This window comes from Nyctereutes procyonoides, unplaced genomic scaffold (assembly GCF_905146905.1).
Source record: "Nyctereutes procyonoides isolate TBG_1078 unplaced genomic scaffold, NYPRO_anot_genome, whole genome shotgun sequence".
In the NCBI taxonomy this organism is placed as follows: Eukaryota; Metazoa; Chordata; class Mammalia; order Carnivora; family Canidae; genus Nyctereutes; species Nyctereutes procyonoides.
Genome location: NW_026575117.1, coordinates 9,305,438 through 9,449,616, shown reverse-complemented (window position 1 = coordinate 9,449,616; position 144,179 = coordinate 9,305,438). Strand labels below are relative to the sequence as shown.

The window sequence follows — 144,179 nt, the reverse complement described above, 5'->3', positions numbered from 1 at the left end:
AGTGTGATATCTAGAATTCTAGAAATGGCAGGTTCAAAACAAAGACCACCTCCTACAAATGGTTCAGGGCAAGGGTGAGGCAAGAACACTGGGGGCAGGCAGGGGCAGGTGGTGGGGAATGCAGAGCCAAAGCCAAAAACTTAGTAATCAAGATAAATCATATTTCCAATAGAAAAAGAAATAGAAATCAATGCAAAAAAAAAAAACCCATGATGAGCAACTTATCGACATTTTAAACACAGATGGAATTGGACCCTTTACTTGACTCATTTGGCCTCACTCATCTCATCCTAATCTTGGCCCTTCTGTACTCATTCAGCGATCCCTGAAATCCCACACTTCACAAACCCCCTTTTTTACAGCACTGCCTGCAATTAAAATGCAAATCTCCCCAAGGGAGCAGCATAATAAATCTCCGCATGTTATATTTCAGTGTAAAGTAGTCTACGAAATGCCTTCCAAAAAAAAAAAAACAGATTTGGGGAGGCTGGAAAGAAAACAAGAGATTACTGGCACTGGGTCTTCAGGGGGCAGCCAGTGAGACACAGCAAGTTAAAGCCATTTCTGTCACTGACAGGCCCAGACTGAAGCCACTGGTTTTGGCTTCTCACTCAACCAGATTTAGGCATTTGTTGTATATTCCAGATCCTGAACATAAGGGGGCGCTACCAGGACGGAGATGAAGGTTCAGAATTAATTTCTGCTTATAACTTCTAAAACTCACTAGAATCTGTTGCAGTCCTGCAGAGAAAAGCACAGAATTTTTCTCAACAGGTATACTCAGCATTTACAGACTTTTTTTGCTGTGGTTGTGAACTTATCCAAGTACAGAGGATTTGTAAAAACTCATCCAATTCAAGAGGACCTATGGAAACTTTCTCTGGGCCGCAGGGTGAGTAACAAAGCCAGAATAAATGTATATAGTAATAACAATAACAATAAAACTATCAGGTTTTTCCTTCATAGCCATAATTTGCAAACAATATAATTTTTTTAAGATTGGTTGCAGTATTTTATATGAATCCGAACTCCCTTAAAATTTTAAAGATGAAAAAAAAACTTTTAAGATGCTTATTTTCAGTTAAAGTACTCAATAGGCTACTTTCTCAAGCAATGGTAAGTATCTCAGGCCACCAAGGCCAAAATAATGTGCAACAGATAAGAATTTACTCAAAACATCTTTGTAGCTTCAGTAGGATTCCCCTTCTAACTCTAGATACATGGTTTCTCTTCTCCAAACCAAAAGTAAGTGTTTATTTTGTTTTTAACTAAATCTACTACAACAAATTTACATACTAAAATATCAAGTAGTCTCTTCATTGCATTTATGGGGATTTTTCTCCTTTCTAAAGTGTCTAGAGATGAAAGAACATGGTGTTCATATCTCAACCTTCCCTGTTTTCATTGTTCCTGGTCCTGCAAAAAAAATACACAAATATACCAAGAACATATAAAATACAGATCTTATGAAACCAACAGCTAATTTTAAGGTTTGATGCTTACATGAGGGGCAGTCCTTTTTCTGGAAGAGAAGAAAGTGTTTAAATTCATGCCAGAAAACTCAGACTCTCCCCAAATTAAATGAAATGGGCAAAATCAGGTCCTGCCACCAGGAATACAATCAATGGCAATAAATCAAGGAAGCAGAGAGGTCTAGCAATCACTCACAATCTTACAAAACTAAACTTTTAGACACAATGTGATTTGTGTGTAACATTAGCTTTAATAGCAGAAAATTGCAAAATATGGGTATAAATTCAGAGGGAAAGAGGAAAGAACGATCAGTGTCTTCTGTAATGAGAGAAATTAACTTACAGGTCTATATTATACCTTTAGTCTTAAGGAAATCAGAGACAAAATGTATGCATAATATACGCGTTTCTTACAATATGAACTGGGTGAAATGCAGAAAATATTTCAAGCTGATGAAGGTAAAAACGAGTATTTAACAAATATTAGTAAAAGTAATACACTAAGAAGTAAACTTTCAAAATTACAGGTTACCCAACCTCTGGAAAATAGTTTCTTAGAAAACAATTGAATAGAGGTTGGGGAGAAGCATTACTAAATCTAAAATTTGAGAAGATCTTGGATGATTTTATTTTATTTTATTTTATTTTTGATCTTGGATGATTTTATTGTTGATCTTGAAATCACCTCTTCTGTTTTCTTTATTTTAGAAACTTTGCTGGTTTTATATTGCTGCATATTAAACTCAACCATGTCAAAAAATTATTAAGCTAATCAGTGATTTATCCAAATGTTTTCTTTTTTTGTTTTTATACTATGCATTGATAAACATGAACTTATCAATTTTGGACAGAAATGAACTCTATTAGACTAAAACAGTCAACCTTGGAAATCCTGATTTTGCTCAGATAAATCTCATGACAAACCTGTAAAATAGAAAGCACAACCTTAGCTCACACACAGGACCTAATCCCAGGCGAGACTTCAGAATTCTGTAGTCCTTCTGTGAGCAATTAAAGAGTAAACTCTTCAAAATTTTTTCTAAGCCAATTTTTTTTCAGAAATTTTTCTCTGTAGCTTAAGGAATTACAAGGTGCTAAGTGCCATCAATAAAATAAAAATATTTTATTTACTAAAGGTTTGAAAAGTTAGCATTTGATATTAAAAAGTCCTTTTTTTTACAATCTGAAAAGCTTTAACTCTTTGTGAGTGGATTAAGTAATACACTAAGGTTTCATGTTACAAATATGTTTTCATTAACAGTCACAAAAGTATAATCAGATCAGAAAGATTATTTTATTTATCAAGTTATCAAATAGCTCTTCAGATTCTTTTTTCAAAGAAAATCAAAGGGAAAAAATTCAAGATATATAGATATTTCATTGCACTGTAACCAACCAGGTAAGCTGGTGAGTTGCTCACAGTTCAAAATATTGAACTGTTCAATCATGATCATGGGCAGGTCATTTCACTGCAACAAAAGCATTTTCAGAATAAAACCAAGTCCAGCCCCATTACTCACTCGACTCAAAACCATTAAATGAAAGAATGTGCTAAAAAAATTTTTTAATTGGTTACATCCAATTTTGTGATGTATATAAATTTAATACTTCAGGAATAAATAACACTGAAATAGAAAATTACCCTGAAGAGAAAATGTTGATACCTTGGTTTCACCAAGCTTAGTACAACTGACCATTCCTGAACTAAGGCAGAAGGGAGTCTAAGGATTAAATATATTTAGCTTTGAATATCACAGTGAATTCTTCTAGATGACATGAGATTTCAAATGGGAGGGGATAGATTCCCAAGAGAATGAACAAGATTTCAGGAGGTTTAGGAAGAAGATACTGAATTTTATATCCTTCTGTTTGTTTTTTTTTTGTTTTTTTTTCTTAATTTTTTATTTTTTTATGATAGTCACACACAGAGAGAGAGAGACAGAGACAGAGACAGAGACACAGGCAGAGGGAGAAGCAGGCTCCATGCACCGGGAGCCCGACGTGGGATTCGATCCTGAGTCTCTAGAATCGCGCCCTGGGCCAAAGGCAGGCGCCAAACCACTGCGCCACCAGGGACCCCCCCCCTTCTGTTTGTTTCTATTGCGTTTTATACACACAGAAAAAACCTACTGAACTCACAAATGTCATGTCATCTTCCTGCTAGTTTGATGTCAAGTTATCATGCCAAAGGTCTAAAAATTGGTATCAAGAAAATAAATAAACGTGCACACGTTAAATAATATTTAACCTGTAATCTTCTTATTAAACCCAAGTGTATTATTGATTCTACAAGAGGAAATTAAATCCCTGAATAAGTACTTTGTTAGTTTGGCAATCAAATGAATGTTTCACTTTAAAAATATTTCAAGCTTAAAACTTATTAGTGAGTGTCATGTTTATAAATCTATATTGAAAATTGCCTTCTTAAAATTTCCTGCCTTAGGTGCCAGGCAACGCTGGATAAACTAAAGGTTTTAAGAAATGTAACAAGATTATTGTCAGCATGAAATTTGGAAGTCAAAAGCTTATTTGCCTAATACAATTCTCCTACAATCCTTTACCACTATCAGTGATTTATTTTCCCTTAGCCATTGAATCAAAATGTTTGGTTAATATTCTTGGCTGCTTTGCAAATCAAAAGTATCCAAATAACATTTTACATTGATATCAATTCTCTTACTTTGTAACCAATAACCACATCTAATAAATCCATTTACTCTAATATAAGGAAATGTCTGCCTTATGTATAATGTTTGTTATTTGGGGGTAATTTTTAATGGCATCTGCATCCTTATTATTTTATGAGTGAATTCAATTATGTAATGTTGAAAAAAAAAACATTTAATGTACCCAGGAACTAATTAAAGCTTAAAGCTGAATGGAAATTGTCTATGTTCTGAAACATCAAGAAAACTAAAAATCAGGATTTAGGTCTATCATTTGAAGCCTTTTTTGTAGTCTTTTTGGAATAAAACTAACAGAAATTTTTTTTTCTTTTGCATCTGGTGATTTTTCATAGCCATTATTCGAGCTGATCTTTGACAGGAAAAAAAAATCAAACAATGTAGCCTAATCAATAACGTAGCAAAAGGTGCGTGCCCATGAACCTTGTGCCTTTTGTATGCGGCTTTTTGGCGGGGGAAGGAGGTTGATTTTCTCTGTGTCTGATACCAGTTTTTTATTGGACTTATTACATGCACCTTTCTGTGTGCATCTATAGCTGCTAACATGCATTGATAATAATTGTCTCTGTGTTTAAGCTATAGAAAGCTAAAAGTAGTTTATTGGCATTATCTCTTGAATCCTTTCCACTCTCTACAAGTAAAGATAATAAGAAAGACTCTTTCTGCAATGACGATAGTGTACTAATTTTCTTTTTCAAAGAGTAACTGTGAGAGCTGGGTCTTTTGCTAATATTTGAAGATAAACAGTCTTTGATATACTTGCTGGCATCTTTTGAGAGGCAATGTAGCCTCACAGCCAAGAGCAAAGGCTCTGGAGCCAGACCACCTGGGTTCAGATCTTAGCTTTGTTACTTGCTGGAAGAATTTAGGCAAATTACTTCATCTCTCCACAGCTTGGTTGTTTTCATCTGCCAAAGGGGAAGGAATGTGTGCTTGCTATTTTTTGAATGATTATGTACTTTTCATGAACTTGCATCTAATCTTCCCGAAGCGGTTGTTTTATTTTCCCAATTTTGCTGATGCTCAGCATCGTAGCTCTACTCTTGTTATCGTTCATCTTTAATAACTTGCAGGGGCAGGAGGCAACAACTGAGAACTCCCAACTTTTGTTTCTAATCTCTCCTTTTTCCTTTGCAACTGACTGACCTGTTTAAGTCTTATTGTGAAAAGCTACTAAGTAGTAACTCATTTGTATTTTTGCTTCTTATATGACTGGCAACTGCATTGGAGATAGGATGACTATCAATTTATGATGAAAAGCAAAGATGCTTGATCCTAACATCTTATTAACAAATGTGGTTTTGTTAGAAAATGTAATTTTGTGTGTGTCTTATTCACCTGCTATGAAAAAAATCCAGTTTAGGGTTAGGGCTTTTCAGGTTATGAGATACCTGCCAGTAAATGATCAAAATAGAAAAGTATATCCCCCTGCCAAATAATATGCCAACATAATGTTTATTGGGAAGGTATTGCAGGGGAATGGAAGATTCATTCATTAATCTATTCAAAAAATATGTAATGATTATCTCTTATTTGCTGGAATAAACTAGAATTCAAAGCAGGTCCTATAGCAGTGGTGAAATTTTTTTTATAGTATCCAGGAGCAATTTTATGAACCCAAATTAAACCTTTTCTTTCTTGCCCAGGAGTCAATCTAAAAGCCTATGAAAGTGACATTCAGTTTGTATCAACCCTTATTAAGTTGTCAGAGGGCTATCACAACAGCTGTAGCTCTCTGCACCAAAAAGTCGGGCTCACACCCTTGCTGAGTAAACCAAGAAATAGGAACGGATATATAAGGAGGCAATAAAAAGCTCCCTGGGCAACTTCACGTGGTCTGTATCACTTAGATGCCCCAGTTCGGAAAATCCTCCACCATCTCTGTGAGACAGTCACTGCATCTACTCATCTTTGTCCTGTAAGGAAATACATGCAGCAAAGGGATGGATGTCTTGCAAAACTGTATCGTGAAGCAAAAAAGCACCAAGTTTCTTTAAGAATCACAGTGCATTCCCTCTCTTCCTGAACAAAATAAAGCCGCCTTGGGAAGTGATCGAAAAACTGAGATTCTGCTTCTACTCTTCTCAGTTACCCAGGCAGCTGGAGCTTTTTCAGCCAAGTCTCTGAGAATCCCTCAGATGCAGTCTTTTTAGCCAGGATGAGGATAATTCTTTTGAGTCGTACTATTAAGTGCTCTCTACAAGCAAAAGACTGATTGGTTAATGCTAAAGGGACTGAAGAGAGAAACAAAGATCCTCTTTCTTCTGGATAAGAGAAAGAGGTTTTAAAAAAAACCATACCAATACGTTTTATACTTGATTAACAGACAAGAATAGCGCAAGAGGAATTTTTGAAGATGAGAGGAAAAGCAAAGAAAGATTATCTTCAGAAAAGTAGAACAATAGATGAAACAGCAAAAACCAGAAGATAAAGGAATAATATATTTAAATTCCTTTTTTCTTAAGATTTTATTTATTCATGAGAGACATACAGAGAGAGAGAGAGGCAGAGACACAGGCAGAGGGAGAAGAAGGCTCCATGCAGGGAGCCCAACGCAGGACTTGATCCTGGGTCTCTAGGATCATGACCTGGACCGAAGGTGGCACTAAACCACTGAGCCACCTGGGCTGCCCATATATTTAAATTCTTAAAGAAAATGACCATTGACCTAGAATCCTATATCTGATATAAAGGCTTTTTATAAGGCTTTAGCAATTAAGACAGTGTGGTACACACTGCAAGGATAAATGAATAGACAAATGTGAAAGGACAGAGCAATGAAACAGATCCACGTGTACAAGAACACTTATCTATAACAAAGGTGACCAGAGCAGAGCAATGGACTGTCTGATTTCCAATAAATGGTTAAGGGCGCCTGGGTGGCTCAGTTGGTTAAGTATGTTTTTTCGGCTCAGGTCATGATCCTGGGGTCCTGGGATCAAGCCCCATGTCGGGCTCTCTGCTCAGAGGGGAGCCTGCTTCTCCCTCTCCTCCTTCTGCCCCTTGCCCCACTTGAGCTCTCTCTAATAAATAAATAGAATATTTTTTTTAAAGAATCAATTCGTTAGCCATATTAGAAAATAAGTGAAACTTAACCCCAGCCTCACACCATATCCATATATTAATTCCAGGAGAACTGTATACTGACATGTGAATTGTAAAACAGTCTTTTGAAAATACCATAGGAGTGGGCACCTGGGTGGCACAGCAGTTGAGCATCTGCCTTCGACTCAGGTCATGACCCCAGGGTCCTGGGATCGAGTCCCACATCGGGCTCCCTGCAGGGAACCTGCTTCTTCTTCTGCCTGTCTCTCTGCCTCTCTTTCTGTCTCTCATGAATAAATATAAAATCTTATTTTTATTTTTATTTTTTATTTTTTTAATAAAATCTTTTTTAAAAAAATACCATAGGAGAGACTTTGTGATCTAGACGTGGGAAAAGATGACTTAAATAACAACTGTATAAAAGGGGAGGGGGAAACTGATAAATTGAATAACATTAAAATTAAGAAGATCTTTTTAGCAGAAAACATCACTGAGAGTGAAAAGGTAAGCCCCTAGTGGGGAAAGATGCTTTTAGCACACATAATTAGAAGAATAGCTGGTGTTTGTCGATGATAAAATGGCCACATTTCTTTACTCCCTTGCTCTGTTCCATTGCATCTGCTTGCTAGCCAGCCAAATGGTAGGGGAAAGGATTTGCACACACTACTTCTACACACGTTATGCCCCCACCTGACAGGCCATGTTCTGAATCCTTGATTCCTTGATTCCACAGCAGCCACCCACTCTTGGGACCCACTTTTCACCCAGAACTCTTCTACTTCTGCAATCTCAGGCTTCAATTTCCCACTCTTCGAAATTCATCTGTCATTCCCTGTGCACTCTGGTCCTCCTCTTTGACCTCATTGAGCCTTCCCTTGAGGTCATCCCCAGTCTTCCATCCTGCAGAGCAGCTGTGTATATTCTCACTACCGTCCTCTGGCCTCACCTCATAGCTTTCCTTCCCAAAAGCACACCACTTCTGAGTGAGATAGAGACAACATAAGGGGACACTCTCCTCTTACTTTCCCCCTACTACCAATTCCCTTGGCTCTTTACTTCTTTCTTACCTCAAGATGTTTTTCCTCCTAAGCAAATGGATATTCTTATTCTCATTTTACATACTAGGAAAATGGAGATCAAGTCCTCTTCTCAAGATCCCCACAGCTAATCTATTGAGGAGCTGTTATAGGCAGCCAGGTCTGTGTGATACCAGTCTTCAGGTAGGAATACAGAAAATGAGGACTAGTAAAATAAATCGCCCTACTTCTCAAGTTCTGTTAAGATTTTGAAAATAACATAAGTAAAGCATGACGGGAGAGCTTGTGTTATTTTGGTGCCTAGATGATTTGGAAGTGGTGATGTTACTAAAAAAGTTAAGGGGGTTAGGAAGAAGAGATGATTTGACATAAAGGATAATGAGTTTGTGTTTAACGTGTTGAGTTGGAAGTGCTGGTAGAATCTCCAGGTGGAAGTTGTCCAGCAGGCAGTTAAGAACAGAGCTCGAGAGCTTATGAAAATAGTGATGTGTGTGGAGATGAGATTTGGAGTCATTCATGGAGTGAAAACCACCACACAATCAAGTGAAAGCATAGATTAAAAGAAGGAAGGGGGATGCCTGGCTGGCTCAGTCAGAAGAGCATGCGACTCGTGATCTTGGGGTGATGAGTTTGAGCGCCATGCTGGGTGTAGGGATTACTAAAAAAAACCCAAACTTTTAAAAATATTAATTAAACTAAAACAAAAAGAAGAAGGAAGGAAGGTGAAGGATAGGGAAAGAGTTGAAAAGGAAATGAAGTGAAGGAGACAGAGGACAAGTAACCAGAGAGATTGGAGCCACAAAGCACAGTATCGTGGAAACTGAGGAAAGAATCTAACTCATCAATAACCCACAGGCAGGTCATTGAATTTCTCTGTAACTTTTTTCCTATCTACAAAGAGATGAATAGTAACATCTGACCCTGTAATATAGGTCATGCTTTGCCTTGTTGCATAAATACTTTATGCCAATATTTTACACTTTATTCAAGAGTACTTTGTAAACTATAACATTCTATTCAGTTTTACTGTTATCAACAAATTGTTAGCCCCACAAAGTTGTCTTAAAACACAGTAATGACTTGATCTCTTGCACGCATAATTTACTCTTGGCAATATTTTCATTATGTTAATGTCTTTCTTAAGAGAAAGGGGGAAAACCTGTCCTCAATTAATTAATACCAATTTAGAATGTGTAATCATTTGACTTGAGCTAAGCTAGTGACCACCTTTACATGAGCCATGGAGCATTCACTTTATGCCCACTTCAAAAATGATAATACTAACCAACTTTAGAAAGTGAAATTACCTTACTTATCATGCCAGCCCTGCCTGATACTCAACACTCAGCTGATGCCACCCCCCTCTGGAGGCTTCCAGTCATTATTATAGCTTCAAATGCCTCTAAAATGACAGCAACATTTGTGCCACTCATTTGACAACAAGGCATTCATTCCCACTCTAGAATCTGCAGACTCAATAGACTTAGACTAACTGCCAATTAGGCTAGCCAAAAATGGGATAAAATATTTTCAACAGTTGAACGAAGAAACTAAATTCCCGTTGTGTTCGGGCTGGGAGGTAGGGGGGCATCTACGGCTAAGTTTGTCCCTGGCGTCTCCCAAGAACAAAGTTTCACAGGTGGGATTCAAACCCCACATGGTGGGAGGGCCTCCTGAGCTCTTTCCACCACTCCCTTTGCCTCCTAATTCTCCAGCCAGATAATAAATACCTGATCACAGACAACTTTTAAATTCTATGCATGGCAACTTCTACAGAAGAGGGACTCAATAAACATGTTTGCTGAAGAAACAGTTGGGAACATGGAATTGATAGAAGAAAAACTAGTTACACAATGAACTGACTAAAAGGAGGAAAGGGGATCACCTGGTCAAAGATCCCACTAATGTTATTTCTCCACATTTACTCCTTTTTTTTTTTTTTGCTTCCCCCATATTATATAAGTTTGTTTTAACTTTGCATCTTCTTCAGAGAAGTTTCAAAATGTTTTGAAACTGAAGCCTGATTACTAGATTCAACAGTTAAATTAGGAGTTATGACCAATGCAATTTTCTAAAGCTTTTGCAACTAGCCAAGTATAGATATTAGAATTTCTTACCATAATGGTTTCCTATACCTAATCAGTTAATCTTATCTACCCATAGAAGCAGACCCAGCAAAAACCTGTCTTCCATAGGGCCTGACTCAATCAGTTCTTTGGAAAGGCTTTTCTTACCTCACCACATAATGATCAGTGTGTTACGAATCTTTACTTTGGTCTCTCTGTGACTTAGCTGTGTTCTCTGACTCAGCTCATAAGGTATGTTGGTTGGTTGGTTGGTTTTATTTGTTTGTTTGTTTATTTGTTTATATCAGAGACCATTTGAAGCCTGAATGAAAGCTCTGGATTCTCCCTATGGAAAGTTTACACACATGCACATACGTACAAGCCCTGACATCTGAATTCAAGGACCTTGTGACAACACATTTGTAGACTCCTTAAGAAGCCTGTGAAAGCCCAGGTAAGAGTGCCTCTTCTAGTTTTTCCTTATGCATTGGAGCATCACGCACCCACATGCACGTGTTAAACTAAAGGTCCATTAGGGCCACCTAGGTGGCTCAGTCGATGAAGCATCTGCTCTCAGTCAAGTCTTGATCCCAGGGTTCTGGGATCCAGCTCAGTGGCTGGGCTCTCTGCTTAGCAGGGAGTCTGCTTCTCCCTCTCCTTCTGCTCCTCCCCCGACCCCAGCTCATATTCTCTCCTGAGCGCACACACACTCTCTCTCTCTCTCTCTCTCTCTCAATTACATGAAATTAAAAAAAAAAAAACTAAACTAAACTAAAGGTCCATCAAAAGCTTCCTTTGTATCTCACCTAACATCTAGGTGAGCCCACGTGGCAGGCCTTAAAATTACTGCTTTCAGGGACGCCTGGGTAGCTCAGTGGTTGAGCATCTGTCTTTGGCTCAGGGTGTGATCCTGGGGTCCTGGGATGGAGTCCGGGAGCCCTGCTTCTCCCTCTGCTTATGTCTCTGCCTCTCTCTCTGTGTCTGTCATGAATAAATAAAATCTTTAAAAAAAAACCTTCCTGCTTTCATAGGAAAAACATAATAAAATAGTGTTAATATTTTTAATTACTTCTTATTTTTTCCCTATTTTCCCTAGCTTTCCCCCAATGGATGAGATTTCATTTTGTGTTTGCAAAACAAAACAAAAATGAGCAAACTACTGTGCTTCCGGAGCCGTCAAGGCTTGAACTGGACAAGGCTGAGCCTCACAGTCTCCCTACCCCTATACCATTTTGGAGTTAAGCTTTAGGGAGGCAATAGGAAAGCTCCATGTAACTTGGAAGGGGAAATTGCTTGGCATCTTGTTCCAAGACAGGGAATAACAGAATACCTTACATTTTGTGGCATTTCATAGTTTTCAAAAACACTTTCACAAATATTATCTTACACGATAACACCTACCTTCATCCCATCAGGCAGACAGGGCAGGTATTGTTACCCTCACTTTGTTGATAAGAAACTCAGATCCAGACAGTTTTGTGAATTACCCAAGGTCTTAAATGGAAGAACAGGGATTGGAATGTAGAGTTTCAGACCCAGACTCTGCTTTTCCCTACAGTATGAAAGAAGAAAAGGAAAATGAAAACACAGACACACACACACACACACACACACACACACACACACATTTATGAGGGACGGGGCTGGGGTGGGCTTTAAAAACCCTTTCAACTGAAATGCATGAAATTTTTGTTTTCAGCCACGAAATCAGGCCATCTATTTTTTAAATGCTGAGCAAATCAATCTTTTTCCTTAAAATGCAATTGTCCTTGTATTAGTCACAGGAGTTTAATCATTTGTGAGGAATAAAATGGCCCTATCTTTGCCAAATGCCATTGTAATCACTTGGGTAAACAGTCTGGAGCCATTTATATTATTCCTTATGGGATAATGGGTTCAAAGCTGTAAAATCTGGAAATATTTTACCACAAGACTGTTGCTATAGGCATTTCCCATTTTGAACCAAAGCTGGCTCTGCCCACAGTTACATCTTACAGGTCAGGAACGTCACTTAACGAAACATACAGCAAACAAACCACTTGTGAACCTGCCCACATATGGACTCTCAGAACTGGAAGGGACCTTGAGAGATTGTCTTCATCTCCCACTCCCTTCTCTTCTGATGGAGACACAACCCCTTTCCTATCAACTTAGCTCCAATCAAGGAATGCACTCTCCTCCTGGCTCTGGTCACCCTGCGACCCATGGGGAGTTTGACATCAGTGAAATTCACCAGGCTGATCCTGTGTTGGTCGCTGGGGGGAGCAGGAGAGCAGGGTCTTTCCTTTCGGTTCTTGGGATCACAAATGTCAGTGTCAACTATGAATGGCCACCAACAATAGAAGACCTGTATTTTTTACAGACACCTGCCATGCATTGATAGCTGTTATTTTCTTTCTTTCTTTCTTTCTTTTTTCTTTCTTTCTTTTTCTTTTTCTCTCTCTCTCTTTCCTTTATTTCTTTTTTTTTTTTTTTAAGATTTTACTTATTTGTTTGAGAGAGAAAGAACACAAGCAGGGGGAGTGGTAGGCAGAGGGAAAGGATGAAGCAGGCTTCCCAGGGAGAAGGGAGCCCGATACGGGCCGCATCCCAGGACCCTGGGATCATGACCTGAGCTGAAGGCAGACACTTAACCAACTGAGCCACCTAGGCGCCCTGCTGTTACTTTTTCTAATACTCTCCATATTCACTGATTGTGATGTTTTGCCAATGAGAGAACTGAGATTGACAGGGAGGAGAGGGAATTAATGTGTGTTAACACTTACTGTAGGAGGAACACTTTACATTTTCTCCATCATTTTATTTTTTTATTTTTTTGAAGATTTTATTTATTTATTCATGAGAGAGAGAGAAAGAGAGAGAGGCGGAGACACAGGCAGAGGGAGAAGCAGGCTCCGTGCAGGGAGCCTGACGTAGGACTCGATCCTGGGACCCCAGGATCATGCCCTGGGTGCTAAACCACTGAGCCACCCAAGGATCCCCCGTCTCCATCATTTTAATAAAGGTTTAGTGATGTGTCCAGAAACACATAACTGATCAATAACCAATACAGCATTTGAAATTTGCCTGATTCCAAAGCCCATGTCCTTTCCATCACATGACTACTTCCTAAACCTCAGTCATTCAAATATCATCTTCATGATTTCTTTGAAAATCCTGTACCACGCACTCTATTATTTCCTGAGAGGCAGTATGGTTTAATGGGTAGAACATAATCCTGAAGTCAATGTGCCTAAGTTCCAATCCTGGTGCCACCTCTTAGTAGCTTTGTGATGTTAGGCAACAGATGTGACCAGTACATGTTTCCTTGTACTTAAAATGGGGGTGATAGCACCTACCTCATAGGGCTGTTTTGAGGATCAAATGAATTAATATACATTAAAGCACTATAGTAAGTCCTTAATCAAAGTTCACTAGTATTATTTCAGAATTTTCTTTAAATCAGGTTTTTGCAAATATATTGAAAGGAGAGACTGCATAACACAATTGTGAAATTACAAGTTTGGTGTCATAGTTATATTTCAATAAACACTAAAATACATTCAAAATATTCAAATAAAAGATGTTTGTCCAAGTATTGCCTAAAATCATTTTCCATACCTAAGTCCTACTTCAGGAATATGGCTCCACCCCACACTGTTTGCTATCTATAAAGAACAAGAAAGAAAGAAGAACAGGAAGGAAGACAGATGGAAGGAAGGAGAGAGAGGGAAGGAAGGAAGGAGAGGGAAGGAGGAAGGAAGGAAGGAAGGAAGGAAGGAAGGAAGGAAGGAAGGAAGGAAGAAAGAAAGAAAGAAAGAAAGAAAGAAAGAAAGAAAGAAAAGAAAGGAAAGAAGAAGGAAGGAAGGAAGGAAGGAAGGAAGGAAGGAAGGAAGGAAGGAAAGAAGGAAGGAAGGAAGGAAGGAAGGAAGGAAGGAAGGAAGGAAGGAAAGGAAGGACGGACTATATGGTAAAAGATATGTTAAATAGATTAAATATGTGCATTTCTGTAAGAACCTACCTGTCCACATCCCAGGGTATTTTAAAAACCCAGGAAAAGTAAGTCTAGAACTTCTAGGACCTGTTAAGAACTTAAAAGATTAAGAAATGCTTAAGGGTTCCTAACAGATTGCAAAAGTTCTACTATTGCCCAAAGTCTGAGTTGCTGTGAAATTTTACATAAGAGCTTTTACTATTTGAGTCTATTTTTCCATCTATAAACTGGATAGAGCTTGGGCCTGCCCCCTTGCATCAGCGTTTCAGAATGAAATGGGATTTATACTGAGATTGTTCAGCTCCAAGTACAAATGAGGCTATGATAACTCTTGACAAAGACACGTTTTCCCCCTGACTTTCATGAAATATCTTTTCCAATATCAAACACTAAAGATAATTTTGGATAGATGGAACAGCTTATCACAGGGAAATTTTAATTGAAAATACTACGATTCTTGAAAACATGGCTTGAGAATACAGGACAAAACTGAAACAATGCTCACTATTCATAATTACTGTTCAGTATTGATACAAATCCCATGAACAGGCCAGTGTTGGTCAATGAAGACATAAGGAAATTAGGATACTATGAATCCATTAGAAATGTTTTTCCCTTTAAGTAACAAAAAACTTACCAACAATATGTTTAAGAGAATACGGGCTTTTTCTTCTCATCTAAAAAGCCTAGAGGTTGGCAGCTACTGCCTTTGGTTTGGTAGCACAATGGTATCAGGACCTGAATTTCTGTATGATTTTATTTCTGTTGGAGGCATGACGTGGGGAAACTTGACTTTTCTTGACCATGACAAGGCTGTCACAGCTCACTGTGTCCAATCTGTATTCAGAAAAAGAAGAGAGGAAGGGAAGTGTAACAGCTTCTCTTTTTCTTGTCAAGAAAAGCAAAAGCCTTCTCAGAACTCTCCCCACCCCCACCCTGAACTTCCTATACTGGTCCTCAGCCAAATCTGCCATATGGGCATCCCTAGTGACAAGTGAGGCTGGGTGGGTAAGCCCTCAGCATTTCCAGCCTCTACAGTGGAGGCAGGCCAGAGGGAAGGAAAATGGGAATGTGCATCAGGGAAGCTCAAAAACAGATTTTGGTAAATTATTATGATGAATGTCTCCGCTCAGCCTAAACTACTTTTTCCTTTTAAGTAAAGGCTGCCCTTTTCAAAATGTTTGTAAATGAAGTTGACCTGGCAATACTGAATCGTGTTTTTTCTTTCATATCCATGACTATCTTTTGCATTGTTATTATTTTGATGTTATGAACCATTCATAAAACAGCATACTCTCCTCAAACATTGGGGCTGGGTTTCTAAAAGCTCTCAGAAGAATTCTCCATTGAAAAAACTTAAGCCCTTATTCATGCAAGTTGAAATGAGGGGCCTCTGGGTGGCCTAGTCAATTAAATGTCTGACTTAATGGTTTTGGGTTCCATGTCCTGATGTCAGGGTCATAAGACCAAGCCCCAGGTCGGGCTCTGTGCTCAATGTGGAATCTGCTTAAGACTGTCTCTCCCTCTTCTTTTGCCCTTTCCCTCTGTGTGTTCGCTCCGTTTCTCTCTCTTTCTCTCTCTCCCCCTCCCTTCTAAAATAAATAAATAAATCTTTAAAAAATATATAAGTTGAAATGAGGCCAAAGGAGGAAACCTCTAATAAATATTTGTATACACCAAAATACACCTATGAAGAAAATACCAAATATAGATAATACTAATGTTTATTTATATGCTGTAAACAAGTATTAAGGTGCCATATTATGATTTCATCATATCATCACTTGCTTGCTAGAAACTGTTCGTTTTCTCAGCCCTTCCCCTGGTCATTTATTCCTCAGCCCTGGCCCCTGTCAGACACACCAGGGACGTACAGTTTCAAGGCCACAGTTAATTTTCCTCCTTTGCTTTTCTTTCCTAAGACATCCTTGCAAGCAGCTCTAATTCTGCTCTGTCAACCGTTTCTTTTTTCTCTTTCTAATACCTAGCTCCCTCTTTTCCCAAATTATCTCCACTGGAGTTGACATAAACTTTGCACGTTCTAGCATCCAGATTCTCCCCAGACATTGAGAAGGCACGCAGAAGTAAAACTTCTTATGTTAGAATTTAATGAAATGAGAACTTCAATAAAGTGTATATCTAACATACTTAGAGATGTTCATAAAAAGAGCACTAGAGGAAGAGAAAGAAAGAGAGAGAGACAGAAGGGAAAGAAGGAAGGAAGAATGAATCACAACTAAACTGCAAGACATGACTTGCTTCCTGGGGCCTGGATAAGATCACCATGAGGTGTGGTTATTTTCCTAAGGAGTAGCACATCAAAAATATTTTAAAAATCCAGAGATTTTGCTTTCCCAGCATCCAGCAGTTCCTAATGCAAGCCCTCTTTTGTGATAAAGCAGTTCTGAATTCTAATGAACAACTATTAGATAAGAGATTAATGAAGAGTCACCCCCACATCTCAGTATTAATAACCAGGGCTTCATAGTAGTCATGATCTAGTAGTCTGATCCACTGAGCTTTACCCTCTGTCTTATAGCAAATGTTTTTGTTTCCTAAGACCACTATACCTTTTCCCCAGCTGCCTCTTTTCCTTCCATGTTGTGATATCTCAGGTCCAACAGGCTGAAGAGAATTCAATCGCTAATGCTGTAAAGAAAGGAATTTTTAGTGGTCAGATCATGTTGTATAGACTTGGCCTTTGAGGAGACTGGCTTGGGCATACTGGCTGGGGTGTGTCTCTAGAAGAAGCATTGACTTGCACCATATTTAAGCCAACGAGTTGTAATTACACACATATTGTGTGTCTATCCTTGCATGGATTCTGAAGTAGGGAATAGTTCAGGGCAATGAAAAGGGCCAGGCACTGGAGCCAAAGTGGCTTAAAATCCACTCTCACCACAGCTGAATTGAGTGAATCATTTTAACTCTCTTGAGCCTTATTCTCCTTGCTACTAAAGGAGTGAACTGATTTTGCAGTTTTGCGAGGATTGCACGAGATCATATATACAAGTCAAGTACCTGGCATGTAGAAGTGTTGAGCCAATGTTGTTATTATTAAGATACAATCCATGTTCTCAAGGAACATACTATTTATTTGAAGAGATGAGACACGTAATCAAATCTTAGGTAGGGTAGTAGGAACAGTAAGTATTACTGGAATTCAGAACTGAGCAAAATATTTGTGAAACATGTACTATCTTAAATAACTTTTCTCTGATATTATTAAATACCATTTACTCATTATTAAATATTATGAGGGGGTGCAAAAAGCAGAAACATTTTAATGACATTAATTCTAAATTTACACACACATGTAATACCCATAAAATAGTAGAGTAATGCCAATGGAACTTAAAGTCCACATGATTTTCTAAAGGAAGCAAAATTTCTTAATAGGAGTGCAGATTTTACAGTCGTGATGGAATGCTATGTAGTTTATAAGAACAGAGTAGATTTTTATGTCCTGACTTGGAAAGACAGTGAGAATATATTGCTAATTTAAAAAAGCAAGTTGAAGAACAAAGCATATAGTGTGAAGACTTATTTTGTTAAGTATGTTTTCCTTGGAGATTTAAAATGATCTCAAATCCTTTATATGTATCTGTACCTTTTTTTTGCTTTATTACCATCTAATAATTTTTGAAAATGTTCTAAAGCAAAAAGAATAAATTCAGTCTTCACAATGGAGAACTCTTGGCCAAAGTTTTTTGGGGGGAGGGGAAAGAAGCTGGCTGTGGTCAAAGTAAACACCAGATGGTGCCCTTCATCGGTTTCTTTTTGAAAAACACATACTGTGGTCTGATAAGATAGCAACTGTCCAAAATGGCTAAAATAGATTCTAGAATCAGGCAGTAGGTATCTTGGTTCATTTTCAAAATCAGACTGATTTTTGAAACTAATGTTTTTTTTTTTCATCAAAACTAGCTTTCTAGCAGGAGTATAATGCATGCACCACTGTTTTAAACCAATTAGTGTGTGTATGTGTGTGGTTGTATGATTAAGCCTATTCATCATAAATCTAAATGCATTAGGATTAATGTACCCATGCAGAGTAGCTAAATAGTATGTAGATGTGATCTCCATTGTAATTAGAAAAATTCCATAAATCCTGTATTACCCCTCAAAAAAAAAAGGGGGGAAGTGAGGAAGAAGGAAGAACAAGAGACATCAAGAATCCCAAAGTAGTGGCACCTGGTGGCTCAGTAGTTAAGCATCTGCCTTCAGCTCAGGCCGTGATCGTGGAGACCCTGGATGGAGTCCCACATCAGGCTCCCTGCATAGAGTCTGCTTCTCCCTCTGCCTGTGTCTCTGCCTCTCTCTTTGTGTCTCTTATGAATAAATAAATAAAATCTTAAAAAAAAACCCAAAGTAGTAAAGGACACTATCTTATCAAATGAGCAATGGGCCTCAGAACCTCTGTTTCAGCTATTATGACCTGCAGTGGATGCGGGTGTGGCAGCCCAAGCCCAGGCGTTGTCCAGAGGAGATAGGAGATCTGCTCCCCCCAAACCCTGTTGACTCTTGGAAACCACAGATATCTTGCCAGTGCATTCTTTGCATGGAAGTCTTGAGCGTGAATTGTAATCTGTACAATAGAGTCTCATTTGAATGTTGGTGTCAAAGACCGAAAATACCTGCTTGATAGCCTGCGAGGTGAGAGGTGATCTACATTTCACCATTTATATTCATTCATTCATTCATTCATTCATTCACTTACTCATTCATTCATTCATTCAGCAAACATTTATTGACAGTTGACAGATACCTGGGTGTTTAGATAATAGTCTGGCCACTCACAAGTTGCAATACCACACATACATTCACCAGACTCTTTAATCCTTCTTTTTTTTTTTAAAGTTTTATTTATTTATGATAGTCACACAGGGAGAGAGAGAGAGAGAGGCAGAGACACAGGCAGAGGGAGAAGCAGACTCCATGCACCGGGAGCCCGACGCGGGACTCGATCCCGGGTCTCCAGGATCGCACCCTGGGCCAAAGGCAGGCGCCAAACCGCTGTGCCACCTAGGGATCCCCTCTCTTTAATCCTTCTTATTTGACACCGTCACAGTGGTGACAGTGGTGGTGACTGCGGTGACATGAGAATATTTACATCTATAAACAACAAAGGCATCTGCAGGTCTTCTAATCATGACATTTAAAGTTATGGTATTAAAAGATATTATTAATTAATGATTAATTATTATGATTAAAAATCGTATTTAAAGATATTTGTAAAAGATTTTTTTAATAGTCCCATGACACAATGAAATAAAATAAGGCAAAATGAGAGTGCATTTGACTCATGTTCTAAATTGAGCCAGTCATGGAGGCAATATACAGAGGGACTCACCCAAAAATAGCTAACATTTTAACATCACTGACTCTGCCAGGAACTTGCATGATTTCACTTAATTTTCACAACACCCCAGCAGTAGGTATCCTACCTCAGGTAGAAGGTGTGAGGGATACTGATGTTCCAGGAGATGAAGGAACTGCTCAGAGTCAAACAGCTTTTAGGTAGCCTCTTAATCAGGACTTAAATGCTCACAGCCTTCTTCATTAAAACACACAAATAGGGGCACCTGGGTGGTTCAGTGGTTGAGCATCTGCCTTCGGCTCAGGGTGAGATCCCAGGGTCATCGGATCAAGTCCCACATGGGGCTCCCCACAGGGAGCCTGCTTCTCCCTCTGCCTGTGTCTCTGCCTTTCTCTCTGCATCTCTCATGAATAAATAAATATTTTTTTAAGAACACACAAATATATTAAGTATCGAAAATATGAGAAGGAGACAAAGACCTCTTGACATCAGGAAACTGATACTTAGAGTCCAGCTCTGGTGTTGCTAGGACTGCCTTGGAACTCACAGCTGAGCCAGGGTGTTCTCCTGTGGAGAACTATACAAATATAACATTGTGTGTCAACTATACCTCAATAATAAGAAAGGAAAGAAAAGAAAGGAAAGGAAAGAAAGGAAGAAAGAAAGAAAGAAAGAAAGAAAGAAAGAAAGAAAGAAAGAAAGAAAGAAAAAAGAAAAAAAGAAAGAAAGAAAGAAAAAGAAAGAAAGAAAGAAGAAAAGAAAGAAAGAAAAAAAGAAAGAAAGAAAGAAAGAAAGAAAGAAAGAAAGAAAGAAAGAAAGAAAGAAAGAAAGAAAACAGACTTTCAGCAGTGCCTCCCCGGTCTTCATCCCTGAGCTTCTGTTGTTGGCTGTTTTCCAGTCCTGTGGAGTCTCTTGCTGTTCTTCCTGTAAGGACTGACCACTTTGAGCCTCGGTTTCTGTATGGGGATTAAATGAGATAACAAGTGGAGTGCACAGCTATGCACTTGCCAGAATGAGATATGGAACTAATTTGTCCCTCATCTTCTGAATGGACTGACATCTTGGATGCGGGTGCCGCTCCCTGTCTGATTCACCATATGAATCTATGGGGCCGTGTGTGCCTGGGGAGGGCAAGGGTCAATTAAAGTTATGGGATATTTTCTATAAAAAAAAAATGCTGAAATGCAGGTGTGAGGTTGTTCTGAAGGCACACTCTTCATCCAAGTGAGCCAAGGGAGGGAGAGCTCGTCATGGGCTTCCTGAGGAAAGTCAGTGCCACCGCAGAAAAGGCTAGAAACCACATGATACAGAGATGTCTTTTTTTAAATATTCTGATTTTTTTTTTAAATAGAGAATTAACAAATCCTTAATATAAGATCATATCCTGTCCTGGATGAATCTGGGCTTGACTCTTTGGGTGTCCATGGCAACTTCTGCTTTGTTTGTAGGCGCTGGGACCTTATCTGGTAAGAGTATCACTTGAGAGTATCACTTGAGAGTATCACTTGCCCAGTGATCCTGCAGCAGTAAGATACTGTTGAGTTAAGGTCCTTAGGGATTGAGCCCTGGTGTTAATAATGAAGCCCTTCACCGCTGAATCTATTTTATTTTCCTGGGAGTAAGATGTCTGGGATTTTTGGTCACATCCTCAGGTCTGTGTTATTCTCCAGCGATGTCAGGCGATGTGGCCTCCTCCCTCAAGGACTTTCAAATCTACCTGGCTACGGACACTCAGGTTGGTCTACGCTATACATTTTTGGCATTTCCATTGTGAGTAGTGAGTTAAAATAAGAATAAATCCACTTGAAATCTTACCTATGAAAGTGGGCATTTTAGGGCACCCGGGTGGTTCAGTGGTTGAGCATCTGCCTTTGGCTTGCGTCACGATCCTGGGGTCCTGGGTTCGAGTCTCACGTTGGGCTCCCTGCATGGAGTCTGCTTCTCCCTCTGCCTGTGTCTCTGCCTCTCTTTCTCTCTGTGTCTCTCATGAATAAATAAATAAAATCTTCACACACACACACACACACACACACAAAACAATAATAATAATAAAGTGGGCATTTTATTTTATTTTATTTTTTTAATAAATTAATTTTTATTGGTGTTCAATTTACCAACATACAGAATAACATCCAGTGCTCATCCCGTCAAGTGTCCCCCTTAAAGTGGGCATTTTAAAGATCTAGCATTCCTTGAGAATGTTCAGCTCCAGGCCCTGTGCTGAGCCCCCGACGGGCAGTCTCCTGTCCCCCTCACAGCAATCTCGAGAGCCAGGAATTAGGATATTCCCCAGTTTTACAGATGGCAACACTGAGGCCTCGAGAACTTATTTTATTCACAGCTTGGAGTCTTCCTGAGGTCAAGCAGCTCATCAGTGGTAGAGCCAGGATTTACCAGCAGGCCAACCTGGAAGCCACGATGCTCAAACTTTAGGCTATACTTCACAGGATACGTTACTTTGTGTAACAAAATCTCCCCGTAAAGCTCTTTTCTGTAGCACAGGTTTAGTGGTACAATGGGCCAAATCACATCCCCCCACTCAGGCCGTACCCTGCTTTGCAAGTCTAGCTATAAAGCAAGCACCAAGCATCACTCCTTCCAGAAGTGACGTTCCGAATACCTCTGAACGTCAGGTGACAGCCACAAACTCACCGCGCTCAGCATGACTTTCTTTAGGTCCCAGCTTTCTGAGCAGGTGCCAGGCCTGGTTATTACCACTCCCACTGCAAGCCGCGTCCACGCGGCCACTCTGAGAATGCTCCCCCAGGATGCAAGCAAAACACCACCGGCCCCCAGGTATAAACCCCGTGCCAGTTGCCCTCTTGCACCCGCAAGCCTAAAAGAACCAGTGCGACGTGCCAGATGGTTTTGCTCTATGTTGGAGCTCACTGTCACCGCGAGGCCACGTTGGTGGTCATGCGGTGATACTTTGAGCCAACAGGGGCCTCCCCCACTTTTGCTTTACAAAAAAAAGATGGGAAAGATCGTGGCTCTGCTTCTGGGCACAGGGTAGGCCCGTTTCCGAGTGGGCTCCTGAATCAGGACACCGGGCAAGTAGGGCTGCCGTCTGTCATGCACAGGAAATCACCTCCCGGGCACGGGGCATACTAACAAAAAAGGAGGAAACTGGCCAGAGAGAGAGAGACAGACAGACAGACAGACAGACAGAGACAGAGAGAAAGCAGAAAGGAAGTAACTTGGTGGGTGTAATTGCAAACTGGAAAAAGTAAAAATGACTTTGGAGCACACAAGGACCAGGTATGATTTCACCCCCAACTCACGCACCACCCTATTGTACATCCTCTGCTGGTCTAACTTCTTTGGGTTTCTATGTGCTTCTCATCTGCTGGGGAAGATAAGGCTGCGGGGGGGGGGGTGCAGGTGGGAGGCCCCAATGACAGGCCGACTCGGTCCTTCCAGGACAGTTGATGGGGACCTTGGAGGTGGCTGGTGGGCAGGCTCCCACCAGATGGGAGATGATCAAGCCGAACCTGAGAGTTGGGGACAAGACTGGAGAAGCAGGGACTGACATCGAGTCCTTGAAGTGGACTTTAGTGCAGCCCAGTGACTGGGGAGACCCAGGATGAGCTGGAGGCAGCATTATGCGTGGCAGCAGGGTCGAGGCAGAAATGCACCCAGGAAGGCTGATCAGGGGACCGGGAGAAACTGCCCGGGAATCTGGAGGAGTGAGGACACCCACATACACACCCAGGGACATGCACAGCAAGTGCTCAGCCACAGCTGGGGGCGCTCAGGATTCCAGGCAGGACAGGAGACAGCAGATGCCCCAACGCTGACCAACAAAGCACCAGAGCAGGGTGAGGAAGCCTCTGGATGAAACCGTTCCCTGTGAATAGGTAGTCCTGGCTTTTCCCCCATCTGCACCCTGCTCCCCACCAAAGCTCTGGGGCCAGCTGCCTAAAGAAGGATGTCCAAGCCTTCAGGCTGGGTTGTCCTTTCCGCCTCCCTCCACCCACTGACCTACTCCAAGGCCAATTCCAAATGCCAGGTCTTCCGTGAAGCCTGTCCTCCTCGTCTTCACTCACGTTGATTGTACCACTGTGTCATGCCAATTCGCCTTAAATGCTGCTTAATTGACAAAATGGGATTACCGAGATGGGAGGAAGCAGGATAAGAACCGGAAAAATGTGAATGCCAGGTTGAAAGCATAAGATAACAAAATCACTTGACATTTAACTCTGCTCTCCCGTCTCCTAGGACTCCTACAACAGCCCCACAAGGAAGGGAGCACAGGCCATCATTATTAAAAAAAAAAAAAAAAAAAACAACCTGACGCTCAATGCTGTTAAATGATTTATCCGAATCCTGTAACTGTTAACACCAAGAGTTGAAGCTATTCATTCATTCATGTGTGTATTCATTCATTCGTTTGATAAATATTTATTGGTGCCAGGTCCTGTGTCACTGTTCCCAGCACGAGATGGGGGCTGAAGAACACAGCCGTGGATCATACACAGACTTATTCTAGTGAAAGAGACAGGAAATAAGTGAGTGAATGTATGACATGATGTTCCAAAGTCACAGTGCTGTGAAGAAACAGCACGCAGGAAGGAGACCCAGAGGAGGCAGGTTCCCCACTAGATGGAGTAGTCTGACATCCTGGACTCTGAGCCCCCAGCTGAGTCCTCTGTTCCATCCTGCAGACTCATTGCTGACAGAAGGGGACAGTCATGAAATGCGAAGCTCTGTTCTTATCCTGATGCTGCCCAGGGCTTAGGAGGTGTGCATCTGAGCCCCCAGACCCATTCAGCACAAGATCCTCCACCCCTACTCCCATGCTGAGAGTGGGCCTCCTTAAACTCCCACAGAGCTGGACTGCCTTACTTAGCTTCCAGGGCAGGCTATTAGCTTCCTGGAGGCCAGAACCACTCGCACAGTTTCTAGTAAGTGTATGCTGGCTATCAGTTGATTGGTTGATTCGGTTAAACACAGTTGGAAGAACTGAAGACTGATCCCCTTAAAATCTATAGGACTTCTCCAAAATAAGCCTAGCCTCTCCGCCGTTCCCTAAATGCCAGGAGCTCCCCTTCTGCACAAACCCCCTTGGGCAGCCCTGGGCCACACAAGCCCCACTAGAAACCCAGGTCAGTCCAGGCTACAGTAAGTAGTCAGCTGGGTCAGTTTGGGACATTTGTGCCAAGATGGGCCTGTGACACTGCAGGTGGGGAAGGGTGGCAGAGGGGCACAGAGAAGACGGGAGCACAGCAGAGATGGAGACAAGCCCCACATCAGTGGAAAACCATCTGAAGCATTAGTGAGTAATAAAATGACTAGAGTAAGAGACAAAGACAAAATGAGTTCAACTCTCTCCCGTATCCATCTGATTTCCACAAACACCTCAGTCATGTGATGTGTGTGTGGTGTTTTTTTTTTATTTTTTATTTTTATTTTACAGCACCATTGAACAACCTTCACTGTTACAGGTATGCAAATGTGCACACATTACTGGGGCATTTCACATGCAATTAGTAATGAGTTATTTAAACTTTGTATCTTAAAGTTTTAGTAGTTCCCACAAATGTGACAGTTAAACTTTGGCAAAATCGCCTGTGAGGACGGGAGGAAGACTTGAAGCAACAGAACTCCATCATAATACTGTAACATAACTTCAGACCTCCTGGAAGGAAGGGCTCACCCTCCAGAAATCATCGTCCTCCCTGGATTATTCCCACCAGAATCCACAACAGGTTCATCGTCTCTGGCCTGGCTTTGTACCAAGAGGAGACAGTTGATCCATCCAGCAATGTTCAAGAAAGTTCCACGTAAACAAAAAGGTCCAGAATAAAACACTTGAAAAGAGAAGCTCCTGAACATGACACATCGCATTAGCTAACCTCCAAATTCCTAACATTTAGATTACGGTGAGGATTGGGGTCCGAGGCAATTTCCATTGGAGCAGCTTAGTTTCTTGATGCAGTAGTTTCATTCCTACCCACGGCGACTCATGTGCAAACACACTCAGAAGTACAAACAGGTAACAACTTAGCAGGTGAACAGCAGAGCTATAGAAAAGGCATATTCATGATTCAGTCTAAATTCAAAACCTAAATCAGGTCACATTTCCTCATTTTTTTTTTCTAACACAGTCCTTTTCTGCAGTCTTCAATTGCAAGAGTGTAAAGATACATTTAAAAGCGAAAAATGTAAAAAAAAAAAAAAAAAAAAAGCGAGAAATGTCTCTTGACCTCCCGGATAAAAAAACAGGGTACGATTTGGCAAAGGGTTAAGGTAACCACAGACAATTCCAGAATTCGTTTTAGCATCTGAACTTGTCCTTGGCACCAAGATGAGGGGCTTGTCTGGAACCAATAGAAGAAACACCATCATGTTTAAAACTGGTGGAGAATTAAATACTTGAGCCCCAGGAATCAATCCTCCTGGAATCTTTTGCTCTCATTTTTTGGTGAATTCATCAGACTGAGGACATTCATGAGTTGAAGGGGTCACGACATGACAGGACAGTAAAGGCTTTTCATCTCATTCGCTGTTATACTGACTCATCTGCATAATCCGATTTGTAAAGCCTTTGCTGCCCCCACAAAATTATATCATTTCTTTAAATGTCCGAAGTTCCTAAGTAGAGATGACTGTCATTTTGATGAACGGTTTGATCTCTGCTTTAAAAATATTTTTTGAAGAGTGAATTGTGCAGAACTAATTCTATTAAAATGATTACCGGGCTCTGGAGGGACTTTTACCAACAATAATTCTCAACTACTCTTAGGATAAGTCAGTGGCTCAGAACTAGAGGCCAATTTGCCCTCAGAGGACTGGTGGCAATGTCTGGGGACATTTTTGGTTGTCACAACGCATGAGTGTGCATCTAAGTGAGCAGAGGCCAGGGATCCTGCCAAACATCCTACAATGCATGGGACGGCCCCACACAACAAGGAATTAATCCAGTTGAAAATGTCAATAATGCTGAGAAAGCATAACAAAGACTCTTACTACCTACAGGGCAGCTGCCTTATTATAATCCCAAATCCGCCTCAGTGATTTCTTTGATCTTGAAAGCACTCTATCCTACTGAACTTTGGAGTTCCTGATTTACCCCCACTAGGGTTTGGCCAGCTGGTGGCAAATAGGAAAAAAAAGTAACCAATACAGAGAATATTTTTAATTCTTCCTCAAACAATGTCTCCCTATTTTATTGATACTTTAGCAAAAATTAGAGGGACAATATATATATTGTCCCAAATATCATGGGACATTTTGGCCCATGAGACATGGGCCAAATGTCATGAAAAAAAACCCTAATCTCTATTTTCACAACCAAAGTTGATATTTGGAAGATAAAAGCAGACACAGTGCTTCCCAGAGCCTGTGTTGAAATAATGTGGAAAGGACTCTTTCTATCGAGATAGGAGGACAGGGGGCAGCAGCAAGGGCCATCCTCTGTGTCCTCCAGGTTAGGGCTAGGATGGCTGGTCCTGACCCGACACACAGAGGTTGCCCTCGACTTTTAAAAAGTTATTTTCATTTCCTTTAAAAAAGACAGGAAATCAGAGTTAGTAAAGCCTCTGTTCATCAGGCCTACTGCCACCAGGCAAGGCTGACTCAAAGAGGGAAAGAAAAGTCTGCTTTTCCTTGGGAGAATTAAAATGCAGGACAACTAAAGGGAGAGCAAAACCCAAGTAAAGGGATGCATGGGAGGCTCAGCAGTTGAGCATCTACCTTGGATTCAGGGCGTGTTCCTGGGGTCTTGGGATCGGGTCCCACATCAGGCTCCCTGCATGGAGCCTGCTTCTCCCTCTGCCTGTGTGTGTGTCTCTCTCTCTCTCTGTGTATGTCTCTCATGAATAAATAAATAAAATCTTAAAAAAAAAGTAAAAATACCATACCGCAGGCATCACAGCACGAAAGAGGACAAAGGAAACCACCTAACCCCACAGAAAAATATTGCACTTAATTAGCTTGTTGGAACACATTAAACGCACTCAAACTGTCTTCAAAAGGGATTATTTCACATTAGCTCTATGTGAATTAGTGTCCATCAAGCAACTCTTCTGAGGTCAATTTAGTTATACTGGAATTAAGTGCCTTTTCCTTTCCTAAAAAGAAACTTTACAGACTTAAAGAACATTATCTAGATGCAAACTAGCGTGTGTTTCTTTAGCCAGCTGCACAGACACTATAAACTTATCATCTTTCCCTTTTAATAAAAGCAGAACGATGTGAAATCAGATTAGACCTTCAAATTTGGAAGTGAGGGACAGATTTCGTCTTTGGTTCCAGTCAAGACACCTCAACCAACATCTGTCTAGAATTTGGTTCACTCATCACTGGGGTGAACTTCAAAGAGAATCTCCCTTTTTTGTTTTTGCTTTGTTTTTGTGAGTACATGCTATACTTTTAGTATTAAATATAAAAATAAAAATGCTGTCTTATAGTTTACCCCTCACTTGGCCATACAGACTAGTCCAATAAACTCCTAGGACTAAAAATGGGATTTACCTAATTCATGGCAAATTTAAACACAGATTCTAAAATTTCAAGGAATGAAAAAAATTCCCATCCTACTGATCACAGCTGCTTACTTTTTTCAGCCTTAGAGTGAACACAAAGACATTTTTTTAAATGGTATTAGTGCTGCAAAATGTGCGTCCTTTTTCCATTAACAACCCAGCATTTCTGTTGACTATTGTTTAGATTCTAAACAGGACCCAGTGCCTGCAGCCTGAGAGATGATCGTTGTCAATTTTGCAACCCATCAAGGAAGACTCTAGTTCTCTATGAGGGCATCTCCCATTACTCAGACCTATTTTGAGACTGTTCTGATTAAAATTCTGCTGCCTCAACAACTTGTTCGATATGTGACAGGTGGTTCTCCACTACTAATCCATTAGTATGTCGATTATGGATCCAAATAAAATTATAATAAATTTATTTGAAATTGGTAACATGGGTCAGAGTCAGAAAAGGAAGTAAAGGAAATTGGAAGCTCCTCAAAACGCATTAAAAGGCAGCAATTAAATTAATTCTCATTTTTCCCTACACATACACTTCTCCAACAAGTTACTGGTTGGCAACTATAATAAATACTTCAAAATATGTCTAGTGAAAGAAAAGTCAATCTAGCTTATTTTGGGGCAGGAATGAATACTCAGGGCCATATATGCTTCTCTCCTAGGGATACCCATTTTCTCCTGGTAAATGCTACATATATCAATGTGATCATGGAAAAGAAGACCCAAGGGAAATTTGGACAAATAAACTGTTAAGCAATAAATGAGAACGATCCCAACTGGACTGGTTCTGCAATATTAGTATTGCATCATACTTTAGAAAGTGCAAATATTCCCACACTTCCAAGTGAAAAAAAAAAGTATTTTATGCATGAAACACTTGAAGCACCCTATAGCTGTAGTTCATTTCACAGCGGGAAGTAAACACTCGTTTTCTCTCCACCTCACAAAATGAAGAGGTAGTCAGAAAGCATTTTCTTCCTGTCTTCCCCAATAAACTCCACTTCCTCTAATGTTCTGAGAATATTTTCTACTTTAATGGGTATTCACTTTACATGTATTCGAAAATGAGTCAAGGAAGAAAAACTTCCACAGTGACGGGACTGTCCAACTTTTTCCTCTTTTATGATCTGATAATGGAATGGGGGAAAAAAAAGCTATCATGGCTTTTAGGCTTTTTCAGTGTACTGGGCTATGAGCTCACCTGAGAGTCAGCTACAAGTTCCAATCACTTTAAAACAAGAACCACTTTGAATCCTGTGTCCACTACCACGGGGTCCCAGCCCTCAATGTCCCCGACACGTATGCGAGTGCAGGTTGCTTCTTAAAATAAATGCTCAAACTAAAACAGCCAGTTTGTTGAAGAGCAGCATGAGATCCCCAGCACGACCTAAAGGGGTTCTCAGGCACAGAGGAATTAACAGACACATGCAATTAACATCCCAAACAACACAGAGCGTGCGCACCGCGATTTTGATCAGTGCCTAGAGCCCACAGAGGTCTTTCCAGAAACCAGAGTGCCTCGTCTATACAGTCTGTGTATGTGGGGAACAGATTAAAAATGCGTGCTGCTGACATAATGTGGGTCCTCCTGACTTTTGCTGGGGGCTTGTCCATGCTCACTCAGACAGCTGTCCAACGATACTTCAATAGCCACTTCTGTTGTTTCTCGCCTCCCAAGGCCATCACTTGGGTACGTGTCCAGAGGGGGACAGCCGTTGTGCTCCGCACAGCCATTGACGTGGGCCAGAGGCAGGGCCCCGGGGGGGCAGCACAGCTGCTTCTCACAGCCCTTGGAGATGCAGGGGGAGCTGCAGAGCAACAGCAAGTCCTTCTGCTCCACGGGGTCCTTCAAGTCCACTTGCTCAAACTGGATGGTCACGTTGTGGATCCCCACACTGTGGAAGATCTCTCGAATTTTCCTACTGGCGTCCTGATAGTCCCTGTCCTTCTGATACTTGATGTGCAGGGTGGCGATGATCTTTCCGCTTATAAGTTCCCAGATGTGCACTTCATGTACACTGCTAATCCCGGGCACGGCCGAGAGTTTACTCACTACAACGAGGAAGAGCGAACAATTAGCTAAGGCTACTGGAAACAAGGTACCTCTATGGGAGGGACATGGTCCCTGAAGGCATTCTCAACGATGGATTTACAACAATGGGAAGAAAAAGAGCTGTACCAATCTGGGGACATGTTTCCATACTCTTCTTTCTCCTCTCCAAGTCCCTATACCACCCATCATGAACCCATAAAGAGCAATCCAAGAAAATAACTTTAACAACACCCGCCCCCAAATTCCCAAGGTTGTTGAGTTTACAAGGGAACAGACACCCAGGGTGTGTCAGGAGTATAAAGTAGGATGCCGATTTGAAAGGAGAGAACTTGGCAACGTGGCCCGAAAACTTTCACCTGCGTGTCTAGTACTAGGAAGTTAACCTAAAAGGAAATACCCAAAGATTCATGTACAAAAATGGTTTGGGCAATGTTCTTTGTATTAACGAAAAAAAAATGGAAATAAGGAAATAGCTAAATCAATTATATAAAAAGAATATGACAGCCATTAACAAGTAAGTTGCATATTTCAGGATATGAGAAAAGGCACAGAAGGTATCTTTAAGTGAAAAAACAAATAGTTTTACCGTATATACAGCACGATTTTTTTCTTTTTTTTAAAACAAGCATCAGTGTATACACACACACACACACACACACATTTTATACAGATAAAGCTTTGTCTTACTGATGGATTGATTCAAAATTAAAAGTGGTAATTTCTGGGTGACAGGATTATGAGAGATTTCCTTTTTTTTTAATTTAAGTCTTCTATATTTTCCATAGTTTCTCAAATGAGCATGTATTTAGAGTGATGATGCTGAATGATGATTATGAGCAAGGACCCTGTAGCCAACTAGAGTTTGGATCCCAGTTTAGACTGGTCTTGGGTACTTTACCTAGCCTGCAGTGCCTCAGTCTCCTTATCTGTAAATCGGGAATAATAATGATAGTTCCCCATAGGTTTACTTTCAGGATTTAAATGAGTGAATATAAATAAAGCACTGAGAACACTACTAGCATGTAATAAGTGCCAGAGAAGTGTTGCTACTGCCATTATCATCTATTTTTAAATGTGTGTATATAATATAATATATATATCTTACTTTGTTAAAAGGCAAGATAAGCCATTATATATCACAGATTGTTTTGATATGTTTATCTTGTTCCCTCAACTGGGAAACAAGTTTCTGGAAGGTGGAGACAATGCTGTGTATCTGCTCCCAGTATCTCCTTCCCCACCTCCTACCTCCTCTCCCTGCGGCACTGGGCAGACTGCAGGAAATGAAGGCTGATTACTTTACCTCTGTACAGTAAAGCAGCCAGAGCGTTGGCCACACCTAACTGACTCCGAAACCGTAAAGTAAGCAATGCTGCCAAAGATGAGGCTCCAAAACGCAAAAAGAACATCCAGGGGGAAAGACCAGCTGTTAGCAATGGCTGGACCAGCTGGTCCCAGTGTATGCTACTGAACAGGGGGCTGGGAGGGCTATGACCTACACTGACCACCATAAATCACACCCTCCCAGGGGAAAGCCTAGCTGTGGCCACACAATGTATTAAGACCCATTCACACCTCATTTCAGGGATCTGACATGACGTAAGGTCTTCCAACTTTGAGCCTCATAGAGGGCTGGGCTCTATCTGCATGGTTCCTGGCTCACTGGTGAAGCAATGATAGAGTGTAACAGCAAATATGCAAGAAAGCTTTTTTTCTATAAAAACATAATCTCCATTTAGAACCACTAGAAATAAAGGCGCACATTCAGTTTCTTGTCAACATCTGGATAGTTCTCATTTAGAACTCTGCAAAGTCTCCAAAATATGGAGGGACAGAGGCGCCTGACTAAGGTAAGAGTTTGATCTTCTGTTTGAGCAAAGCAAAGGAACAGATTTCATTACTCAATGAGGTCATGAATGATCTGAATTTAAAACACGGTCCTTTTTATGGTATTAGACATGGTGACTTGCGTGCCCATAAAAAAATCAATTAACAAGAAAGCAGGATCTAGAATACAAATCAATGATTCATGTTTTCAGAATAAGGAGAATAAAAATCAAGTTCTTGGCAGGGTAATCTTATTGGAATTAAAATAAATCTTTGACATGAAGGTAAAAGCCGGGAACAGGTACTGCACAAGCATTATATTCTCAAAAATTTGCAGTGGAATCAGTCATGGGTTGCAAAGGACCTTTGGTTCTTGGAGCTGTGAGTCATCCTACTAGGCTACAAAACATACGATAGATGTTTCTTTTGCCAGGTGATTTAAAGTATTTCAGGATACATAAATCAAACACTGCTTTGAAATAGCGCTGGCCCTTTGGCCTGAAGAGCATTAAGCGGGCATGGTTCTAGATAAGAAGCATCTGACTTACTCAGCTCTTCCATGTTAACTCCTTTGGGGACCATCTGCAGCAGAATGGCAGCAGTCTCCTTGATGAGTGGGAAGGCAGATGACAAAATGATGATAACCATGATGATAGTCAGGCTGGGGTCGATGTAGCACTGCCAGTTACATGGGTCCTCAGGTTGCAGGGGACGCACATAAAATATGATGGCCGTGATCACCACCACCACCGACCCCAGGGCGTCGCCCATCACATGCAAAAGTACACCTGCCGGGGAGAAAGAAAGGCCACTAAAGCACAGATCCAAATTTGGGAGCTGGGAACACGCAGTGACCCGGGTTCCCAAGTCTAAGAATATATCAGTTGTTATTTGTTTTCTTTTTGGTTAGGACAGCAGGATGGATTCAAATGAAAAAAAAAAAAAAAAGTCAACTACTTCATAGAAAACAAAGCCCTAGGCCACCATCCCAGAACCCAGAGAACCTGCAACAGCCTCGGAAGATTCTGAGCTCCAGACACGCGTGGGAAGAGGGACCGTGTGGGTTCCTAATGCTACACCACTGCCACCTGCCACTCATCAGAAGACACCAAACCGGAAAAGAGGCTATGCAAATAGTTTCTTATTCTTTGAGACAAATATCTGTGATTTAAATTGTTTTAAGCATTTTGAAGAGGAGAGGGAACTAATAACAAAAGAGCGGTTCTTATTATTCCTTGTCTTCTCTCTTCCTGGATCTGTTTCCCCCTTCCCTACATGCCTCTGCTACTCCCCCCTTAGCCCGAGTCATTCAAACTGGATCTGGTTCAAGACATCCTCGGGAAGAGCCTCCGGCAGCACTGCCACTGAAGAAAGAGCCATTTGTCACAATAAGATTAAAATCAAAGAGACAATAACCCAAACTGTGGCTGCCCTTAATGCAGGGAACCGCTCTTAAGGGTTTTAATTATGATCCAGAAAATATGCAATCCTAACAGAGAAGATCCGGGTGCCCCGGACACCTGGGTGGCTCAGCCGTTGAGCGGCTGCCTTGGGCTCAGGGAGTGATCCCAGGGTCCCGGGATCGAGTCCCATATTGGGCTCCCTGTGAGGAGCCTGCTTCTGCCTCTGCCTGTGTCTCTGTGTCTCTCATGAATAAATAAAGAAAATCTTAAAAAAAAAAAAAAGGATTCATTTTGCCTCTCCAAATATCCCACAGATCCATTCAGTAGAATTAATGATAATCCAAAATTCTAATAGCTCACTCATGGTTACAAGTGAATGGTCTCACCTGGAAAATGCTTTAATGGAGCTAATGCTTCCTCTTGGCAATACTTTTTAGGATTCTGAGTAGCTGAGTAGCATCGGAGACAAAATGGCATTCTGTGGACATACTAAATGCGATTTGTGGCCACCTTGCCCCAAAACAATATAGGAGTAAAATGTATCTCCTTCTGGCTGAGTGTTTAGATACTAGAATAGGATCCTGATTCAATAAATACATTAAACAATTCCATTCTTTCTAATTCTGTGTCCCCTTTCCCCTCACATCCCTGAGAGAGCTTTTTACTCCCCAGGCCCTGTTCTGAGCCATGAATAGAAAGTCCCGAGAGTCGATCCATAAGGAGACTGAAGTTCAGAGACATTAAGTTACTTGTCCAAGGTCACCTAGCTTAGTAAAAGGCAGAGGCTGAACTTGAACTGAGCACTTCTCATCTCACTGTAAGTGTGCACTGGATGGGAATAGGGGCGCGGGTAGGAGAGAGACAGTATAGGTCTCGGAGGAGATGGGGCAACCAAGGAGAAGAGGGCAGAAATGCCTAGAAAGGAGTGCTGACACTGGCACAGCAAGTCCGCGAATGTCAGCAGTGTTAGGACCTTATTCTGGAGGCGGTGAAGATCTCTGAGCAGATTCTGAAGTGATCTGATCACCTTCCTGATTCAGAAAATAAGTCAGGCAACATTACCTGGGAGACAAAGATGGATTGGCAGGCAGCTCAATCATCCATAGTCATATTGCTCCCAAGGTAGCTTTACAATGAATGACAGGACATCTGAACAGCTGGCCCTCACTTCCTGTCTTGAAATTCTTTAAAAAACTCAGAAAAACTGGCTTATAACACGGCAATTTGACATAAGTTGAAATCTGATGTGTCCCAGCATTTGGAAAAGCCATCAGTGTTGTTGAGTTTGTTGGTGAACCAGAAACACAGTGCACTAGCCCTGGGCAATAACAAGTGGTTATGGAAAGATGAGAGATCTTTCTTATTGGAAAAAAACAATCAGAAAGAAGCATCTCCTCCAAAGAGACTTATTTTCAAATGATGTCAGGGTTGTGGTGTATCTATTTATACTTATACTGAAATACAAAAAGTTAATTATCTTTTTGACATGCTGTTGCAACATTTTTTAACGTATCCCTTTTGATCCCATCAAATAAAACCAACCACTACAATTGACGGGAATCTTTAAAGGATTGTGCTTTCACTGTGCTTTGCAGAAGATGGACTGTGTTTCTCAGAAGGCATTTGTTTTATTCCATTGAAATAAGAGAAACACTAATTAAAATCCAGAAATGATTTTTGTTCATGAGAATCCCCATCAGTCGTTTGCTCCGCTGCAGATCTGGGAGGACAGTCGTGCTTTCTAAAGCAACCACTTAAATGGCAAAAGTGTAACCACTCAGTGGACTGTCTACACTGGAGAAACAAACCATCTTTCCTGGAGCGTACAGGCAGTGTCCAAAACTGGGAAGCGGTGGAAATGTGAAGGCAGGTGCCAGACCTGCCTCTGCTGCTAGCCTGGGTGACTTGGGAAGTCACCGGACTCTAGGGACCCTGTTTCCTTGCAAAGGAAACCTTCCCACCCTGCAAAGCGAAGGGGTGGAGTCCATTCCCACTAAGGCCTTTCCAGCTGTAACATCCTGTGGGCCTTCTCTGAATTGTGGCTCGGAGATGAGGACATAGGACCTAAGCTGAGGCCAGCCTCCGCCTTGGCCTGAAAGTGGAAAGGCCACCGAAGCGGAGGCAGCACAGGGTTGAGCCCAGCAACTCCTCTCACTACCTGAGAGACAACAGCTCCCACCCGGTGAGATTCTTACAAATGCTAAGCGACTCACTCATGAATGGTGCCTGGCACAAGCACGCACCCCCTAAACAGGGTAGCTGCTTTCCCTCCCATATCACATCCTTTATCTAACAACCACTCGTGATTTTTCCCCTAGGAGCTCCAACAGCTTTAAAGATTAGCCAGATCATACAAATTTGCCATAAAAAAATGCTTCCCAAACAGGGGAATATGTACTGTACATGATATGTACTGTCTCCCACTCTTCATTCCTCTTAGCATCTTTCCACCTACCTGTTCTCCTTCTCTGCAACATAAGAATGAATAATTAACTGAATGTGCTCTGAAAAGTTAAAATACTATGGAAAATCTATGATATATATATAATATATAGAGTATGTATTTGATACACACTATACATAGCATATACTATATGCATATTTTTATATTGAACCCAAAGAAAGATAAAGGGTAGAGATTTTTCATTTCAGATGTCTCTTTCCTAAAAGATTCACCACCAAGCACTTTAGAAATTCCCCTGTTGCTGTTCAATTTTTAAAAAGTGATTCATGTAGAAATTTTTAGAAGCTCGTGTATGGCTGTTATTGTTGTATTGTTGTTGGGGTTTTTTCTGATTTTCCCCTAGAGATCCATTCCAGGTATCACACTATAGAAAAAGCCAGGAGTCTCTCAAAAATGAAAATGTCTCCCGATTTTTACTTTTTAAAAATATTGTTTCCATTGAAGCCCTATCATAGGCTTCCCCCAAATCCTCTGAAAGTAAAGGGTTGCATAATCTTTATTGAAATCCTCAAAGTCGAGATTGGGGACTGACCCTTCTGGAGTCAATCTGAAGCAAAGCCTCTGCTCAAGAAGTTGGAAGAGATGCTGCATACATACAATATTGGTGTCTAGTGAGAGATGCACCTCTGAACTCCCTGAGCTAACCTTTGCCCAGTGCTGGTGACCTTGAGCACATGGTAGAGAGAAGGCTAGTAATGTGCCTTTCATGTGCCTCACCAGACCCTCCCCTTTGGGCCTGGAAATACGGATTCAAGTAAGTCAAGAGATCCATCACAGACGCAGATTTCTGGCAGAAATACGTTGAGGCCTGAGAGTCAATCAGCAATGTCATGTTGGATAGCAGCCACCTACCCTCTTCTCACCTGTGTCACAATTACATTCAATTAAGACAGGCCTCATTTTACGTTAACAATATCCAGGAGTGGACAAAACCAAGTAAAGTAATAGCATGGGGATCCCTGGGTGGCGCAGCGGTTTGGCGCCTGCCTTTGGCCCAGGGTGCGATCCTGGAGACCCGGGATCGAATCCCACATTGGGCTCCCGGTGCATGGAGCCTGCTTCTCCCTCTGCCTATGTCTCTGCCTCTCTCTCTTTCTCTCTCTGTGACTATCATAAATAAATAAAAATTAAAAATAAATAAAAAATAAATAAAAAAATAAAGTAATAGCATGCCACTGATCTGTGAGGCTCTGAAGCAGGTAGCACTGGCCTGGCTCTAAGTGGAGCAAGGATAAATCATTAGCAACTAGTGTGTCACTCAGAATCAATGCAATGATTAGGCAAGAGGCTAGGGTCATAGTCTATTCGTGCAACCGGCCTCCTTTCTAACACACGTTATTAAAAGGCAAACAGAAAAGGGTACGACACAGTCATTATGTATTACAGAAAAGGGTTTCAAATCGAGCCAAAGTCGACCCTACCTCTGATATTCAGGGCTTCAGACTTTTTCTCCTTTTTCATAGTCTCTTCTGGTTCATTCTGGGTGTTCAGAGAATCACCTGCATTCAAAGAAGAAACCTTGTGTTGTGTATAAGTTCTACAAACAAAAAGAACCAATGGACTCAAAAAAAGTTCCGTTATTTTAAACTCCTAAGCTCCTCAGACCCCCTGCCTCTCCATACGCACACACACACACACACACACACACACACACACACACACGGCCCAGAATAGTACATTTGGGCCTTGACATGAGCCTTGTGAGCCACTTTTACATTCCATTCACACTTCCATCCAAGTTAAAACAAACAAACAAAAAGGAGCAAAGTGGGAGCCCACCCCCATCCCCCAACCCGTTAACTCCCAGGGGAACAAAATGATGTGCAAAGGGGGAGGGAGAAAATAAAATGCAGACAGCATCCAATGAGGGGCTAAGGGTTGGAGGGGGGTGCTATCTGTTGCCCAATAATAACTGATTTTTGAGAAAATGAATGCTCCAAGGCAGACAGAATAATGGGGAAGGGGAAAAGAAGAGGAAGAAAGAAAGAAAGAAAGAAAGAAAGAAAGAAAGAAAGAAAGAAAGAAAGAAAGAAAGAAAGAAGAGGAAGGAAGGAAGAAGAGGAAGGAAGGAAGAGAAGAAAGAAAGAGAAAGAAAGAAACAAAGAAAGAAAAAGGAAGAAAGAGAAAGGAAGGAAGGAAGGAAGGAAGGAAGGAAAGAAAGAAAGAAAGGAAAGAAAGGAAAGAAAGAAAGAAAGAAAGAAAGAAAGAAAGAAAGAAAGAAAGAAAGAAAGAAGAGGCAGGAAGGAAGGAAAGGAAGAAAGAAAGAAAGAAAGAAAGAAAGAAAGAAAGAAAGAAAAGAAAGAGGAAGAAAGAGAAAGGAAGGAAGGAAAAGAAAGAAGAAAGGAAGAGAAAGGAAGGAAGGAAGAGAAAGGAAGAAAAGAAAGAAAGAAAAGAAAAGAAAGAAAAGAAAAGAAAAGAAAGAAAAGAAAAGAAAGAAAAGAAAAGAAAAGAAAAGAAAAGAAAAGAAAAGAAAAGAAAAGAAAGAAAAGAAAAGAAAAGAAAAAGAGAAAGGAAGGAGGGAAGGAAGGAGGTCAGGCCTGAGGACCCAAGAGAAACAAAAGAGACCGTGGGGAAGACGCTACGTTAGCAGCGGAGAATAAAGCTGCAGAAGGCATAGATTCTTTTTTTTTTTTTTTTTTTTTTTAAACAAAATAGAAGCAGCCGCAACGGCCGGAAAGAAAAAGAGGGCGTGGATGCCGAGCACGGGCCGGGCGGGAGGAGGGAAGGGCGGAGAGGCCCAGAGGATGCCACCGAAAGGCACCTGCTACGTTGGAGAACACGGTCGCCCCCTGCTCCTCCTTCCTGCCGGCCGACGGGCGGGCGGGGCCGGGGCCGGGCCGGGGGTCGGGGCCGGGGCCGGGGCCGGAGCGGGGGCCGGGGCCGGAGCGGGGGCCGGGGCCGGGCGCGCCCCGCGGGGCGGCGAGGTCGGCCGGCGGTCCCGGCGGCGGCGGCGGCGGCGGCGGCGGCGGCGGCGGGCGGCGGCGGCGGCGGCGGCGGGGCCCCCAGCAGGCGAGCCAGGCGCCGCAGTCCTGGAAGATGAGCAGCCCCAGCACGTTGACCGCCAGCCCCAGCGCGCCGACCACCAGCACCAGCGCGGGGTCGTCGATGCGCTCGGGCCGCGCCAGGCGCAGCGCGGCCTCCACGGCGATGGTGAAGCAGAGCGCGCTGAGGAACACGGCGTTGCCCAGGGCGCCCAGCACCTCGGCGCGCGCGTAGCCGTAGGTGGCCCCCAGCCCCCCGCCGGGCCGCCGCGCCACGCGGCCCGCGCCCAGCCCCACGCACAGCGACAGCAGGTCCGACAGCATGCTGAACGAGTCGGACAGCAGCGCGATGGAGTTGCCCGCGTAGCCCGCCACCAGCTCGGCCCCGAAGAAGGCGACGGTGAGCACGAGCATGAAGAGCAGCCGGCACGTCTTGCCCGAGTAGCGGCCCATGTCGCGCGCCGCCGGCGGGGGCGCCCCTGCGCGCCGAGCCCCGGCCGCCGCCTTATAAGGCCCGCGCACGTCCAGAGTCCACGGGAGGGGCCGCGGCCGCAGCCTCCGAGGCCCCCCGGCCGCCTCCGAGGCCCGGCAGCCCGGCCCGCGCCCGGCCCGCGCCCGGCCCCGCCCGGCGGGTGGCCGCCGGCCAAGATCTGGCCTCCGAGGACCGCCCCGAGCGGCGGGCGCAGGGGGCGGGTCCGGAGCGGAGCGCCCCCCGCAGACCCGACCCGACCCGACCCCGACCCCGACCCCGACCCCCGCGGCCCCAGCCCCTCCCGTCCCCGGGCCCCGATAAGGCCCCGCAGCGCCGCGGGGCGTGTTCGCCCGGGGGACGCGGACAGCCTGGCCTACGTGCCCGGACGCCGCTCGCCCTGCGGATTCCGCAGCCCCGGGTGGGGCCCGGGCCAACCCCGCCCAAGCTGCAGGGTGCTGGGTGCCGAGCCCTCCCTCGGCATCCCCATCCACCGAAGCCTCCCGCGCACCATCATCATATCATCATCATCATCATCTCATCACATCGCTGTGTCACCCCCCCCCCCCGCGCCCCAGGGCACAGAGCCTTCCCTGGCCCCCGGACCCCTCCCAGCGCCTCCACTCACCAGGCCTCCCTCCGCAGGTGAACTGCAGGCGGAGAGAGCGCGCACATCATACCTTGATAAGCCTGGACTCCCCCCCCACTCCCCCCCAAGCGCTCAGAAATCAGTCCCCCCCACCCCCCCCCCCCACCCCCCCCCCCGCACAAGGGTAGACCCAAGTCACTTGACCACCAAGAAGCCCGGGCGGGCCTCCTCTGTGCCCTGGTCTCGTTTTCCACTGCAGAGAATATTCTCTTCATCCCCCCATGTGTCCCTCACAGCACATGACCTGATACTCAAAGTTCAATCCACTGACCTCCATGAAGGCTTGTGCCAAATAAAGCCTTTCCTGTTGACAACAGGCTCTGTTCCAAGGAAAAGTTATCCAGAAAGAGAGCTGTCCCCAGGACGCCGGGAGAGGCCCAGCGCTGGAAGCCCTTGAAGAAGGGTGTTCGCTGCTGGGTGTTCAGGGAGGCCCCGGTGGGAGAGCCCTTGCTGCTTTCATTCTTGGTTTGTTTTTGTTTTATATTCTGTTCTCGTTCCCCAAAAGGATCTGACTGCGAAGTTGTGATCACTAGTCCCCCTCTCCTGTCCCTAACCCCCAAACTTTAACCATTCCTGAAACACGTGCCAGGTTTGGGCCTGGAAACAAATGCGTCTGTTAGTAGCACACTCCGATTCTCGCCCCATCCGCTGTCTTAGCCTTATAAATGACAATCTTTTGTCTTTTAGGGCTAAGGGACCCCGACAAACGTGCTAAAATATCCTTGACCTGAGGGCCCTCGTTATACAAGATGAGCATCCAAACTCAGGGAACGCGATAGGCGTTCCCTGCCCGCCTCCGGGAGAATGTCCCTACATTGAGAACTTGAGGGAACTGATCCTCTGAAGTGCCTCTGAAAACGAGTATTAAAATAGTCAAATCATTTAAAAGAAACAAAAAGATACAGAGAGGCCGAGGAAAGGTTTGAAGCTGTTTGGCCTTGGACAAGTTCCTTAATTGTCTGGTCTGGCTTTCACTCCTGTAAAAAGAGGAATAATAACAGTGTCTCCTCATAGGTTTGTGAGGATTAAATGGGTTAATATGTGTAAAGTGATTATAACAGTGCTTGGCACATAGTAAGCACTCAACAAGTTGTTTATTTAAAAAATAAATAAATAGGGATCCTGGGTGGCGCAGCGGTTTGGCGCCTGCCTTTGGCCCAGGGCGCGATCCTGGAGAACCGGGATCGAATCATACGTCCGGCTCCCGGTGCATGGAGCCTGCTTCTCCCTCTGCCTGTGTCTCTGCCTCTCTCTCTCTCTCTCTCTCTCTCTCTGTGACTATCATAAATAAATAAAAATTTAAAAAAAAAAATAAAAAATAAAAAATAAAAAATAAATAAATAAATAAATAAATAAATAAATAAATAAATGACAGGAAGGAAAAGAAGGTGTGAGGGGAGGAGGAAGAGACTGGGCAGGAGGAGGCAAAGTGGTCCGGAGGCCCCCATGTTATCATCAGCATGCTAGTATTGATATTAGCACTTGGGCACATGTGTACCAGAATTACTGTTGAACTACAGCTGTCACACTCTGTTGGGGAGAAAGATATCCCAGTTTCTGGCTTATCCTGTCTTCAAACTGTGAAGCCTCTGCAACATGAAACAAAGGACAGCAGGCAAAGCAGTCGAAGCAAGACAAGGGGCCTGGTGGAAACCACTTGGCAGTGCTCACAAGGTCCCTACTGATTGCATTTCTTTGTCATTCACAAATGACAGAAAAACCCAAGGTCAGCAGAAATCTATCACTTGTGCCTGTTACCCAGTCGTCCTCCTAACAGAAGGCAGATAACGAGAATTATGTCACCGCCCCAGGAGGGTGGCTGATGGAACTAGAAGGTTCAGCGTGAGGGGCCCTGCCCAGAGCCTCATTATTTGACTTCCAGACAGGTTGAAGGTATCAACAAAATGCACTTAAGAAAAATGCTTTGGCTAGCTACCCATGACTAGACAGATAGGTAGACCTATAAAGTTTATATATATATAGAGAATATATATAATCTAAGTTAATTGACAAAAATGTAGACTGCCTCTTATGCATTCTTGTAGATGATAAGGTTTTTTTTTTAATAAAGATTTTATTTATTTATTCATGAGAGATACAGAAAGAGAGGCAGAGACACAGGCCGAGGGAGGAGAAGCAGGCTCCATGCATAGGATCCTGATGGGGATTCAGCCCTGGGACTCTGGGTTCAGGCCCTGAGCCAAAGGCAGACGCTCAACCGCTGAGCCCCCCAGGTGTCCCAATGATGAGGTTTCAACAGCTTCTGTCTGTTGGGCTTTGACTGCCCAACCCTGTGCTGAGCACTTTACAGGCACAACCTCATTGTCATCCGCACAGATGACTCATAAAACTAGCTGTGTCTCATACATGAAGAACCTAGAGCCCAGAGATTTTAAGTAACTTGCCCAAGATCACACAATATATAAGGGATAGAATCTGGAGATCTGATCCAGGCATCAAACTCTAGAACTTAACATTCTTCGGCCCCACATTATACGTATTTGATCATTTTCAACACTTCTTTTGTTCTAAACAAATGAAAGGATTCTTTTGAAGCTTACATTATTATTATTATTATTATTATTATTATTATTATTATTATTATTATTGGCATAGACCTTGATGCTCTACAACTTATAGAGATGATAGCACTAAAAGTTCTTCCTACACTGGTATTGACCCAGAAAGTAACAAACTTTTTTTTTTTTTTTAAAGAACTCAAAAATACAGCCTTTTTTGTTTTTGTTTTGTTTTGTTCTAAGTGATCAGAGATGATGCTCCCTTCAAGGAAGAAAATAGACATCTCATCCAAAGCACCAAACTATTTTTCAAAAGAAGAGGTATGCGCAGTCTGGGTGGCTCAGTGGTTTAGTGCTGCCTTCAGCTCAGGTCGTGATCCTGGGGTCCTGGGATCGAGTCTCGTGTCGGGCTCCCTGCGTGGAGCCTGCTTCTCCCTCTGCCTGTGTCTCTGCCTCTCTTTCTCTCATGAATAAATAAAAAAAATCTTAAAAAAAAAAAAAGAAGAAGAAGAGGTAGCTCTTTTTCCCCATAGCTCCTGCCTCCAGATTTTAAATACATCATCAGAATCTGGGTGCTTTTCACCTGTAGCCCAGCTGGAAACCCGCAGAGCCTGATAATATGTGGAGACTTTCCGAAAGGAAATTACTTCTCCAGGTCGCTGAGGCATCTCCCGTCCACACCAGCTCCTTGTTGACAAATTTATATAATGTGTATTTTTGTAACACTTTGTAACACAGATACTTTTTGAACCCCAAAATATGTTTTTTGTCCTTCCATGTTTTTTTAGAGTACATTAAATTCAAGAGATTCTTTACTTGAGATGACTACACATTTTTTTGATGATAGAGGCATGAGGTATAAAAAAATAACACATAAGTAGTGGTCAACTCCCCTCGGAATGGGCTGTTTAGGGCGAGTACTCAGCGGTGTTGTGAGTTGAAGCCCACTTAGAAAGCGGCAGCTCCCACATGAATTTAGAGCTCCGCCCATCAGCCTGCCAAGTGGCACCACCAAGGCTCCTCCAAAATGCCACTTTCTTGTAGCAAAGTGGTAGCTAGGCCAGGAAGTGGTAGGAATGCAAGCCTCATCACAACATCAAATACTACAACTTGCTTATTGAAAAAAAGAAAAAAAACAGACTCTAGATAATATTAATTTTGCACTCACTTTAAGAACACTTGAAAGATTGAATAGCACAGCAGTTCATAATTTGACCTTTGGAATCAGACAGACTTGGAACCAAATCCCAGCCGTCACTTGCTTGCGTGACCTGGGACAAGTTCCTTACAACCTTCTTTTTATACGTGTGTGTGTGTGTGTGTGTGTGTGTGTGTGTGTGTGTGAACTAAGGACCATAATAGTATATATCTCATGGGGTTGTCACGAGGCTTGAGAAAATGTATGCAGATTACCTAGTGGAGTGCCAGGCTCATAAGAAGGGCTCAATAAATGTTAACAAACTTCTATTTTTTATAAACTACGCAGTCTGGGGCACCTGGATGGCTCAGTGGGTTAAGCATCTGCCTTCAGCTCAGGTCACAATCTCAGGGTCCTGGGATGGAGCCCTGCGTCGTCTTCTCTCCTTGATGGAGAGTCTGCTTCTCTCTCTCACTCTGTGCTCTCTTTCTCTCTCTCAAATAAATAAATAAATAAATAAATAAATAAATAAATAAATAACATCTTTTAAAATACTTTTAAATACTTTGTCAATACTTTTAAGTAATCAATCTTGGGCAGCCCTGGTGGCTCAGTGGTTTAGCGCCCCCTTCAGCCCAGGGCGTGATCCTGGAGACCTGGGATTGAGTCCCACATCAGGCTCCCTGCATGGAGCCTTCTTCTCCCTCTGCCTGTGTCTCTGCCTCTCTCTCTCTCATAAATAAATAAAATCTTAAAAATAAAATAAATAAATAAATAAATAAATAAATAATCAATTTGTAGTATTTTGTTAGCAGCCTAAATGGATTAAGACAAAGTATAGGAATGCAAGTTACCAACTGTTGAGTACACAGCTATAAACGAATGACTATGATCAGTATATCCCACCAGGGATGCTGAGATTGGGCTATTTGATACATTTGGCAGTAACAATGCCCATGTTATTTGGGGGTACTTGTGGGCATTGCAGCTCTGGTCTGTGTGCCTCTTACCATCTGCAGATCCCAAAGTCACGCCGAGATGCTCATGGGGAAGTGCTATGCGTGAAGTGTGGAGAGGGAGAGGAGGATGCGAACCAGCAAGTGGAAAGGGACACAGCTACTGGGAAGAAGGGGGAAAGGATTAGAGGCAGAACTAGGAGTTCAAGACACACATCATCTAAAACTCATCACTAACTGACAGAATTTGGGTGTGAAAACTCCTGCTTGGTGAACAAGAGGAACAAAAAAATCAGCTTTTGGACCATTTCTAATTCAAATGGAAGCAAAAAAACAAACAAAAAAAACTCTCAAAGGTGCAAGAAACAGGGAGAAACTCCCCCCTTAATATTGATTCTAAACCAAATAGTTTTAGCTATAGGTTAAGTCCCCTGTCACTTAATAATTTACAAAAAGCTTTTACATGCATTATTTAATGCCATCTGAACCATTACCATACAGACAGATTTCTTCACCACTAGATTCACCTTAATTTTTAAACTACATTAGTCCCCCCCCCCGCCAACCCTATATCCACAGTTCCACTTTCTGCAATTTTAATCACCTGCAGTCGGCCGTGATCTGGAAGGTGATCCTCCTGATGTCACCTCAGAAGATCAGTAATAGCCTCACGCTACCTCATGATGCCCATGTCATCCACCTGCCTTCATCCCATCACGCACGCATAGATTATCTCAAATCATCACAACAAGGGTGAGGACAGTAAGATATTTTAAGAAAGACCACATTCACATTATTTTTATTACAGTTCACCTCCATAATTATTCTATTTTATTATTGGTGTTATTGTTCATCCCTTACTGTGCCTAATTTATAAATTAGACTTTCTCATCGATACGCATGTATAGGAAGAGACACAGTGTGTATAGGGCTTGGTACTATCTGTGGTTTCAGGCGTTCACTGAGGATCTTAGAACGTACCCCATGTGACTACTATATATGAAAATGAGAGAGTCCATTTGCTCAAGAAATTGTGGGAATACTTGTGTGGGGGTTCAAATAAAACCTATAAATACCTTTACTTTCCCCCTGCCAAATACACTAGTTCAACAGTCAGGGTTATGTGGTGGAGAGACAGATTTGGGAGCCACTCAAATCTGGGATACAATCTTGGCTCTATTGGTTGTTAGCAACTGGCTAAATCGCTTAATTTCTTTTAGGTCTGTGTTCTCACTTATAATCTGGAGGTAGAGACGTCATCCTCTCACACAGTGGTTGTGAGAATCAAAGGCGACAGCATAGTGGAGAGCCTACATGGTGCTCTCATAGTAAATAGTGACAAAGTGTGGCTCCCTTCTTTACCCTCTGGCTGTCACCATTCCCAGAAGTATTGTTGACTTCTTTTTTTAAAATTTTTTTTTTATTTATTTACGATAGTCATACAGAGAGAGAGAGAGGGGGGTAGAGACACAGGCAGAGGGAGAAGCAGTCTCCATGCACCAGGAGCCCGACGTGGGATTCGATCCCGGGTCTCCAGGATCGCGCCCTGGGCCAAAGGCAGGCGCCAAACCGCTGCGCCACCCAGGGATCCCGTATTGTTGACTTCTGATAAGTAACAATCTGGCATCCTCTTCGCAGTTATTTAGATTACCCTATTTTTTTAATAAGAAAAAATTTTTATTTTCTTTATAAGATCACCTGCTCCCCCTAGGTTCAAATAATCTGTTTAGCTTAGAACTCATTAGTTATTGATTAATAAAATGTATTATGAATGTCAAATACTGATTAATAAAATGTTTTAAGACTATAAAATACTTAAAATATTTTACAAATCTATGGGGCACCTGCGTGACTCAGTCAGTTAGGCATCCAATTCTTGATTGCGGCTCAGGTCATATCTCAGGATTGTCAGAATGAGCCACGTGTCAGGCTCTGCACGGGGTGTGGAGTCTGCTTAAGATTCTCTCCCTCTCTCTCTCCCTCTGCTCCTACAAATCTAAAACTCCAAACTTCTCAGCTATCATTACTATACGTCTTTGTCCATCATGACTCTCTCAACTGTTATCATGTGGCAAAAGAACAGAGAGAATCAGGTGGCTGGACTGAAAAACATAACTTTATTATCATCATAAAATCAGAAGTTGTGTTGAATATTAATGAGGTCTGGAGACAAACCAAGATTCTCGACCTCTGGCACTAAATCACTGTACAACTTAGACCAGTCACTAAATTTCTGAGCCTTAGTTTCCTAATCTGTAAAATGCAAATAAGAACCTTATACTACTCAGTGCTTGTAAGTGTTTTGAGTATCAAATAAGACAACAGTGGTACAAATATGTAGACAAGTAAAAGGCATTGCTCCTGTCGCAATTAAGAAGCCACAATCAACATGAGTTCTAGAAAGCACCAGGAATGTAAATGGTTCAGCCAAGGTTTTAGGCTGCCTGGAACTCCTCCCTGCTTCCTTCTGGTAAGATGTCCTGTCCCATCGGATACAGACATGGACATATAACCAAGGTTGAGCCAAACATAGTTCTTCGTTCTCTCGCCACAGCGATTGATTCAAAGGATGGGGACTTGATCCAAGATAGGCCAAAGTTTTCTTGAAGTTTTCAAAATATACCAGAGACAGAGGTTCCCATTCCTGCCTGGTCACTAACTCAGTGAGGAGGTGACTCAGAGCCCCTAATAATTATCTCTCCTCCTTATTTTCTTCCCCAAACCCTTCATTCTGCAATAGGAAGGGAAGCAGAAAGAGAGGAGAGTCAGTGAAAGAGAATCTCTTGTGGAATTTCAGTCTCTGGTTCCAAGTTAATTTTGTGAACCTAAAAAAGTTCCCTTTTTGCCTAAGCAAGCATAAGGTGGGTTTTTGTCACTTGCAACCAGACACTTCTGGTCAATAGCGGACCAAGAACCTACGCCTGTTGTAAAGGGCTAAGAGTGGTTTTCTCCTCCACTTTCAAGACTCATGAGAAATAGAAACTTAATAATTACAAAAACAAAATGGCAGACTAAATAGGACCTTTCCTTACTTCAATTCCTCACCAATGCTGGAAAAATTATTCCTGCTCCATATTGCTGCTCCCTCCAAAGGAAAAAACTCCAGAAAACACTGTCACCATCTTTGCTTCCTCAAATACCATTCTCTCTGCCACCCACCCAATGCCATGCCCATCTCCATCCACCACACCATTGACCAGGCTCTGTGCAAGTCACTCACCATCTTCTCACACCCGAATCCATTGGTTTTCTCAGCTCATCTTGGAATTCTCGGCAACATTTGTGATTGAAGACCTTGCTTCCCTTTCTGAAGACTTTCTCCCTGTGACCGCTGAATGATACACCCTCCTGGCTTTCCGTATATCTCATGGATAGCTCCTTCTCCTCTAAATTTATAAATGTTGGTGAGTCTCAGGACTCAGTCTCAGGCCCACTACTCCCCTCTATCCATGCTCATCCCTTTGGTCATCTCCCCCAGTCCATTCTCCTGGACTTGGCTCATGCTATTCCCTCCTCCTGGAACATTCTTTACCCCCACTCAACTCCTCATCCTCATGCCTTAAGTCGCAAAAGCCACTCCTCCTTCCTGACATTCATTCCCCCTTTGTGGCCCACAGAATGACAGGAAATAAAACAAAGAACAGGCAAAAAAAAGTAAAAGAGAGAGGGAGGAAGAGATGGAAGGAAAGAAGGAAGGAAGGAGAAAGGAAAGAAGGAGCAAACAAACACAGTTCATGTTGGAGCTCACAGCTTTTTGTGTGTTAAGGAGACTCTCTCTCCCCTGAGCTTTGTACTTCCACAGGGGCACCTCCACAGGAATGACACTCCTCACCTCTTTCTGTCTCTTCCACAGCTTTTTTCAGAGGCAGGGTCACTACTCCAGTTACAACATATGGGAGAAAGCATGGGGCATCCTCAGCTGACCTCCTCTGACCTACCTTCCTTTCTTTCTTTCTTTCTTTCTTTCTTTCTTTCTTTCTTTCTTTCTTTCTTTCTTTCTTTTTTATTCATCTTCCCACGGAGATCCACAATCCTGGTCTGCGTGTATGGGAGTGAAACTATGTCGGGCAGGCTCTGCTCTGTGCAGGGGTGTCTGGGACTGGGTGGGTGAGATTAATTCTGGGATGAACTATGAACAAGCTCTTTGCTGCTACACATGTAAGCCATATTCTGTAGCATATCTACAATAAAGCTGGTGTTGTGTTCAAATGTCATCCATATCTTATCTATCAATTGTTTCCAAACCTAGGAGAGTAAGAAAGGGGTATTATGTATGAGCCCCTAAAGCCCTAACATCCTGGTGAGTTGGCAGGAGCCTGGAGACGGATTAAGCTAAGAATCTGCAGGCCCATGAAGCACAGGGACTGAGGCTTCTGGGGGAGCCAGAGCAGACGCTGTGAGGTTTTAAGGCTCCAGTGTGAGCCTGGCAGTATTTTGACCTTGACAAGTCACAGCAGCTTACTGCCTACAGAAAAAAAAAAAAAAATGGCCGTTGTTATAGTTGCAGGGCTATTTTCATAGGCCCTTGTGAGCATGAGTTTTAAAACTGGTTTTTAAAAAAAAAAAAAAAAAAAAAAAAAAAAAAAAGATTGGTTTTACTGTGTGCTTGAGTCTTCTTATTGTGCAGAAAGCGAGAGAGAGAGAGAGAGAGAATAGTGTGCTCTCAGAAACAAGATTGAACCAGAGGAAAGGACTTTTCCTGAAGGGAGACAGATACAAAAACAGGAAGGGAAGATTTAGATAACAGGCGTTATCTAAATATCCTTCTTAAGGAGGGGATTAGCTCAGATCAGACCTGGGACTGGGAACCAAGGAAACCCTTCAGGTCAGAAGCAGAAAGGCAAGATTTCAGCTTGCTGACTGGGCTCTGGAATGCTTCCACCATCACCACAGAGAACCAGATCCAGAGAACTATTAACAGTCATCCTCTGAAAGCTGTGAATATTGTCTGAAGTAAAAACACCTGGGGAAGACAGCAGCTGTGGGATATCTGCAAACCACCCCCCATTGGGGATGTGGAGAGCAAGTCCTTTGTATCTCTAGTTCACAGATCTTCAGGTGGAGGGGGAGGCACTCAAGGAACTGTGCCTGAGGAGTCTCATTCACCCTGAACCTGAGTGAGATGACAAGAGCCTGCACCCCAAGCTGATTGCCCATGGGAGGAGACTTCAGGAGTCCTGGGGAGTGGACTTTGCGTGTCTCAGTGATATGAATTCTTAGCCTGAGGGCAGACTGTGCAGGTTGCTTCTTCCAAAGATGGACCCAACCATATCTTCTATTCTGTGTGTTTTTCCACAGGGTGATCTTGATGCTTCTTCCATCAGAAGTGGGTTCATAGTGGGTGTCTGGGTGGCTCAGTCCATTAAGCATCTGACTTCGGCTCAAGTCACGATCCCAGGGTCCTGGGATGGAGCCCTATGTCAGGCTTCCTACTCAGCAAGGAGTCTGCTTCTCCCTCTCCCTCTACGGCCCTAGCACTCTCTCTCTCAAATAAATAAATAAAATCCTAAAAGAAGAAGAAGAAGAAGAAGAAGAAGAAGAAGAAGAAGAAGAAGAAGAAGAAGGAGGAGGAGGAGGAGGAGGAGGAGGAGGAGGAGGAGGAGGAGGAGGAGGAGGAGGAGGAGGAGGAGGAGGAGGAGGTTCATGGGTTTGACATTCCTTCTATGATATCATTTGCTTATAATCCATAGAATCTGAGGTTGCACCAGGAAAGGTATTGGAGTGTCCACCTTGTTTGATGGAACACATGGAACACTCATGTTTGAAACCCTGAGATACCACCTACGATGTCCCGAGGTCGCTCCAGTGAGAGGAAGCCAAGCTACTCTGAGTTGTCCTGGCTAGTGGTCCAGTTAGCAGTCCTAGACTCCAGCCCAGGAGCCATACAGATGATAATGCAGCCACCTGCCATCAAGTCACTATCCCATCCTAAGAGTCTCCCCAGCTGAGGCCCCAGACATCGTGGGGCAGACAGAGTATTCCTATGGGTTTCTTTCCAAATTCTAGTCCAAAGAATCCTCCGTATCATAAAATGATTGTTGTTTTATGCCACTAAACTTGTGGCAGTTCATTACACAGCAACCAGAACAAGGAACCACTGTGTAAAGATTGGCAAAGCTTCCACAAAATTTGGAACAATTTGAGAGACGAAGTCTAGGAAGATTAGCACAGAATATTTAAGGCATTGTTAGAGGAGCTTCAAATCAAAATGGTTATTGTGGATGTAGGGGTTTGCTTGTGTCCTGTGGGAATAGGCCAAGAAATGGACAGTTGGGATTCCACAAACGGGACACACTGAGGGGAACTGACGCAGGAACATGATAGCTTGAGTCCAGGCTTGGGTTAAATTTTTTGTGTAAGTGGAAAACACGTTTCAAATGAGGTGATCCAGCTCAGAGAGGTGAGAGTTGACAAGATTTGTTTGGACAACAGTTGCTTTTGGCAGACCCAGAAAACACTGACTTCATTTTTCTCACTGTGATAAGAAAAAAAAATCCATGTGGAAGAAACAAATGTCTGACCCAAAAAACAATGAGAAAGTGAAAAGAAAAGAGTCCCACAAAAATGCCAGCCTCATCCATGATAGAGAAGGAAAGGGAAAAATTTTAAAATCTTGATTAAACCATTAAATCATCGACAACTTCCCCCAAGCATTTCTGAGAAGAGAACACACAGGAAGCAGGAACACCTCTCAAAGCTCTGAACAAAAAATTTAGCAGGACGACATGCCACTCGAGGCCTGAGACATTCTGAAGCTGTGGGAAGACCAAGTCTGCTGGAGCATCAAGTAGGAGCAAGAGCAATGGGGTCACTTAAGAGCAAACAGCAATATTTTAAATGTCACTCTCTGAGAAAGGATGCTATGTGTTTACCAGATATGGAAAGGCTGGTCCATAATTAACCTCTTGTTACTACTGAAACTAAGTATGCAGATCTGGGGCCTGCCCAGTCTGGCTCCATCTTGCAGGCATTGCAGAGAGGCAGAAAACAGAGGACGCCCCCTGTCTGCTGTCCTGTCGTCTGACAGCCTTGGAACTCTGCTAGTCCTTGTAAGTGGTAATGAGGACCTGGCTTACTCTAAGTGCTGAGGTTTTTTGTTTTTTTTTTTTTTTGGGGGGGGGTGGGTTTGGAGGGTCTTTGGGGTTTTTATTTTTATTTGAGAGAGTGGAAGAGCATGCACACAAGTGTAAGGAGGGGAGGGGCAGAAGGAGAGGGGGGAGAAAGAATGTTAGGCAGCCTCACTGCTGAGTGTGGAGCCAACGTGGGACTTCACCTCATGACCTGAGCTGAAATCAAGAGACAGACACTTAGGGGATCCCTGGGTGGCTCAGTGGTTTAGCGCCTGCCTTTGGCCCAGGGTGTGATCCTGGTGTCCCAGGATCAAGTCCCACGTCGGACTCCCTGCGTGGAGCCTGCTTCTCCCTCTGCCTGTGTCTCTGCCTCTCTCTCTCTCTCTCTCTCTGTGTGTGTGTCTTGAATAAATAAATAAAATCTTTTAAAAATATATTTAAAATAAACAGCAGGGGTCCCTGGGTGGCTCTGTTGGTTGATTTCTGACTCTTGATTTTGACTCAGTCATGATCTCGAAGTCATGAAATCAAGCCCTGCATCAGGCTCCACACTCAGCCAGGAGTAGGCTCGAGATTCTCTCTCTCTCTTCCTCTGCCCTTCCCCTTCTCTCTCTCTTTCTCTTTTAAAAGAAATAAATCTTTTTAAAAATTAAAAAATAATACAGAGCAAAATCAAACATGTAAGAGTTGCTGATATTGGAACATCAGATATAGAATATTAACTAAGTGTAGTTAATATATAGGAATACACAGGACTAAAGGAAGATACAGAAAGGGTGAGTAAAGATCAAAGCAATATAAATGAAAAATAGCTAAAATTAAGAACTCAGTAGAACTCTTAATAGCCAGAATGTTATTAGTGAGGGCCTAACAGAGAGCCTGAACTTTCACACCTGCCCGGTGTCAACAGAGGCCAGGTGGGAACATGGACTTCTACTCCCATCTTATAATGATAAGCAGCACTCCTTCCACCAGCAGTGTCAGAGAAGGCCTTCTCAATCAGAAAATGAAAACAAGATCCACAGTTTCCTACTATCCCAAATGTCCAGGACTCAAATAAAAATATTTCATTATACCAAAAGCCAGGGATATTTCTGCTTGAATAAAAAAATAATACCAATACTTGGATGACACAGATGTTATAATAAGCTGATGGGATTTTTAAATTTTTTAAAAAGATTTTATTTATTTATTTGAGAGAGAGGGTGAGAACGAGAGCACACAAACAGAGGGAGGACCAGAGGGAGAGGGAGAATGAGAAGCAGACCCTCCACTGAGCAGAGAGCCCCATGTGGGGCTCGATCCCAGGACCCTGAGATCATGACCTGAGCCAAAGGCAGACACTCAACTGACTGAGCCACTCAGACACCCCAGCTGACAGGATTCTAAAGTAGTCATCATAAAAACACTTCAGCAAGCAATTACGAATATACTGGAAATAAATGAGAAAATTTGTTGAGAGTCTCAATAAATAACGAACTAAATGGAAATTTTAAAACTGAAAAATACAATAACCAAAATTTAAAAAACCTGCATCACAATCCAAACTAGAAGTCCTAACGACGAGGGTTAACGAGGTGGAAGAACGAGTGAGTGACATAGAAGACAAGTTAATGGCAAAGAGGGAAACTGAGGAAAAAAGAGACAAACAATTAAGGGACCATGAAGACAGATTAAGGGAAATAAATGACAACCTAAGGAAGAAAAACCTACACTTAACTGGGGTTCCCGAGGGCGCCGAAAGGGACAGAGGGCCAGAATATGTATTTGAACAAATCCTAGCTGAAAACTTTCCCAATCTGGAAGGGAAACAGGCATTCAGATCCAGGAAATAGAGAGATCCCCCCTAAAATCAATAAAAAACGTTCAACACCTCGACATTTAATAGTGAAGCTTGCAAATTCCAAAGATAAAGAGAAGATCCTTAAAGCAGCAAGAGACAAGAAGTCCCTGACTTTCATGGGGAGGAATATTAGGGTAACAGCAGACCTCTCCACAGAGACGTGGCAGGCCAGAAAGGGCTGGCAGGATATATTCAGGGTCCTAAATGAGAAGAACATACAACCAAGAATACTTTATCCAGCAAGGCTCTCATTCAAAATGGAAGGAGAGATAAAGAGCTTCCAAGACAGGCAGGAACTGAAAGAATATGTGACCTCCAAACCAGCTCTGCAAGAAATTTTAAGGGGGACTCTTAAAACTCCCCTTTAAGAAGAAGTTCAGTGGAACAATCCACAAAAACAAGGACTAAATAGATATCATGATGACACTAAACTCATATCTGTCAATAGTAACTCTGAACGTGAATGGGCTTAATGACCCCATCAAAAGGCTCAGGGTTTCAGACTGGATAAAAAAGCAGGACCCATCTATTTGCTGTCTACAAGAGACTCATTTTAGACAGAAGGTCACCTACAACCTGAAAATAAAAGGTTGGAGAACCATTTACCATTCAAATGGTTCTCAAAATATACCCTAAAAACTATAGAACACTTCTGAAAGAAATTGAGGAAGACACAAAGAGATGGAAAAATATTCCATGCTCATGGATTGGCAGAATTAATATTGTGAAAATGTCAATGTTACCCAGGGCAATTTACACGTATAATGCAATCCCTATCAAAATAGCATGGACTTTCTTCAGAGACTTAGAACAAATTATTTTAAGATTTGTGTGGAATCAGAAAAGACCCCAAACAGCCAGGGGAATTTTAAAAAAGAAAACCATATCTGGGGGCATCACAATGCCAGATTTCAGGTTGTACTACAAAGCTGTGTTCATCAAGACAGTGTGGTACTGGCACAAAAACAGACATATAGATCAATGGAACAGAATAGAGAACCCAGAAGTGGACCCTGAACTTTATGGTCAACTAATATACGATAAAGGAGGAAAGACGATCCACTGGAAGAAAGACACTCTCTTCAATAAATGGTGCTGGGAAAATTGGACATCCACATGCAGAAGAATGAAACTGGACCACTCTCTTGCACCATACACAAAGATAAACTCAAAATAGATGAAAGATCTAAATGTGAGACAAGATTCCATCAAAATCCCAGAGGAGAACTCAGGCAACACCCTTTTTGAACTTGGCCACAGTAACCGGAGAAGGACAAACAGTGTATGTTCTCATTCATTTGGGGAATATGAATAATAGTGAAAGGGAATATAAGGGAAGGGAGAAGAAATGTGTGAGAAATATCAGAAAGGGAGACAGAACATAAAGACTTCTAACTCTGGGAAATGAACTAGGGGTGGTGGAGGGGGAGGAGGGCGGGGGGTGGGGGTGAATGGGTGACGGGCACTGAGGGGGACACTTGACGGGATGAGCACTGGGTGTTATTCTGTATGTTGGTAAATTGAACACCAATAAAAATTAATTTATAAAATTTAAAAAAATAATAAAATAAAATAAAAAACCTGCATCAGCGGATGAGCTTGACAGCAGAGTGGAGAAGACAAAGGAAAAAATGAGCGAACATGAAGATAGAATAACAAAAAGTACCCTATCTGAATAATAGAAAGAAAGGAGGGAGAAGTTGAATAGGAGCTTCTGGGTTGGTGTTGGAAAAATGATTCACCCAATGAGGGCATGGAAGCTCTGCATGCCTTCCCCCATACCTTGCCTTGGACATTTTTTCTACTTGGCTGTTCCTAAGTTATAACTTTTATAATGAATGAGTAATAGACTGAGAAAACAAAGGACAAGTCACAAGGACTCCAGTCCCTTGGCATTTGCTGAAGAGTATGGCCACCTGCTGGATGAAAACATGGGATCAAAGTTTGATGACATTGGTGTGAATGCTATGGCTCACAAAGTAATGCAAGTCACCAACCACACAGATGAGAGGGCTGACAGTGAATACTTGCTGCACCAGAAATGTGAAAAGTATCATTAAGAAAAAATAAACATGGAAAAAAGAAAAAAAATATGGGCACCTGGGTGGCTCAGTGGTTCAGCATCTGCTTTTGGCTCAGGTCGTGATCCCAAGGTCCTGGTATCAAGTCCCACAACAAGCTCCCCAAAGGGAGCCTCTTCTCTCTCTGCCTGTCTCTGCCTCTCTCTCAGTGTCTCTCATGAATAAATAAATAAAATATTTTTAAAAAAATACTTCAAAAAGAGGAGGCTGAAAACTCAAAAAAAAAAAAAAGCAAAGAAAATGAATGTTTTCAAAATAAGTTATGGATTAAAATTCTAATTACTCCTAAAAAAAGATGAGCAGGGCTTCAGGGATGAGTGTGACTATAAAAATTATAAAAAAGGGAAGACGGGGTGCCTGGGAGACTCAGTCAGTTAAGCATCGACTTTTGGTTTTAGCTCAGGTCATGATCTCAGCATCTTGAGATTGAGCCCTGCATCGACTCTGCACTGGGTGTGGAGCCTGCTTAAGATTCTCTTTCTCCTTCTTCCTCTACCAGTCCTTCTAAAAAAATAAATAAGTAAATGGGGGAAGATAACGGGGCATAAAGGGAGGTAAGGCTTCTACTCCTCACTCAAAATATTGACACCAGTATTGGTACACTCTGATAAATTAGGTATGTATAGTGCACTCTTTAGAATGGCCACTTACAAAGCTATGCCGAGATAAACTCAAAGAGAGAGATCAAAACTGAATTCTAAAAACTGCTCAAAAAAAATAAAAATAAATACAATAAAAACTGCTCAAGGAAGACAGATAAAAGAAAACAGAGAAATGAAAAACAGAAGGAACAAACAGAAAATAAAAATGAAATGGTTAAGCCCTAACCTCCAATAATTGCATTTAACATAGATGGTATAAATATAACAATTAAAAGACATACAACTGGTGGAATAGCTTTAAAAATCTGACTACATCCATATCATGGAATACTACTCAGCATATACAAAGAAACCAACTACTGATACACACACAACTTGAATGATCTTAAGGGCATTATACAGAAACAAAAAAGCCAATTGTAAAGGTCACATATGTATAATTCTATTTTTACATAACATTTTGAATTTATAATATTAAAGATGGAAAGAGATGAGTGGTTCTGAGGGCGTAGAGTGAGTATGACTATAAAAACATGGCAAGAGGGATAGCTTTGATGTAATATTTCTGTATCTCTATTTTGATGGTGATTACACAAATCGACACATATGGCAAAATGGCCCAGAACTACACATATACAGTGTGCCAGTATCAGTTTCTGAAAAGGTGAAGGCATGTCTGAAGAACTACCAAGGCTATGTAAAACACAGAACAACATAAAGAGGAAAATATGAAAAAGTTTACAAAATATGAAGGATGGAATGAGAAGATCTGATATTATCTAGTTAGTGTTGCAGGAGGAGAAAATAGAAGGAACAGGAGAGAGGCAAAACTAGAAGAAATGGTATCTGAAAATCTGGAATTTATGAAAGATATAAATGCTTAGATTTGGGAAGCACAACAATTCCCAGGTGGGGTAAATAAGAAATTCATGTAGGGAAATGCAGCAAAACTGAAAAGTCAAAGACAATTTTTTTTTTAAGATTTATTCATTTATGGGGATCCCTGGGTGGCGCAGCGGTTTGGCGCCTGCCTTTGGCCCAGGGCGCGATCCTGGAGACCTGGGATCGAATCCCACGTCGGGTTCCTGGTGCATGGAGCCTGCTTCTCCCTCTGCCTGTGTCTCTGCCTCTCTCTCTCTCTCTCTCTCTGTGACTATCAGAAATAAATAAAAAATTAAAAAAAAAGATTTATTTATTTATTTTAGAGAAAGAGAGAGTGTGTGTGAATGCAGGGGAGGGGCAGAGGAGAACAGACTCCCCACTCAGCAGGGAGCCAGACACCCAACCAACTGAGCCACCCAGGCACGCCCCCTCCTTTTTTTTTTTTTTAAGATCTTTTTTTATTTATTTGAGAGAGAGCAAGAGAAAGCATGAGTAGAGGCAGAGGAAGGACCAGAGGGAGAGGGAGAGGCAGATGCTCTGCTGAACATGGAGCCTGATACCAGGCTCAATCCCAGGACCCTAAGATCATGACCTGAGCCGAAGGCAGATACTTAATGGACTGAGCCACCCAGGTGCCCCTGCAAAGACAGAGATCTTTAAAAGGTGGAGCATGTGGAAGTCTTGGTGCCAAACTTATCCAACCTGGATGTCCTGAAGAATGACATCCATCCCAGTGAAAACAATTCAGGCTAAAACAATGGGAGGACCCCTGACTCCACCAGGCAGAGATTCCACTGAAACTGAGCCTGAGCTCAAAGTGAAGAAGATTTGGGGTTTTTTGGTTTTGTTTTGACATGCCTTTGGTCTGTCCTTTAAATTAATTGTCAGAGCCTTTGATTATTCTGGATAGTAATGCATAAGGTCCAATACATCTAACTTTGAATTTTAGTTTTTCTCTCATAATTTGATATTGTGAGGGGGTTCACATTTAAAGTGAGGGCATGTTTATATTGCTGACATGGAATGATTAAAATACCTTGATGCTACCATTTCATGTCACTACATAATTTCTAGTGAGCAATACTGACCACCTGACCACCCGTGGAGCCTCAGAGGTGATCTCACTGACACACTGGCTGTTCTAACCCACTTCAGTCCTTAGAGGGTATCAAAATTACCAAGTGCTGGTTCCAAGGGGAATACCCAGAGGAAACAGTGGTTGGTATTGGGAGCCCAAGCCTAGAGAAAGTGGGCAACACCATCCTGATAACTGTTCATCTAGTCCTTCAAGGAGAGCCAGGAGTGAAGAGTACACACAGCAGCAGAGGGTAAAGGGAAGATCTCTAATCCTCTTGTCTCATGTTTCCATGAGAGGTCCACCAGGGCAGCCTCTGTTGTCTGACCCCCTTCACTCCCGCTCCAACATTCAGATAAGAAGTCACTCCTGGAGTGGGAAAGTCTTCTTTCATTGGTGGGTTTAGTTGAAGGAATGGAAGAAGCCTGGCTCAGCCCTTCCTGGGCTTTACCCTCCCAGCTGCCTGCCCTCAGAAAAGGTACACTGTCTCTGTTTGGGGGCCCACCTCTGCACCTCCAGTTGTTAAGCTCTGCTTGTAAGAGGGAGGGTATGTTCACCACTGAGCTAAGTATTAGGAAGCCCATTGTGACATTCAAGGTACAGTCTCCAGGCCAGCTTTTATCAAGAACTGGACTACTCTTTTTATTGCTATCTATCTGTGATCCCTTAGTCCTCACTTAGCTCTAGACTCAAGGTGGAAGTTATTCATTGGCCCCATAATGTCCCAACAATGTCCTCCATTGACTCTATTGACCAGCTTTATTTTTTTTTTAGGATTTTATTTATTTATTCATGAGAGACACAGAGAGACAGAGAGAGAGAGGCAGAGACACAGGCAGAGGGAGAAGCAGGCTCCATGCGGGGAGCCTAACACGGAACTCGATCCCAGGTCTCCAAGATCACACCCTGGGCTGAAGGCGGCTCTAAATCGCTGAGCCACCAGGGTTGCCCTAGGCACCAGCTTTAAAGCTGGTGTGGTTCCATCCTATTTAGTCCTGCAAAAATCCCAAGGCAGTTTCTTCAGGTAAAGAATTCTACAGAAAACAGGTGGCCCAACCAAGTAGTGTCTCCTTCAACCTGACGTCCCTGCTGCTCCAACCTCGAGCTCTCATCAGCCCGAGTTGAGGATCATATTTGTCCTATTGCCTATTGGGCTGATAAATTTTTAGCGTATCAGCAGGTAAAGAACAAGAGCACAGACATACTTCATTGAAAATTACTTCCCGCAAAATTCTCTCAAGACACCTTCTCAAAGGTAGACAATAAATATCAGGACATGGACTTTGGAAGATATTTCTAAGAAAATGGAGTCACTAGATTTATTGCCACTTATAAAAAATATGATGGCATGTCATAGTCATCAGAGACAGTTATCAAAAATGTCTTATAAAATCACATTGACCATTATTGTCTCTTTCAAAAGACCTAGAAGAGAAAAATAACAAATACATTGTTTACATCTTGTAAGCATCTGGCCAAAAGAAAACCAAAATAACAAGCTTACTTTCAGTCCACCTTCTTGGAAAAATGAGGGCTCTCAGGAAGGAAAAACGAGGATGTCACTACTTACTAGACAGAACTGTAGGGAAATGTTTAAAAGGCAAATCACCTAGTGGCAGGATAGAGATACAGAAATGCAAAGTCCTGGTTCTAGCATCAACTCTGGCTTAACTTTAAAACCTTTGGTGCCAGAGCACCTGGGTGGCTCAGTGGTTGAGCATCTGCCTTTGGCTCAGGTCGTGATCCCGGGGTCCTGGGATCAAGTCCTGCATCAGGCTCCCCATGGGGAGCCTGCTTCTCCCTCTGCCTGTGTCTCTGTGTCTCTCATGAATAAACCAGTAAAATCTTTTTATTAAAAAAAGCCTTTGGTTTCTTCATTTACAACTTGGAAATATGAGCCACATTTTATTTTATGAGTGACATTACTTTAATGAGTGACAAGGTCTGATGTTAATACCACTACATCAGCTTGATAAAAGCTGGAGTTTAAAATGTATAATTTTTAACAGTTGAGAAACATAAGCAATCCCCTTCTACAAAGTGTTATCTGGAGCACTGACGGACAAGGGAGATAACATTTATAAGGACCCTCTGAAATATCATGCATTGTGAAGGTATTACTATTGATCAAAAGGAAAGCACATTGATTCTTTAAAGTAGGTGTAATGATACATGGGATGAGGCTCAAAGTGCTTAAGTATCTTCTCTGTTGTCAGACCCAGTGAATAAGGAAAGAAGTACCAGAACATGTATTTTCTGGTGACTGGTCCATGCTCCTCTGGTTCACCCCACTAAGGACACTACCAACCTGTCATCAGTAAGATATGTTTTGTGTGGTTCTCCAGGAATAGTGATGGATCTCTATTGATCAAATGTATAACTAACAGCAAACAAGTATGAGTGTTGTTCAGGGATAAGGTGGGCTGCCAGTCGTGGTTGTGGAGTAGAGCAAGGGACTTGTCTGCAGAGGGGCCTTACTAATATTTCATACATTCCTTGCCCCTTCAGCCCCTGGACAATCACCACCAACCACCAACACTGAGCAGTTCACACACACAATACAATTTCGCTCTCACAATCCCCTTATGAGATGGATATTACCCATTTTACAGATGGAGAAACTGAGGTTTAGAAAGTTAAAGCAACTTTCTGGAGGCCACTCAGCTACTGAAATTGGGATTCAATTTATAGTATATTAATTGGCACTTTTTGACATGCTATTTTGTGATTATTGCCAAGCAGTTTTTCACTGTTTTTCTTTTCTTGGTGGAGCAGAATAGGGTCTTTAATTAAGGGCCTAGACTCAACCTTGTCATTTCTTTGTAACTCTACCATGAACTACCTGCATGACCGGATCTGACTCTCAATCTGTTTTCTTGTCTGTAAATGAGAATAGCAAATATTCTCTCATAATACATATAATTCTCCAATTCAATGCAATACATTCTAATTCTTTCATAAAACATACAATTGTCGGGATGCCTGGGTAGTTCAGGGTTAAGTGCCTGCCTTCAGCCCAGGGCATGATCCTGGAGACCCAGGATCAAGTCCCACATCGGGCTTCCTGCATGGAGCCTGCTTCTCCCTCTGCCTGTGTCTCTGCCTCTCTCTCTCTCTCTCTCTCTCTCTCTCGTTCTCTCTCTTTCCCATGAATAAATAAATAAAATCTTTTTAAAAACCCAACAAACAACCAAAAAAACTCAACATACAATTGTCCAAATGTATGCCACGTGGTGCTGTGGGTATTGTCTGTACACTTCAAAAGTGCCTGACACCCCACAGATGTCAATAAACACTGGGTTTTCATTAAAATTTAACTCAGATTGCTGTCAGAACAGCCTCTGTGTCTTAGAAGAAAATGGCTGAGAACAAGGAGCTGGTTTATCCTCTTTTTTTTTTCTTTCTTCAGTTGAATTTGACTTCACGAATGTGAAATAGCTCTTATTTTTCAATCTTCGGTTAATCTTTCTTACTGACTTCCTAGAACTGACCCAGAGCCCTGTCACTGGGCAACCAGAGAAGGGAGCGATTCACCAAGCTATAGAGAACAGACGGAAAAAGATGTAAGATAATATGTGGAGCATCCACCGTGGGACATGTACCATGAGCTGTGACAGGTGTGTCCTTATCACTGAGCCCCTCATGTGGAAGTTAATTGTTCCAAACCCAAGACGGGGCTTGGAAAACAATGGTGTCAGATATGGACAAATGCAAAGTAACTGCTTCTGGGAATTCAGCGTGATTCGTAAAATTATGTAATAATTATTGCACTCTCCCAATCGTTCCAATCCTGCCTCTGAATGAGACAGAGAAGTCGGGGAACTCCTGCCCAGGACTCCTTCCCCTTTGCAGTTTGAAAAGCTGCACTTGATGGTGCGGATTCTGACCTCGTGTTGACTGCCTGGTATTTGCTACCAGGAGGCAGGAAGCGGATGCCGTCTTGCCCCTCCTAAGACTCTCAGAGCCTTGCTCACTTGGCTTGTCCCTGGATCCAATTTGCTCTGCATGGAAAGAAACCAGATTTGCTTTCAGGGTTTACCAGACTGTGCACGTGAAAGGCTCCCATCGGGCTGTAGTAGTGAGTCCTAACTAGTACTAAGTCTAAACCAGGAGCTGGTGAGAGCAACCAATCAACAGTGGGTTAAAACCTCCTGCAACCATGAATTTTGTTGATTACTGTGCTGTCACTGCCTCTAGTGATTTGGTTGGGGGAACATAATGCCAGGAAGGTGGTAAGAAGGAGAGGGATAGGCACAGGGAGGATGGGAAGGGAGGTGGAGAGAAAGAGAGAGAGAGGGAGAAAAATGAACACTATTTGGAATCAAAACTAAACCAAATCAAGTAAATTCAAAGGAAAGCCATTTTGTAAGAAACAGAATAAAAATAATAAGCAGATATTTCAGCTATAAACATGTTAATTATCAATTATAGAAACGGCAAGCCTAATCTATCCCAGACAGAGCTGTACAAAATTGTCTCTGGTTTGAAATAAAGGTCAATGTATATAAAGGTAATCTATCTGTTCAAGTATAGAACTAGGGCATAGAGAATTCTATCTGTTATATTTTAAAGAAAATTCAATCTTGAAAAATAAAAGCAGGGACGCCTGGGTGGCTCAGCAGTTGAGTATTTGCCTTAGGCTCAGGTTGTGATCCTGGGTCAGCCTTCCTGCAGGGAGCCTGCTTCTCCCTCTGCCTATGTCTCTGCCTCTCTCTCTGTGTGTCTCTCATGAATAAATAAAATCTTTAAAAAAATAAAGAGAGAGAGAAAGAAAAATAAAAATAAAATATGAACATAAAAGATAATGTGAAAGTCAAGGAAAATCAAGTAAACAAGGAGTAGGAAAAAATGTTTTAAAAAAAAAAAAAAGCACATTTAGTCCCTAAATCTAGAGAAAGAGAATGTTTGGTATCATAGCATCTCCTGGGCGGAATCTACATGTTGTTTTAACCCCTTGCTCTTTCCCCAAACACGTGTAGCCATCCAAATTTCAGACTTTCCCTCTTGTTTTTTCTTTCACACTTGTGATTTTTACTTTTTTCATTTTGCCTTTTATTTTAGCCCAAAATACCTGCTTCCCCGATCACTTAGCATGTCAGGGATGGACTCAGGCCAGTTGGGATTGACCCATGGCTTCCAGATTCCTTCATCTCAGCTGAATTTTCTGTACATTCCTTTCTCCCAGGGTTTTTTGTTTTGTTCTATTCTGTTTGTTTGTTTAATTTCTGGGTCCACCTGACTGATTCTCCAACTTCTCTTACTCCATGAACCCCAGCAATGTTTTTTAGCCTTAGCTGCATAGACAGTCTATTCTGTTGATATTTAAAGTCAGTGGTCTTATTGTTACTTTCCTATGAACATCAGATATAACTGGCATCAATTCCCACATCAGACAGATAAAGCAGAAGGAGTTAAAGATCCACAGAATCAGGAGAGATAGAAGATTTGCTATGTATACATTCTCTCCGGCCACAGATTTCCACAGAAGCAGTGATGGGTTATTCTGATTTTGATCACTAAACCATGAAGTACCACAGAGCTACAAGTTAGGGTTTTAGACATGCAGAAATTCTTTATCCTACTAAATTAGCATGTAATAATTATCCATTAGGTCAAATCTTCTGAAGTCAAGAGTCATTTTTCTTTCGTATTATATATCTCCTGCTATAAATTCATATGTATGGGTAATCACATTCCTTCTTGAAATGGAAGACAATGAAAATTGGGTTAATGTCTGTTAATGAGATTCATTCAAAAGCTTACTTTAGGGCAGCCCGAGTGGCTGAGTGGTTTAGCGCTGCCTTCGGCCCAGGGCCTGATCCTGGAGACCCAGGATCGAGTCCCATGTCGGGCTCCCTGCATGGAGCCTGCTTCTCCCTCTGCCTGTGTCTCTGCCTCTCTCTCTGTGTGTGTGTGTGTGTCTCTCGTGAATAAATAAATAAATAATACTATTTTTTTAAAAAAAGCTTAAACTTATTGCAGTGATAGGGAAGATATCAAAATGTATGTTATAGTAAAAGTGCTAAATACCTAACTTAAGACATAATGTAAAGAAGCTAAGTAGATATTCTAAAATTACTTGGTGGGTTTAAACATTCTGAAATTTCTAACAGTATAATACAATCCCAAATTCACCAAAAAATAAAGTGAAGAACATAGATCTTAAAACATTAGCTGAATGTGTACAACTAACACTATGCTTGGTTATTTAAAGTAGCATGTTGGGCACCTGGGTCACTCAGTTGGTTAAGGATCTGCCTTCAGCTCAGGTCATGACCCCAGGGTCCTGGAATCGAGTCCTGCATTGAGCTCCCTGCTCAGTGGGGAGGCTACTTCTCCCTCTGCCCCTCACCCTGCTTGTGCTCTCTCTCTCTCTCTTTTTCATGCTATTTCTCTCTCAAATAAATAAACAAAATCGTTTTTTTTTTTTTAAAGTAGCATACTATATAGCATCCAACCCTTTAAAAGAAGACAGATATTCTGGAATCAAGGCAATAGAAACTGATACAGTCAGGGTGAAATATTTGTCTTAAGCCTCTTTTTGTCATCTTAGCATGAACATAGACACTGGAAAGCACCATTTTCTAAACAAGAACTGAACTAAGACATATCTGATAATAATTCACTTTATAAAAATAAAACTACTATTGTCTACCAATTTTCACATTGGTTCAAGAGTCAAACCCTCTGTCTAAACTGCTTTTGCTATATGCAGGTGTATGTCGTATGCCTGAAACACAATGGTAAGTTTAGTGATGGCAACACTTCCACTGCCAATACTAACCATTTATTTGAAATTTGCATCTTTGCCTTAAAATTATACTTAGCAATAAGAAATGGATTTTTGTCTTATATCACATATGTGAATTTTATAATCTGGAATTTCAAGTAATAATTTCTACATGATGAGTGATAGAAACAAGGCTTAGAATATCAAGTTAATTCATTACTGTCTTTTTAAAATACTTTAATCAATTCATTAGATTGAATAAAGATACATATTCTAGTTTCTTGTTTGTTCCCTTTTCTAGTTAATACACACTATAGCTGCTCTCATAACATACATTCCACAAGTAGGAAAATTTAGACAGAGATTGGGTAAAGGACTGGACCCAGCTGACACAATTTACACTAGCAAAGACAGGAGAAATACAATGAAAAATGCAAATGTAGATGCTAAGGCTCCCCAGGTTTAGTTGTATAACACCCCTACTAGTGAGAGAAAACTGATCAGCATCAAATAACGAAAATCTTGGGGGGCACCTGGGTGGCTCAGTGGTTGAGCGTCTGCCTTCAGCTCAGGGCGTGATCCTGGGGCTCAAGTCCCACATCAGGCTCCCCAGAGGGAGCCTGCTTCTCCCTCTGCCTATGTCTCTGCTTCTCTCTCTCTCTGTCTCCCATGAATAAATAAATACAATTTTTTTGGGCAGCCTGGGTGGCTCAGTGGTTTAGTGCCACCTTTGGCCCAGGGTGTGATCCTGGGGTCCTGGGATTTGGTCCCACATTGGGCTCCCTGCATGGAGCCTGCTTCTCCCTCTGCCTGTGTCACTGCCTCTCCTTCTCTGTGTCTTTCATAAATAAATAAATAAAATCTTTAAAAATAAATAACTAAATAAATACAATTTTTTTAAACAAAGGAAAATCTTGAAAATTCTTAAAATCCAATGAGCAGTTAAAATTCAACGGTACTGGGTTACTAATAAATATTATATATAATATGTATATATATAATTCAAAGGCTTACATTGTGATTTTTTAAGAAAACAAAAGTTACTCTCTACCAAGTGCCTATTAAGTGCTTGAACACTTAGGATCCCATTTAGTTCTTACTATCTCCGTATTGCCTGTGGGCAGACAGGTGAGATGAGCTGACACCACTGCTGCCCTGTGGTAGAGCCATGATTTGAACCTGGTCTGTTCATGCTATGGGACTGGAAATTTCTCTCTCCTGCAAGAAGCTTTATATATATATTTAATTCCTATTGTGGCAATAAAGAAACAAGTTTCCATCTAATAATTTAATCTTCTGAATTTATCACTTTAGATTTATTGTTCTCTTCCAAGATTTAACTTCATCTTTTGACAGATGACTCAGTAAGTTCAGTACCCATTCTTAAGTCCCTTCTAAAGGTTTGCATGTAAATAGTTTTCCTTTTTCTCAAATAGGATGGATGCATACAATAACTAAGTACAAATATTTCCATCTGTAAAAGGACAGAGTTCACTAGATCATTTCCTTTATTTTTTCTCTATTTTATGTAAATTCTCCCAGTATATATTCCTAAGAGTTTATCAGCCTAGCCACTTGTTTGACACTTGGCTTGATATCAGCTCATTAGGTAGTCCAGTATTTTTTTTTAACATATTTTACGGGAACACTAAAATATTATTTTTAAATTCAAACACCGCCCTATCACACCTGCCCACTAATTAAAGGAGAGTGTTTTCAATCCCACATCCACTTCCTTTCAAATTGTTCCTTCATGACCCTGCTCAATACCTTTCCTCCCTCTCTGGTTCTCTGAATGCTTTTCAGCCGTTGGAACTAAAAATTAAAGACAACTCCCCCCCCGCAACCCAAGATGAAAGCAGCCTGATGTCACCCAGCTTGCAAGGAACTTTAGACTGGAGGCCATTCCTTTGAGAAAGATCTTTTGAAAAGTCATGGCCAAGAGGGCCACCAAATCTGCTACAACATCTAAGTACTATTTACCTGTTTCAGTGTCCCCCTGGGGCATGTGTGCCGTGCAGTAGCAGCAGTCCAAGATGACATAGTTGAGGATATTGAATAACAGCCCAATAATTCCAGCACTGAGAATCAGCAGGGGCTCCTCTGTCTTCTGGGGATTAATATACCTTTTGACAGCTTCAACCAGGATGCTGAACATCAGAGCCACAGCAAAAATGGAGTTGCCAAATGCTCCCACCACATCCGCCCGGAGGAAGCCAAAAGTGCTCTTTCTGTGCTGTTTTATACTGCTGACCCTCACACCAAACAAAGCTATGATCATGGACAGAAAGTGGGAGAGGACGGCGAAAGCATCGGAGGCCAAGGAGAGGGAGTTGCCTATGTTGGCGATCACTAGCTCCATCACGAAGAGCAGGATGCTCACAATGCACATGAGAATCAGTCGGAAGCTTCTTCCTGAGTATCGCCCCATGGCGCCCGGCTCTTGGGCAGTTCCTCGCCCTCTCCTGGGAAGGCTGAGTTGTTAGGGGAGCAGGCTACAGATTTAGTTATTATGACTCCTGGATAACTCTCCCCTTCAGCCTTTCAGCACTTGTCATATTTGGAAATCACCTTTTATAGGCTGCTATAAAATCATAAAACAGTTTAAAGGGCAATTAAGCAAGAGATGTCACGTGATTGGGACTTATGGAAATTGAAGACACTGGCTTCGGATGCAGACTTGAGGGGTTTCTTTTGTTTACTGTGTGTTTCATTACAAAGCCAAGGACCTCTGTGTCTTTGAATCATGCAGAAGCTTATCCGTGACTTTGGACTTTCCAGTGTTGGTGTGTGCAATAACTACTGTGGCGAGACAAGCCATTTGACATGAACAACCATGTCTTGTCTACCCGGTGGGTAAATATTTGTTAAGTGCATGGAAGAGGGAACATTTCTAGGGTTCACTAATCCACAGATCAGAGCTACAATAAATAAAAGCCAAAGATGAAGCGAGGGTGATTCTTCTACTGCCTTGTCTGTTGATCTGGAATAAAGGAGCACCCTACTTTTTCATTCTCCATAAAGAAGACAAGAAAATCATTCCTCATGTTCAGAAAAGATAAAACACCTTTAAACTAAAGGAGCTCAAGACATAACCTCAGTTTCAGGAAGAAAGCCAAATTATAATAATTTGATTTAGCTGATGCAAGCAAATTTTTTTGTTTTTAATCTTATCATCTGTCGCTTATAAACCATAAAGATTTACCAGGTCTGGAATATCTAAAACAGTAGCGGCCTCTATTGTTTTGAGTAGATTGCTTACAGTCAATCATTTGTACAAATATAGACTGAAATTACTATACCCAATCTTTTCTTTTCTGAATTTAAAATCTATGATTTTTTTTTTTATGTGTTTATTTCACTGGGCCCGCAGGTGCTCAAGGCATTTGGTCAAACATCATTGTGAGTGCTTCTGTGAGGGTGTTTTGGATGGGATTGGTATTTGAATTGATAGACTGAATACAGAAGATTGCCTTTCCTGATGCGGATAACCCTCATCCATCTACTTGGAGGCCTGAACAGAAAAAAATTGTTGGCCCTTCTGCGAGTAAGAGAGAATTCTTTCTGGTGACTGCCTTCAAGCCAGAGTACTGGCTTTCTCCTTCCTTCAGGTTTAAACGGAAACACCAACTCTTTCTGGGTCACCAGCCTATCGTCCTTTGGACTAGAATGATGCCATTGACTCCCCTGGTTCTTGGGCTTGCTGACTCACCTTGCAGATTTTGGGACTTCTCAGACTCTGTAATCGCATGAGCCAATTCCTGACAATAAATCTATTTATATAAACATCCTATTGGTTTAATTCATCTGGAGAAACCCTGGCTAATATACTGACTTTGCCTAAACCCTGACAACGTCGATGCAGCCCTAATAATTTTCTCACATCTCAGAAATCATCTCCAATTCTGCTGATGTTCTAACAGTGAGATTTCTAACACAACCAGATGGTGACAATCACTGCACTAAGACTCTCCTGCTCATCCATTCATGCAACAAATACTAAGTTCCTACATGTCAGACATGGTCCTAGACTCTGGGGAGATAGCAGTCAGTAAAACAGAGAAAAGTCTCTGCCCTCATGAAGCTTACATTCTAGTGGGGGTGGGGAAAGAACTAACAAATTAATCATGAAATGTATTGAATTTCAGATGGTGATAAGAATTATGGACACAAATGAAGCAGAGAAGAGGGGTAAGTGCTGACATGTGGCGGGGATGGGGGGTGATTTTAAATAATGTGACCAGGGAAGAATTGACTGACATGTTCCTGAGTACAGATCTGAAGGAGGTAAGAAACTGAGCCATGGAGATGCCTGTAAGAAGTTCTTTCTGGGCAGAGGAAGCAGTGAGCATAAGAAATCCCAGGAGCACCAAAGAAACAGTCTGGTTGGAGATGAGTGACTAAGGGAGAGAAACAGGGTATGAGGTCTGAGAGGCAATGGCTGGAGTGGGGAAGATCATAGGAGGTTCTGAAATGGGAGAGCAGAAGAATGACAAGATCGAATTTCCATCTTAAAAGACTCTTTGGATCTTGTCTTGACATTATGTGAAAGCAGAAGCACCAGTCTGGAGGCTATTGACATGATCTAAACAAAAGCTAGTGACTTAGACCAGGTGGAAGTGGGAACTAGGCAGAACCAGCCACATAATTGCTGGGCTTGGATACAAAATGAAAGCGCAAGACCCTTCTGTTGAAAAATTATCAAGAAATTTTTGGTGATGTAGTCACTACGAGAAACAGTATGCCAGTTCCTTGAAAAGTTAAAAATTGCTATTTGATCCAGTAATTCTACTTCTTGGTATATATCAAAAAGAATTGAATGCAGGGTCTCAAGGAACTATTTGCACACCCATGTTCATAGCAGTACTATTCCCACTAGCCAAGAGGTGGAAGCAACCCAAGCATCCATTGACAGATGGAGGGATAAACAAAATGTATTGTGTTTATCCATGCATACATGTATACATGCAGTGGAATATGGTTCCATCTTAAAAAGGAAGGGAATTCCGACACATGGGGACGCATAGATGGACCTTGAGGACATTATGCTCTGAAATAAACAGGCACAAGAACACAAGTATTGTATGATTCCACTGACATGAGCTGCCTAAACTAGTTAAATTCACAGAAGTAGAAAGTTAAAAGGGTAGTTGCAGGAGGCTGAGGGGTTGGAGACATTTTTTAAATTAGTATAGCTTCAATTTGGCAAGATGAAAAAGTTCTAATTGGTCACCCAAAAATGCAAATATACTTAATATTGACGCATACACTTAAAAATGGTTAGGATGAAAAATGTTATCATTTTATCACAATTAAAGATTTTTTTCAGGGATCCCTGGGTGGCACAGAGGTTTGGCGCCTGCCTTTGGCCCAGGGCGCGATCCTGGAGACCCGGGATCAAATCCCACATCGGGCTCCCGGTGCATGGAGCCTGCTTCTCCCTCTGCCTGTGTCTCTGTCCCTCCCTCTCTCTCTCTCTGTGACTATCATAAATAAATAAATTAAACAAAAAGATTTTTTTCATTATTAAACATTTCAAGACAGGGGCACTTGGGTGGCTCAGTGGGTTAAGCATCTGACTCTTGATTTTGGCTCGGGTCATGATCTCAGGGTCATTGAGATGGACCCCTGCATTAGGCTCCGCTCAGGGAGGAGTCTGCTTCTCTCTCTCCCTCTGTTCTTTCTCTCAAATAAATAAAATCTTTTAAAAAAAAAAAAAATCTCAAGACAGCAGCAGAGCATTCAGCCAAGCACAGGGAATGCTGCTATGCAAGTGGCACACCCACCCGTGAGTACCTCCAGAACACGTTTTGTGGTTAGAGTTAATAGATGAGAGATTGGATGTTAGGTATGAGAGAGAACAGTCAAGGCGACCTTTGGGTTTTGGTCTGACGTTGCAACTGAGATGAAAGCAAAAGATGACAGCTGTAGGGTCAGGGTGGGAGCAGGGAGTAGAAATGACCTTGTTTGGTGTATCTATTAGCCAGCCAGGTTGAAATGCTAAGTAGGGTGTTGAGTTTGGAGTTGAGGGGAGAGGGATGGGCTGGGAATATATGAACTTGAATGCTGACAATAAAGTGAAGGAGGCCACCAAGGAAACGAGAGAAAATTGGAAAGAGAAGAAAATATGAAGAGATGAGAGAGAAGGACCAGAGACACAGGAGGGAAAGTAGGAGGGTGCAGTATTCTGAAGGCCAAGGAAAAATGTATCACAAAGAGGAGAGGGACTCTGTCAAATGCTGAGAGCAAAAGCAAAGAAGGACTGCAAATGATGGCTCAGTTTACCATAATGGAGGTCACTGGTGACCTTAGCAAGAGAGTCAATGAAGAGGATTCAAGAGAATGGACAAGAGAAATAGGAGCTGTCAAGTAGACAAAAGCTTTACATTATGGCTAAAAGAATATGGAAACAAGAAAGGTTCATTTTTAAAAAAGACTTTATTTACTTGAGAGAGAAAGTGCACATGGTGGGGTGGGGCAGAGAGGTAGGGAGAAAGAATCTGAAACAGACCTCGCACTGAGCACAGAGTCTGACATGGAGCCCAACGTGGAGCTCGATCTCATGACCCTGAGATCATGAACTGAGCCTAAACCAAGAGTCGACACTTGACACTCACTCAGTCGACTGAGCCATCCAGGTGCCCCAAGAAAGCGTTATTTTTAAGTTGGGGAAGATGACAGCATGTTTGTAAGCTGATGGAAAGACCTGGTAGAGAAGGGAAATCTGATGACAGCAAGTAGGAAGGACTGCTGGAAAGCCACCTCTGAGCAGGCACCAGGAGCTGGGACTCAGAGGAGGGGCTGCCCTCTGCTGCGAGCAGATGGTTCATCTGAAACCACAGAGAAGGTGGAGCATGTGGACACATGAAGGGGGAGGCGTGGTGCTTGAGGTTCCAGTGGGCCTATTCGAATGATTGTAGCATCCTGGTGAAATCAAAATTCACATGACCAACTGAAAGTAAGAAGGGGGAAATCTGGAAAATTTGAGGAGATAAATGGGGGATGTAATTGTCCAGGAGAGTGAGAAGATGAATGAATGAGGGGAGTGCAGTACATCACATATGTACCACGTATCAGTAATACCCATGTTAGTGCTGCCACCAGCCTTCTCATCCCCATGTTCCTCACTCATTCAACATCTGTCTTCTTATCACAAAATCTGGCTGTGGTAACATACCTAAAACATATTTTGAAATTTTGTTTGTTAAGTGAGACTTAACAAAACATTTTTATTCAAAATTTTAAACTTTTTTCTGTCATTTCAGTAATACTATTGTCCCAAAGTCTTAAATCCTCCAGTAAAGTTGAACAAAGACGCTGGTCTTGCATCACCTACTGAGCCATGGATATGTGTTTGTACCTCCTAACACTGCTCAGCCTCAGTTCACGGATTCACTGCCCTGTCTGCTCAATTGCTTGATTCTGCAACTAAAATAGACACCTTTCAAGGAGATAAAGCCAAGAGGGGGAAAACTCATGTTTACTCACTACTGCATTCTCTGGCACTTTGCACAGGGCAGGCACTCAACTGTGTTAAATAAATGGGTAGCATTTTCTAGACACAGTGAAAGTAACAAGCGAAGGGCCACAAATGGGTTTGAAAATAACAGGGTAGAAGTGGCAGCTGCCTCCCCAGACTTCTGACGCTGACAACCCCTAAAAAACAGAGTTTTGTGACAGATTAGTACTTGTGGCCACAATCAGGTATAAAGTTGGGGGCTATGTGCAGACTCCCCAGTTGAAATGCTTCTCTTTGCTTGTTCTGTGGAGTGTTCAGAGTTACTGGTACTAATTCTTATAAAGGCTTCATATGATTTACCTGCAGTCATGGATGAATCTAGTAATGGCTAACATGTAATATACACTAGTAGTCCCAGTGAGCAGAGCCCGCAGCAAATATACCTTGACCCGTGTGTTTTCTCTCTGCTGCAACAAACAAGAGGCACACAATCACTTGTGTGACGGTCGGTCAGATATCTAGTTAATGGCCATCATCTGCAGGTAAAATATTGATCGTCTCTTAAAAGGATGTTGTTTGGATTCAGGTTTATGCAACCTCGTGAAAAGCAGCACCACTCTACGGATGTCTGAAAAAGTTTCACTATTTTACATGAACCTCCATTTAAGAAAGAAATTTATCATGAGCAGATACGAGGTAAAGGATTCCTTCCTTAATTACTTACAGGAGAGTTTCTTTAAATAGTGACTACCTTTAAAGCAGCAAACTTCAAGCTTTTCTGTGATTAATTCTACTCATCTGGAACTTCAGAAAATAGCCTGGGGATTTGTCTTTGCATCAATGATTGCCACCTCCTCCAAAATGGCCAGGAGCTAGGGGACAAAATGTGGTTATTAGCCTCTGATCTACTTTTCAGGATTTTACCATGGACCCACTAAAAAAAAAACTTGTCCTTTAAAGTATTGATGCTTGCAGGGAAAAAAATTAGAAGTTAAGAGTAATTATGGTTAACTAAAGATACAAACTAGGAGCAACTTCCAGCTGACTCTGCATGGGCATAACTAACATTAGGTATTATTATTATGTGCTAGGCATTGTTCTAAGTACTTTATAAGGTAGAGTAACTCTACAATGTAATAATTAGACTCCTCTCTACTTTACAATAGAACAGTTTACACAGCTAGTAAGGGTAGAAAAGATAAATCATTCTGAATTGCCATAGTTCAGTAAGAATTGAGTGTAGGAATGTGGCTCATGTATTTCTCTCATTAAGCTAGGCGTATGAATGTGTAAACATCAGTCTTGAAGGCATGCTGTGTTTAATCTTTGATAATCTCCTACCAATTTAAGAACAATTTTGCTGTGTCACCACACACATATACTTTCATGGTTTTGCATATACTGTTCCCTCTGCCTGGAATATCCTTCCTTTTCTATTTATTAAAATTCTACTTATCCTTCAAAGCATGACTCAAAATTCAAGTTCTTTTTGAAGATTTTTTGTTTTATTGGTGTATATTTATCACCACCAAGTGAGAAAGCATGTTACAATAGGGCCCCAAATAAAGAGATTTACCTAGTAGACTAGAAAGGAGTAAAAGGCATTCCAGGCAAAGGGGCAGAGACAGAGACTGGAAATGGAACGTTGTTCACAAGAAACGCCAAATGGTTAGGTTGCCAAGGGCTTTGCTGGATTGAAGAGGCTATTGGACAGGTAGGCTAAACCAGACTAGGCTAAAGGGTTCACATTTTATCCTATTAGTGAGGATATGAGAGCCATTGTGAGCCATGAGATTTTAAGGGGAAGAGGAACATCTTAATACATTGTAGATTAAGGGAAAAGACCCCTATGGAAATGTGGGGACTGCCTGAGATGAAACCCTGGAGGCCATTACAGTAACTGATGATGTCAGATGCAATCAAAGCATCTGTGAAAGGGGAGACCTGGGACACATCAGTGGTGAGGGTAGGTCGTGCTGGCCAAATGAACACAGCAGATGCTGTGCTGGAGGAGCTGACTAGCATGACTCAGGCTCTGGTTTAGACTTGGGTCATGCTAATCCTTTAGACAGGAAATACTGTAGGAAGAGTAGGTCTAGGAATGGACAGTGAAATGAGGACTTAGGGACAGATGACCTGAAACACGGATGGAACATTCCAGAGACCTCAGTGTTGCAGCTGGAATGGAGGGCTAGAGATCAAAGTGTTGGGAGTCCTCATCCTGTTCATGTTCTCTGCAACATGAAATCAGATGAGAAGAGGGCAAGTACGGGAGCTTAGCCTAGGGATGTCTACCAAGCAGGACAAGGGAAGAACACCAGTGAAAGACTTTTAACTAAGAGAAAAAAAACAGAGTGAGAGGGCAAGCCATAGGAGTAATTTTAGTAAAAAGAGAAATGTTTTAACAAAGCAGAAATGTAGCAGACGGATATGGTAATTCAAGAGACTAAGAGGTAAGCTTTGGTCAGAAGTGGCAGCAGCATCTCAGTGAAAATGGTGGTAGCGTGAGGGCCGAGGTAGGGGCAGAAAAGTGCAAAAAAAGAAGTGGAGGTAAGGGGGTCACTCCTTCAGAAATCATGGCATGCTTTTGGAAGACCCCAGAGTAACTAGCAGTAATGACAGAGAGAAGCTCTAGGGAGAGCTGGGTTTTTTGTTTTTTTGTGGTTTTTTTTTTTTGGCTTTTTGTCCATTTGTTGTTTTGTTTTGTTTCAAATAGAAAGGTTTAGGACAGTTTTAGATTCAGCAGGAGTTAAGGAAGGGAAGCACTTGAGCATACATAAAACAAGATCAATGCTTGTTCGAGGTCTGAACCATGAGGGATGCTTAGACCAAGAGCAGTTACCTAAGGGTTCAGTTTTCTACAGCTCTTTGTTAAGAATATCCCGTAGCACAGGGTTCAGAAATAAATGAGCACATAAGACAGTATTATATTAGTTCATGATATTTATTATAGGGGTTGTTTACAGAAAAGTCTTCTTTCCCACTGTTAATTTAGGCATAAGAATATGGTATTTGTGTCTCACGTGACCTCCTATTAGAACTTTTATTTTAAAAAATCATAAAACTGTCTATATCAGGGAAGATATTAATATCAACTTTTTAAAAAGTGAGGAGGGTTGGAGATAGGAGTTCTGTTTTCTCCCTTAGTAACTACGACCAAACAAGGTATAGTACTTGGCCGGGTTCTTGCCACAGATGCATTTGGCTCCAGGCTGCAGCTCACAAAGTGGTTTGAAGGGGATGCAAAGACTTTTAGCTCCCATGGATGGAGCACCAGGTTCAAGATCTTGATCCCTGCAATTAAAAACAAGTAATAATTCCATTTACTTATGTTTCATATTCCCATTTGTTGTTACTGTGATCCTCACAAGTTCTGTTTGTTCCCGTATTTACCTGGCGGTGGTCTTTTTGATCCAGTCTTCACAGTCAATTTCCCCACAGAATGGAATTTGAGCAATCTAATAAAAAAGGACAAATATTCAGTATTTATTAACTCCTATTCTGTAAAAGAACACTCGAGTGGTCTATTAAACTGACAAACAGAAAGGACAGGTCTCCCAGCCTTTTTCAGGCCCTGGTACCTTTGAAAACCTGCAAGGAACACTATTCAGGAGGTGCCAGGGTTCAGAAAATGTTTTTCCAGGATCCCAAAACCCACATACCATAAAACATCAAGACAACACAAAAACATCTTTGTAACACACTTCAATGTCCAAATAAACTAGCTACAAAGCAGTCTCCAAAGAGAAGAAAGGAAGGATGAGCAGACCTGAGTCCTAACTCCAGCTGTACCTCCCTCATTTCAAATCTGGACTACCACCTGCCCTGCTTAGGTAAACAATTACAAGGAGGACAGAGGGGGAGATGACAAACAGTAAATGGATTTTGTAACTGGTATTAACAATAATAATTAACAATCAGGTAAACCTCACTTTATGTCACACTGTTATAGGTTAAGTAAATCATTTTTAAAGTCCAAAGGTACTCAAAAGTCAAAAATCATTTTGTATTATTAGAAAAAGCAATGTCTTAAATTTTCTTTCATAGATCATACAGAATAAGGGGCAAAATCAAGAGACCTGGGATTTTACCCTCATTTTGAAATTCACTGCCTGCTGGAAAATCTCTAGGTTCGAATTTTTTGTAAAATGTGTACTGGACTAGACAAGAATTAAGATGTCTTTCAGTTGTAAATCCTAAGCTTTTCATATCATGTCTACTTCAAAATGAGGTTTGTATGCAATAACAGTTATATAACAGTTCTACAGAATATTCCTGGAGATCGAGGTTAGTCGTGAGATCAAAGGTGTGGACAATCCCCATACATTAGAAATGTCTGTTTAAAAACGGATAGGAAACTATCCAGCTTCATCAATTTCTGATCAACTATTTAGAGCTACACATTTCATACTCAAACTAAGACTCTCCTGTAAACCCAAGGCACTCAAAATTTGGTTAAATATAGTTCAAAAGGCTTCTTTAAGAAGTAAAGTGCAAGGACATTGACATTAGGAAATTACAAAAAGAACAAGTAATTCATCATGAACATTATTCCAGGGTGAGGAGTGGTTAGTCATCTGTCTCTTACGTTCGTTCAGCAAAATGTGTTAGCCAAAATCCCAAAATTGATAAACTGTTATTTTCATAATCTGCCTTAAGACAATGAAGAAGTAGCAAATTGCTAGAAAAATCTTGGGGGGGGGGATGGGAGTGAGTGGGTGAAGAAAAGGTGGAAGGGATAGAGGTAATACATATCTTAAAAGTTTTTAAAGGAAACTGTGCAATGAAAACTGGAAGTAAAAATAAACCTAGAGATACAAGAGCCAAAATAACCCAGAGTTACCCCTCCCGTATTGAAACTTGGTAAATCATTAACATTTGTACAAACAGCATGAAAAGAATGTACATTCATAAAAGTATTGTTTAAAATTAATTATAAAAGACAGAATGGGGGGAAAGTTTTAACCAGGGTCACTGTGCAATGATAAAAATATTAAGACTTAAATCACAAAGATGTCTTTGGATAATAAATTTAAATTTGGTTTCTCAGAAAATTTTATTTTTTTAACCCACACACAGCTGTACTTTCAAATCTTTAACAGATTTTACAGTAAATGGCCTTATTTTCTTTTTCTGCATTAAAAAATTACTGAGTCTTGAGAAGGTATATCTAAAATAATTTTTTTAAAGATATTATTTATTTGAGAGAGTGACAGACAGAGCATGACCAAAGGGGGTGGGACAGAGGGACAAGCAGGCTCCTCACTGAGCAGGGAGCCTGATGTGGGGCTTGATCCCAGGACCCTGAGATCATGACCTGAGCCAGTCAGATGCTTAACTGACTGAGCCATCCAGGCACCCCTAAGGTAATAATTTTTAGAACTTAAAATGGTATAGCGTGAAACAAACTCAAGTTACTTAGACTCATAAATGACAATTTTGTACAAACCCATGTTTCAATTCTTTGTAGCTTCAAAGTAAAGTATAGGTAATAAGACCAGAAATTTCTGATTATTTTTGCATGTAATTCATTTATATGAAAGGATAATACAGTTTCATGCTGTTTATTCAATTACAGAAAGGTCTTTAATTTTTTTTATTATCTTTCTATGCTACAAAAAGATATAATTTTTTGCAATGTATGATATCTTCAATTCTGTGGTAGAAAATGATAATGATGAGAATTATCAATACTCAAAAATCATAGTGATCAACAGGTTATCAATATATGTCAACAGTAAAAAAAACATATTTTTATATATCTAACTATACAAAAATAACATTTTTCATTTAATAAAGATCATCCCGTTGGAAAAATTAACTCAAGTTCTATAAATCAGGTATGATTGTTTTTTCATTTAGGCCAACAAAGAAGAGTAGAAAAATCAAACTTTCACCTACATTCAAGTTCCAAAGATCCCTTTCTCCTTCTCTCCACCTGGTAAAAACAGCTTTATTTACAATAGCCTCAAAGGTTGCTTGATGGTCAGTCACCATACCAAAGCTGACCGATGTGGTGTGAGGTGGGGGTGGAAGTGGCTACTGAATACAAGAAACCAAATCTACTCTAATCTCTATGTGCTCTTTGGACATACAGCTAATATATACTACTTTGTGCGTTAGAATAGATGTTGAAATCTCTGACCTAATAGCAGAGTAAAAGATATGACTCTACTAAGACCTGCTGAGATTCATTTCTTTGAAAGCAAGAGATTAACTGATAGTTACTCTATCGATTTATTAACTCTTATGTAATACCTTTACCAGACTGTATTGCAAACAGGGATTACTACAGCACTTCTGTAATAGATGAAATTTTAAAATTCAGTAATGGAACAAAAATAAAATAATCATAAATAAATCACAGTGAAAGAAAAAAATACACACTGCATCAGCTAGATGGCTATTTCCTATTTCCCTAGCCTTCTATTAGAAGTACGTAATCCGAGTCAAGTGACAAATTATGGAAACCAGAAAGATGGAAGATCACAAAGGCAATAAACTAAACTAAAAAGGCAAGGATTGTGGATCTGAAGGGGATTTTAAGATTATCTATCTTGTACTCATTTTATAGAGCAGTAAACTGAGAGCCAAAGAGATTAACACTGTCCCAGCTCAAACAGTAACATATTAAGAGGTTATGATTCTAACCAATTAAAATTGTACCTTATACTCTCAGCATGAATTAAAAAGAAACAGGGGTGCCTGGCTGGCTCAGTTGGTGGAGCACGCAACTCCTCATCTTGGGTTTGCGAGTTTAAGCCCCACACTGGGTACAGAGATTACTTTAAAATAAAATCTTAGGGCAGCCCATATGGCTCAGCGGTTTAGCGCCGCCTTCGGTCCAGGGCGTGATCTTGGAGGCCCAGGATCGAGTCCCACCTCGGGCTCCCTGCATGGAGCCTGCTTCTCCCTCTGCCTGTGTCTCTGGCCCCCCCCCCCATCTATGAATAAATAAAGTCTTAAAAAAAAACATAAATAAATAAATAAATAAATAAATAAATAATAAGCAAAAAGATACAGAGCAAAGTGCATTAAACTGAGGAGAAAGATCTAAATACTAGGACAAGTCTGCCTCTGTAGAGCTCAGGGTAATTCAGTTAGACTCTGGTCCATGGTTTTCTCTCATTTATAACCTGAGAACACAGGACTGGTTGTATAATCAAGCATGAATACCAGAATACTAAAGTTCATAAGCGATTCATTCTAGTAATTAATAATTTTGCAAAACAGGACCTCTTCTCTATGATAATCAAAAGTTTCAGCTAAGATCATCTGCATACTCATGACACCTAAAACTTAAAATCTTAAAGAATCACTAGTACCTAATTAGAAAGACCTAGGTCTTTTAAAGGAGCCTGAAGTACCCACTCATTCTGAAAAATAGGCTTAGACATGAGCAGTATTTTCCCCTTTATTCTTCAGAAAAGTTCAATCAATTAAGATCAGGAAAAGTATAAATGGTCAGAGAATTGAAATTTTTGACAGACTTTTTTTTTTAAAGATTTTATTTATTTACTCATGAGACACAGAGAGAGAGAGACAGAGACACAGGCAGAGGGAGAAGCAGGCTCCATGCAGGGAGTCCGACTTGGGACTCGATCCCGGGTCTCCAGGATCACGCCCTGGACTAAAGACAGCGCTAAACCGCTGAGCCCCCCGGGCTGCCCTTGACATAGACTTTTAATCTGATTTTAGGAATATGCACATTACATTACAGCAATGCTTACTTCAGGAACTTAATTCAAGCTGAAAAGTGAAAAAAAAATTTTTTAAAGATTTTATTTATTTGCGATAAAGAGAGAATGAGCATGACTGGGGCAGAAGGGCAGAGAGGGAGGGAGAGGTAGGCTTTCCACTAAGCAGGGAGCCAGACATGAACTCAATCTCAGGACCCTGGGATCATGACCCGAGCTAAAGGCAGTCGCTTAACTGACTGAGCCACCCAGGCACCCCCCAAATTTCAATAATTAAAACACTAGGGGTCATACAGAATGAATGTTGTTTAGCCAGCATTTCAATCATGAGAAAGAGCTTTTATATAATCAGTTCACAGTGCTATCCAAAAATGATACAATGCTGTAATGCTTTGGGAAAGCCAATGGAAAACAGAGGAGAGAATGTGGAGTAATATATAATCCTGTTGTGTGACTGGCCTTGAAGAAGGGATTAATATCATGCATAAATTCAGTGAGTCTTAAAATACCATTGCTGAAATATTTCTATATATGAAACATCTCAGAAGTCTCTTACCTTCCCAGAATCTAGCATCTTCTGGAAGTCTTCCATTGTATTGGCCACAACCATATGAGTCTTAAGGTCTTCAGAAGCCCTATTAACATGTAATTGCAAAAGAATACAGGTTTTTTCTTACCAATATGACAAAGTTTTTTTTTTTTTTCTAAATTAGTGCAATTTAACAAAAGAGCAATATCCTGGAAGTGAGAACATCTCAATTTGAATCTCAGCTTTGCTGCTAGCAGTGATATACTGTAAATCTCAGTGAACTCATCACCGTATATTACTATTAACACTAAAGAAAAGGAGAATTTGCCAAGCATACAACAGGTAATAATTACTTTTGTTATTGCCATTATATCTCTACTGACCAACATTCTATCCCTGGCTATACTGCTTACCATTTATGAGTCTGTGTTATTTTTAAAACCTCTTTGGTCTTAGTTTTTTCCCTTCTACAAAATTGGAAAAGTAAGTCTAACTGTCGTTACAGGATTATTGTGAGACTCAAACACCAAACATGAAAATGTGTTAAAATAGCAAAGACCATAAATACACATTATTTGAGCTATTTTCATACACTATATAATTCTTTTATAAGAACTTCCAGTTTTAAAAATGGAAATAAGTATTATTCTCTTTCCCATTCAAAATCACACATTACATGAGAATGACTCATGGGTGGTGACCAAGAAAGAGAAAGCATGTTTTTCTTTTCTGCATCTCAGGACTAAGACCATGTGAATTCTGTGCCAGTAACTGCCCGCTCTCCACCAAATCCTCTTCTTCTGACTTTTTCATAGTAAGCCATGCCCCTGTAAGTTACAGCCAATGAAATCCAGAAAAAATAAAAAATAAATAAACCACTTCTCAGGCTTAAGCCTTTATGAAACCTACATTATTAACAAATTTACTGAACAAAAATGTCAATGAAAAAACTGCTTTTTAGCCACTCTAAAGCAGTGGTTTTCCAACCAGAGATGTGCATCTGAATCACACAGAGAACGTTTTAACACTACAGATAACCAACCAGAACCTATCTTAAAACCACTGGATCAGAAACTCCAGGTGTGAGGCTCAGGTATGTTTCTATTCCTAAATCTCCCAGGTGACTCTGAAGAAAAATCTCTAGCAAAGAACCACTGTACTAAATAACTGCACTACTTAAATGGCAGCATTAAGGACAGGCAGCTTTCCGATCTTTCACCTCTGACAATACTACCTGTTCTTAGTTCAGATGGACTTCAAATGTACTATTCATTAGCAGGCTAAGCAAATGTTTGACGTTAAGAGACTCATTATCATTCCCTTTCAGGGTAAGAAAGCAAAGAGAAGAGAAATCACTTGACCAAAATCACATAAGCACCAATGCTGAGGTTAAAATTAATTCATTCCTTAAATGCATGATTTATTAAGGCCTAATATAAGTTTGGTACAAAGTATGAGAAGACCTATGAATACATAAGATGAAGGTGCTAACTTCTCCCAAAATGAGCCTCTACTGCAAGTGGTAGTGGGCCTTCCTCTTTGCCATAGGTGGGTAGGAAAGAAAATAAGGTGCCACACCTATGCACCAATCTTCTAGAGCCTCTGCCCTGATATTTCTGATTCTAGAAGACCCATCTCCACAGGCCAGGGCAACCCTGAAGCTTCCTTTTACCTCAGGCTTCCAATCCCAGTCAATAGCCTTAGCTACATGTCATAATCACGTGGGGAGCTTTTAAACTATAGCTGCCACCCTCACTCTAGAACAACTAAATTAACATCTCTGGAGAGGGGTTTAGGCACTGGTATTTTTTAAAGCTTCCTAGGTAATGCTGCTAATGTGTATCCAGCAGGTGAGAATCAATGCCTTATCCCTCAAAGTTATGTGTCATAAAAGCCTGGACTTAAAGTCAACCCAAATTAGTCCATGGGTCAGACAGGCCAGCTCTGCAAATCGTAGAAGGCAGAAAGCCCTTGGAAAAATCATGATACCAAGTCAAAAACAAAGAGAAAGGCAAATTAAGAACCATGAGAGTTCAGAGAGAAAGATGACTTCCAGTTGGGGCACTCAAAAAATTCCTCGGTACAGCTCTCAAAAACTAGATCAGAGACAAAAGCAATCCTAAGGAACTAACCTTGTAAACAGGTTCACATGGATGTCTTCCAAAATAGCTTTAAGTTTAGCCTCAGCCTCATTATCAGCAACTGTCAGCTTTTCTCCAGTATCTCGTCTGACAGCTACAAACTGGCAGCTTTTCATATCACGTGGCCCAACTTCAAGTCTGATTGGAACCCCCTAAAAAACAAAAAAGGCATGAGATATGCCTGTCTCCACTCATGGCTTTACCTACTATAAATCATAAAAACCCAAAACATCAAAGGCAGAAACAAACAATAAAAAGTGCAGGCAATATTCCTGAGATCATACAGAAACCTATTCCAATAAGAACGTATAAAACTAAGAAAAAATGTACTGCCCAAGTGGTTTTGAGCTAAGAGTGTTTAATGGAAAAACATGAGGATAGTGCTGTCTCGATCAATATTCCTAACCTTTCTCACAAAAGAGCAGGACAGAAAGGTCCCTTTGTATGTATGACACAAGGTGGGAACCAGAGAAGGCTTTTTGAACTGAAGGCCACCCCAAATCACTTTGGCACATCTGTGACTCATTCATGGCACAATGGTGTGGTTTGGTTGGTAGGTCTTAGCTCTGAATACTCTAGCATGCAGCAGCATCTGTGAAGGGCTTGTCAAAGCACAGACTTGCTGGGCTCTACCTGCTTGAATTTCTTATTACAGTAAGTCCAGGAATGGGGCCTAAAGGATCATATTTCTAACAAGTTCTCAAGTGATGCTAGGACTACATTCTGGGAACCATTCCCCTATTCCCTTTGGATTCTACAAAGAAAGTATAGGAAGTTTAAGCCTGGGAATGTTCAACCCTTATGCATATTCCAGGAGGGGAAAAAGGCCCAGAGATACCTTATTTTTAAGATCAAGAACCTTACGTGATAAACAGTAGGTGTTTTTTAAACTTTTTTTTGAGCAAATGATCCTCTAAAACTAATTTGGAGTTTTCCAATTTAAGTTAGGAGTCCCTATAAATAGAGTTTATCTGATGAGAGTCCCCCAAATCAAAGTCACAGGAAAATTTTTAAGTGTTATTCCACAAAAAAAAAGAAAAAGATTTACCTATAGGGAAGACTTATAAAATAATGAACACCATGGAACAAATTATTGTATGCTAAATATTATATCATTTTACTGTTTTTTCTTTATTCACCTAATGTATGCATGTGTTAACAGTGCTAACTGCAATGAGATTTACAAGAGGAATAAGAAGAAACAGATCCTGTCCTTTAGCTTTACGTTTAGCCAAGTAAGTAAGGCATGCATACAGAAAATCAGAAGTGGGAAACTATCCTCGGCTGGAAGAGAGAAGGAAAGTTAAGAAAAGGCAAAAATTAACGAGTAATTTCGTCAAAACTGAGGAATATTCTATAAAATAATTGACCTATACTTACAAAAATGCCCGTGTCATGAAGGACAAAGAAAGGCTGAACAACTATTCCTGAGTAGAGGAACTAAAATGACAAGCCAACTAGCAGCAACAGGACTGGCTCCTGTACTGGACGAGGAGAGCCATGGCAGCCCAGAGCAGGGCAACACACTCTCATTTGGGTGGGAGGGCATCTTAGTATGAGAATAACCTGGCATGGGGACGACACCTGGTTGGCTCAATGGTTGAGCGCCTCCCTTTGGCCCAGGGCGTGATACTGGAGTCCCGGGATCAAGTCCCAAAGTCCCACATCAGGCTCCCTGCATGCAGCCTGTTTCTCCCTCTGCCTGTGTCTCTGCCTCTCTCTGTGTCTCTCATGAATAAATAAATAAAATCTTAAAAAAAAAAAAAAAAAAAAGAATAACCTGGCATAGAGTGACAAAGCCCACACGGGATGAGGAGGGCATTCTATACAGGGGAGTGGGTGGCAATGGCTAGAAAGATAACCTGAAGCCAAATCACAGAGGAGGCAGATATTTTGTTGATCATTTTTTCTAAGTAGAAAGTTATGACTTTACTCATAGAGGATCGTTTCTGGTTTGCTTGTTTTTCTTTTTAGTAGCAACACAAAATTATCTTAGTCATCCAATACAGTAAAAAGAAAAGTTGGGCAGCCCCGGTGGCCCAGCGGTTTAGCGCCACCTTCAGCCTGGGGCGTGATCCTGGAGATCCAGGATCGAGTCCCACATCAGGCTCCCTGCATGGAGCCTGCTTCTCCCTCTGTCTGTGTCTCTGCCTCTCTCTCTGTGTCTTTCATAAATAAATAAAATCTTTAAAAAAGAAGAGGAAAAAGGAAAAGTTAATTCACTCATATTATTTTCCCCTATTTTCATAATACAGGAAGAGGTATTAAAGTGGAAGTTTGGGATCCCTGGGTGGCGCAGCAGTTTGGCGCCTGCCTTTGGCCCAGGGCGCGATCCTGGAGACCTGGGATCGAATCCCACATCGGGCTCCCGGTGCATGGAGCCTGCTTTTCCCTCTGCCTGTGTCTCTGCCTCTCTCTCTCTCTGTGACTATCATAAATAAATAAATTAAAAAAAAAAAAAAGTGGAAGTCACTGGGCTCTGGAGTGGTAACCAAACCATAAGCCCCAGCTATTAAACTGGGTCTCCCAATACATACACATCCTACCTCACCCCCTCAACTGCCTCTTTGTACAAAGTTAATCACTACCAAATGAATACGAAACTAGATCTTCCAAAATATTTTTTTTCCTCAGGAATCCTTGGATTAAATGGAGATAAAATGGCATTAAGAAGTACTATCAGTGCTTTTCACTAACTAGTGACCCCTCTCGGTGTTCTTTATTCTTAGGCATCTAGTTGAGAACTTAAGGTGCTCTGTTTTCTTCCTGAGAATTGAAGACAAGGAAGTTGTAGCAGAACCTGCTCATACTAAGTATCTCCTTCACAGTGTGGGCTCATCAGGGTATTAACCAGAGGGAGAGAGGAACAAAGTCAAGTCAGTCCTACTAGAAGTGAGGAGAGGAGGAACACAGAAGGGAGAAGTGTATATGGATGCCTTTTCTCCCCTTTCAATCCAGCCAGTAGCAAAGAAAACGTTTCTCCTTTAACATCTGGAATCTCAGGCAAGAATGCATAGGGTCAAACAGGCTGCTACTGGAATCACACAACCACTATTTCTTTCTTTTTTTTTTTTTTTAAAGATTTTTTAAATTTTTATTTATTTATGATAGTCACAGAGAGAGAGAGAGAGAGAGGCAGAGACACAGGCAGAGGGAGAAGCAGGCTCCATGCACCAGGAGCCCGACGTGGGATTCGATCCCGGGTCTCCAGGATCACGCCCTGGGCCAAAGGCAGGCGCCAAACCGCTGCACCACCCAGGGATCCCACAACCACTATTTCTAAGTAAAAAAAAATACTGCAATTAAAGGAAAATTATGTGAGAAAATATTTATTTTTAAAGTCTTCATAAGTAAAAGATGCAACTGAAGAATTTACCTTGAGTTCCCAGTGATTGAATTTCCAACCCGGAGAATAGTTATCTCGCAAATCAACTTTAACTCGAACATTAACACTGAGTAACCGCCTTCGATAATCATTGCATTTTGCAATCAAAGCATCTCTGTCTTCTTCAGAAAGTGCATTTGTAATGCCACAAGGAATAACCACAACCTAGAACCAACATAGTATCACAAATTTATACAAAGAAATAGCATACAAAGTATTATAATCATGCTGCTGCATGATATGCAGGAATCAAAACCTCTAGGGGACAATAAATTCTAACACAGATCAACTTTTGTGATTTCTAATCTCCATGGACTGTCTACCAATCTGCTGCATATTACTCATCTATGCTAAGTGCACCTTCATTTGACCTACTATATTTCATTAAACTTCCTGTAAACCATTTCAAAAAACGATTTCTATAAGTTTTGTATACAAAGCAGCTAAAAATTAAGAGAGAAAAAAATAACAGATATGATACACATAGCTACACAATACTAAGATACAGACTGTATTTTATAAAAAGAATGATAAACAGAAATATTTTTCTTACCTGAACAGAAGCTACACGCGGTGGTAATACTAAGCCCATGTTGTCTCCATGAACCATTGTCATAACACCAATAGTTCGAGTTGTCAGGCCCCAGGAGTTCTGATAGGCAAATTGTTTCTCTCCTGGTGTCTTTGGATCTTCAAAAATAATTTCAAACATTCTGGAAAAATTCTGCCCTAAATGATGTGATGTTGCTCCCTAAGATACAGAAATACAAGCATTAATTTAAGAACTAGTTATGCCTTTGAAAATGATTTCGGTAAGACCATACACTTTAAAATGATACTAGACATGTTTTTTGTTCCTCGGTTTTCTTATATTAAGTTTTTAAAACCTAAATGATACAACAAGGGCAGCCAGGTGGCTCTGCAGTTTAGTGCCGCCTTCAGCCCAGGGCCTGATCCTGAAGACCCGGGATTGAGTCCCACTTCGGGCTCCCTGCATGTGAGCCACCCCTTTCACAGAAATAACTTCAACTTTGGTTAAAAAAAGAATCCATGCTTTGGTAATTCGGGATATAAGCCTTCACTTCACTGATCTTAGAGCATTATAAAAATGGGATAGAAAAGCTTGAAATTATAACATGGTCTAAAAAGCACATGAAATATACTGATTTTTTTTTTTTTTTAAGAGTCTACTTCTCTGATGCCAAAAGTCTGTTGGATGTGCTCACAGGCTATGCTTATGGTCACCTATGAACCCTACACAGCACTTGCTGGGGTACCTGGATGGCTCTTCCACTAGCGGATATGAACGCTTCTAGGGTAGTTGTGTAATCTCCTCCTGCAAATTTCTCCTTTTCAGTCTTTCTGCCTTTTACAACAGGAATTGCCAGGAGTTCTTCGTATACCTTAGCATATAAGTCAAGTATCTGTAAGACCTGTAACAAAATTTTAAATATGAAAGCACTCACATTTACGGTGTATTTTATTTCTTAGAGACCTTTAAAACTATACTATTTTAAACCAACTATGGTGGGAAAAGCACATCAAACAATGAAAACCTTTTCATACAGAAAAGTTAAAGCAGTCAGTGTGTATATACATATACATATATATATACATATATATATATATATATATGGAAGACATTCAACAAAGTAATGTAAAAGAAGTTGAGTAACTTCTTAAAATGTTCATAAATTCAGAATATAAGAAAAAAGAAGTGTATTAATGATATATTTATAGTAACCAAGGTGAAAATCTTCTGAAGAATAATTAATTTCACCGCTGGGATTATAATTTTCTTCATACCTGGAAGCCCCAAAATATTTTCATCTGAAAATCTAAAACAGCACTTTTCTAATAAAACTTCATTAAAGCCGTTTCTTAAGTCCATGTACATTTGTATTAACTTGTTTTCTTCTTTTATTTAACAGGTGATACATGAATTTCAAGTAACAAAGTTAAGTATATCAGGAAATTATCTTTTAAGGTTATTTTGAGATCAAATTTCAGTTTAGAGTCATTGATTAAATGATTACTATGTAAACAGACAACATTGTATTACTTACAGGTGGGGGAGAGGGGGAAGCACAGCCCAGACAAAGACATGGAACACAATTAATAAGGAAGACAACTCCTCATACCTCTTCTGCTGCTTCTTCAAAGGTGGCAAATGCACTGTGCCCTTCCTGCCAGAGGAATTCACGAGTACGTAGGAAAGGCTGAGGATGTTTGAATTCCCAACGCTGAGAGAAGCAAGAACACAATTTGATCATTATGGAGAGCTTTCCCATTTTTATTAACAGTTTAATGCGGCAAGTTATCAGAAATCATAATTGTAATTCATAATTGTGATAACAAAATGCTTCCATTCTCTTAATCCTTTGAATCTAAAAAATATGGAAGAACAAAACGTGCTTAAAAAATAGTAAGAAGAATAATGAAAGAATAAAAGAGGGGCAGCCCCGGTGACGCAGCGGTTTAGCGCCGCCGGCAGCCCAGGGCGTGATCCTGGAGACCCTGGATCGAGTCCCACATCAGGCTCTCTGCATGGAGCCTGCTTCTCCCTCTGCCTGTGTCTCTGCCTCTCTCTCTCTCTCTGCATCTCTATGAATAAATAAATAAATAAATCTTAAAAAAATAAAATAAAAAGAAAAAGAAAGAAAGAAAAGAAAAGAAAAGAAAAGAAAAGAAAAGAAAAGAATAAAAGAGTACGTACGTACCACCACATTGCACCACTGATTGAGCCTGATGGGCAGGTCTCTGTGTGACTGCACCCATTTTGCATACGCAGGATACATTACTGCAAGATACAGGAAGATAGAGGCAGCTAGTCACTGAAGGTTTCATTTCTTTTTGAAGGCTGGTCAGAGTTATACCAGCCAAATAAGTAACAAATTAAAATGCTGTGTTTATGTAAATGTGTTTCCAACGCTTGTAACATTATTGCATAAAGCAAATTACTCAAGTAAATAAAGCTACTTAAACCTGACCTGATTTTCTGTTCTTCACACTGAGATTTACACTTCATATTTAATTTGACTGCTTTTCAGCTGTTTTATTTCCAGAAACACTAAGTGAAGATACAGCATATCATGCTCTCTGTTAATTTCTCCACAGTCATTATGCTGGTCACTTCCCACATTCAATCCACAAAGTCAATATCATAACCTTAGTATCAAAGATGCCAAATCTGAGCATAGAAAAGTTAACTAACTTGCTGAACTTAGCACAGTTATCTATTCAAACTAGAATGCAGATTAAATCTATGCAACTCAGGGATGCCCGGGTGGCTCAGCAGTTGAGCATCTATCTGCCTTTGGCTCAGGAGGTGATCCCACAGTCCCCGGATCGAGTTCCACATTGGGCTCCCTGCATGGAGCCTGCTTCTCCCTCTGCCTACATCTCTGCCTCTCTGTCTCTCATGAATAAATAAATAAAGCCTTAAAAAAAAACAAAAACAAAATAACAACAAAAAAATCTATCCAATGCATCTATCCAGAGAATGAACGCTCTTGCCATGAACTGTTAAAGTGAAGGTGTCTGTCTTATCTCCACCTACTCATGACTATCTAAAATTACTACAGATTGCCAATCTGAAAAAAGTTGGTGTCACATTTCAATAATGCATCCTTATAATATACAAAAGCATCAGTAGAAGTATGAAGTAAAGAGCAAAGAATCCTTCATTCAAGATGGATAATCACTTAGGAAAACACTGACAAGCCCCAAAACTCAAGATTGCCAAGTGATGCTCTCATTTACTATGTGTAACGTTAGGAAAATCACTTAATCTTTCAGAGACCTATTTTTTTAAACTGAAAAATTGCTGCTTCCACCTTTCTCATTCACTATTATAAGAATATAATACATAAATGAAATCACTTAGTAATCTATAGAAACTCTATACAAATATCATATTAAAATAAGTAACAAAATTTGTAAGAAAATACCGCATAAAACATCAGCGTTGGCAAACTTATAATCAATTCCAAGAATTAAAATTATTCCAACAATGAAAGTCTTGTAAAGTTCTGAAAAATTATAGTATCAAATAAAAAAAATGATTTAAGTGGTTTAAAAAAATACGTTTATTCTAACGATAAAGAGCTCTGCAATGAATACTGCATAGAAACTAAAATTCTATGCAACCTCAGTGTACATTCATCTTTATCAACACTCGTTAAACTACGTGCTGTCAAGAAGGATCATAAACATCACAAAGTCAGCATTGAGAGGACACTACAGCTGTGTCTCATATCGCAGTGCTCGCTCTCCTATGCACTGAGGCCCATCCTCACCTGTCTCACTAGTAGGACGGACGGCAATTGGTTCAGCCAACTCTGTTTTGCCGGATCTTGTAACCCAAGCAACCTAGTAAAATAAAATCATTTTCCATATATATGTATCTTTAACGGCATTTTAGACAAATGGCACAAGTACAGGCAAATCTCTATTTCCATTTTTGCTATAAAAATTAAGGCAAGTTAAGATAACTGCCCCTGTTCATGCTAAGTAGATAAACTTATGTCCTTATAAATATTTAGCAAAAAGTAAGAGCCAGCTAATGCAAGAAACAGAATTGTAATTTGCCCTGAAGGTAGAAATATATACACTTTGTTTTTTGAAATGGCTTTAGATTTCTCTAGATTGGTTGTTATAACTTGCCAATTAAATTACTGTTCAAGTGCAAACTGAAAACGTACTTTTGAGTTTATGAGAGAAAACTGCAAAAATAAATATAGCAAGCTAACTTACCTCAGGAGCAAAGTCAGCAACATGAGTCTTCTCTTTCTCTAACGCACCTTGAGACACAAACATGGGGAAATAGCAGTTTTCAACACCAAGTTTCTTGATCTCAGCATCAAAAAAGTCCTTGATGGATTCCCAAATGGAATATGCCCAGGGACGAAGAATATAGCAGCCACTTACATCATAGTATTCAATCATTTCTGACTTTGTGATGACCTTTTTAAAAGAAAGATATAGTCTTTGAAGTCTAAATTAAACCAAAATTATAATACCAGTGTCAAGTGAACGATCATCAAGCTCCAAATCTGAAGGCTTCCACTGTTGGTACATCCTCTTAATGTGCGTGTAAAATGGGTTTTTCTATACTGAGAAACACCAAGTCCTAAACTCTTAAGACTTGAATTCAAATCTTGCTTCTGTTGTTTACTATCTTTGTGACTTTGGATTAATCCCTTTACCTCACCATTCAAAAAACAAAACAAAACTGAATGATGACTATCTCACTTCTCAATTCACTGCTTTATGTGAACAAGCTTTGAAATCCGTGACATGTTGAATGACTATATGTACTATGTATTAATGACACTACACATTACTTTGTGTCTTTACTTTAGAATCTAAATAAAAAGTAGTTTTTTTGAGAAACTTAAAACATAAAAACAAAATGAATGTATACTCACCTGAGAATACCAATCTGCAAGATTTTCTTCTTTTTTTGCCTCAAGACCCAACCTGCAGATATGAAAAATATAATAAAGCCTTCATTCATCAACTGCTTTTGGGCTGAATGGAAGTAAACCTCAAGTTCAAAACAGAATAGTTTTTCTTCAGTATGAGTTATTTCCGTATTTCTCCCTTGTATATTCATCATTCCCAAAATAATGTTTTTAACCTAGCAAACAGTGCCACCATCTCTTCAAAGGTGGTTAAGATACTGCCTACAAAGAAGTAGGAAAGTGGGATGGGATAAGCACTGGGTATTATACTATATGTTGGCAAACTGAATTTAAATACAAAATTAAAAAAAAAAAGAACTAGGAAAGCACAGCAAAAGCTATGATTTTAATGCAGACATCTTTTACAAAGTTCTTTATACAGTCATGTATTTGTAATAAAGGTAGAATTTATTCACATAGAATTCTCTTACTAAAAAAGAAGAATCTTTTGCCAAACTCAATCTAGAAAACATAATTAGCAAAGTCACCGTTCTAACACGTAAAAAGTAATGAAAACAATGGCTGTGTGTGCATGTGCATATAGATATTTATAATCCTTACATAATCTACAATTTTCCTTTTAACTGCAGTAAATAAAAGCTGCAGAGACAAGTGCAAAGTAAGTTAGATCTGCAATAAAAAACTATTCCAGATGATGATCCATTTCTTGAAGCCCATAATTATTCAAGAACTGTGGTTTTATGATCCACACAGAGAAAAATCACCCCTTACTCATGCAGAGTTACAAACAAGTCTTTATTGGCTAAAAATCTTAATAATGTATTTATAGCTGACTTCTCCACTGCTTCACTGTGACATGGCTCAACAAGATGCCTAGTGAAACCTGGCCCTTTCACAAAAAGAGGTAAAAGGTGAGACATTCTATTCTCTCGTCTATTATTCTATAATCTATAAATCTGATCACCTAGTGAATACACAAGAAAAACAACTGTTACAGCCTTTTGTTTAAGGAAATGTTGAATGTATGATATAAAAGAGGCAGAATTTATCAGTTAAATCTAAAAACAAAAGATCTCACAATAGCAGTTGTGAATGACAGCTTTTTCTTTTTATTAAGCCATTGAAGAAACTAGCACAAAGTTCACTCTAGTTTTACCATGGGGACTATCGACAGGGGCATCACATTATTCATACAAACTGGAACAAACTGAAACATCTATTCCTCTGTTTTGTCTTTTAAACAATTTTGTTTTATATTTAACCTACCAAATGTGAAATCCTATTGAGAATAAAGTCATCATTTAGTCACCATAAAAGACTTTCATCTGAAAAATTTGCTTAAGGTGTAAGACAGTGAGTACTGTCAGGCTACCAACTGTATTAAAAGTGAGGAAAGGGGAATGTTGATATATATTTCTTTTTATTTATTTAGCCAAATGAAGATCAATCGATCAGTGGTTACATAAGAAAATAGCTGTGGTTACCAGTTCATTATGGTGGTAGGAGAAACTGGGAAGATGGGATACAAGCATAGGCATAGAACTTTTTATATTGAGAGTTCTGAACCAAGCAAAAAATTTGTTACCTATTTAAATAAATAGAAAATTAACAAAAGCTACCTGCTGGCACTAAACCTCTAGCATTCTCCAACTTCTCACGATAACCAAACTAACCAAAATTTGTTCTTTAAAAGAATAATTTAAGAATTCATTAAAAAATGCTTCACTTCTGGGGATCCCTGGGTGGCTCAGCGGTTTAGCGCCTGCCTTCGGCCCACAGCGTGATCCTGGAGTCCTGGGATCAAGTCCCACGTTGGGCTCCCTGCACGGAGCCTGCTTGTCCCTCTGCCTGTGTCTCTGCCTCTCTCTCTCTGTATCTCTCATGAATAAATAAATAAAATCTTAAAAAAATAAAAATGCTTCACTTCTAATGAAGCTTCTATGTTTTATTACCTGGTCTGTTTTTTAGGCCCCTGCCCTTCTCCTGCTCCACTTGAGGACAGCCCACTTCCTTGGTTTTTATAGGAATCTTTCTTTTGACCATCACTTTGTTTCGGAGGCTTATTCTGTTTTTCAGATTTATTTTCTTTTTCTTTCTTTTTCTTATCTTTGTCCTCAGCCCCAGTGGCAGAGACAGGCTTATACTCTACTCCTGTCAGAGATTTGTACTGTGCTTTCAGCTGAAGGAGTTCTTGTACAGCCACATCTACTTGATCCTTTAGTTTAACAAAAGAGGAAAAGAGAAGACAATACTTAATTCAAATCACTGTCTAAGCACCAATGTCCAAAGCTTCATAAGCAGATTTGAAAACACAAGTGAAAACAGAGGGGAATGGGGTAGGGGTGGAGAACATTAGATGAACTAACTACTGAAAATAAAAAAATACAACAGGGACAGAAGTGTACAAAAGAGGGACTGAAAAACAGTACTATAACCACCTCGCCTGAACAGCAGTTGTTAGCCACCTGTAGCTATTTAAACTAAAGTAAATAAAACTAAACACTTAGTTGCTCAGTCACAACAGCCACATTTCACGTCTTCAGTGGTGACATTGCTAGTGACTACTGTTACTGGAGTGCTACCGAACACATCCACCAACATGGGAAGTTCTGTTAGAAAGCACTAACATATAACACGTATACCACTGCAATTTTAGTTAGGAGCCATTAAACTACATTACGTTCAACATTTTACAATCATAAAGATGACAGCAATCAAGTTCCAGTGTTACTGGTTAAACTTCAAAATCTGTAATGATGTACTATTTTCCATTCACAAATTTGTGCCAAAAAAATCCTACTCCTATGAAGAGAATTATAATTAGCACAAACTACACCAGAGCTCAAAATAACACTTGCCATTTCAGACTGACTCAGCTTTAGGAGAATGAGTAAAACAAAAATCCTGCATCACGGGCCTGTAAGGAGCCAGGTACTGCTAGGACCTAGGTCCCTATTCTCTAGGATCTCAAAGACTAGAGAGAAGCAGACAATTTAATCCACAGCTAAAATAGTGTGTTTAAGTACAATGTCAGAGAAAGGCAGAATCTTAAGAGAATGTCTAGTCAAATCTAGAATGGCAGAGAAACAATCAACAAGAGCTTTTCTAATACACAAAAGTTGAGAAATGAAATATAAGAACTTTGATTTGATAGGCCAGGAAGTGTTCTGGGCAAAAAACAAAACAAAACAAAACAAAACAAAAAAAACCCTTCTAATGTAAGAAACAAAAATACAAACAAAATATCACACTAACCTTAGAGGCTTTTTCAGCCTTAAGTTTTCGAACTACTTCTCCTTGAGAAGCTACTTTGTCAAAAAGTACTTTGGCTTCTGGTGCTTCTGGACCACTAGACTCAGAGCCAGCAGTTGAGTGTGAACTTTGAGATAATGGGGGCTGACCAGGAATGTACTCCTTTCCAGTTTTTTCTTTATACTGAGTTTTCAGGGAGAGTAAGCATTCTACAGCTTCGTTTAATTTAGCCTGAAATAAAAGACAAAAAACAATTCAGAAATTTCAGAAAGTTTCACTGATTATTTAAAATCATTATAATCCTATAAACAAATCAGAAAAACAAATACACATATACATATAGTACTGTAACTTCCCATTTTACATATGTAAACAAATAAATAATAGAATACCCAAGCAAACTGGCAGTGTCTAAGCCCTAGGTCTATAAATAGTGGAACCAGAAATTACAAAATCAGAATAAAGATCAGCTCAATAGTTTTGCTGTACAAACCTTATTTTCATTAGCCTACTAAACAAAAACAGCACAAAACAAACCACAGCTTGGGCCCAACTAAAAACTACATTATTCTTTTAAAAATTTACAATAAAATAAGTAGGTATGTTGAGGTTAGTTTTTTTTTTAAAGATTTATTAATAAATAAATTTTAGAGAGAAAGAGTGCAAGCAGGGGAAGGGCAGAAGGAGACAGAGAGGATAAGAACTAGACTCCCCAATGAGCGCTGAACCCATGAAAGGTGCAGTATCTCAGGGTCCTGAGATCTGACCTGAGCCAAATCCAAGAGTTGGACACTTAATCAACTGAGTCACCCAGGCACCCTGGTATGTTGAAGTTTTAATCAGACATTAACCTATATACATCATCCTCTGATACTTCAAAGTAATCATTATGAAAAAAATGAAACACTCAGCCCAAATGAGATGCTTATGATTCTAGCAGAGGACAACAGGCACAGGCAAAAGACCCAAGCTGGACACGTTACCTGAACAGTAGAACTATCTATGCACAGACCAGTCCAAAATCAAAGTTTTATTTTTTGAAACTGTAACTTTAGAGCTTTAAAAGATAATATTTCAAATCTGGAACTGACTTCAAGTTTTAAAGTTACTCAACTCAGCATTCAGAATTATTTTATCTTTGGTGTGTTCTCAGATATGCAACTCACACTGTATTTGCCTGAGTCACTGTTCAGCAACAACTTCACTGAGCAGGAGAAAGGAAGGTGGACTTGAAGGAGAAACTGGAGGTAGACTCTTCCAAGTTTTCACTCCTTGCTCACCTTTTGCTTATACTCTGCCTTTATGCTTAGAAGTTCTTAAACAGAATTATCCATCTGACCCTGAAGCAGGGAGGAGGTGAGGCAGATAGAAGAATGGACAAATAGAGAAGGAAAAGTTCTTATCGAAGCCTGTAACTCTAAATCCTCAGCTGATCACCTTCTTTACCACCGAACATGACTTAATAGAACTATTTTTGTAAGAAATGGAAAGGTTAAGAGGCTTAGACAAATTACTAATGAAAAGTAAGTACAGACCTGCTTAATAAATTAATAAACTAGTAAAACCATAACTCTCTGGTGTTCATAATGCAATGCTTGACTACCACCACCTCTAATGAGAAATCACTTAGGAATGTGACTGCAAAATTGGAATCTAGGCTTTGTAAACTTCAGGAAATTACTTTCATATTCAGTTTCTCACTAGTTATAAAACCAACAAATAAAAAAGTATTATTCTATTATTTGATCAATCATTGAACATGGCTGTTGTGAGGATTAAACACAAAATACTAACACAGTGCCAGATATTACCTAAAGAACACCTCCAGTCCTAATATCTGGGTTGACTCTCTAGAACAAGACAGAGGACTATTTACTTCTCTTAGCATTTAAAGAAGAAAAAAATATAAGCAGTATTTTGAAACACAGATATGGTGCATTGTAAGTATTCGGTAAATACAGGTTAAACTAAAGCCAGACTCATTTCAGTATTATATTTATCATTATCAAAAAGCACCTAATAAAAGTAGCTGTCTAATTACCAAAGAAATTCACATTTTTTTACCCACAGGCTGACTTTTCATAAGCTTGACCATGCTATTTCAGGCAGTATGATATAATCCATTAACCCAATGAGAAAGGAAGTACAGGTGGCTGCTGCTTTAAGTATACGGTTGCTGTCACTACCCCACACAGAACTTCCTGCCTAAGAATCAGCACAGAATCTCAATGTACTCTACTCAGAATGAAGGAATTTAAAGACCAAAGCCCTTCCTCTCAAATTACATCTAGAAAGCGGTCCATAGCTTGTGTCTGATCTACAGAGTAGAAATCACTCCTAACCTTGCCAAAGGGCAGGAAATACCAAGGATTTACATTATAAGCTGCAGGCTTTATTCCTAGAAGCAAAACTATCTGAAGATCATCATAGCTCTGCAGGACTTCCAACAGGCTCACTAAGGAAAAAAGAGAAGATTTCTCACACTTCACAATGGAGAGAAAAATATTAACTTCTGGAACAAAACTCCAAGATCTCCCCAAAGCATTTTCTTTCTTCCGCAGATGTCTAATGTCCATGAAAGAATCTTAAGGGCTCAGTTCCCAGTTAGATGTGCAGCAACTTCTTAATGAGATGGGGAACTTGAAACCTCTTAGTCCATTCTCTGACCAAAGTCCAGGATGCTGATGGGATAACAGATCCCTTGACAAGAACAAATCTCCTCCAGTCACAGAAGTCAAGTCCCAGGGTTCACCATACCTCTCTGTGTTTGTGTCGCAGCACAGTCTTTAATTCTTGGAAGTTTATGAGGGATTGGATTATATCCAGTTACAGAACTATGGTTCTGTTTGAATAGAACTGGCTATCTTGATTATTAAATACAACCTTTGTCAGGGTACCTGGGGTGACTCAGTTGGTAAACGGTCCGACTCTTGGTTCCGGCTAAGGTCATGATCTCAGGGTTGTGAGACTGGCCACTGCTTCAGGCTCTGAGCTCAGCGGGAATCTGCTTGTCCCTCTCCCTCCCCCACCCCCTGCTTCTGCCCCACCATGCTCACGCACACGCTTTCTAAAATAAATAAGTACATACATACATACATACATACTAAAATCTCTTAAAAATTAAAAATAAATAGGACTGTTCTCTATCACAGATGCCATTCCTTTTGTCTCTTACAACAAACAATCCTGTTTTCCCACACTGTGCTACCACCCACTTGGCTAAATGTTCTGCCTAAAGAGATCATTAAAACAAGAATAAAATGTATACTTAAGAGTTATTATAACTTGAGGGTTCCCCTATGAAGAATCAGAAATGGTCACCGGTCAAAATCGTCATGACAACCCATTATTTTCTGAATATATACCTCCGCCTCTGCTGTCTTCCATACTCGGCCAGAAGGACAGCTTTTTACAAATGCACATTCTCTGCATACTCTGGATTTACTGAAGCAGAAGTTCAAAAGGTCCGGACCCTACAATCTGTGTTATAACAAGCTCTCTGGTAATTCTGACGTACATGAAGCTTGAGAACCATGTATCTACACTTCAAGAGTACCTTCTCTGAACTTTGCTCACCCAAAAGTAGCTTCCTTTACGTCAGGACTATTTTAAATATCCTTTACGAATTTTAACCTCCTTCCCTGCTACTTACAACCATAAAGGATTGAGAACAATTCACACCATCACACAGGATTACAGTCACATCACATGGATTATAGTGTGTTTATTTCCTCTCCAACACCCTCCCCCACACTAGATGATGAGCTGCTTCTTGTTAATATTTCCAGAGCTTGGCACATAGCAGGTATCAGTAAGTATTGATTGTTCTGCCAAAATATTCGAGCTGTTTATAAACAATACTGTCTCTACATATTCCAGCACACTGACCTTCGGGGCTTTCTCCGCCTTCAGTTTACGAACCACCTCCCCTTGGGCAGCAACTTCATCATAAAGAGATTTACTTTCCACAATACTTGCTGATGATGTAGAAGAAACATTCGGTACCACCGCAGGAGGATTTCCAGGTTTATATTCCTGGCCAGTTTTCTCCTTATATTCAGCTTTCAAAGCCAAAAGCTGTTTTACAGCTGCATCTATATCTTCCTTTGCTGCTTTCTTGGCTTTTAGTTCACGAACCACATCCCCTTGAGCAGCCACTCTGTTGTAAAGGACCAAGGAGTCCTCAAATGTAGCACAAGTATTAACCAAAGAAGGACCTGGTTTTTCCTTAAAAGGAGTCGTTGGCTACAGAGGCAGAAAACCAAAGGTGAAATAATTAATTCATGTTAAATGTCCCCTCATAAAATTGTACCAAACTGGTTGTCATATAACATTTTACACTAAAAAAGTAAGTTTTAATCCCTTAAAACGTTTAAGTAAATACTCTCATTCCTAAAAATTTATCCTAATTAAAAATGACAGAAGTAAACAAAGTAAACATACACGGCTATGATATGCACTGGAACATTTTTATCATTGTAAAAACCTAAAAATAACCTAAATTCTTGCCATTAGGGGATTAAATAAATTATGACACATTCAAAAGATCTAAGAATAAATCATTGTTCCACCACATACCAGCTGTGCGACCTTGAATTAGTTACATAAGCTGTTTCTGGTTTCAACTATAAAAGAGGGGTAACTGTACTGAACCCATCAGTGTGATGGAAAAATATAAGGTAATATATCTGCTTAAAGCTTTTAATTACAAAGGCTGGAAAAAACTGAGTATCAGTAAGTTTCGGGTATTAACTTTTTAGAAAGATAATATCTAAATTGATGACAAGCAAGACTTCTATGAAATACTGTGATATGATTTTAACTCATTATTATGTAACAATTCTATTTTTGTGTAAAATTATATATTTCCAGGCATATGATTATATATATATACAAGTATATACAATAAACCTAAAGGTATGTTCACTAAAATGATCACTGGGTAGTGAATAACTGTGCTTTTATTTTCAATGTTATGCTTTCCTTCTGCCTAGAAAGCTTCCCCCCTACTGAAACTCTTCCAAATTTAAAACCTAGCTTCCATACCTTCCCCATGACTTTTTTCTTTAATGATCTTCCACTTAATTTTTCAGAATCTCATCCATATTTATGAGTCATGTGTATCAACTCCAAAATTTTCATCTCTACTTCAGAACTCTGTCCTGATCCCAGACCAAGCATTCTGAATGGTCTCTAAGACATCTTTACCTGAATAACTAAAGAGCACTTCAAGCTATATCAGAGTTGCATTTTACCTGGGGGTTAGGTTCTGAAGTCAACATGGAAGTCAAAAACTAAATACATTTGGGGTGCCTGGTTGGCTCAGTTGGTTAACCATGTGACTTAATCTTGGGGTTGTGAGTTCAAGCCCAACACTGAATGCAGATTATTAAAAAATAATAAAGAAAATATTTTTAAAAATCCCACATATACCCAAAATTACTTCCTTAAAATATATGACCATAAATATTAATATGCATCTATAATTGCATAATATTATACAGTAAAGCAAGAATACAGTAAAAGGAGCCATTCTGTATCAAAAATATATACATTCTGTTCTATTTATTTTTGAGAACCTGAACTGACTCATTCATACTTCGCAAACAGTATAAGAGGTATCAGGATAACTGAAAAATCTTAGCACCTTGTGGTGATTTCTCCCAGTACATTAATGTTTTACATCAAAGAATACACAGGAAAAAGCCTTCTTGCAATTAAAAAAGAAAGTCTTAGAAGTGCCTTCCTTGGGGCCCCTGTGTGGCTCAGTTGGTTAAGTGTCTGTCTGCCTTCAGCTCAGGTCATAATCCCAGGCCCCATGTCAGCATGTCAGCCTCCCGCTCGTGCGCCCTCTTTCTCAAATAAATAAAATTCTTTAAAAAAAAAAAAAGGAGCGGCCTTTGAATGCAGATAGTACTTTAAAAATACTGTTTACCATAACATTAAGCCATCTAATGAAGGTGTAAATGCAGAGGAAGAGATTTCAAACAGCTATCCTCCTGAGCTTAAAAAAAAAACAAAGTTTCAGGCAGGATCCAAGCTGAGACGGACTTTAATTATGATGATATTGGTTTCTATTAGAGGCAAACAGTCCCAAAGACGTACATTTCAAAGGAGAGAACATTAGCCTTAAGGCTGCCTGCAGTGTTGAATCCCAATCCTAGTCAACTGTACTTGAATTTCTATTAGGATGTGTGCAGGTTCCAAAGCATATCCGTAAACATTATGACATGCTCTCCATCAAGAGGTGGAATCTATCCCCTCCCTCGTCTTGCATCTAGACAAGGTTATGAGTGCTTGGCCCAAGAGCATAGCAGAAATGACACTATAAGAGATTTGTAAGGTTAAAACATAAAAGGCAATGCTGCTTCCACCATGTCTACTGGACACTCACTTCCGGAGTTCTGAGTTGTCATATACAAAGTCTCACTACTCTGACACTACCACGCTAAAGAGGTCACTTGCAGCGGCTTTGTTCAACACTTCCACTTTCCTAGCCAATAGTCAGCATCAACTGCCACCCATGGGAGTGAGCCGCTGTGCATGTCCAGGCTAGTTGAGCCTCCGAGGACTGCTGACCAGTCATCACTTGACTAAAACTGTAGGAGACGCATGGGTTATTATCTTGCCTCAACTCTCTTTTTTCTAATAAACCAGCCCTGGATTTAGTATGCCACTTTGTAGAACATAAAGATTTTCAAGAATACATAAACTTCTGAAACCAGTATCACACTATATATATTAACCAGAATTTAAATAAAAATTTGGAAAAAAAAAAGAATACAGAAACTTAGAGCATTACATTAGCATTTTTACAGGATATGTAAAAAGTATGAAGTACAGGTAGAAACTAGGATCAATGAGGGACTGGGTAGCTACAATTCCCATGGCATGCTTATTTCATCACATATACTATCAGTTCTCAAAGCTGGCATATGGAACCCAGAAGATTTCTGAGACCCTTTCCAAAAGAGGTCTGCGAGGTCACAGCTGTTTTATAATACACTAAGATGTAATCTGTCCTTTTGAGTCAGTCTTTTGTTGAGTGTACATGGCAGTTTTTTGGGAGGCTGTTAAATCAGACATTAAACAAATATTTAAAAATGCAAAAACCACACCATCACTTGAACTCAAAATTTAAAAAATATATAGTCATTTTTCATTAAAAAATGTCACTTATATAAACATATAGTTGGGTTATTATCCTTTTAAAACGAATTAATAGGGGCAGTTGGGTGGCTTAGTGGATTAAGCATCTGACTCTCGATTCTGGCTCAGGTTATGATCTCATGGTTGTGAGATCGACCCTGCAATGGGCTCCCAACAGTGCTTAAGACTCTCCCTATCCTACCCCTGGCTCAATACACAATCAATATGAATTAATAAACCCTTTCAAAAACCTGTCAATTTTAACTTTTAGTATAGTAAATCTTGATAAATAGAACCCAATAAACAAAAGGGGTCCTCAATCATTTTTAAGCGTGTATAGGGTCTTGAGACTAAAAAGTTTGAGAATTTCCCCATTTAAATTATTTTTCTTCTTTTCATTTTCTTTTGACTGAGATCACATAGTATTTAATTTATGTAAATTAAAAGCTCAAGTCATGACATTCCCACTGTAAATAATTATAATAATATACCTGATAAACTTACGTGCTTCTGTCTTCCCTAGCTCAGATTGTCATTTATTTGCCTAGTCAACCAAACAAAATTAGGACTTACTGTCTTACTGATTCTACTTCCTGAATTCATGGCCTACTTTATAACCCTCCTGCTCACATCCTCTGGCTTCCTGACCACTTAAAAGATCTTCCAATCCTACTTCCCAATTCACCTTCCAAGACATGTTCTACACTGCTACCAAATCATCACAGCCAACCCAACATCTATGGATTCTAAACTATGCATTAAGGTGCCCCAGTGTGCTATAGGAAATTCATAGGAGTACCACAAAATATTTTAAATATCCAAGGTAAACAGAGCAATATACTCAACATCTGTCAAAACACTGCATGTACTACAAGCTCAAGGGGTTCAATTTTAACATTAGAGTATGTTACGTTTCTTTCAATGATGTGGTCATATCTTTGCAAAACTAATTTTTCCACAGCTGCTGTGTTAAAATTAGTCTGGTAGTGTCCAACCTGAGTCCAAGATTCAAGAAAGAAATTAAGTATTATTTTTTCTCTTAACTAGTATTATCACTTTATTATTCACTAAGAATGAAATAAAAATTAAAGTTAAAATATTTAAATTTGAGAATAAAATCTTTTATGAATAAAATTTTATTCATATTAAAATAAGTAACAAAATTTGTAAGAAAATACGGCATAAAACATCAGCGTTGGAATAAAATTTTTCTTTTCTTTCAATTTATGTATCTAATTTTTTCAAATGACTACTGGGATATGAACGTTTATCAAACAATTAGTTCAAACAACTAGTCTGAAATGAACTACTTAACAAAGAGAACTGTTAGGAATTTCACTTAACCCTTGGGTGCCCCGAAAAAATTAGCAAAGAACCAAGGGTACTATGAATCAAGGAAGTTTGAGGAGCTCCATCTGCCTACACAGTGAACCCCCTCATTCTCTAAACACATTGCCAGTTCTCAAATTCACACCCTTTCTGGTGGGGAAGCTGTGTCTCCATCTGGAATGTCCCTCCCAACCCTGACTGCCGGGCAGATTCCCAATTCATTCTTAAGCAAAGAAATTAAGCATTACTCCCAAGACAAAGAAGGAATAGAAAAAGGCAGGAAACAACACAGCTTCCTATCACCTGCATCATAGCAGTTCCTATCCATGCTCTTTTATGAACTTTGGTCTGTCAGCTCTTCTCTCAGAGGCACTGGAGTTTGACAGGAAAGTAGAGACAGGGAACCAGAAAGGTCAGTCACTGTCCTGACTCTGTCAATAATGACTTCTGTTATCTTGGGCAAGGGATTTTTCCTGTTCTTTCCAGGTGTAAAGTAAGTAGCTAAAAGTAGGTGGTGTTCAGTGTACTCCTCAGCTCTACAGGATGCTCCTGATAGGATTTAAGAAGAAATCGATTTGGGGCACGTAGCTGGCTCAGTCAGTGGAGTCTGTGACTCCTGACCTCAGGGTTGTGAGTTCAAGCCTGACACTGGGTATAGAGATTACCTGGGGGGGGGGGGGGGGGGGGAATGTAAAAAGAAAAAGGATCTGCTGCAGCAGTATTGGTAGTGGTGGGGAATCTTTCTAAAAACATTCTTTCAATCTACTCCTCACTTTTTCATTCATATTTTCAATATCAAAAATAATTAAATTTTAAAAATCTTGTTTTGCAAGATGTTCTGAAAACTTGACAGGACAAGAACAAACCACCCAAAACTAAGAACCACTGTATTTTTCAATGTCAACAGTAAGAAAAACAACCACTTATAAAGAAAGATTCTAATTCCTGTAGTAAAAAAATGGTTGATGAGAGACATATCCATAAATGTCACATTTACCTCATTTTTTGTTGTTTCTACCTTGGTCTTTTCCTTTGATCCAGATGTTGGCATTTCCTTTGTATGTCCATCAGGAATGTATATCAAAACACAAGGGGCTTCTTTGCAGCTATATGGGCTAAAGAAAAAATGGAGGCCAAAAAAAGTTTACTTGAACATCATCTAACAGTAATTACAACTGAATTCTTAGATTCACTCAATGGCACAATGTTAATGCTTCAAAGCATAAACAGTCCATTCTCTTATTATTCAAATCAGAAGCTCTTCAGAGTAGTTTAAAAACAATGAATACATAAGTAAAATTTCACAGTACTAATTTTAACCTTCCAGTTTAAGAACCTTTGTACTCCAGAACAAAAGTACAGCTACTCTGCCTGCCACCAGAAATGGTATTAGTGGATGCCAATAGTCTCATTCCTGACTTAAAACAAATGCATCTACATACCACACCTAATCTGCTTAAACAGAAGAATTTCTATAAAACACAAGAAGTTCTCAATTCTATTTTGAAGAGTACAGTCATTAGCAAAATCTACCGCCCGAGATTACTCACAAGCAAATGATTTCTTCAAATTTTGTAGTATTCCTACAATATATCTAATGAAAATACACTATAAAGAAAAAATTAATAGTAATAATTTTAACCCCAAGATAAGATAGACTAAGATTTTTTTCTTTATACTTGGACTGCATGAAAATGAATTATAAGATGGTTTAATTTTAGAAATGAATAACCTGCTACTATTATGCTATTTCAGAGTTACTACTTATTACTATTAAAATTTGAGATATTAAAAAAATAAAAAATAAAATAAAATCTGAGATATTAAATATAGAAGACAAACTGTCAGTCACAGTATTTTAGTAGAAATTCAATTTTTAAAGTCTTATTTACTATAAGAATGTTACGTATTTTCATTTAAATGCTCAGTGACATTAACTTACCTAACAGGTTCATATGGCTGATCACATATGAAGAACCCTCTTCTCTGGAGTTGTATAATGTCTCCTTTTTTCAAATCCTTAAGGCAAGGGTCCCCCAGCATTAGTTCTTCATGCTGTATCACAGAAGACCAAAATATACCTTAGAAATCAGAGCACTGAAAACTCTAAAATATAAGTTATTTTTTCCAGAAGGTGGAATATTATTTTATACAAATATGTTAAAAACTTCACTACCTAAGCAGATGCAGTGAAACAGTTAAGAATTAAACAACTATATATACTGTATTTTTAAAGTTAAAATTAATGAACTGATGAACTTCAGGAAACCTTTCAACAAACCTGATCAGTCAGTATCCCTGCCCATATGAATAAGCTCATAAATATGAGCTGCAGTACAAAAAGCACTAGAGACGTACTGAAAGGCAAAACAAGACAGCACTTAAGCATAAGTTCTTTCACTTCACTGTGCTTCAGCTCTTATCTTCTGTAAAATGGAAACATCACATCTTTTCACATTTTAACAAAATTTTATAGATCTTTTCCATTTTACTTGAAAACCAAATACTTGGGCAGCCTGGGTGGCTCAGCGGTTTAGCGCCGCCTTCAGCCCAGGGTGTGTGTGATCTTGGAGACCCAACATCGAGTCCCAAGTCGGACTCCCTGCATGGAGCCTGCTTCTCCCTCTGCCTGTGTCTCTGCCTCTCTCTCTCTCTGTGTCTCTCATGAATTAAAATAAATAAATAAATAAATATTATACACATAATATATTATATATTATATATTTATAATAGAAATAAAATTATTTTATTAATAAATAATCTAAAAAATTTAAAAAGCCTTAAAAAAGAAAGAAAACCAAATACTTAAAAGTAATTTTAAAAATTCTAAGAAATTAAAAACAAAACAAAACAAAAATTCTAAGTTTATATAATAAGGAAAAAGGAAATACAGTTTCTTTTAGAAGCCTACCTTACTGTTCTTGTTGACATACTGCTTAAAGTCCTCATCTTTTCCTAGCACTGGCTTTGTGATCAAGTGCTCGTAAGTGACACAGATTGCTGGAATTGGAAGTGCATGTGCAGTCTCTGCAAGCCAAGTGATCTTTGTGGTTTTCTTGTAGTCTTTGTTCTCCAAATTCAATTTTGCATCAAGAGATTCAATTTTTCCATCTGCATTTCTAGATAGAAGATTGAAAAGTGTTTAAAGAAAACCAGAATTTCCATAAATGCATTATTTTGTTCTACATCTGTAGTAAGTGGCTAGGAATTTTTCTTTGGAAAAATGTCAAAAGAAACATTTATTTTAACTTCTACTGTGTTCTAGACATATACCAGGTAAGAGACAAATTAAATACAACCTACTAGAGAACAGGTAAACACACATCTGATGAAGAACATGAACATATTTACAAATTTTAAAGTCATCTGCATTAAGCATTAAAAAATGTAAAGTACTGTATTTTTAAACATATGACACTTATTTGAAATCATATGTAAAATGACTGAACAATTAAGATTTCAGTATTATATAATTTTATTAGCATACGTTCTATTTATGTAATCTTAAGAACAAACAAGTGTAGCATGCTATAATAAATGGAAAGTTCATATTCATTTGAAAACAATTTTAAACCATATTTTAGGACAAAAAATTTATAAATTCTGTCCAAAGTATCCCTCCTGCAGGCATCTGCACAATGAGAATTAGATGACAAGAAGGGACCCAGAACATCAGAACTATTTTTTTAACAAGGCACAGTAACTTTCAACATCACAAGCAAAACATACCCCAATACCTGATTAATAAACTGGAACACATATGGAAAAGACATTTGTTGTGCCCAGAACTGGCAGTTTCTATGCCTGAGCAGATTTACCAGTCGGGAAAATGAATGGGTCTAAATCCGGTAATTTTAATAAGTGAATAAATCTAAGAATTCCCTTCCATATTGATATAAAACCAGATGAAAAATTCTTACTTATGTATTTTAGCAATGTTGATGTTGCCCCAATTTATAAAGGTAACCATCTCCCCCTCTGACAACGTCTCTGCATCAGCACCTTCGATGAAAACTTTAGAACTGTACCATACTGGCTTCAAGCCAACATCAGGATTCTGATTAAAAAAAGGAGAATGTTGATTGAAAAAACCAATTTATTGAACACAGCACGCAAATTTATATATTTTTTTCATTTTATTCTTTAGCCAAACATGTTGAACCCCAGCTCAGAGAGTTGGTCAGCCACCTGACCAATAATGCTAAGGGCAGTCAGATGAAAGGACCTGTCCCTAAGATTACTTCCAGCCTAAAATTCTTTGTTCTCAGAGCTAAGACAGTATTACTATTCCTTGGTGTCCCTCCAATCAGAATCTGCTTTCCTATCCTCAGAATGTCACTAAAGCTATTGCAGCAAAGGAGAAAATGGAGTCACTCCTGATCAGTGGCTGCAGAGCATCACAGGACAACAGATGTCGCCACAGCAGGAAATTGTGGACCTTTCATATTTCAGAAGACAAATTTTAAAGATTGTATTTGTATAAACAGATAAATTTTGTCTTTTCAGCATGTATTATATAAAGAAGAAAAAAAGATCTGGGTAATAAAAAGAATGGAGTATTAACTTTCAGTTTTTGTTTGACAGACTTCAAAAGAAGAAAAGTGTAAGATCTTGTGAAATATATATTACATAGCTTGTGTTTAGTAATTGTTCAATGAATTTACCAATGCATTTGAGAAAAATTAGTGTGCTGTATCGACTTACATACTACTGGGCTTAGAGAAGAATGCTAACGGGCTAAATCTGTAACGCTTTGTGAGGAAAGTGATAAAAGATTCCACAGATCACAATGAGCAATCCAGTCATCATTTAAAGTGTGTCTCCAAATCAATTAGTTCTTAACTACTTATCCTTCATTACTTGTGTAACTATTAACTAAGCTATCTGAACACAACTATCATCTTAACAAATAAACACCTCAGAATGTTTTATCCTCATCATTCAAATTTCAAAGCATTCAGTAAGCTTCACAATGAAGTTAACTGTAGTAGATGGCATGGCACATCAGATAGCCCCACTCACTTGGCTGAACTAATTAGGTATAAAATAAAGGCAAAGCCAAATCAATTATAGACATACATTCTTTTCTAAATCTTATTAGAAGTCCCTTAAAATAAGTAAGGTTATGAGTATATTAGACTATTAGCAAATAAGTGAGTTAGTCTACGAATCTCCACTATACAAAGAAGGTATTTATAGACAACCCACAAAGCTGGAATAAATGCATCTATTTTTACTTCAAGACTATCAACCTAGCAGTCCTAACTATCTAAGACAACAACCATGGTTTAACTAAGAGGAATTCCCTACTATCTTTATCTAAGAGTTATATTCTGAATTTAGATGGGACAGATTTCATCCTCACTTCACTGATATTCCCTAAAACAGAGTAAATGGCAGTGTGATCAATCCTAACTAAAACTGTGATTCAAAGGGTACATGTCTGGCTCAGTCAGTACAGCATGTGACTCTTGATTGTAGGGTCATGAGTTCAAGCCCCACATTGGGAGTAGAGCCTACTTTAAAAAAAAAAAATTGTGATTCGATATTACTAGGTCTGATGTTCTGGCAAGACAAAGGTAACAATGAATAACCTAGTTAACAGAATGAACCTCAGCTTCTCTATAAAGATAAGAGCATGAATTATATCTTTCAAAATGACCCCAGGAAAAAATAAATTTTCATAATATATGCTATCTCTACAGAATAAAAAACAATACGCACAGAGTGTAAAAGTTCTGAGATGTGTTGTGGATTATTACTAGAATAAATTTCTTCAGCAAGAAACCCACAAAAACATTTACTTCAATTAGTGTCAAATCCTGACAAATAATGAATAGAAAATGATCCCAAAACCATGCTATTGCCACTAAACCACATTTTCCCTTTTATTATCCTGCTCCTTCTAGGAATAACATCGGTAAAAGTGTAGGATGACCTTTGGGTGTTTGGCTACTTCTTTCATTTCCTCTTGAGCCTCAGGGATATTCACTGGAATCACTTCTTTCTTCAGTAATGCAACATATCGTGGAGCCACTGGGTCAATAACCTGCAATAGATGGGTCCTCGTATTAAAACATTTAGTTATTTTTAAAACTTCATAAATAAAATAAATAATAGCACAGGGATACTAACTGGCTTTCTTTGTTACTGCATTTACTAATATTTTGGTTTACCTGCTAAGTTTCCTCTAATATTTAACTGTCCAGTAGAAAAAAAGAAAATCATAATCGAAACTACATGAAATTTAGAGTTCCTTGCCAAAAATAACTACTGACAGGTGAAAAGAAACCAATTAGTTAAAGCAAAATATTACTTTTGAAAATAACTTTTAACTCTGGTATTAGAAGGGGAGGAAAAATCATCCTGCAGGGTTATATATCAATCCTATGGGTAAGTGTGAGATGTCATTTTGTATTGTTGGAGAAGTCCGTTTTCCAAGAATATATTTTATTATCACTTTTAATCAGTGTTAGGCAACACATCACCACAAAAGCAAAGAGCATTAGGCCACTATAATAAGGCAATTCTATAAATTTGTAGTAAAAACAAGACATTTCTACTGATCTGCAAGCTACATATATACGGATCACTCACTGTGTTCCCAGTACTTAGCAAAGGCCTGGCACGCACAGGTAATCAACAAACATTTGCGGATTAACTGAATGAATGGTCATACTGGCTATGCTCTAACCTAACTCCACCTCGAAAACAGTAGTAGCATGCCTTTCTGAATATGATTATTTTCCCCCTTTCACTGTTCAATTTAAAATTATCCATGATGACCACACAAAACAGAAGTGTTTAGACACTAAATAAAGCATATGGAAGAAAAATGTGGATAGAGGCATATATACAAACAGCTAAGGAGGATGCAGGAAATGGTACGGCTAATTAAACTTGGCTATGTTTGGGTTTTGGTTTTTTTTGGTATTATTTTTTGTTACTACTGTTTTGTTTTTTGTTTGCTTTGAGAGTATTTTTCAGCCTCTGAAAAGAATGATACAAAAATTCTGAGTGACTCAGAGGGTCACTTATATTTCATGTTGGTAGTAAATCAGGACCAGATTCTATTATTCCATTCCTTTCTTGAGTTACCTTAAAGGTCATTCTTACTAATAAGTTAAAGTTCCTTCTTTCAGCTTCAATGAACTAAAATGATCAAAGATTTTTTTTAAATGATCAAAGATTTAATTTGTGATTACTCAGTTCAGTATTTAAGCAAGGAAGATCTAATTTCTTTAAAGAAGCTAAAACTAGACAAACCATCCTGAGAAACTTACTCCAATTCACTACAGCTCCGTTTCCTCAACTGACAAAAGGAGAAGGCAGTTTCTCATATCTGACTAATTACAATGATCATTTCGGGCAGTGGCTGGCTAGCACAAATTCTCAGGCCAAACACCACCCACTGGAGTAAGGGTAGGCCTGGGAAAGGAAAAGATTCCAGAACCCTTAACACACTTCCCCTAAACAGCTACCCTTTTATTTACTGAGGTTTACTTGAAATTTTTTCATTTTAAGGAAGACTTTCCTTATTTAGAGTCAAAGAGAGAAGTTTCTACATACTTTAATTTACTAGGGAGGGAGAGAGGCAAGGGACTGGGATGAGATTGTGGGGAAAAACTATTACGTTATCATACCACTGAAATACTAACAGAGATTTTTAAATTAAAGCAGTAAAGAAGGTTGATGGAAGGAACTACTACCCTGAAATGAATATTCTAAAGCGATGACTTTTCTGCCTTGACCGAAGAGTTCAAATCTTAACACTTACACAAAACCATGAAGAAAATTAGAGAGATTAATACAGAGTAAGCTAGTGAAATGTCTCCTATGAGTGTCAAGGTAGATTATTTAGTGGACCTAGACAGATTCTATTTAGTTATGATTCAGAAAAACTACGTATTAGTTTCCTGCCAAGATGCAATGTCAGGCTAAGAAAACATAGATTATAGTGTTTTCAGAGGGATACTGATTATTACCCCACATCTCACTTCCCCTTCATCCATTTTCTCCCCTTTTCTTTGCCATATATAATATACTCTGTAAACAAAGCTCTTTCTCCAAAGGAGCATGTACTTTAAGAGTTCCAGCTAATCCAAAGTTCATCCTCTTGTCCTTCGGCAGAAGATGCTCAAACAAAAATGCTTGGTTATTCAGAGTGGGAGAGTGTCCGAAGAATTTTATCCTTGTTCTTAATGACTGCTTCACAGTGCCAGGGCATTAAATTTAGTTCACTGATGCTTCACTTACATTTTATTCAGAGCTTGGAAAAAGCAAGCTACAAAATAACAAAGCAGGAATCAGACTGAATGGGACATGAACCCTAAATAAGAGATGTGTACCTCAAGGGTCAGAGAGTGGTAAAGCGAAGGAAGTGAAGGAAGAGGTCAGGATGGCCAGCAAAAGAAACGAAAGGATACATCATCAGAATAACTCCATTTTTACTAATAATCGAAATGTTTTAACTGTCCCTCAGATGTGTGGATAAACAAAGCAGCCTGAAAAATACTTACCTACTTTCACTCCCTCTCACATCCCCATTGAAAACTATATGGAAACATTCCCTGTCTGCTCCATCAATGAGGCAATTGCCCCTCCCCTCCAACTACAGAAGGAAGTTTACTCTGTAAGGAGGAGGGTGTCTAGATCCTTGCAGATACCAGAAGGAGCTGAAAGTGAGGGTACTGCACAGAGAGACAAGGGGATTAAGTGAATGTATGATACTAGATAGGCCCTCAGTCTTCCTCCGTTCCACTCCAAAGCTCTGACAGCCAAGCCTTCACACTTCAAGCAAGTAATTAAAAAAAATTTCTCTGGAAAAACTGCCTAATCCAAGAAACGAGATAAAGTTACTGACATAGAGGTTCTCCAGCTAACTGACTCAGCCAGGTCACCCTATTGTGAGGTTCAGTGACAAGTCCAAGTCTTTCTTTCAGGGCTTCTAACTGCGCCTTTAGTCCTCCAGGTTAAACATGAACAGATAACCTAGACTATCCAGACCTCTGAGATGTCTTTAATAGCCTTTAATATGAAACCAAAAGCCAAAGTAATACATGGGGAAGAGATATCATAAGAAAATAATTCCTATCAGTGTTAATATTCTAAGCATGAAACAGGAACAAGAAGTTTTGTTTTTTTAATTCAGAGAAGAGAAATCTTATTTGGAAATATGATACATAAATGAACTAGTTCCAAGAAAAGGAAGGAGCTTCCAGATTGGAAGCCACATGTTCTTCCGATGGACAGAGATGAAAACAGAGCCCCACCATAACATATCAGCGTGAAATTTCAGAGTGAAAAAACATCATACACAAGAAATCTTCATCCTTACCCAATCCTTCTCAGGGAGCTCAAAGGATGGAGAATAGCAACGCAAGAGAAATGTTAAGAGGAGGGAGATCTAAGAACCAGGCAATCTGTTACAGAACAAGAGCAAAGGGGATCCTAGAACAATAATGGCTGACCTCTGAAGACTGCTGAGCTTCAGAAGCTAACGGGCCGGGCCCCTCATCCAGATCGGCACAGAGCAGTGCAGAAGGCTCCGGCAGAGCTGTCTACACGATGAAACTGAAAGAGTAGGAAGGCACAAGAACATCTTGGTAGGAAATTTAGACGACTCATGGAGAGTTGAAGTCAGAAGCAGAAAACTTAACAAATGAGGAAAAACAAAACAATCAACTACAAGAAAACCAACAGGACTGAGAAAGAGACGTATGTCCCCTCTTTCTACTGGGAGACAAATGAGGATGTTTGAAACAAAAAAAAAAAAAAAAAAAAAAAGTAAAGAAGTAGCAACACACACATCTTACTTAGAGCTATAGGCAATAAAAATACCAAAAGAATGATCTAAAAGAGCTGCAAGTGATTTCTCTAGGGGAAGAAAATGGAAGAAAAAAAGAAGAAGATGTTGTTCAACCTTACAGACCCTGCAGAACTGACTGCAGTGAAATACAGTGAACTAAATACGTATGTGTAACTTTATTAAAACCTAAAACTTTTAAAATTTGGGTTATTAATGAAATGTACACCAAATTTACTTTGCTTGTAAATTCTACTTATTAGTAACTGCAGCAACAGAAAGAACCAATTAATTTCTTTATGTATCAAAAAACACACAAGACTGAAACAAATTCAAGACACATGCGAGACAAGCAAGTATTTCTTGAGGCAAGGCATCAGCACAATCAAGCAGCAATAAGAAAAAAGAATTACAGAACACAATCACAGAAACTATGGTTTAAAACACGGCATTTTAATGATTTGCCTTATTATAGTGTCTAAGCATCTGCTTCCAATTAGTAATTACAATGTCAATATGCAGTATTCCTTATTTGACTTTCATTTAAGAAACAGTTAAAAAAAAAGCTAGATTCAAGAAGTCACAGGAATTATAATTAGTGAAACTTCAATACAACTTGGTGAAACACACAACTTTAAAACTCTGTCCTCTCAGCACACAAGGGAACAGTGGAATGAAGTTAGCCAAATCTTCCCTTTGCCACTAAGAAAACTAGAGGACATATTTTTGAAAACTAGGAATAATGCATTTTCAATGGATTTGTATAAGCAAGTGTTTTATATAAATGTGATTGTGCTTCAAAGCTGTATAACATCTCAGGTTATAACATGTAATATGCTAAAAGCTATGTGCTAAGTAAGGCAAATAAAAGCATTAAGTAATACCTTCTTACAGAGAGCTCGCAGCTTGAAAGCAGAAAAATGAAATTCAGTGTTCATAAAAGATTTAAGGAAAAAACTGTTACCTTTCCCCATTAACTCCAAGTTTATTTGTTTTAATCACTGTGACTTGTTTGATTTAGCTAGCAGGCTTAATGGTCTTTATAGGTTTAAGAAAGGAAAACATTCCATTTTCCTGATGGTCTGCAAAATGGTAACGTTCTTCACAAAGTTTTCTCTACAATGAACACACTAATGATTCATATACATGTATTATTCAGGACTTAGGCATGAGAAAGGAGGACCAAGAGTCAAAATATGTACCTTTTTATTAAACGCCCAAATTTTGTCCCACTCCATGTTCACAACTGAACGTGAAGAGCCCTAGAAAATCAATGATACAATGACTTAAAAAGGCAAAAGGTATTCACTAGACAATTTAAGCTAAGTATGTTAGGAAAAAACCCCAAAAATACTTCGAAGTTTACTATCTTTGGAATACAAAGCTTAGGATGCACAAACTCATTGTGTTACCCTGAAGAGCCAGAGTCAAGAACCATATATTTCACTAGATAAAAATACTACAGGTTGTTGCCTTTGTCCCACTTCCGCTTACCAGCACAGGACATTCTGAGTCTTCTACTATTATAAACATACTCCTAAGAAAAAAGAATCTGCCCTTGCATTATAAGGAACAAGGAATAGAATGAACAGAAATAATAGAGACTAAAGGGATATTAATGAGACTTGAAAACTCAAACAGAGAAGCTGGAAAGCAAAGTGTAGGTCACCTGAGCAGCAATAAACTGTTTCAGCCCTTCAACGGTCATTCCTCTTCTGAGCACACCACGAACCGTAGGAAACCTTGGGTCATCCCTGGGAAATAGGGAAATTTTTAAGTACCAAGAAGATCTTTCTAAATGTACAAACACAGGAAAAACAAAATACCTTAAAGAATAAATTGTAGTCAGCTTTGGAAATATTTGAATAAGAGTTGTTTATATAATAAGTGGGTAGATCATAGTATCAGCGAGCCCACAATTCATGGAAAAGGAAAACTGGTCAAATATGACGCAGTAAAATAAATGCACTACTAGAAATAATAAAAGCACATTTCAAAAAAGATACAAAGGAAACATCTTCAAATATGGAAAAGCTATGCATTAAAACATTCTGATTTGCTTTTTATTTAACAACTATTCAAGGCCCTCTATGTTCTACATATGACCACAAGAATCAGATAAGAGATGGTATCGTGTATCCACGTATGAATAAACTGTGCAAAGCCCTTTGGGCTGTAAAAGATATATATATTGTTATTTATACATTAGTTATTAACACTAATAACTGCAGAAATTTGCAAACTTTACTAAGTCTGCTATAGAATCCTTTGCCTAGAGCCCAAGATAAATTTGCCCTTTATCAAATTCAGCTCCACAATAAACCAGTATAAAATACATATTATTGAACAAATACTTAATATATCACTGTTATGTGATGCCAATAGAAACTAATATATACATTCTTGTTAATTCAGATAAAAAATATTTAGACTTATCCAGCATGGTACTTAATCCGAACAGATTTCATTTACACTGGCAGATACATGGCTACACTATGACTTTAATTTTTATAGTCCTCTTTCTTGTAGAAATCTCATTTAGGTTTTTAATATGCTACAAAGATTTGCAAACTTTTTCCTAGATGGTGAGTCCTCTGGGCAACCAACAGTTCCAAAAGGTGGGTCTTCACCACCAAGGCAGAGACCATTTATGTCACCTCAACTCAGGTGATTTTTGGCCTTCTTGGGACCCAGCTGAAAAGAAAAGCCTCAGAGCCTCAGAATAATATGAAGAATGGTAACCACCAGATATATAAAAGACCAAAGTCACAACACTTTTTTACAAAATGCTAAGATCTGCAGAGAATATGCCCTTGTGTGTTTTTCATTCCCTTGCACCAGGATCCAAATGAGCACTCCGTGTTTGTAGCATTAAAATAAAGGGGAGTGGTAGGGGGACTCAGGGACCTGATGGGCTGGATGCAAAAAAGGTAAGGACCAGAAACCCTCGAGGCCCACTCATTCCACCTCCTCCCGTTCACCCTCCCCATCCCTCAAAACAGTTTTAAAATCACTGATATACCATGTTGTTACGTCCTCTCATTTCTAGTTAACAGTAAACATACCATCCATCTACCAATCCTTCGTTGACAAACCATGTCAGTTTTCTTTTGGAGAGCACTGTGTTGTTGAGATTTAGTCGACTATATTCCCAAATATATGGTTTTCTTATGCCTAAGGCTTCAATTATCCAATAAAACTGTTCATCCCTGTCATGGTATTCTGTTGTTCTCAGAGCATGTGTAACACCTTCAATACTGTCAACTATGGGGCAGGCAAAATCATATGTCGGATAAACACTGGAAAAAAAAAAAAGGATATATTAAAAACCAAAATGAAGCATTTTACCCTTTTCATCTTAGATTAAGCATTGTAAGCAGCCATAGTAATTTGAAATAAATTCCTTAGGGCAGCCTCGGTGGCTCAGTGGTTTAGCGCCGCCTTCAGCCCAGAGCATGATCGCATGATCCTGGAGACCCAGGATCGAGTCCCACGTTGGGCTCCCTGCATGGAGCCTGCTTGCTTCTGTCTCTGCCTCTCTCTCTCTCTCTCTCTCTGTATCTCATGAATAAATAAAAAAGAAAGAAAAGAAAGGAAGGAAAGGAAGAAGAAAGGAAGAAAGGAAGAAAGGGGATCCCTGGGTGGCGCAGTGGTTTAGCGCCTGCCTTTGGCCCAGGGCGCGATCCTGGAGACCCGGGATCGAATCCTACGTCGGGCTCCCAGTGCATGGAGCCTGCTTCTCCCTCTGCCACATGTGTCTCTGCCTCTCTCTCTCTGTGTGTGTGACTATCATAAATAAATAAAAATTTAAAAAAATACTATGAAAGAAAGAAAGAAAGAAAGAAAGAAAGAAAGAAAGAAAGAAAGAAAGAAAGAAAGAAAGAAAGATAGAAATGATTCCCTAGATGTTAGGAATTTCTTAAAAATCAACAGGTTTGGGCAGCCCGGGTGGCTCAGCAGTTTAGCACCACTTTTAGCCTAGGGTGTGATCCTGGAGACCCAGGGTCAAGTCCCACATCAAGCTCTCAGCATGGAGCCTGCTTCTCCCTCTGTCTTTGTCTCTGCCTCTCTCTCAGTGTCTCTCATGAATAAGTAAAATCTTAAAAAAAAAAAAAATCAACAGGTTTTATGATGTATAATATTAATATTCAAAGCATATCAAGATATTATCAGTCTTTGAAGATAATAGTTAACTCACACAATATTCAAACAAAACAGCAAATTTGCAATTTAACGGACAACTGGGTATTGGCACAGCAAATTCTACAATCATATTTCTGTAACGTCCAATACATAGTATGGTAGGAGGCAATAAGCAATATATAGTTGACCTTTGAACACCACAAATTAGAACTGCATGGGTCCACTGACACATGGATTTTTATAAATACAGTACAGTACTATAAATGTGTTCTTATGATTTTTTAAATAACATTTTCTCTGGGTTATTTTGAGTAAAATATATAATATATGTAACATACAAAATATGTGCTAACTTGGTGTTTATGTTTTCTGTAAGGCTCCTGGTCAACAGGAGGCTATTAAATTTTTGGGGATCAAAAGTTATATAGATTTTTCACTGCATAGGGGGAGTCAGTCAGCGTCCTGACTCCTTGCTTTGTTTAAGAGTCAACTGTACATCATAATTCAAGAGAATTTTTAGCTTTTCAATATCTTAATTAATGTCACACTTGAGTAAAATGCCAAAGCTTAAATCTCCTGTAATTAAATGAATTTAAGAACAAAACATTTCCTTCTCTGATAAATAGGAGAGAAAAAAACATTAATTAAAATTCCATTTATGATGGAATAGTCTTAAAACAATTCGTGATTAAAATAATGCACAGAACACACAAACACTTTCAATTTTAACAAAATACTGCATCATGTCTTCTAATTTTTAGGATACTTCATTAAAATACTACTCTATTATGTTCGGCAATTATTTGATACTGAAAATGTGTAAAAATGGGTATCCAAATTCATTTTTCCAAATGTATTCAAAGTATTTACTTAATAAAATAAGGAAAAAGCTCTGTTAAAAAGGAAAGACTCTAACATAGACACCTGTAGCCATATATATAAGGTGAATGTCTATATATGGACACACACAACTACATCACAGAAGAAGTTACATTAGCTAAACAGGTTACTATTTACATTCCCTAATCTCTTCAAAAGTGTTGATTCAGCATTTATATGTAGTAGGCTTCTTCAAAGTAAAAAAAATATATTCTACTTTACTTTATGAAAGTAAATTAACATGGGAGGGGAACTCGTTTAAAGAAAAAAATCATTAACTGAAAACCCACACAAAAAACTACTAATAAAACTAGACAAAAGACATATGATACTTCCCTATGTTGTTTAAATTTCTGTAGATTTTCAATTTACTTTTGTGAATCAGTTTATGCCCAGCAGAATCCAAGTTCATCAGAGGAAGAGAAAGGTCTTCTCCTAAAGATACACACTACAGTAAACCTAATCAATACATAAAAAGCAACTTTAGGCAGACTGAAGGACTTTTATAAGATGAAAGGGATCTTAGAATTAAACTAGCATTATCTTAATCAACAGGTGAGTAAACAGGCCAAGAGATTAGGTTACATGCTGTACCAAGTTATTAATCTGTGGATGAACAAAGATCCAGTCTCCTGACTTCTGCATCTACTCTGTGTTTTATAGAGATCATCTCATCAAAGCAAAATCATAGTAGGCTACCGAGCATAATTAAAGAGACATACTCACTTGTATTTATTTCCAGTTCTTGGATGTGGCTGAATTTTACAGCGATAAAGTGTTGGATCTCTCATACATCCATTATTACTACTCATGTCAATTTTTGCTCTAAGACAACAGGACTGACCAAACTGGCTTCCTTTTTTCATTTCTTCCCACATTTGCAGATTCTTCTCAACAGCTATAAAATGATAATTATATTATAGTTTATCTAATGTATTACTAATCTAGTTGAATTCAAATTATTTTAATAGTCCCATAATTTGATACCAATGTTCATATTCTACTTGTATATTATAAGTACACCCCACTTGTTTAAAAGTACTATAATAGTTCTAACATCTGGTATGAAGAATAAATGCATTTTTTTTATGAGGAAGCCTCACAAAACATTCGAAGTATATTCTATAAATATGTTTTCAGAAGTCAAATCAATACATTCCACTGATGAAGTACTGATTAAGGGCAAGAGAGAAAACCATGAGGCCTGAAGGTTTTTCTCATCCTGCATTTCTCATTTTCCCAAGACACAACTGGCCAGCCCTTGACCCCCTCAAATTTAACACTGCATTTGAGGCAGAAGCATTCTGTCCCTTTGCCACCTAATGCCCAGGGGACAGGCCGGACTGGCCGAATCCACAGGACATCAGCGCTACAGTGCACGACCAGGTAAAGAACCCAGCTTGGGCTATGAACCTGACCCTTGGGCTCCCTGAAAGCCCTGTCAGTCATTCTAGTGGAAAGCAGAAGACTCTTGGATCAAAAACATGAGAGATCACAGAAAACAATGGCACAAGTTTAATCCCAGAAAAAAAGAATTCTATGTTCCAAGTGGCTAAAGTTCTATTTGTGTGAGAATACTGAAAACCTGCCCCATGTGGTAGGAAAGAAATAACATAATGATTCTCCGTGGAAGCTCCTTAAGATATAATGGAAACTTTACCTGCCCTCAAAAAATCAAATGAGGTCTAAAAAGTACACTTTGTTAACGTTAACTATCTTTGAAAATGTAGAGAAACTTTAAAAAGAGAAATAAAGACTTCTGTAACTATCTGAATTTACTATACACTTCCCAAGATTTAAATATTGGGCAGCCTGGGTGGGTCAGCGGTTTAGCACCACCTTCAGCCCACGGCCTGATCCTGGAAACCCTGGATCAAGTCCCATGTCAGGTTCCCTGCATGGAGCCTGCTTCTCCCTCTCTGTGTGTCTCTCATGAATAAATAAAATCATTAAAAAAACAAAAACAAAAAAAAAAAAACAACAACCAAGATTTAAATACAGTATGGTGGAAATTATGGCACTGTAACTGTGGAATGAAAATAGCCCTATTTAGCAGTTCAAGGGACAAGCCCTATTTAGTAGTTCAAGAAAGATGTGCTTTTTCATTAAGTAATACTTCTGAGATATAGAATAATACCAAGTTTAAATATTATATTCACATTTACCCACATGCTAAAAATATTTGGGTCTAATAACATGATCACCAAACATTTTATAGAAAGACTAAGTTCTCTTTTGGAGAACTACAAAAAGTTGCAGAAGTAACCATTCAAATGGAATGAATACAATGCAAAAGATGGCACACACATTTTGCATGTGGTTGTGATGCCAACAATAACTATGTGAAGATGATAAGAAAAAGAAATCTGTGATGAATTAATACATGAATTATATTCCCAAAGATCTCAAACCAGCATCTTTCATATAAATCTTGTTCTACTAAAGAGGCAGAATAGAAGCCCATCAATTAAAATACAAAACACTAAATGTGCCTTACAGTTTTTTCTATGCTTGGATTCTATCCTCTGTTCACGTTCTGCTTTCATCTGCTCAGCAGGAGTATCATCCACATAAGCCTTCCCTTCCTGAATTAGCTTCTCTGCATATTTCATTATAGTTTCAAAATGATCCGAGGTGTAAGTAAATTGATCTGGTTTGATATGCAACATTGCAACATCTTCCAAGATAACCTGCAAAAAGAATCCAAAATAACCATCAACTTATCTTTTGCATTTTCTTGTGTATTTGCAATCCTTGATACTGCATTTGGGTAAATGTAATAATACACCATCAGTCACACACACACACACACACCAAAAAAAAAAAAGAAAAAAAAAAAAAGCCTGAAAATGGTTGTGCAAGTTGTATATTAGATCAGACAAGGAAAAAAAAGATATTCATTATACTAGTCTCCAAATTTTCAGCTAAGAAAGCTGATCTCATGATGGAGCTTTTCATTTACTCTGGAAAACTGGTTATTACTGGTCATACTGACATTCATTTGCCCTCTCTTTGAATATATTGCAGTACTTCTGAATAAAGAGGATAAATGAGGCTAGGAAACTTCCCCAATTTTCCAATGCCTACTTAGTGCTTGTTTCATTCATATACTTACAATTATATGACAAAAAGGAAACCTGCCTCTAATGACCAATTCATTTAAGGAATTGGAACTTACAGAAAAATATAGCACATTTTGGTAAATTATACAATTGAGGAAGAAAAAAACAAATTGAAGTTTTTTGGTATGGGAGCTCAATATTGCTTGATTTAGGTCTCAGACACAGAATATACAGATGAAGGAAATAAGCAGCTACAGAACAAAATTTACTCTCATACCATGAAGGTATCAGGTCACCAACTAATTTTAATTAACTTTTCTGACAAAGGGTCATCACTACACCTTTAATTACCTTCTCAAAATCTTCCTTTTCTTTTTCAGGATTTGTGTCATCAAATCTCATGATCAGTTTCCCTTTAAAGTTAACCTGGTAGTGCTGGTTCAGAAGAGCAGCTTTTGCATGCCCAATGTGTAAGTAACTAAAACAAAAACATTTCACAAAGAAACTCATTAACATGTTTTAACTAAATACTTAAACTTAACCTTTTTGAGGAGATGAGAACTAAACAAAAATCCTTCTAGTTGGTACTCCAGTCATATTTTATTTTCTAATAAAAAAGTACTGCGATAGAAAATCTGACCCTCACAGGAAGAAAAAGACTACAACATTTATAAAATAATCACAAGAAACAATTTTATACGTAAAATCTCACAAAGGGACAAGTTATTTGTTAACATTACAACCTTGAGGAAAAAAACTAAACAAAAACAAAACAATCTTAAGGAAAATCTCTTTTCTTATAGAGGAAATGACTAGTCATTTAGTTAGAGGAATATTGCTTCCAAAACGGCTTCCAGTGTTACTCAGGAGTGCATCTTCTTCACTAAGACTTGGTGCTACTGAAAACTGAGCACCCACCTCACACAGGCCAGCGAGAGGCATCTCTGAGGTCACCACTGCCATATAAGGACTCCATGAAAGGGCACATGAGGATCAGGAGGCTGCACAAGAGCCACGTACTTCTCAAAATGTCAGTTTTCTCAGAAGCCAACATAAAAGGATTTTAACTAAAGGACATTCCAGTACCAATGCTCCATGAATCACAATCTATGAAAACACTATTCTGTTCCTACAAGCTGTTGGTAATTACAAGGAATAAAATATGTCACAGGCACTGTTGATAATATTCTGTATCAACATTCTCCTCTATCAGTGAAGTGTGTAAAAAACAGTATCCTATGCCACCATTGTTGAAAGTACCCTCTCCTAGGCAGCAAACACGGCATGAAACAAGGAAGTTTTAATAATCAGGTCTCACGAATTTTTACCAGTTTCCCCTAATAATGACAGCCACGGTGCCACTGTGCTAGTCTCCTAGTTTCATGCCAACTTGATCTCAACTGTTGTCAACAGGGGAGGGAAAATACAACTCCTTGTAAATCTTCACATCAATTTTTTAAATCAATCCATGTTTTAAAATTCCTGCAGCATTCTATATTGATGACTCAATGTTAACAAATATTTCTATGCACAGGTTAACACAGACAAGTACAAAGTAATGCATTTAGGGTTATTCAAAACTTTCTGCATAAAATAAAAGGCTGTTACTGGTTTCCCAGATGAGATTCTAAAACAGAAAAAGGACATTAGGGAAAAACAAATGAACTCCAAAAAAAGTATGGAGTTTAGTAATAGTAATAATATATCAGTAATGGCTCACCAGTTGTGACAAAGGTACCACGCTAGTGTAAGATGTTAACAGATAACTGGGTTACAGATAACTGGTTGCAATGTGTGTGGGAACATTTTGGACTACATTATTTCTGTAAATTAAAACTATTCTAAAAACAAAATGTTTGCCAAAAATAAAATAAATGACTGTGAGTTCCAAGAAAGAAACAGAAATACTTTCTGCAGTCTTTTTTGAAAGTTATACCTGTATCATGCTATACCCATCATTATTAGAGGGGAAAAACCCAACAAACTAATAATCACTGACACTAATCACTAATAATCACTACCCATATTATATGACAGTTAGTGTGCTTGGCTTTATATAAAGGAATTAATTTAGGAGGGTGAGGAAATCAAACCATTATGCTAAAGATTTTATTTCTGAATCTGAAATGTATGTGGTTCTAACAATTCTATGAGGCCAAGAAAGCTAGCAGGACTATAAAATATTCACCAGGTAACTAAAATAATCAGCTCAAGAGAAAACTTGTATCAGATTAGCCAAAAAGATGTTTGCTACTGTCAGTACAAATACCAAATTAGGTTTCTGCCACACATAACAGACATAGGCAGAATTTTAAGTCAAATGGTCTCTAGAGCCAGGTAACACAAGTTTGAGTTTGGCAAATTACCAAAATATTAATCAGTTTCTGAAATCATTTGTAAAATGCAGATATTAAAGTGCTTTCCTCACAGGGCTGTTAGAATTAAAACACTGTACAATGCTTGGTAATACCTGTACATAAGAGATACTATATATGTCAGCTAAGAATAAGGAAAAGGACAAAAGTCAAGCCTTCTGCCCTTTCATGAAAGACACAGAAAAATAAAATGACTAAAAAGAAAAATTAAAAGAGGGAGCCTGGCTGGCTCAGTTGGTAGAGCATGCAACTCTTCATCTAAAGGGTGTAAACTTAAAGCCACATGCTCTACAAAGGGTGTACAGATTACCTAAAAATAAAATCTTTAAAAAAAAAAAAAAACTTTAAAAAACTGTATTTGGCCAAAAGCATGGTCTCTGAAATTGACATAATTACGGCAGACAAATGTACTCTAGTACATTAGAAACTAGTCAGTTCCATCTATCCTTTACCTCACTGCCTAGAACAACAAACTTAAAAAAGTAGAGAGAAAATGTGGAATCCTAAAACTGATGTTCCTGTCAATGGCACTTATGAAGTTTGTGGAGAATTATTAAACACAGTTAAAATGTTTTTTTACTTATCTGCTACTTCCTATTGCCTACACATTCCACTCATCACAAATGGCTAAGAATTTAGCTAAAGAAAACAAAATCTAAAATTAAAAAACTTGCAGAGGGGATCCCTGGGTGGCTCGGCGGTTTAGCACTGCCTTCAGCCCAGGGCGTGATCCTGGAGACCCGGGATCGGGTCCTGCACTGGGCTCCGTGCATGGAGCCTACTTCTCCCTCTGCCTGTGTCTCTGCCTCTCTCTCTCTCTGTCTCTCATGAATGAATAAGTAAATAAAATATTAAAAAAAACAAACAAACAAACAAACAAACAAAACCTTGCGGAAACAAAATCACCTCACTTACCAAATATGGCATAATACTTTCCTAATGGTTAAGTTCCTGAGGCTAATCACCTTAATAACCGCCATTTTATTGTATTACTATCACCAGAAGGGTGTTATTACAAAGCTTGTCCAGCATGCGCAGAGAAGCTGACGCATGTGTAAATGTGGACTCCCCTCAGCCTTGGGCAATGCTGGGCAAAGCCCCAGGCAGCCCCAGGCTGGTAGCTGCCAGCCAGAACAATCTATTTCTCTAAAGAACTATTCAAATGTTATTATTTTCTATTGGTGCCCAAAGTGAAAAGGGGCTAGGAAACCTGCTGACAATAGAAAGAACTGAAAAGGAATAGGCTTTTCAAGAGGCCCCTATCTTTATTCCAGAAAACTAAAAATAAATAAGTAAAAAATAATTCTATCATAACTTTTGCTTAAAGGACTGCTCCAGGTACAAATACAAATCCTTATTAAATGAGAGCCTAAAAATCTCAAAATGTAAACAATACTTAAGGCTATTTATGGATATTTTTCTATTTAAAGTTCTCTCTGGGATAAAATAACATTATCTAATTAATAAGCTAAAACTACAAATTTAATACATTAATTGTCAATAATAGACTATTAAGATGTTTAGAATTTTGATTCCCATCATGAAAATTTTCTTTTCTTCTATATTAGCAATCTAGAAATATTAAAAGTATTGAACTATCTCTACGCTTTTCCACTAAATATTATTCCACTGTAATTACAAGTTACATTTTCTTACCCACTAGCCTCTGGAGGAAATCTGACAGTAACCTTTCCCATCTCAGCACCTGGAAGCTCAACAAATTTCCCAACATCTTGTTTTTTCTCAGGTGTCTGAAAAGCAGAACAGAAACAACAAATATAGTTCTATCATTAAATGTTTAAGAATACATTCATTCAACAAATACTCAGTAGCCACTATGTGTGAGGGACGGTTATGAGACAAATGATGACTAGAACGCTGTCCTTGCACTTGAGGACCCAAAACCTTGGGAAGGATGTAAATAAAACCAAATACTGCTAATATAAATATACATATATATTTATAGAATGCTGTTAAAGCAGTCAGTTGAAGTTAACCAACAGCCTCTAAAGTCATCAGGGAAAGCTTAAAAGGAGGTCAGAATCAAGTTGGACCTTAAAAAAAATATGTGGAAATATATCCAATGCAGAATCTGTAAGAGTCTTCATTCTAAGAAAAGGAACAACAGCACAAGTAAAACACAAAGACAATATGATTGCTCATGAAAAGTTAGAAATGCACGTGGAATGGGTGGGCAAGGAAGCTGAAACTGCTGCCAAGGCCCAAAATATGAAGCCCCTTAAAAACGTGCTTTTAGGTTTTAGGCAGTGAGGAAATCCCAGGAGTAACGAGACCATTTATTTGCATTTTCTAAAACGACACCCAGGACAATGCAGAGGCTGAACTAGAAAAGAGAAAGACTTTGGATGAGATTATGGTATTAAATCAAGCAGGGGGTAATGAGGCTTCAATAAAAACCAGTAGTAACTGAGACAGAAAACATTATCAATAGGTATGAAAAGAAGAAAACTTGGTGACTGATTACATTACTTGGAAAAATGGTGAAGGGTGAGTGACAATTTTTAGCCAAAACCACTGACTGGACTGTGGTGTCTTTGTCCAAGCAGGCAGTAGTTTTCAAATTTTACTGCACTGGAAAACCTTTCAAAAACTTTACTATATGTGTGAAACAGATCATAATAGATAAACTCTGGCTGGGGAAGAGAACCTTTTGTACTGGACTCTGTATCACATTCTCGTAGAGAATCAACAAAAAGGCTCTGCAGAAGCCCAAGACTCAAAGGTCAAAAATGAACAAACAGTAGAGTGGGAAGAAAAATTCATCATATAAGCTATAAATAATGAGATTTTAGTTACTTTGAGTTTGGATTTCCTAAGAGACATACACTGGATGATCATAACATTTTAGACATATAATTACAAAGATTAAAGCTTTATGAAGTTAAACAGTTAAAGGAAGCCAAGACTTAACAGATTCTGAAGTTCTTTCCAAAAAGATTCCTTTTCACGTATGAAAAAAAATTAACTACAAATAGGAATAATTTTCTATTCTGCTCTATGGTCTCAAACAGACTAAGATATCAGCATTAAAAAAGCTTACCACTTTAGCTTTGGTCGCTGAAATGTTCCACTTGGTACCTACAGACTGGAAGGCCTGCTGGGCTTCGAGAAAGCCAAACCAGCGTTTTATGTGCACTGGAGCTTTGTTCTGTTTCAACTGTTCCTGCCATGCAACATTTCCTAATAGCAAATATAATTTTAAAACCATTCAATAAATCCACAACTTTATTAGCAAAGTTCTAGCCGTGGTAAGTAAATGAGATGGCCTAAAGTTGTGCTTCTATAGGTGTGCCTGGCTGGCTCAACCCATAGAGCACATGACTCTTAATCCCAGGGTCTTCAGTCCAAGCCCCATGTTGGGCATGGAGCCGACTTTAAAAGAAAAAAAAAAAAAAAGAGATGTGCTTCTATAATGAAAAAATTACAATCTAGGTATACATTTAAATGTTTTCTAATACTTTCATATGCTTTACAGGACAAAAAGTAAGTTAAAAATATTTCTGCAGTTCAACTCACTGAAGTGATTATATCCTGCCCTCACCACCACCACACCCGCACTATAAGGCCAATGCCATATCTCACAATGAAGGAAAGGCTTTAAGTAGGTCAACTAGAAAAAAAAAATAGAAATCAAGATCAAGATGCAGCCCATTTCTTCAGAAGTAATATCAAAAGCAGGCACTGAAGGAAAATTTAATTCTTTAATATCACAAAGTTACATCCTTAAGATATTATCTTCCTTTCATGAATATTTAAGTCAAAAAATTTTAAAAAAGACAAAAATGTCAAACCTATACATGAAAACATCTAATCAGAAAAGACCTTCATTTTATGTTGGTTATTATTAACAATGTAATTGAGTTTGGAGAAGTTTTAGCCACAAAAATAGTATACACAACATTAAAAAAAAAAAACCATAAAATGCAGATTTAAAGAATGATAAAATCTGGCATTTTTGCTTTTTTTTTTTAAAGAAAATTAACAAAATTCAAGTCCTGTTTATATCTCTCATCAATCCTATAATCTCATCCTGTTGCCAACAAGTCATAGAAAAAAGAATTTGTGGGATTCCTGGGTGGCTCAGTGGTTCAGCGCCTGCCTTTGGCCCAGGGCGCGATCCTGGAGTCCCGGGATCAGGTGCCGCACCAGGCTCCCTGCACGGAGCCTGCTTCTCCCTCTGCCTCTCTATGTCTATCATGAATAAATAAATTAAAAAAAAAAAAAAAAAAGAATTCGTGACCTCCAAGAGGAAATGCTCCACACCACTCCTCAAACATACAGACACCCCTATCAAGTAATCAGAGACAACAATGCCTGGAATAAAGGAATGGCTGAGATAGGAGAGGTGCTGATATAAATGGGATGAGGGCTTCTTTAAGCAGGACCAAGGTCAGCTTTACAAGCAGAAGGGAGCTGGGTTAATGAGAGATGACCTCTTGTGACAGCAAAGGATTGGGAATTCCTGTACCTGGACAGGAATAAAACAGCCAAGGCAGTCATCCGTTTCCAAGGAAGTCCTAAATGACCCTCTTTCTACATACACAACCCACCCTCTCTCTCTCTCTCACACACACACACACACACATACACAGATATATACATATGTATATATGTAGAAATATGCATACATACTCAGCAAAATATCAAGTAATAAAAAGAGAGCATTCTTCAGAAAGAATAACTGATACCTTTTAGGGTGGCCCAAACACATAAATCTGCTAGGCTCAAGGAATTTCCAACTAAGTATGTTCTCAGAGATAGGCAATGATTGAGCTCATTGATTGCAGAAGTAAACAAATTACATGAAGACAATTTTGTAGCACTAAACTCCAACCAGTGATCAATCTGTGGACATAACAGAAAAGAAATGCACACCTCAAGGTTTAGATTTAAGCAAATGACCTCAGAACCATGCCTACCTTACCTCAAATTACAGAATTTGCCATTATGTGCATTTAATTTACCTGAGATCTAAATTGGCATTTTAAAAAACAAATTTCATTGCTCTAGTTCTGTGGGTTTTTTGTTTTCTGCAGAGATACAGAGGAGCACTTCAGGTAAGATAAAGAAAAAAGATTTGAGAACTAGCATCAGGAAGAAATAACCCACTTAATCAAAACAAATAGGTGATTCCTAACCAAACAGATTCATCCACCTGCAAAATTTAAAAGTAAATACCTAGGAAACTATTCCTTATATATTTAATTTTATAAAATTCAGGAGAATTGGAGCTGAATACAAACAAATAACTGGAAACAGACTATTAGAAGTTAATCTACCTCTGCTGTAATTAGAGTATATACCTAGAAAGGAAAAGGAGATCCAACTATGAGTGTGACCCTGGGAAAACCTCTTAACTTGTCTAGGCCTGCTGCCTCATCTGTAAAGTTAAGGGAGTTGCAGAAGATGATCTATACAGTCACATCCAGCTTTGAAACTCCAGGAATCTAGGAAGAAGACAGCACTCACTGACACAACCAGACAGCTTGTATGGGATTAAAAGTTCAAACTTAGAGGGGGAAAAAAAGTTCAAACTTCGGAGCTATGAGGTTTGATTTTTTTCCTCTGAAAATTAAAAAAAGAGGAGACTTTCTTAGCTAGGTCTATCACTAAACTCCATTAATATCCTTACACAGAATAATAGCACATAAGCCAACAATAAAATAAAATTCCCAGAACAGAAACATAAATCAAAGCAAAACAAACCTAAGGAAAAATTCATTCCTTACCTCAGTATGTTCCAGAAGGTTCGAGCCATAGAGCCCAGTGGTAGTTGCAACTCGAGCCAAGTAGCGAAGTATGGAATTTATGTCTGTGAATACCACATTCCTAGAACACAAGCATGAGATAAAATATTACCATAGCTCTAGCAAATCAGTAGGAGTTATGAGACTTACAAAGAACCATAAAAATATAAATCTTATGTTTACCATGTATTTACTACTACAGTTAAAAAAATCTAATTTATTCTTTACTGTTTCTATCAAATTCCAATCTGTTCTGAATGTTCAGCTAAATTCAACAATTCAGTTCAGAGTGAACTATCTATAAAGCTTTGTCCTTCTATTTATTCAATGGTGAAAATATGAAAATATAACTGGGGTAGCAAGAACAGTGATTTAAAATAAATCAAAGGAGAGAAGTCAAGCATATACACTCATAAAGAGGCTGGTTGCATCAACTTCCAGGTAAAGAGGACAGATCAAATCCCATCAAAATTGTTCTGTAAAAAAATATTTGTTTTTAAAGATTTTATTTATAATCATGAGACAGAGACGGGGGGGGGGGGGGGCAGAGACACAGGCAGAGGGAGAAGCAGGCTCCGTGCAGGAAGCTCGATGCAGGACTCGATCCTGGGCCTCCAGGATCACGCCCTGGGTGAAGGCAGCACTAAACCACTGAGCCACCCAGGCTACCCCCAAAATTATTTTTTTAAAAGACACACACCCATAAGGAAAAAGAGACTAAGGAGAAGAAACAGTAACAATAGAGTTTAAGAAGCTAGACAGCAGATGGATTCAATAGGTCTGAAGAAACTGGATTTTAAGTGGGCAGTGGACAAAGCTGAAAACCAACCAACCTGAATTTCAGAATCCATGGAAGACTTATGAATCAATGGACGTGAGAGTGAACTGGGGCTAAAACAAGGAGGGGTGGTGGAAAGTCTAAGGAGTGGGAAACAGAATCCATCAGACCCTATTCTGCTTTGCTCAACTGCTCCCCTTACTCAATCTTGGCAAAAACTGAAGCTTTATTTTCCAAAGAGTAAAACAAAGGGTCTCTCAACTGGGGGAAATCTGGCATAGCTGTGAGCTGGGTTATGCAGGTAACTGGGAGAATGAATGTGTGTGTATACATACCAGATGCTGAGATCCCTAGCCTTCTTCCCACCCTCAGCTCTCAAAGTGTTCTGGCATCAATTCTTTACCTTCCAAACAGGAGACTGAAAGTCTTCACTGAATAAACTGATTGGTCTAAGAAGAAATAACTAAGGATATAACATCAGAAGTTCCCTCTGATGTTCAGTCCATCCCAAAGTATGTCCAAAGCTAACACATCTTTGTCAGATGTAAGGTCAGAACTTGTAAACAGCTTTAAATTCCAGTCAAAATCTCAGGAGGTCATCAGGAGTTATCAAACATTTGAAGGAAGCTTTTACCTTGAAAGTTAGTAACCAAAATAAACACATGGAAAATACAACTTGGACAAATTAAGGGAAAGAAAATTTAAAAAATTAATAAATAAATTTCCTTTAAACAATGAAAAATATATTGCAGTCATAAAACAAGAACAGGATACTGTAAAAACATACTCAAAAAATTAAAAAAAAAACTCTTAAATACTAAAAATATAATAGCAGAGATAGAAAACTCAGTAAAAAAACAGGATGATAAAGTGAAGAACTCTCCAGAAAGTAAAGAAAAAATATACGGATAATGAAGGTGATACTTAATTCCAACATCCATTTAAAGATCAGAAAAAGGAAGAAAAAACCATCAAAGAAAAAATTTTTTAAATTTTCCAAAAAAGAAGGTTCTCCAAATTTTCACATTCAAAGGGGACCAAGTACCCAGTGGAACAGATTAAAAATAGACCCACATAGGGCATGTGGCTGGCTCAGTCAACAGAACAGGTGACTCTTGATCTTGGGGTTGTGAGTTCGAACTCCACACCAGATGTAGAGATTACTTAAAAATAAAATCTTAACAACAACAAAATAGACCCATACCAGAGCATATCACTGTGAAATTTCAGAATACTGAATCATAAGAAAATATTCCTACAAACTACTGAAGTAACATAAAAAAAGATCAGGAATCAGAGAGGTTTTAGAAGAGAACAAAGCAAACAAACAATTATTCCATGGAAAAGTAAAAGTTGTATACACAAACTAATCATGGTATGTGGCTCAGCAGTGAATAAAACTTGAGGGGTCATGACAGTGTAAACACTGAACGGCAATCGAACCAAAATTATGATACAACTACAGTGGGAGGAAGGAGAAGATGGGGAGTAGAAGAGTGTGTCTGAGTATGTGTTTTTGTGGATCTTGCCCCTTTCTCAATGTAAGTCTTTTTGTCAGTTTATTATTCATCTTTTAAACACATTTCAAATCTGTATCCTGCTCGAGAATACCCTTGAAAACTTCTTTTAATTTGGTTCAGATTTTACCACCTGGTAAAGTATTCTTAAAAGAATCTGAAACCAGGTTGTGCCTATTTCTGTTTCATTAAACTAAAATTAATAATATCTCCCATTCCAGTTCTTTTTATTCTTCTCAGTGGGTTCCAGAAAAAAGATGTTTAATCTTCCATACATCAAAAACATACGATATATGCTCATTGTAGAATGCTGCGAAAATAGAGAAGTAAAAAGAAAAAAAAAACTTTCTGTACATCTCTAGTTCCTTTTAGATCATAAGTGGGATCAGATAGCTTGCTGACAAATACAAGTGTCTGGATATGCTTCTTTTAAAAATGAGGGAAAAAAGCATACTTCTCTCTACAATCTACCAACTAGCATATCAAACAGAGAACACTGATTCTGAGTATTTAAAAAATGGTGTTCAGTACTGAAAACAGATATAAAAGTACTTACTCAGACACATGAAGAATATTCTCTTTCCCTTCTTCAACAGAAATGCTGATGTTGTCTTTCACATGTTCTACAGCCAGCAAAGCTCCTAAAAGTAATGAGATGAAAAGATTTTTATTAACAATGTAGTACTTAAAACTTGAATCATAAAAAAAAAGAAAGAAAAACTTGAATCATAAAGCAGTAAGAATGACTCAACAAACCATTATTAAGTCCTGCAAGAAGTACACTTTTTCCCCAGTAGTCTATAAACAGAAAGGATAACCTTCTAGTCTTGGAGAAATAATATATCAGAAACTATTCACTAGCATAGTCCAGCTAATTTTGAGTATGTTCAGCTTCCACTTAAGGGTCTTGAAATAAATCTTTTCCTCCCACAGGAAATAAGAAATGAGAATAATGCCTTGTTTAAAAACTATTGTTTATAGCATCTGAGTGATTACCAGGCATCATGCTAAATTGTTTTACAACCTTATTATAATTCTTAATCTTTGTAGTGATCTTAAGAGGCAGACATCTTTATCTCTGTTTTACAGAAGAGGAAATTGAAGCTTGTAAAGATTAAATAATGAACCTAAAAATCCTTGACTAAATATGTGGCATTGAGGAATTGAATGCAAGCCTAAGGCAGTCCAGGAGTCAAACTCTAAAACACTTTATAATCTGCTTCTCAACACTTACTAAATACCCTAAATCGATTCATTAATCCTTTACCCTTTAAATTTGGTTAACACAGACCACCAGCACCCAGATACTGATTTCTAAATATCACGCTCCACTGGAAACAGGGCTGTGGCAGGGAAAGTACAAGACAGACCTAGAAAATTTTGGGGATCCCTGGGTGGCGCAGCGGTTTGGCGCCTGCCTTTGGCCCAGGGCGCGATCCTGGAGACCTGGGATCGAATCCCATATCGGGCTCCCAGTGCATGAAGCCTGCTTCTCTCTCTGCCTCTCTCTCTCTCTGTGGCTATCATAAATAAAATAAATTTAAAAAAAATAAAAAAAATAAAAGAAAAGAAAATTTTGTGCCAGAAAGCAAATACTCAAACAGATATGCCAGAATGACTCAGAGGCCAACCTGGAGGGGCTCCCACTGGCTAACAGTAGCAATGTAACTGCTAATGTAAATGATACTAGTTGTAGTGTATCCTTACAATGAAATTCTACTGGCAAATAAAAAGTATGAAGTGGTGTTACAGGCAACAAGATAGATGAATCCCAAAACATTAACCTAGATACAAAAGAATATACATGATATTATTCAATGTATGTGAAATTCTAGAAAAAAACAAAACAATAGTGACAGAAAGCAGATCAATGGCTATCAGGGACCAGAGACAGGGAAAGGGAACTGACTGCAAAGGGGCATAAGGGAACTTTCCAAAATGAGAAATATTCTCTGTCATTATTGCAGTGGTTATTGTACATATTTGCCAATTTTAAATTAGCGAAGTTTAGTAAATGCATGTTATAACTCAACAAGACTAATTTTTTAAAATAAAATTTTAGGGGATCCCTGGGTGGCGCAGCAGTTTAGCGCCTTTGGCCCAGGGCGCAATCCTGGAGACCCGGGATCGAATCCCTCGTCAGGCTCCCGGTGCATGGAGCCTGCTTCTCCCTCTACCTGTGTCTCTGCCTCTCTCTCTCTCTCACTGTGTGCCTATCGTAAATAAAAAATAAATAAAAAATAAAATAAAATAAAATAAAATAAAATAAAATAAAATTTTAACATTAAAAGGATAAAAGTAAATAATACACACCATAACCGGAGTACATTTTGTTATGAATTTTTTTAATGGTAAAGAAAAATATGTTCTGACAGAAAAATGCCAACTAATACATGTAGAAGGAACAGCAGAATCGGAAGGTCATCTTTTGGCATCTTCTTAATAATAATCAAGTTACGCAGGAAGCATCAATGGATGCTGAAACCAGTAAAGGAAGGTTTGAGTGGAATGTGGATATGGTCCCAAAGCATCTCTCCACAAAATGCCTGGTAAATGCAAAGGCAAAACTTTGCAGTGTGTAAAGCTGGCTGACACCATATTAAGTAATCGAGGTTAGATCATCAGTAACAGGAAAAATCAAATTCATCCATCAGTTAATGGATTGCAATGAAGAAAAATTGAACCACTTTATTACTCTTGCCAAAGATGCGTAGCTGAACATAACGATAAGAAAACATCAAACGATCTGATCAGAACATTCAAGTAAGTGGTCTTTAGTCTTCAGAGAGGTCAAAGCTATGAAAGCCAAGGAAAGACTGAAGAAACATTACAGAATGAAAGAAACGGGAGAGACATGACAACTAGGTGCAAAGCCATGATTCTGGATTTTGATCCCTGTACTAAGGAGAGTGTTGCTGGAACAATTAGTGTTGGGATATGAATAGGGTCTGTGCATTAAATGGAAGAATGGTATCAATGTGTACTTCCTGATTTTGATGGTCCTGTCAAGTCACATAAAGAGTTTCCTTGCTTGAGAGCTGTTAACATTGGCGGATTCCTGATGTTGAAGCATCATTATCTGCAGTATGCTCTCCAGTGGTACAGAAGGAAACATGTACTTTGTTCTATCCTTGCACCTTTTAAATTTGAAATTATTTTAAGATTGAAAAAAAAAAAAAAACTTCACATGCTAAATGCATGTAAAACAGGGAAATTCCAGTAGTGCAATCTCTTTCTCTAAAGGTTTCCTCCAATTGTATTGATTTAAACGTGTATATTTTAATCAAACAGTGGGACGAATTAAAAAAGGAGAGGAGAAACAAACATACATATATTCTATAACTGGTCTACAGCTCAAAATGACAATAAATTTCTTTATAATCCTCCTCCAGAACAGTCAGAATGGGACCCCGAGTTCTATTAATGCACTAAGGAAATGGGGGATTTTCTAAGTAACATTAGTAAAAACTACAGCTATGGGATATCTAAAATGTGTCAGGAATTTTGCCTACAGTCTCATTTACTTCTGGCAACCAACCCTAGGTAGAAAAAAACCTATTCCTCCTTTCTTCGTCAAGGGAATGGTGGAAGAAGCCAAATACGGAACCTGCCATGGCTCGGCAACCAGGACTGGACCCAGATCTCCAGGAACCAAATGTTTTCGCTTTTAACCATGAGACCACATTGCCTAGTGCTTTCCAGCCCAAAGAGCAAGCCCATTTCTTTTAGAGTTTATTGATGTGTGTGAGGCTAGCCCTTAATTACTGGAGCCAGTATGCTAAAACCTTACCATCTCTAAAGTATTTAAAATGGCTATTAAGTTGTGGGTTTTATTCCAAAAGACTCAGAACACCACCAAAGTTGACAATGTAAGGAGTAATTTTGTCAAGCCTATACGACCAATTGCATCTAAAGATCTGCCCTGGACAGCCTGGGTGGCGCAGCGATTTAGCTCCTGCCTTCCGCCCAGGGTGCGATCCTGGAGACCTGGAAACGAATCCCACGTCGGGCTCCCGGTGCATGGAGCCTGCTTCTCCCTCTGCCTGTGTCTCTGCCTCTCTCTCTCCCTGTCTCTCGTGAATAAATAAATAAAATCTTTAAAAATAATAATAATATCGGGCTCCCTACATGGAGCCTGCTTCTCCCTCTGTGTCTCTGCCTCTCTCTGTGTCTCTCATGAGTAAATAAAAATTAAAAAAAAATCAAAAATAATAAATAATAAAAATAATAATAAATAAGATCTGCCCTTCTCCCACATTAAAAAAAAAAAAAAAAGAAAAGTACTTGTGGGGGCGCCTGGCTGGCTTAGTCGGTAGAGCAGGTGACTCCTGATGTTGGCCATTGACTTGCAGCCCCATGTCTGGTGCAGAGCTTACTTAAAAATAAAATCCCAGAAAAACAAATTTTTTTTTTTTAAGTACTCGTGAGTCTATACTATGCATACACATTAACAGACAGGAGACTAACAAACTACTTAAATTCTTTTCTGTAAGTTCCCAAAGTAAAAAAAAAAAAAAGGGGGGGGGGCAGGAATTCTAAGCTATGTCCAGCAACCTCAGCCACACGGGAAAAAAAAAAAAAAAAAAAAAACCAGATCTAAGTAGAATGTAACGTGTAATGAGGAAGGTGACTGACCCGACGCGTGCTCAGGCGCGGCGCGCGTCCTAAGGGTGCGCAGCAGGGCAAGCCCCCGGGGCCGCAGGGTGCCCGAGCGTCCCAGCGAACGCTGCCACCCCTCATCAAAAAATAACCGCGACCTCAGCTCCTACCGTCTTCGGCCCTGTTCCCCTGGAGCGCCGCGAATCCTAGAGTCAGTCAAGCGGGTGGAAGATCTTTTCTGAGAAGAGGCCGCTTAAGGAAGGGGGGGAGGGCGTAGTGCTCAAAGAGGAGGCGAGAAGACGACGGGGTTTTAGGTCCCGAACGGTGTTTCCGCGAGCCGCTCCAGGGGTGCGGGCCAAGCCACCTCCAACGCCCGGGGGAGGAGGGCAGGCTGAGGGGAGAGGTCCGAGGCGGGGGGCCGGCGGGGGGCCGTGGGGGGGCCCGCGGGGCCCGGCTCACACCACGCCTCCCTCCGCGCCCGAGGCAGCCGCCTTCAGGAGCCGAGGGCGCGCCGCGGGGCGGGGCGGGGCGGGGCGGGGGGCGCGGGGCGCACAGCTCCTCCGGGAGCCGCTTCGGGGCGAGGGCGGGCCTACTCCCCCAGACCGCGGCCGCCACTGCGCCACGCCGGGCACGGCGACCTTCCCCGCCCCGCACCCTCCCGGGCTGATGCAACCCACGCGGGTCCGCGGCCTCGGCCCCTTACCCAGCGGAGGGTCTCCTGCATTCACGGTCAGACAGAGCGTCGCCATCGCCCCGGGTCCGCGGCTGCCCGTCAGCGCGCCCGACGGCCGCCAGAACCCCTCGGCACCCGCCGAAAGCGAGGAGCTGCAACGTGTGCGCGCGCCGGACGCTGCCGCAGCCTTCGCCCCTCCCCTGCGTCGTGGCTGCCGCCGTCTTGGGGCGCACCGCGTGCGTCATCGCCGTGCGCCGCCTCCGCCCCGCCGCGCCGCCCGAGGCCCCCGCCCCCGCCCCCTCAGCGCCTGGGGACCGGAGGGCGTACGTGGCGCCTCGGGGACGCTGAAGCGAACGGGATTTACGACACTTCGTAAAGCGAGGGGCAGGTCGTGAGGCCGGTTGGAGCGTGTGCGGGCGTGGGCGGAGGCGTGGGCGTGAGGCCGGGCGGCGCGCCGGCCGAGCGGTTGCCCGGGGTGGCGCCGCGTGTTTGTAAACACCGGGGGGGGTCGCGGAGGCGTGCGCCCCAGACTGACGGCCGAGGCTGCGCCGCGGCTGGGGCGGCCTTTCTCGTGTTTCCTCGTGGTTTTTCAAGAGAAGAACGTATTTCCACGAGTTACTTTCGTAGGTGAAAATAATGCTTAAGGAGGGCTTATTTGTAAAAGGCATTTCTGAAAGCCGGTGCCCGGTTTTGTGTTGAGGTTGTTCGCCTGCACTCTGCAAGCGTGCCTTCCGCGGGGTCCTCGGGTTTCTCCTCCACACCCTCTGTGGGGAGGAGAGTGTGCGTGTGTGTGGAGGGAGGGTGTGTGTGAGGGTGTGTGTGTGTGCGGAGGAGGGAGGGTGTGTGTGAGGGTGTGTGTGTGTGTGGAGGAGGGAGGGTGTGTGTGAGGGTGTGTGTGCGGAGGAGGGAGGGTGTGTGTGAGGGTGTGTGTGTGGAGGAGGGAGGGTGTGTGTGAGGGTGTGTGTGTGTGTGGAGGAGGGAGGGTGTGTGTGAGGGTGTGTGTGTGCGGAGGAGGGAGGGTGTGTGTGAGGGTGTGTGTGTGCGGAGGAGGGAGGGTGTGTGTGAGGGTGTGTGTGTGCGGAGGAGGGAGGGTGTGTGTGAGGGTGTGTGTGTGCGGAGGAGGGAGGGTGTGTGTGAGGGTGTGTGTGTGGAGGAGGGAGGGTGTGTGTGAGGGTGTGTGTGTGTGTGGAGGAGGGAGGGTGTGTGTGAGGGTGTGTGTGTGTGGAGGAGGGAGGGTGTGTGTGAGGGTGTGTGTGTGTGTGGAGGGAGGGTGTGTGTGAGGGTGTGTGTGTGCGGAGGAGGGAGGGTGTGTGTGAGGGTGTGTGTGTGTGTGGAGGAGGGAGGGTGTGTGTGAGGGTGTGTGTGTGTGCGGAGGAGGGAGGGTGTGTGTGAGGGTGTGTGTGTGTGCGGAGGAGGGAGGGTGTGTGTGAGGGTGTGTGTGTGTGCGGAGGAGGGAGGGTGTGTGTGAGGGTGTGTGTGTGCGGAGGAGGGAGGGTGTGTGTGAGGGTGTGTGTGTGTGCGGAGGAGGGAGGGTGTGTGTGAGGGTGTGTGTGTGTGCGGAGGAGGGAGGGTGTGTGGGAGGGTGTGTGTGTGTGCGGAGGAGGGAGGGTGTGTGTGAGGGTGTGTGTGTGTGGAGGAGGGAGGGTGTGTGTGAGGGTGTGTGTGTGTGCGGAGGAGGGAGGGTGTGTGTGAGGGTGTGTGTGTGTGGGAGGAGGGAGGGTGTGTGGGAGGGTGTGTGGGAGGTGTGTGTGTGTGGGAGGAGGGAGGGTGTGTGTGAGGGTGTGTTTGTGTGCGGAGGAGGGAGGGTGTGTGTGAGGGTGTGTGTGTGTGTGGAGGAGGGAGGGTGTGTGTGAGGGGGTGTGTGTGTGTGGAGGAGGGAGGGTGTGTGTGAGGGTGTGTGTGTGCGGAGGAGGGAGGGTGTGTGTGAGGGTGTGTGTGTGTGTGGAGGGAGGGTGTGTGTGAGGGTGTGTGTGTGCGGAGGAGGGAGGGTGTGTGTGAGGGTGTGTGTGTGTGTGGAGGAGGGAGGGTGTGTGTGAGGGTGTGTGTGTGTGTGGAGGGAGGGTGTGTGTGAGGGTGTGTGTGTGGGAGGAGGGAGGGTGTGTGTGAGGGTGTGTGTGTGTGTGGAGGAGGGAGGGTGTGTGTGAGGGTGTGTGTGTGTGCGGAGGAGGGAGGGTGTGTGTGAGGGTGTGGTGTGTGCGGAGGAGGGGGGTGTGTGTGAGGGTGTGTGTGTGTGGGAGGAGGGAGGGTGTGTGTGAGGGTGTGTGTGTGCGGAGGAGGGAGGGTGTGTGTGAGGGTGTGTGTGTGTGGGAGGAGGGAGGGTGTGTGTGAGGGTGTGTGTGTGGGAGGAGGGGGGTGTGTGTGAGGGTGTGTGGGTGTGTGTGGGAGGAGGGGGGTGTGTGTGAGGGTGTGTGTGTGGAGGAGGGAGGGTGTGTGTGAGGGTGTGTGTGTGGAGGAGGGAGGGTGTGTGTGAGGGTGTGTGTGTGGTGTGGGAGGGGGAGGGTGTGTGTGAGGGTGTGTGTGGGAGGAGGGGGGTGTGTGTGAGGGGTGTGTGTGTGGAGGAGGGAGGGTGTGTGTGAGGGTGTGTGTGTGTGTGGAGGAGGGAGGGTGTGTGTGAGGGTGTGTGTGTGGGAGGAGGGAGGGTGTGTGTGAGGGTGTGTGTGTGGAGGAGGGAGGGTGTGTGTGAGGGTGTGTGTGTGGGAGGAGGGAGGGTGTGTGTGAGGGTGTGTGTGTGGAGGAGGGAGGGTGTGTGTGAGGGTGTGTGTGTGTGTGGAGGAGGGAGGGTGTGTGGGGGTGTGTGTGTGTGGAGGGGGGGGTGTGTGTGGGGTGTGTGTGTGTGGGAGGAGGGGGGTGTGTGTGAGGGTGTGTGTGTGTGGGAGGGGGAGGGTGTGTGTGAGGGTGTGTGTGTGTGGAGGGGGGGTGTGTGTGAGGGTGTGTGTGTGTGGGAGGAGGGAGGGTGTGTGTGAGGGTGTGTGTGTGTGGGAGGAGGGAGGGTGTGTGGGAGGGTGTGTGGGAGGGTGTGTGTGTGTGGGAGGAGGGAGGGTGTGTGTGAGGGTGTGTGTGTGTGGGAGGAGGGAGGGTGTGTGTGAGGGTGTGTGTGTGTGTGGAGGAGGGAGGGTGTGTGTGAGGGGTGTGTGTGTGTGGAGGAGGGAGGGTGTGTGTGAGGGTGTGTGTGTGGGAGGAGGGAGGGTGTGTGTGAGGGTGTGTGTGTGTGTGGAGGGGGGGTGTGTGTGAGGGTGTGTGTGTGGGAGGAGGGAGGGTGTGTGTGAGGGTGTGTGTGTGTGTGGAGGAGGGAGGGTGTGTGTGAGGGTGTGTGTGTGTGGGGGAGGGAGGGTGTGTGTGAGGGTGTGTGTGTGTGGGAGGGGAGGGTGTGTGTGAGGGTGTGTGTGTGTGGGGGAGGGAGGGTGTGTGTGAGGGTGTGTGTGTGTGGGAGGGGGGGTGTGTGTGGGGTGTGTGTGTGTGGAGGAGGGAGGGTGTGTGTGAGGGTGTGTGTGTGGGAGGAGGGAGGGTGTGTGTGAGGGTGTGTGTGTGGTGTGGGAGGAGGGGGTGTGTGTGAGGGTGTGTGTGTGGGGAGGGAGGGTGTGTGTGGGGTGTGTGTGTGGAGGAGGGAGGGTGTGTGTGAGGGTGTGTGTGTGTGGGAGGAGGGAGGGTGTGTGTGGGGTGTGTGTGTGTGGGGAGGGAGGGTGTGTGTGAGGGTGTGTGTGTGTGGAGGAGGGGGTGTGTGTGAGGGTGTGTGTGTGGGTGGAGGGTGGGTGTGTGGAGGGTGTGTGTGTGTGTGGAGGAGGGAGGGTGTGTGTGGGGTGTGTGGTGTGGGAGGAGGGAGGGTGTGTGTGAGGGTGTGTGTGTGTGGAGGGGGAGGGTGTGTGTGAGGGTGTGTGTGTGTGTGGGGAGGGAGGGTGTGTGTGGGGTGTGTGTGTGTGGGGAGGGAGGGTGTGTGTGAGGGTGTGTGTGTGTGTGGGGGGAGGGTGTGTGTGAGGGTGTGTGTGTGTGGGAGGAGGGAGGGTGTGTGTGGGGTGGGTGGGGTGTGGTGTGTGTGTGGAGGAGGGAGGGTGTGTGTGAGGGTGTGTGTGTGTGTGGAGGAGGGAGGGTGTGTGTGAGGGTGTGGTGTGTGGGGTGTGGGTGGTGGGAGGGTGTGTGTGAGGGTGTGTGTGTGTGGGAGGAGGGAGGGTGTGTGTGGGGTGTGTGTGTGTGGGAGGAGGGAGGGTGTGTGTGAGGGTGTGTGTGTGTGTGGAGGAGGGGGGTGTGTGTGAGGGGGTGTGTGTGTGTGGAGGGGGGGGTGTGTGTGAGGGTGGTGTGTGTGGGAGGAGGGAGGGTGTGGTGTGAGGGTGTGTGTGGTGTGTGGGAGGGGAGGGTGTGTGTGAGGGTGTGTGTGTGGGGGAGGGGGGTGTGTGTGGGGTGTGTGTGTGTGGGAGGAGGAGGGTGTGTGTGAGGGTGTGTGTGTGGTGGGGGGAGGGTGTGTGTGAGGGTGTGTGTGTGTGGGAGGGGGGTGTGTGTGGTGGTGTGTGTGTGGGTGGGGGTGTGTGAGGGTGTGTGTGGGGTGGTGTGTGTGTGGGAGGAGGGAGGGTGGTGTGGTGTGAGGGTGTGTGTGGGTGTGGTGGGAGGAGGGAGGGTGTGTGTGAGGGTGTGGTGTGTGTGGGGGAGGGAGGGTGTGTGTGAGGGTGTGTGTGTGGGTGGGGAGGGTGTGTGTGGGGTGTGTGTGTGGGGGGAGGGTGTGTGTGGGGTGTGTGTGTGTGGGAGGAGGGAGGGTGTGTGTGAGGGTGTGTGTGTGGTGTGGGAGGTGGAGGGTGTGTGTGAGGGTGTGTGTGTGGTGGGAGGGGGGGTGTGTGTGAGGGTGTGTGTGGTGTGGGGGAGGGTGGGTGTGTGTGAGGGTGTGTGTGTGTGCGGAGGAGGGAGGTGTGTGTGAGGGTGTGTGTGTGTGCGGAGGAGGGAGGGTGTGTGTGAGGGTGTGTGTGTGTGTGCGGAGGAGGGAGGGTGTGTGTGAGGGTGTGTGTGTGTGTGCGGAGGAGGGAGGGTGTGTGTGAGGGTGTGTGTGTGTGTGCGGAGGAGGGAGGGTGTGTGAGGGTGTGTGTGTGTGTGGAGGGAGGGTGTGTGTGAGGTGTGTGTGTGTGTGCGGAGGAGGGAGGGTGTGTGTGAGGGTGTGTGTGTGTGTGCGGAGGAGGGAGGGTGTGTGTGAGGGTGTGTGTGTGTGTGGAGGGAGGGTGTGTGTGAGGGTGTGTGTGTGTGTGCGGAGGAGGGAGGGTGTGTGTGAGGGTGTGTGTGTGTGTGCGGAGGAGGGAGGGTGTGTGTGTGTGTGCGTGAGGGTGTGTGTGTGTGTGCGCGTGCGTGCACCTCAAGGGTGGGGTGTGTGTGTGTGTGTAAGGAGCCAAGGACCGACGATGTAAAACGGCCTCAACGTCATCGCGCCGCGGCCAGCAGCGATGCCCCACTGGCATTAAGTGGGGTCCCTCGGTGCCCTCTGACGGGAGGCTAGGCTGGTTGGCTGCTGGCCGATGCGGGATGTGGGGTGGGGAGTGCGGCCGCCAGGCCTCAGCTGCACCCACCCCCACGCCCTAGTTTCTCGGGCCCTCTCCCGGGGAGGCCCCCAGCGGGGTGGTAGGACTTGTAGGGCGCCTGGGAACCGCGAGAGGGAAGGCTCTAAAAGACCGAGGTGTAAACTGCAGCGACCCTTCTGGTCTGGCTTTGGAAATCACACGGCGTCACTTTTGCAACACTTGACTGGTGACCAGTGAGTCCCACAGATCCTGTCCAGATACAAAAGAGGGAGCTGTGCAAGGGCCTGACACCAGGAGGTACGGCCCACAGGGCAGACAGGAGACTAAAGTGTGTCTCCCAAGGAAAGATCTATCTCAATCTTAGGCCCCCAGACTCTGTAAATTGGACTATTCAGAAGCAGAGTTTTGGCATATGCGATGAAGGGCTCTTGAGATTACATCATTCTAGAGTGAGAGGGAAGTTTGACGCAAATCACAGAGACTTTTGCAACACTTGACTGGTGACCAGTGAGTCCCACAGATCCTGTCCAGATACAAAAGAGGGAGCTGTGCAAGGGCCTGACACCAGGAGGTACGGCCCACAGGGCAGACAGGAGACTAAAGTGTGTCTCCCAAGGAAAGATCTATCTCAATCTTAGGCCCCCAGACTCTGTAAATTGGACTATTCAGAAGCAGAGTTTTGGCATATGCGATGAAGGGCTCTTGAGATTACATCATTCTAGAGTGAGAGGGAAGTTTGACGCAAATCACAGAGACAGAAGGAAGGGCTACAACAGATCAAGTTGAAAGTCAGGATTTCAAAAGTTTTTGTTTTTGTTTTTGTTTTTTTAACTGAATCAAAGAAACCGGGCGCCTGGATGGGTCAGTTGACTAAGTGTCTACCTTCTGCTCAGGTAATGATCTCAGAGTCCTGGGATCAAGCCCTGCATCAGGCAGGCTTCCTGCTGTGCAGGGAATGGCTCCTCTCTCTTTCTCTGTCTGCCCCTGCCCCACCATGTGTTCTTTCTAATAAATAAATAAAATCTTAAAAAAAACCAAAAACCCTCTGATGTATATGAACTGAACATCACAACCAACCAGCTCTAATGATGCAGGAAAAATGATGCATCAGTTTCTTCAGGACTTGAATGATGTTAACAAACTTAACCTAGCCAGTGCGGGATCTGTTGATTATGTGAACGCTGAAGAAAGTAAAAAAGGTTAATTCCTGGGTGGAAAGCCAAACAAATGAAGAACATCAAGAATTACTTGTCAGTGGCTCCCTTAGCAGCTCCGTTGGACTGGTCCTGATGGAACAGAGTCTATTTCAAAGGGCAGTGGGACCAGGAATTTGGTAAAGAACATACTGAGGAAGGAGAATTTTGGCTGAATATGAGCCAATCCAAGCAGATGATGAAGCAAAGAAAGGTCTTTAGCTTTGCCTTCCTGAAGGATGTGCAAGCCAAGATCCTGGAATACCATAAAAAGGCAAGCATGACTTTGCTGATCTGATTGATCATGCAGATCTAAGCAGGATTTGCTGCTGCCAAAGGAAGTAAGTGGTCTGAAGATAAACACGCCACTAAAAAATTGATAACCTGGGCAACTGAGAATGTGAGCAAGAGAGATGTAGATCTATACTTCAAAGTGGAAGAGAGAGCTCTGATGTCAAGACCATGCTAGGAGCCATGGGAATAATGGACGCTTCAATCAACAGGGCCTGGCCAGGAGCCAGGGGGGCTAGGTATCTAAAATCCTACGCAAGTCCGTTGTCGAGGTGACTGAGTAGGGCACAGAATCTGCAGCTGCCACTGGCATGGAAACTTCCAACATCATTGTCAATTTATGAAAATTTCCATTGTGATCATCCTTTTCTGTTCTTCAAGCACATTGAAACCAACAGCATTTTTCTTTGGC

At 40.7% G+C, this 144,179-nt stretch overlaps 2 protein-coding genes across 6 annotated transcripts; both read right to left on the bottom strand.

Moving 5' to 3' along the window:
• Nucleotides 1–24,946: 24,946 nt before the first annotated feature.
• SLC30A10 (solute carrier family 30 member 10) lies at nt 24,947–67,259 on the bottom strand. Of its 5 annotated transcripts, XR_008665521.1 has the most exons (5): nt 38,595–39,396; nt 37,255–37,332; nt 32,515–32,754; nt 29,288–30,138; nt 24,947–25,620 (listed from the first exon to the last, which is right to left on the bottom strand). XR_008665521.1 is itself a non-coding variant. In XM_055333814.1 (4 exons), the coding sequence occupies exons 1-4, from the start codon at nt 67,257–67,259 to the stop codon at nt 29,639–29,641; spliced, it is 1,266 nt and encodes a 421-aa protein (XP_055189789.1). In that variant the 3' UTR covers nt 24,947–29,638. The 5 variants fall into 5 exon arrangements, 4 of the variants coding, with proteins under 4 accessions (XP_055189789.1, XP_055189792.1, XP_055189788.1 ...); XM_055333814.1 differs by lacking the exon at nt 38,595–39,396 and adding an exon at nt 66,812–67,259 and having other exon boundaries at nt 24,947–30,138; XM_055333817.1 differs by lacking the exon at nt 38,595–39,396 and adding an exon at nt 39,912–39,947 and having other exon boundaries at nt 24,947–30,138.
• Nucleotides 67,260–75,212: 7,953 nt separating this feature from the next.
• EPRS1 (glutamyl-prolyl-tRNA synthetase 1) lies at nt 75,213–136,987 on the bottom strand. Its single transcript, XM_055333986.1, has 32 exons — nt 136,825–136,987; nt 132,079–132,163; nt 129,210–129,309; nt 128,169–128,325; nt 126,521–126,660; nt 125,116–125,210; nt 121,436–121,562; nt 120,520–120,712; nt 118,749–118,920; nt 116,066–116,299; nt 114,670–114,754; nt 114,203–114,262; nt 109,134–109,244; nt 107,116–107,252; nt 106,107–106,314; nt 105,138–105,250; nt 104,193–104,310; nt 98,606–98,962; nt 94,721–94,948; nt 93,418–93,680; nt 91,469–91,520; nt 90,795–91,004; nt 90,338–90,410; nt 88,760–88,839; nt 88,181–88,282; nt 87,317–87,472; nt 86,593–86,790; nt 86,031–86,204; nt 82,646–82,806; nt 80,541–80,619; nt 75,681–75,745; nt 75,213–75,581 (listed from the first exon to the last, which is right to left on the bottom strand). Exons 1-32 carry the CDS (start codon nt 136,868–136,870, stop codon nt 75,431–75,433), a joined length of 4,530 nt encoding a protein of 1,509 aa, XP_055189961.1. The 5' UTR covers nt 136,871–136,987; the 3' UTR covers nt 75,213–75,430.
• Nucleotides 136,988–144,179: the final 7,192 nt, after the last annotated feature.

Coding starts and splice junctions, on each gene's coding strand:
- EPRS1 (XM_055333986.1), bottom strand. CDS start 136,870: ATGGCGACGCTCTGTCTGACCGTGAATGCAGGAGACCCTCCGCTGG. Junction 107,253..109,133: donor AAGTAGCCAAACACCCAAAG/GTCATCCTACAC, acceptor TTTTTTAATCAG/AATCCTGATGTTGGCTTGAA. Junction 75,746..80,540: donor AGATGCTAGATTCTGGGAAG/GTAAGAGACTTC, acceptor CTTTTTTATTAG/ATTGCTCAAATTCCATTCTG.
- SLC30A10 (XM_055333813.1), bottom strand. CDS start 39,267: ATGGGCCGCTACTCGGGCAAGACGTGCCGGCTGCTCTTCATGCTCGTG. Junction 37,333..38,594: donor CGTGTTCTCCAACGTAGCAG/GTGCCTTTCGGT, acceptor CTTTGAATGCAG/GTGATTCTCTGAACACCCAG. Junction 30,139..32,514: donor AGTTAACATGGAAGAGCTGA/GTAAGTCAGATG, acceptor TCCTCGTTGTAG/TGAGTAAACTCTCGGCCGTG.